We start from the raw sequence: 112,213 nt of genomic DNA on the forward strand, positions 1-112,213 counted from the left end.
TTGTACTGTGTGCTCCACTACATTTATTTGACAGCTTTTGTTACTTTACAACATTTTAAAATACAACACCTTGTGCAGTGGTTTCCAACCTTTTTGGCTTTTGACGTCTTACAGTAAGCAGTGTGTAGTCAGGGTCACATTTCAGTTGTCTATGAGAAGTTAACAGCTCCACCACATGGTGATGTTTTTTCTCTCTAAACTTCTCACATGGTTTAATTTCAATAAACATTCACATGATCCAATATTTCTCCAAAGATCAATGATAGGAGAAAAAGTCAAAAAACTGAAAACAGATTTGTATATCAGAAATTTGTTTTTCTTCTTTCCTCTCCCATTAATCATCTCATGACCCCTCAGATTTATCTGGTGACCCTTTGTAGGGGCCCGACCCCTAGTTTGGGAACCACTGGACTAAACTAGAAACCTGTGAAGTACTGTAAAACGTATTATCATTATCCTTATGATAATAATGATATGATGATAATATGATACACTTACATAATATATAACATGTTCTTACATGTATTTTTTAGTGATTAAAACTAAAATACTAAAAAACTAAAATTATAGCATAATAAAACATTAAAATAGAATAATAATATATATTTTCTAAAAGAATGCAGTCTTTTACTTGTACAACTCTAAAATACCCACATAAGGCTCCATGTTCCGCTCAGTTTGTGGGTGAGGTTCATTCACAAGAAGTTTTCAAACAGTAAAAACACCAACACAGTTTCAGAAATCAGACTACAAATACATAAGAAATTTTGGAGTGACAGTAGGAGATCCAAAACTATTAGAAAATATGAATCCAGGTGACATGTCATCAGAGCAGCTCTGCACTGTGACAGAAATAAAGAGGAAATGCTTTGACATCAATATATATATATTTTTGTAATGCAAAGCGGTCCGGGATGGCAGGCGGTCATGTGACAGTCACAGATATATAAGAGGAGAATATTATAGTCTTTAGGTCAGCTGCAACACAACATGATACTGAACAGAGAGCTTCAGAGACGCACAGAGGCAGCTGTCAGACTGAGATAAGTTTCCTGCTCCAAGAAGCTGCTGCCCCTTTTTCACGCCTTTATTATTAATTATGGAAATCATGATGATGAATGGTAAATAGTAACTCATAGATTTGTACTTCTAATACTATGACTAATTGGTACTTCGAACAATAATTTTTGAATAATTAATTCCAATAAGCAGTACTTCATAGAGTGAAGTCCAGCAATGAATGATTCTGCTGGACTTACTACTTTTAAGACAACTTGCACAAATACTATCAACTGCTTTTACTGTCTTCCATTCGTGAAACTTATGATGGTGGATTTAGTACTTCTTGAATTACATGCACAGATATTTGTAACTATTTTTACTTTATACTTTTTGAGTAATCCAGTGTCAAAGTCCCATAATATTTTACCTGTAATTAGTGCAAAAAATCACACCTGTTTTTAGATTTTAACTGGGCCTAAGCATGTTTTAAGAAAAGTAGGTGTTTACATGCAGAAAACACAACTGTTTAGTGACAGGATTTACTTCAGAGTTGTTTACTTCAAGTCTCAGAAAAGAGCTCAGACATTTGATCTGATTTTAGCTCTCCATTCAGAAGTTGATATTTCATTATTGTTGGCGTACACCCATGAAGCATTAATAAAATGCTAAAAGTTATGTTTTATTGTATCAAATATTTGAAGCAAACTTGTTATATTTCTTGTGCAGGAAGTGTGACGCCTCATGTCATATTGGGTGTAATCTGCATATTTGTAGAGATTTGTTAGTTTTACTTGAATTTGTTGTTGATGTGACAAACTTCCACTGTTGAAAGTCTTTTGGCGCCATCTCGTGACAAAATACATGATTGCACTTGAGAAAATTAAGATTTTAAGTGTTAAATGTATTCAGAGAAAAGCTGTATATTTCTGTAATTTACAATAGAAATGACTAATGTGTCTGTGGTTGTATTCCACATTGTTTCTGACATGATAATCAAGGTTTGATGCTGTAGATTTTCCTCCTCACACCTGTGATGACTTAACTTTGATCTTAAGTCTTCATGACTCCTCTCCTCTGTCTCCTCTCACAGGGAGAAGATGATCTGCAGGATCCTTCCACTAATCAGTCTGACCCAGACTGATTAGTCTAAAGATCTAGGATCAGACCTTTAGGGGGGCTCAGCACCGAGTGAGATGTTAAGATACAATGCCCTGCAAGTGTTCAGACCCCTCTGCTAAATTATTAATTTCACTGGATAACATAAATTACAACAAAAAATATTAATATGTAGTTGAGCGATTTGTAGTGTATAATAATAATCGTTCATAATAAACAACATATTTCTACAGAGAGGACACTTAGATAGGTAATGAACTCTGAGGGAAACACAATAATAATGACAGAACTATCCAAAGTACATTAAAGCTGTTAAAATAAAACCATTTGAACCTGTAGCATAATTGTTTGTCTCATCTCTAACAAACAGGCTCGCAAAATAATTAAAGTTGTGTAAAATAATTTTTAGATTCTCATCCTGAGAATTTTATTTATTTAATTTTATTTCATTGCTTTTATTTTTCTATTGTGTACTTTATCTTTTTATTGTGCTTCTATTGTGTTATTTATTTATTGTGTTTTATCTTTTTGTACAGCACTTTGGAAAACCTTGTGTTTGTTAAAATCGTGCTATATAAATAAAGTGGATTTGATTGGATTGGACTGAGATCAAATTTAGGGGTGCTTGAGCAAAAAATGATTAATCAAACATTTATTAATGACTGATGGGGGATTTATGAATGTGAATTGGTGTAGGCTAGAGAATTATGAGTCAGAATATGAACAGTATGTGAGGGTTAATAGCCAAACAATTTCTTAACAGTGTTTTAAGACAAGCTTGAAAACTGGAATTGTGAATTATCCTTTAAAGATGAATCTCTAATATCAGTTAATATATCATTGTTTACTTTTATGGTTAATTGGTGGCACTGGGTGGCGCTGTAAGCTCTTATTTGTTTGTGTACAATGGAGGGAAAAAACACCTCCACAGATCCACCCCGGGGTCGGCATAGATATGAGTAACCGAGTGTAGTTGTCATGACGTGGACTGTCTGCCTCCGTCGTGCCGGTCGTCTCCTAGTGACCGAGACACAGGAAGGCTGGAGCCAACAAGTTAGCTTCCTTGCGACTTAAACTCGATTCACTCGGTGTGGTTAGCAGCTCTCTATTTTGGGTGGTATGTATCGTTACTATGCTTTATTATGAACACACTTAACGCTGGTAGTAAATGTATGATCTACAGCTTGTTAGCGTCATCGTTAACCAGCTAGCATGTTAGCATTTTTTATGAGGCTAACTATGTGCTAACCATTAGATAGCGGTGGCTGCGTCATCTAGATAATCAGATATCACACAAGATATCTGATTTACGGTTTTTGTCAGCAGATTACACAACTTGTGGGGCATTAGTTGTAACTTTGATTGTCTAATATGATCCAGTTTAGTCGACAGGTTATGGTAGTTACGTTAGTTTAAGCTCTTTGAAGGAGCTAACTAGCTTGTTGTAACCCTACCAGATATGCAAATTAATGATAAAATGTGTTTCGGGTTTTTTTGGTATGTCGTGTTTCAAGAAAAGCAACGCCCTTCCTTTACCGTTAGCAGTCTAGTGTAGGTGTTATCAGTTAAATATTTTGTCCAGCCCTTCCTCTTTTTCCCCCTCATGCCTACCTTAATGTTACTATTTCAATATTTATGTCTTTGTTCCTTGTGGCAATTTTAAAACCATGCTAGCTGACAGTGTTTCCATGTTGTCCCCTTCTATTTCAGTGTAGTATTCTTAATCCACAGGTAGATTACTACATCAAGATTCTAGATAATTAGGCATATTTGTAATGTAAGTGTGTGCAATATGAGGTAAACGTAAAGATAGAAGATCTGATCATTTTCTTTTCTCCTTTTGTCATGTTTATATGTTTGTTTATTTTTTGTCTTGAGATGAAATGTCACAGGCTCTGTCAGTAGCTATCCAAGTGAATATGACAGGTGCAGCCACAACCTTTATCCACAGGTGGAAACAGCTCTGTATCTGCTGTGGCTGAGATGACATGAATTTGTGTGTGTGTGTGTGTGTGTGTGTGTGTGTGTGTGTGTGTGTGTGTGTGTGTGTGTGTGTGTGTGTGTGTGTGTGTGTGTGTGTGTGTGTTACCAAGTTGGAGCCCTTCTGATTTTGTTAGATATGTGTGAGAGATGTGATATGTTACAGCCAACTGAGGCATCCCGCTTCCTCTGCTTGGATCTGATAGGAACTTTGCTGGAAAGCTCCAAGGAGGTAGCCTTTCTGCCTAGTGTGCTATCTCGCTTAGATCCTGATATGAAGCTGTGGTTTTTGCAGCTGTGCCCACACACTACATTATGGTTGACTGTGACACATTGCCTCAAGGCACTGTTATTGTGAGATTATTATACGACTTTCCCCGCTAAAGATGTGTGAGGATGTTTGTAAAGCAGGGCAAGTCTAAACCTGTGCCAGTCAGGTGTGAAGTAAGAGGCCTGTAGTGTTTATGAGTGAATTCTTCTCCCAGAGGTCCTACGTGTGAGACTGCACTCCGGGCTTCACAAAAGGGTTGTGAAGTTAATGAATAACACAACAGGATTTGCATTATTTGTGGGGAACTGTCTGTTCCCAATTGGTGTGATGAAAGACAGTAATTCACAAGGAGGTGTAATAGGGACACAATCATGATGGGTGCTTTTCATGTTGCCCATAGCATTTACAGTAAGTGCAGATGATTTGCTTTATACTCTTGAGTATAAAATCATCCCAATACCCTCAGAGTGCAATGTTGAATATGACACCACAGGACAATAAAGCACAGTGAAAGCACTTGGACCGAAAAGACGATCATATGACTTTCCTATTGTCGTTTCCCTGTGAAGAAGAGCAGCTTTTTATGGAAACAGTGAGGTCGAGTGACAGAGGAGTGGTCATAAAAATAACTAAGGAAAATTACAGTTTTATGTTACACACACACACTCTGCTGGGCGTGGGCCAGAGGAGAAAAGAACAGTTTCCCGCAGTCTAACTAACTGTAATAAGTACTTTCTGTATGAAAACATCTGCCTTTTGGTCTCCTCAAACTGTGTGGAGACTCTGAGATTCACCGGTAACTTCCAGTAATGCTCCAAATATAAAGCTTGTTTTTACGACATATCCTTTGTGTTTCAAGACTATGAATACATTTTTTATGTCTGCTGAACATAATGCAACTTTAATAATGTTTCTGTCAAATCTCAATGCATTTATACTCTTACTTTATGATCTTGCAGGCTATGATGAGGTGGTGACCTTTGGTCGGCCAGGCCGTGAGATGATTACAGCTTGGCACGGAGAAAAGACGGAGCAGAGTGATTGAGAAAGAAGAATGGGCAAGAGTGTCTGGGGCTTCTGGCAAGGCATCATCTCTACTGCAGTGCTCTACGGCTCGTTGGCCCTGTTCACCTCCATTCTCCACAATGTTTTCCTGCTTTACTATGTGGAGACATTTGTGTCCATCTACAAGATCGATAAAGTCTCCTTTTGGGTGGGAGAGGTGAGCAAGAAGAGATGTGAATTTGAATGAACAGTATCAGTTAGCCACTTAAATCTTGACTCTCAAGGGCATCCTAAACCAATACTAGTATTTTGACACTGTGATTATTTTGTATATTCAAATTTGACGGCGAAGTTGTGAAACAAAAAAATACTGTATTGCACAGCTTTATATTAGACAGCCTGGTGATTATTGGATTATTCTACACTTCCACTGTAGTCAGGCCCTATTTATTGATCACAGTTTTTCAGATTTTCAGTCAATCTACATGAGTTATCTTGATTGTCACAAGCTTGATATCATGTTTTTGCTTATCAGTATATCCCAAAGGAGGATGTTTGGTTGCTTTCTTTTCTAGCTTATCATCAACAGCCTTTATATTTTGAGTTAATACAACCTTGTTGTCCCTCCCCTTTGCTCCACAGACAGTGTTTCTTCTATGGAACAGTCTGAATGACCCTCTCTTTGGGTGGCTGAGTGACAGCGCCTTCCTCAGCTCTCCTCAGTAAGTGTCTCCATCTTCCTGCTTTTCTTGTTTTTTCCTTGAAATGTTTCAAAATATAAGTCAGAGAGATACTGATAATTAAAATTGATAAAATTCAATTTCCTGCCCATTTAGAATGTTTCCACACAGTATATCATAATCACAAAAGAGTATTTAACTACTTCTCTTTTTGTTGGAATGATGCCAAAATTTAGGAAACCATCTTCATCTTCCTCATCATACCTGTGCTCACTAACCTGATTTTCCAGTCGAGGTTCAGATATCTACCACTATGGTTGCCACACACAATGTCCCCTGCTTATCTGATATGAAAATATTTACAAAGGCATGCACATACAAATGTTTCAGCATCAGACACAGCTGTTAGTGAAGCTAAGCAAACAGAGTCAGAGCTGTCACACATAAGGCTGCCGTCTGTGTTGGCATGGTACCATGAATAAGCAAACATTATCATAAGGTGGTGACATAACAAAAGTCCATCACTTTATTCGGTTGAGAAGTTTTCACATCTACACAGTTTATTTTCTGGGTGTTGTACAGCAGGAATCTGCACTATTTTCCCTTTTTTTTATTTGTCATTTTTTTATGATGGTTTGAGGATATTTTATTACGGTTTACATTGTTTTCTTTTTCTGTATTTGAATTGGTGGAAATATAACATCAGATATGCTAAATGCACCTTCATTATATCCTCTACCAATTAAAAAGGGACTCGATTAGATTGTGAGTATTTTAACAGGCCTGGTGGCCTTGTCTGTTGTTGACTCTGCAAACATTTGTCTGTATGCACCAGTGAAGTTGGTTGATTATCACAGAACTTGCCTCTTTATGTAATAACAGCTGATTTTTATTTATATTTTCTCTTGTTTTTCCACCCAGGACTGGCCCCCAGATCACAACTCCAGAGGTGGTGCTGAAGCGCCTGAAGGCCCTCTCCATGAATGGCCCTCTCTTTGCTTTGTCCTTCCTGGGCTTCTGGGTGGCGTGGGCCAGGCCAGGCCTGCAGTTCATGCTGTGCCTGTGTTTGTATGATGGGTTCCTCACCATGGTCGACCTCCACCACAGCGCCTTGCTGGCTGACCTCGCTGTATCTGCCAGCGATCGCACACGCCTCAACTTCCACTGCTCAGTGTTCAGTGCTCTGGGCTCAGTCTCTGTATTTCTGTCCTACTCTTTCTGGGACAAGGAAGATTTCTACTCCTTCCGTCTCTTCTGTGTGAGTCTGGCAGCTTTTTCAGTCTTGGGCTTTTTCTCAGTGTCTCGGTTGCTACAGTTTCGTTTTCAAAAGGAAGTCCGTACAAGACAGGATGAGGCACTCACACTCAAAGAGTAAGGTTTTTTTTTTAAAGAACTGGCACTTTTCATGTAGCTGAGATGTTTTTAGACTCTGTTGCTGTTTTTCCTCTCCGTCTCACTCCTCTCTTACCTTCTTTTCTTTTATCCCAGGCTGAATGTTGGAAATGCTCCATTTACCCAACCAGAAAAACCTGTGACCATTAGACAGTACCTCAAGCAGCTCTCCAAACAAAAGAACTTCATGTGGTTTGTGTCAATGAACCTTATTCAGGTAATATAATCATCACATTGGATGAGGTACAAGTGCTATTAAAGTAAAGTTCTAAAAAATTCACTCTAACAACTAAATGGGTTTCATGTATTCAGTTTCATTCTTTCATTATTGTTTCGGCTCTCTGCAGGTGTTTCACTGCCATTTCAACAGCAACTTCTTCCCTCTTTTCCTGGAGCATCTCCTGTCCGACAATATTTCTGCTTCTACAGGTTCTATATTACTCGGTAAGATTATTTGAAGAGACAGGAAATAACCTCACCTGGGCAACACAGACAAAAATTAATGATGCTATAATTATCACAGCATTCTCTCAGCTAAATACTGAAGGAAATCACAAACAGTACAGTTACTGTAATATTTGATAGTTGTGTGCTGAACAGAAGGAGCATACAAGCTGGTGACAGAACATTTATTTTATATATATATATATATATATATACGACAAGCAGGCGTTTTAGTTTCTCATTGGCAGATGAAGACTTGCAGAAAAACTGTGAAGTTGTACTGTAAATATATCTCCTGAATTGTTATGAGCATATCGAATTGTGGCTGAAAAAGAGTAGATTTCTATTTTCATATTAATTTGCTGTCTGTTTTTTTCAATGATTATTATTTCTGCTGATTTTTATTTTTGCCTTTTCTTTAAATGCTGCTCTGCTTTTGCTCCCATGCAGGGATCTCTTATATTGCCCCCCACCTGAACAACTTGTATTTCCTGACACTGTGCCAGCGTTATGGGGTTTACCAGGTTATCCGCTGGCTATTTATGCTCAAACTGGGACTTAGTGTGGCTATGCTGCTGGCAGGGGCTGACCACATTTATCTGCTGTGCATCTTCATTGCTAGGTATGGCCACGCACACACATGAGCACACGCATCTGTGATCTGATGTGTGACAGCTTGTTGTTTTTGGTTTTGTTGGCTTGTTTGTTCTTTAAGGTTTGGCATCAAAGTTAAATATACACTGCACCACTGAGCAAGAGTGAGCAGATTTGCCCTCTTCACAGCATTCAAAAGGACACGTTAAGAGCTCTTTCTGACACAGCTTGTTTCAAATGTCGACTCACAAATTGAGCATGTTGTATCCAAACTTAAAAATGTGAACTTTGCTCTACTTTTGGCCTAAACGTTGAACCCTTACGGAGTTTGGGTGGGTTGTCACATTAGTTAGGTCTGTATTAGTCGTCAACAGGGTGTGAATGCTTTTGGTTTCTTTATCTCAAGAGAAAGTAACCCGAGCTGAATATAAAATGTGTTACTTCATTTCCCACAGTTATAATGTGGTTTTGCATATAGAGACACACCTAAGCAAAGACTGTAACCATTCAGCTCCTTAGAGACTGTTCTCAACAAAAATGCATTGTGAATGATAACAGAAGCACTTAAGCAGTCTGTCCCTGATAAACAACTGGCAACAGAACCTTTACATAAAACAGTTTTTTTCTTTTTTCTTTTTACATTACAAAACATCTTTAAAATAAAACTTTATGCAGTAATTATTCAGAAAGCACAGTAAAGCTGACAATCTACTGGAGGCTATAATCTGACTTCTCTTCGTCTTAGTAACCGGGTGTTCACAGAGGGGACGTGCAAGCTGTTGAAACTGGTGATATCCGATCTGGTGGACGAAGACTTTGTGGTCAATCGACGTCAGCAGGCCGCCTCTGCGCTGCTCTTCGGGATGGTCGCCTTGTTGACAAAACCTGGCCAGACGTTTGCCCCGCTCATTGGCACATGGCTGCTCTGTGTTTACACAGGTACAGACACAAACACCCAGACAGGATCTTCATGTGGAGGCGTTATATCCTATTCCAAATGCTGCTAACAAGTTGCTTGAATTCAAGTGTTATCCATGATCAGTGTGTGCGTGGATGAATATGATGTTGATATGGTTTGACGCTACTGAAACCTTTAGAAAGGTGAACAACTGTGAAGATGAAATGAGAGCACAACAAAAATAGAATGTGCTTAAAAATCTGAACAGACTTAAGAACTTATGTGGAGGGCACGTTTTCCCCTGGCTAGTGTTTAGCTGCTGTGACTCATCTCGTCTTGTTATCAATTAAGCTAACCATAGCCACACTCTCACATTAAATGTATTTATTTATTTATACAGTTTAAAGTTACATGGACAGTGCATATTAATAAACATTTCTGTAAATGTGGCAGTTTAGCCATCTTGGCTAATTTTCAACTGCAGTCCCTGTGCAGCTGTATAGACAGCTACAAAAGAAACATAAAATGCTTTAAAAGAACAATACTGTACATATAGAAGAGCACGCTTCATAAGAAAACATAAAATACATTAAAACAAGGGCAATACATAAACATAAAACATAAAAACAAAGCATACTTCAGGTTATTTAAATAGGTTACGGAGTATAGTCACACACTTATGTGAAATAGCACCTCTGGTAATTTAACCTTAGTGTGATTTTTTTATTTCAGGCAATGCAGTGCAGCTCTATATTTAAACACTGGTTAGTCCTGTAAGAAAAAGTCTTGTTTCAGCCAAAAATGAAGTTATTCTTACGCTGCTCTCATCGTTTGTTCCAATCATGTTCAGTTATAATAATATATTTTTATTACTCAACCACCTTAGCTATCCCTCCAAAGCACAAATTGCATATTATATTTATTTTATTATTTCATAAGTCGTCAGATCTATCCATATTCTTTCACATTTTTGCAGGGTTTCCTCATTAGAAAATACTAAATCAATGCATATTGTATTATGTTGCTATTCATACTCAGAAAGGCGTTCAAAGTGAATTGATTCATGTGTACTTTGCACTAAATGAATGCATTCTCATACTGGGTTTCTTTTCCGCAGGTTATGATATTTTTGAGAGGGAACCTGTGAAGGACTCTCTGGTTTCTGTGCCTGATGTTGCCTCTGGCTCGGGGACTCCGCCTCTACGCCTGGGCTGCTTCTACATGTTAGTGTTTGTGCCTATCACCTGTGCCCTGCTTCAGCTGGCCGCCTGGTCTCGCTTCACACTGCACGGTCGCAAGCTGCAAGGGATCAAGACCCTGAGGCAAGGGGCCCAGCAAGGCAACCTAATCGATGTCAAGGCCATATGAAGTGAATAAAGCTGGGTGAAGCTGCACAAAGACACTTTTTTTTAATTGTTAGTTTAGGAATTTCTTTGATAAAGGCTTAAAATACCAGAGACCAGAAAGCTTCTCAGATGTCTTCACTCTGCAGCCCACCCTTGTGTGCAAGAATATGAACCATTGCACAACATGTGGCTTTGCACAGTAGGCTGGCAAATCCCACTGGGAAGAACATGAAACTGAAATCTGCCTTATTTTTTTATACTAAAGTATTTACCTATATTTATATTTGAGCAGATAATGACCAAAAGATAAAGTAAAACCAATCTATCCTTTGGATGCAGAAGGACCAAGACCACATTTTTCATTGTGCAGGCCAAAGATGGGGCCCCCTTTTTTAAAACTGATAGGAAAGCATAATTCTAATTTGAAAGTACAGTTCGATTTCATTGCTGCTAAATGATTCATCAATAACAAGAGCTCAGTTTAGAGACCAGGAGGAGAGGAGGTTTACCACACTTGTATTCTGATTTCTAATGTGATAAACAAGATTAAATAAAGTTGCATAATGTCTACATAGTGCTATTGATACTGCATGAAACCTGCACTTCAGAGCCAATTCATGTTTCTTTTCATTTACAGAGAATGTTCGGCCAGTTTTATGTTGAGAACTGTATTTTCTGATATGTCCAGTATTGATGATGATGATGTTTTTGCACAAAACTGCCATTTGTCTGTTGTACTTCTAACATTCTGATAGTGACATACTGTATGTACTGTGATGTGGATTACTGGAATTAGGAAATGATGCAGACAACCATGTTATCGGTTCACTTTTGTAATTTTTCAGATTAAACAAAGAATGTCTGGCATTACCACAAATAAACCTAATCTATCTTGATGTCAACCAAACTCTGCTTTGTATCGACACCTTTTTTTTATAAGACAAATCACCTATCTGACCACATAAAAGGCTGTTTGAACTCCACAAGAGATATAGATACCCAGTGGCTTCATTTGAAACTGAGAATTTTTCCATTTAGGTTACTCAGACATAACCCTGAAACGTGACATTGTTGGACCATATTACCACGGGAAAATTTAAGGTAAGGAAGTGAAAACAAAAGTCTTTGAAAATGTAGATCCTGAAACTTGAAGGTGTTTTCAATTACAACTGTATGAGACATTCACCATTTACAGTTTCTTCTTTCCCCATGTTGCAACTCGCAACTGAGAAAAACTAGACCAAAATGTACAAGTAAAGACATTCACAGACCTGCCATGTGAAGAATTTACTGCATGGGAATGTCATCATCTTGAAAATGACTGGGAGGTTTAAGTTTAGAAACACGCCCAAAGGCATTCCTGTTTTAGAAGATGCAGAGAAACTGGTTCAGTTTGATTTAATTGCAGTCATATTTTGCATTTGTAAGACACCAACCACTGTTCAGAAATGCTGTATATAGATTGTGATGAATTATATTGTGTATCCTTCAATGATGCAGGTAGTGACGTTGGGGATACACATAAAACCATGATTGTTTAACCAGGAGGAGGCCCTGGAATAGAAATTAGCCACACGGCTGCTTATAACTCTCTGTTCCTTCTGTCTGTGCAACATGTTTTTTTTTTTTTACATACTATAATACTGGGTCTTGGATTTGCTTTGTGGTAATTTGACTATTAAACACAAAGATATAAAGCTTGTAAGCACAAGCCAGAAATAATGAGTCTTAAACTATATTTTGACATCATCTCAAAACAGTACCTCAATATTAGGTACAACCATTATGTGTTCTGTGTGTATTCTTGGGTTTATTTGTATTTGTTATCATGGTCTGCAGTCAAATTAGTCACTGAGGACATTAATGCTTTATTCCCTTTCATTTTCCTTACAACTTGGACTTGTTAGGAAGATTACAATCAAAGTAATTCACAAATCTGTACCACAATTGTAACCTCTATAATTAATCTACTTATTATTGAACACCCACAAATCAAACTGACGGTCAAAATAGGATTTTTGTTTAGAAACTGATCATGTTTCTGTTCTGCTAGTTGAAAGACCATCTCACGATCTGCATTTCTGTCTGCACTCAATTTTGGTGATATTGTTTATATGCATGCTTCTCCCTCCATCTTAAAGTCTCTTGGCTGTGTGCTGCTTCATCACAGGTGATAAATTCCTCACTTACCAGCGGATCTTTAAGGAAGAGGAGGGATGGTCCTCTTTAACAAAGAAAAGAGAGCAGCATTATACTGTATGATGTTTATTTATATAAGGCTCTACTGCAAAACCTACCTAATTATACTTCTGATTTCTAGTTACATTAAACATAGTTCTTAAAAAGTGTGGCCACAAACCATTTTATCATTGGCTGTTAAAGCACTCTAGGGGGAAAAGTGGATTCAAATACTATGCTGCCTAAAAATGGAATGAGCTGCAACAAATAATAGTTGCTCTCTAGTTTTACTTGAACATTTTAAAAGGCTGTGTTTATGTATTTGCAGTCCCACTGCTCTTCTTAATGTTAAAATAATATATTGTCTGTGAATTGTCTGTTCGCCTATCTATGCTTAAACTGCATATGTTTATTCTAGTACAGGCAACAGATCCCTCGTTGAGAATACCTGTTTAAATAAAGGGCTAAAGAAATATTATTTCAGAGCTTCATCTCGCCAGTGCTTTATTGGAGTAATCTTCACTTTTCTGCGCCCCTGGGATTAGTTTAAACGTCTAGAGAAATCAGCAGAATCTCTGGTCTCGGGATGCTCAAGTTTAGGCTCGTAGCACATGCGCACGAACAGATGTATTATTTGCCCCCTGTTTGTCCACTTTAATCGCCTTGTTTTTAATTACACGATTAACCTTGTTAGGTTTGTGTGTAAGAATAATCTAATTTGGTCGGTTTACTTCGAGCTACACAAAGCCCCCCCTTTCTGGGTCTCTAAACGCTACCCATCATGCACCGCGAGCCAAATTTCAAACAATTTTAAGTAAAACACTGTCATCATATAGTTGACATTTCTGTTCAAATGTCACATGGGTGGCTTATACTTGACATACACTCCTGAAGTGAGTTGGAAATGAAAGACACACTAGTTCATGATTGATGTGCCACCGTCACGGTAGGGTGTATGTAAGTGAATCAGTACCCCCATAGTGACAAGACACAGTCAGTACACTCATGTTTCTCTTCAGATCGTATAAATCTTTCGCCTTTTACTAAAGATTTCCGTGGAGAGGAACATTATGAGTTCTTATTAATTTTTTGATGCCCTGCCTAGTGCGGGGCTTCCTAAATTGTCAAATGAAACTATAACTTCAATAAGACTTCCTACGACAACTTTGAAGCGATGCATTGTCCTCACTGATACAGTGTTGCACTTTTCGAACATGTAGCCCAGATACCATCGAACTTACGTTACGTCATAGTTATCCGTGAGTTCGCAGCGGTAATGTCGTCTTAAATGTCTTTATTCGGAATAAGTTAGTCATTAATATTTAATTGGGGGAGTGTTAGCTGTTGCCTCTGGGAAAAAATGCCATCATCGGTAAGATAAAGGAGGTGTCATTGAAACTTATACACAAATGCCACTGTGTAAAACGTGAATGATTTTAAAGTGTCGGTGTTATTTGGGACATTTGCACATCCTGAAACTGTGCCTCGTTTATTTTGGCATTGTTAACATGGCAAACAACACTTCGTTTGGCGAGGTTTCCAAGCTTAATAATGATGCATTTATGGTGGATGTGGCTTTATTGTGTGCAGAAGAAAAAAGGGACACAAGAAACCATTTACAATCTTATGATTATCTTGGCAAAGTTTCATATTTATAAATGTTAGTTTGCAAATAAATAAAAACAACAACTCACTCTTCTCATTTTTTCATACAGATTGTGAGCAAAACAAATCTGTTATAAATCAGTATTTATGATAAATATAACACTCTAAATTAAGTCACTTTGCATAATCACTTCAGTACATTTTGGTTCCAATAATTATGCTCTTGAATTTTAGGCGTGTAAATGCTTTCACTTGTAATGAAATATTTTCAGTTGTGATTTTGTTACGTGTACTCAAAGGCCGCACTCTCATTGACTTGCCACCTGCATACTGAACTTAACATGAGTATTATACATTGTCGCATGCTTCCTGCTTTAACATCATCTAATTTTGGTGCCAAATATGAAGAAATTAACCCATCAATAACAACCGTTGTACAAAAAAATGCCTTAAAAGGTGACATCTTCCTGATTATTTCTTTAGTCTGATTTATTTTAAAATATTTAACCACAGACTATTCTTGTGTGTGTGTGATAAATTAAGAATGTCCAGACCTGATGAAAACACTCCCACACGGAGATATAAATACTGTGTATCCGGTGGAGGAAAAAAAGGAAAGGCTACTCATCCTTATTAATAGCACAACATTGTGGTTTAACATGTGTTATGTGAGTTCACACCTTTAAAAAGGAACACCCCTAAACATCTCCCCGGGGTAAGAGTGGGATTTTGTGTAATATTTGGGTTAAATAAAGACTCACTTGACATTTATATTCACAATTTCTGTCTTCAGAACACGTGGAACGTTGTATTGCGGTATGCGCATGCGCAGACTGGTGGAGTTGTGCTTGTTTAACGCTTGTAAATAAATGAATGTACATTCTTATCGGAATTAGACTTTTAATAAAGACTTAATTGTGTGTTATTGCCATGCATGTTTTATATAAAACTCTACTGAGTTGTGAATGTTTTCTTGAGATGTTTAAAAGTTAAAAAGGGACGATCCGCAGCACCGTCACTGAAGGCTATATATCAGTGAGACACTCCCCTTACAGTTAGTGCAAAAAAGCAATACGCTCAAGTTTCTCTTCAGATCGTATAAATCTTTCGCCTTTTACTAAAGATTTCCGTGGAGAGGAACTATATGAGTTCTTATTAATTTTTTGATGCTCTGCTTTATGCGGGGCTTTCTAATTATGTCAAGTATAAAATACATAGTTACCTGCGTCTGCTAATGGGTCGTACCAGTCAAAATGCTCAAATTGGCACCATGAGTCACTCTATACGATGTAGAAACTGACAGATGCTGAATATGATCAAGTGCATGTAGATAGATATATAGATAGATAGATAGATTTATTTTAATTTTATTGTCATTCCATATATAAACACAACGGAATTTCTTTTGCAGCACCAAAAATCTGCATAAAAGGGCATAAATAAAGGTTAAAGTAATAAATAATGCACAGATAAGTAACACAATAATAAATAATGCTCAGGTAAATTGCACTTGTCCATCCAACTGTGCAATTTACTCAAATACTGTACTTACAAGTTTGAAGTACTTGTACTTTACTTTAGTATTTCTATGTATTTTATTTTACAAACTTGAGTCTTTTACTAAAGATTATAGTAAAGAGGAACAACATGATTACACTAATTGTTTGATGTCTTGCCTCAAGTGGGTCTGCCAGTATTGCCAAATGCTGTGAAACAAATTTAATATTTAAGTATAATCAATAGTTACATTTGTGTAGATATTAACTCACATTGGATTGAATCATTAGTAGTGGTTAAAGTTGATCATGTTGAAATATGCACGTGTTTTTTAACATAACAAAGTCAGGGTTCACATACAGTGTATGCATTTGTTCATTTGAATTTAATGAAACAGTAGCTATGCATATTCATCATATATACAAACAAAACTGACGCGACTGACATCATGAATATAATGAGAGAGCATTAAAAACTTAAAGGAACTTAAAAATAGAGGACAAAGCAACTAATCCTTATTAATAGCACAACATTGTAGTTTAACGTGTTATGTGAGTTCACATCATTAAAAAGGAACACCCCTAAACATCTCTCCGGGGTAAGCGGTAGTTTTTGTGTGATATTTGGGTTAAATAAAGACTCACTTGACATTTATACTCACAGTTTCTGTCTTCAGAAACACGTGGAACGTTGTATTGCGGTTTGCGCATGCGCAGACTGGAGTTGTGCTTGTTTAACGCTTGTACATAAATGAATGTACATTCTTATCGGAATTAGACTTTTAATAAAGACTTAATTGTGTGTTATTGCCATGCATGTTTTATATAAAACTCTACTGAGTTGTGAATGTTTTCTTGAGATGGTTAAAAGTTAAAAAGGGACGATCGGCAGCACCGTCACTGAAGGCTATATATCAGTGAGACACTCCCCTTACAGTTAGTGTTAATAAGTAATACGCTCATGTTTCTCTTCAGATCGTATAAATCTTTCGCCTTTTACTAAAGATTTCCGTGGAGAGGAACAACATGAGTTCTTATCAATTTTTTGATGCCCTGCTTTATGGGGGGCTTTCTAATTATGTGAAATATAATATATATAGATAATCCATTTTGTGTGTTGTGTTAATGAGTCATATGTGTTATGATGATTAAAGTGTTATGAGCCAAACTATACATTTAGAAACTGACAGATGTAGAATGTGCTTAAGTGCATGTACTCAAATACTGTACTTACAAGTTTGAAGTACTTGTACTTTACTTTAGTATTTCTATTTATTCTATTTTACAAACTTGAGTCTTTTATTAAATAGTAAATAGTAAAGAGGAACAACATGATTACACTAATTGTTTGATGTCTTCCCTCAAGTGGGTCTGCCAGTATTGCCAAATGCTGAGAAAAAAAATTAATATTTAAGTATAATCAATAGTTACATTTGTATAGATACTAACTCACATTGGATTGAATCATTAGTAGTGGTTAAAGTTGATCATGTTGAAATATGCACGTGGTTTAGCATTAAAAACTTAAAGAAACTCAAGGAAAAAGGAAAGACAACGATAAGTAAAATAAAACATTATATACAAAAACGATATATTCATATGTGTATACTTACATAGTATATACACTTATTTAAAAAATATGTTGTCCACGGTATATTGTTGATAAAGTGAAATATTTTAACATGTATCATTTTGGTGTCATATTCAAACAGTTAGTCAGTAGGGGGTCCAAAATTGGGTTTAGAGTGCCCATAACACCAATAACATGTGAATCTTTAATGTCAACATGCAATATTTTCTCGTATTACTTTACTTACTGAGCCTGGTGAGTATTTAGTATTACTGTATTTTGGTAGGTGATGTCAAACTGAATCACCACCGATCCACTTTTTCCAACCCACCCTCAGAGCCATAAAAAGAATGCACAAATATGACGAATATATTGGGAGGTATTGTCAAAGTCACACTTCCCAGTTCTTGTGGCTTCAGCACTGTTATGTGTCAGCGGCAAGCAGTCTAGCAGACAAACACACTCGCACAGAGCAGAACAGGAAATGAGTGAGGCAGCCGAGCAGATGAGAACAGAAGTCTGAACTCTGCGACTGCAAATCTTTATTTACAAAAACTCCTTCAAGGTGGTTTGAGAGACATCTAATCTTTGGATAGACAAATCAGGCAAGTACACAAATTATTATCCCACTCTGAAGTTTTAGGGTATATACCTCTAGGATGTGTTTTCTCTTAATGTTGAATCTGTTTTTCATATGACAGTATTTTCTGTCTCCTTTGATTAATGTTGGTTACACTTCCTTTTTAAATTTTTTTTAAAAATGACTCTAAATTGCAGAATTCAACATGACATTGCCAGTTTAATTTGACAGAACACTGAGTAAAGTAATTTTATCCACACTTGTTTTCCCATAACTTATGTTCTTTAGCATTTTTCTTTTAATTTTACAAGGCACATATGATTACAACACAAATAACACCTGCTGAAAATAAAGTGAAAGTGTTCAGATTTGACAATATGCCTAAACAACAACACACAAATGTACCTTTTGCATCTGAAATAGCTTCTAACTGGTGTTTTTTTTTGTGCCTCTGGTATGTGTCCTTTAGGAGATAACCAAGAACTAGAAAAACCCAGAAGGTGGTTCGTGGATGAAAAAATTCTTATCTTGATAAGACAAACCTGAGATTGGTAGGTGACGTCGGACTGACGCTCCACTGAAGTTTCTGCAGGCTTCCTGTGTCTTCAGTCTGCTGCTCTAGCGGTCTGTCAGTAAGTTTAGGTTACATTTGTTTTGCAGCAAATGGAAACAGCTTCCTGTCTATTCCTACAGTATGTACACGCAGAAATGCCTTTACCTCTGCCATAGTTTTTGTTCATATCTCATATCATATCTCAACTGAAACTGCAACAACCTTTTGTGGTTAGTCAGCATTCTTATAATAAGCCAAATAACCTTTATTTATATAGCACATTTAAGAACAACAGTAGTTGACCATAAGTGCTTTTATGGAATCAGCAGATCAGTAATGTATTGTAGAGTTAATCCATTTAGGGCTTTAATAACCGACCGTACAATTTGAAAATCAACTCTTTATTTCACTGGTAGCCAATGCAAGTGAGTCAGAACAGGGATATTGTGTTGACTTTTCTCTGTTCCAGTTAAAAGTTTATCAGCTGTATTTTGAACCATTTAGGGTTGAAAAGGGTGGAATGGGTCAATCCCATATACAGAGAATTACAGTTGTGCTGCCAAGAGTAGATAAAAGTATGGATAAGTGTCTCCATGTCCTTATGAGATAAAAAAAAGGCTTTAATTTGTCTATGATGTTCGACAGATAAAAGCTGGTCTTCACAACACAACTGACATGTTTGTTAAAATTCAATGATGGGTCCAAGAAGACACCAAGATCTTTAACTATATTGTTTTGTTGTTATTTAGTTGAAGGAAGTTCTTCACTATCCAGCATTTGATATCATTTACACAGTTAAAGAGGTTCATCCGGGAGCAGGGGCTGTTTGGTGTAACTGTTAAGTATAACTGTATTTCATCTGCATAACAGCGATAAAGAATATTGTATTTCTTAAAGATAGAGCAAAGGGGAATTGTATGCATGAGTAATGAGAAAAAAAGATGAAGTCAGTCAAACACTAACGTGACATAAGATTTAAAAATATATAATTTTAGGTGGAAGTGTGTGACTGTTTTTGAAAGCGCCGCCAACTTCACATTTCCTCTATTTCCAGCTCCAAGATGTTAACACTGTATCCATGACGACGCATTAACACACACACAAGTGCAGTGGAGCATGGAGCATGTGTCAGTGCAGTATGAGTATGAGTACGCAACAAGGGATGGTCGCCTCGTGTGCATCAAACCTAATGAAATTTACATCCTTGTCTCCAAGACTAATGAGCACTGGTGGCATGTGCGCAAAGACCAAAACACCAGGCCCTTCTACGTCCCTGCACAGTATATGAAGGAGGTCCAATCATGCACTGGAGACTCTCCTGGTCCTGATGAACTGGATTCAACTGAGAGTGAGGCGGACAGTTCATGCCAGGACTCCACTTTTGGGATCTTTGAGGATGTACCAGATGTGAAGCCTTGTGAGACTCTGAAGGAAGTAAAGACAACCAAAAGCTCTGCACACACTTTGGATAATATAGAGAAGCATAATTCAATAGGACACTTTTCAGTTGGCTTAGAACTGTATGCAAAACCTCATCCTGTTGCAAAGGTCAGAAATGGACCATCAAAGTCGAAAAGATTACCGCAGTATGAAGAAATAGAACAACCACAGACTATTCTTGATGATGAGGATATAAACTTCCCTTTACCCCCCAGTTCATTGATATATGACACCATACCAGAGATGAACCACACAGAATTTGACTTTTCGGAGTTGCCAGAACTCGTAGATTCAACTCAGGAGCTGAATTTGAATCAAACGGCAGAGCAAACTTTTTCTACAGATTCACCTCCCAGCAAGCAGGTAAGATTGAATGAAATGTTTTTATTATTATGTTATTTCTAGGGTCACAGCCACCAGGGGGCGCCGTTTTACCATGTAAAATCTAAGCTACGCCTACATTAAATAAAAATGTATTTATTGTGGCTTTTTAAAAAATTTATCAACAGAAAAAGACCCTTTCATGTCAAGGATGAAAAATAGTTCTACTAATAACAGGACTCACCTAAATCACCACTTGGTTTTAGATGTCACGTAATTAATTAAATAGAAATCAACTTTGTGTAGTCAAAGGATCTCAATTCACTGCAGTATAAATACACCTGTAGCTGGAAAAGTTCTGATGTAGGTGTGTTAAATCACAGTTATATTGAAATGTGAAGCAGTCACAAATGTCACATTAAATCCCAGTTTAATCATTGTTTTGAATATAAAAAACCTGAACACTTCTAAGGGGAGTGAATGCATTTTAATAGGCACTGTGTGTCAGTGGTTTCCAGTGTAGGTGTCCGGACCCTTACAGGGGCCACAAGTTGTGTCAGGAAATTATTTCTGACATTTCTACTTGACTGGATAGTTTTGGCGCAGTGTGACTAAAATGATTCAAATGAAACAATCTGAGAAGAAGAAATCACATATTTCTGAGGGGTTGCAAATGGACATTGATTAATTTTAAGGGTTCACAAGACAAAACGATCAGGCAGTTGCATCATGTTGATGTGCACAGTGATGCGAGAGCTTCAATTTCAGCCCAACTAAACTCACTTACACATAAATGATTTCACTTCCTTCTTCTCAGGAGAAGTGGAGAGAGATCTGGTTGTTATCCAAATCTTATTTTTAACATTTGCATCTTTCGGTCGGGTGAGGATTAGCTGTAAATACATCAAGAAGATTCATTCTGTTTACTCTCTGTGCTACTGTGGGTGGACAATTTGACTATTCCCTGAAGAATACATGACAAGAGCAAAACTTGGCTTTTAAAACTTGCAGTTTCAATCTTAGCATGCATTTACTGTATGCTGTGAAAGCACAAGGATTAACACTGAAGTACTCTGTCACAAGTAAAAGTCCTGTACTCCAAACTTAACTCACAACACAGAAGCATTATGAGCATAAATGATCCAAAGTGAAAGAACTCAGTTAACAGGAGAATGGCCCATATTCAGATTAGCAATACAAATAACAAGTAAGACGCATTTTAATGTTGTAGTTTGAAAAAGTTGATTCTGCCTACTTTATATAGTTAAAGTTAATTGATATGTCGTAGCTAATCTATATGTTTGGTAGTATAATCATTAACTAAGTATAATTTTATCATCCTTTCAGTGTAAATCTGGAAAGTAACTTTGGCTGTCAGATGGATAAAAACTACAATATGGAGCAAAAGTATGAGTAGCATGAATTAGAATAACTGAAGTACATGTACCTCAAATATTTGTTCAATACTTGAGTAAATGTATTAAGTTATAGTTTGCTACTGGATTAACTGGAAGGATGATGAAATCCTGACTTTAAAAGGGCTGTTCCTTAAATATGAAACCTATGAGCAGGGCAGACCCATTGTTTTAAAATGCCCACAGGAGACAAGCAGCAATAGGATCTCATGCTGGCTTGATAAGAAAGGGATTGTTGTGTTGGTTTGCATATTAACCCCAAATCATAAACTTCCCCACTGTGGGACTAATAAAGGAATATCTTATCTTAATCACTACAAAAAATAATCCACAAGAAGAACACTTCCTTTAATCACATTTACGCTCAAAGCTCCCTATTTCTAGAAACCAATAAAGAAATCTTTACAGCGAATCACATTTATTATCCAGGTAGCGAGTACAAGAAATTCAACGTGGTCCAAATGTCAACAGGAGGTGTAATAAACATGGACAGTAAATTCATTTGTTATCTATTTTCTTCAATGAATCATCTGCATCTTTTCCACATTATGCCTTTTTTTTAAAAATTAGGACAAGTGGAGGAAGATGTTTTCGGATATTTTACTTAAGTAAACATAGCAGTACTTCATCTAAAAGTCAAACATATTGCAAACGTAAGTAAGTATAATTTGCAAAAATAAAAAAAATCACAAGTAAATAGTGTGAGTGTGTGAGTAGCATTTCAATGTTGTAAGTGTAATTGTAGTTATTGGAGAACTTTATTGCCAAGTTTATTAAAACATCAATACACACACACACACACACACACACACACACACACACACACACACACACACACACACACACACACACACACACACACACACACACACACACACACACACACACACACACACATATTATAAATACCAACACTGACTGTATGAATACTCCAAATAATCAACACAATACACAACATTTACGATTAAGAAACCAAATCTATGACTGATGGGTATAATGCGTGATACGATATTTTGTAGATAAAATCTTGACCTGTACAATAGTTTTTGAATAAATGTACTTTAAATGTAGTAAAAAAGTTCAGTATTTCCATCTGAAATGTAGTATAGTGTAAAGTACTATGTCAGATAAGTACAGTACTTGAGTTAATCTGTTTAACTAGATTCCTCCTCTGATTAGGACGTATTTGATTTGATTTTAGAGATCTTTACACTAAGACTGAACCACTTGTTGATTTTGACACTTTTTTTTTTTTGCAGTGGAGGTCCTGACTCGGAATACCCATTAGTGGTCGAGTTCAGGGTATTTGTGCCAGCTCATCAGCATATGAATGACCGCTCGTCCCTTCATGCGGGTTCAATGGGCGAATAGAAGTGTTTCTTGAATACCTCAGTAAAGAAAAAAAAAAGAAAAAGTAGAATTTCTGTGTGATTCAAGATCTCAGTTTTGGTGGTCGAAAGTCTCTGCGGGGTGTGGAATAACGTTTTTCACCGGGTGTGTATACTTTGATTGACAGTTTATGCTCCTGGTCACTTGCTTTGGGAATAGTTGTATTCTTGCAGCGTGAGAATCAGCTGCACATTGGAACAAGAGGGGGTTATTATCCGGGTTTTTTTTCTGTGTGTGTGTGTGGCCAATGCTGTCACAACAGAACAGGTTGCAAACAGGTTGCGTCGGATCGGTGGCTTCTTGTGGGGAAAGGAAAGAGTTAATTTGAGAACTGCCAGCCACTCCCAAACCTACAGCTGCTAGTCTACCTGGTTTCCCCAGCACCGATGTCGATACTGGGAATTATTTCACCGCAGGGAAACCATGAAACATATGCGAATATATAGCTCGTCTTACCTACTTTTCTACTGGATGTGGTTTGTCGATTAGAGGCGACTAAAAACTTTGTTTTCAGGTAAGTTTCACATCTTAGTTTTGCACCTGTTGCGAGCTTTAACAGGAGAAGTGACGTCAGTCGCTTCAGGTGGGGTGTGATAAGTTTTATGATCTCCACATTTTATGAGTCATGTAATGGCTGCAGCCTCTCCCAGTAAACCCAGTGGTTGTGCGTGCATCATAACCCTGTAATTTACCAGCACAGCTTGCTGCTTCAGTGGGAGACTTGTTTTATTTTAACAAAATTAGGGGTCACTCCTGCATTTTAATCATAATTTGTATGTTTCTGGGAAGCATGAATGAACTCTACACTTTTAACAGTGCTGCAGACGTGCCAGGACCCCTCAAGTGCATTAATTCTCACCCCACAATGGAGGGCCATCTCCATGGTGATTTGAGGGGGTCTGGCCTGACTCCCAACTAGCAGAGCTTTGGAGCTTTTAGTGCCAGCCCTGTCATGCAGTTGGCATGTGTGCGCGCATATGTAAAGTGCAGAACTTGCAATTAGCACAAATGTAGGTCACTTAATATCGAGGGTATGTGGGCTGTTCTTTGGTCCCAGCTGGGATATTAAGTTTGGTAAGTGGATGACAAATCCTGCAGGGATTGTGAATCCAAAGTTTGGTTAGTAGAAAAGCACGCATGAATGCATTTTCAGGCCTGTTTTGTTTCATGGTGATATCATTGTTATTGTCATGCTTATGTTAAGCTTTCACATTGTGTTACAGTCTTTGTTCTGGCTATTTACGGCACTGGCATGTCCCAGGAAATATGTGATCTTTGGAAGAACGGCCCTGATCAATCTTTATCAATTGAAGTTAAGACAAAAGGTCCAATGTCCCATTTAACTTAAAATGGACCCTTTTAACTTTGCTCCACTAGTGATCCTCTTCTTCCATTTAATCATTTTGGAAAGAAGCTGTGGGAATTATAGCTTCATTGAGAGCACCTCACCTACAAGAGAGCAGTAATTCCTTGTGCTCTGTGAAACAGACAAAATCAGATGCCAAGAAACTGCTCAAACAGGTAGTGTCAGAGTGTGCATACCTGCTCGACCGAACACATGTGTCCAAGAGATAGAAACAGGTGCATGCAGGCTTAAATGTCCTGATTGTTGGTTGCCAGAGAGAGGTCTTCATCTTCACTATTCTTGAGTCATATTGTAGTGCTAGTGTTTAACAGTAGTGTGATTTGCCATTTGACCAGAAAGGCTACAAGAAGGAAATAGTACATTAGGTCTAACTTTAAAGGATAGTTCCACATTTTTTTCAAGACATTTTAAAGATGTTACAGCTTCAATGATTAGTCGATTAATTGATTAGCTGTAAACTATTAAATTAATCATAAACTATTTTGATAATCATTTTGGGTGATTTTTAAGTAGAAGATTTCCAAATTATCTGATTCCAGCTGCTCAAATGTGAATTTTCCCTGGTTTCTTTAGTCCTCTGTGACAGTAAACTGAACATCTTTGAGTTTTGGACTGTTGGTCAGGACTTAACAAAACATTTGAGGACCTCACCTTGGGCTATGGAAAACAATAATAGACATTTTTCATCATTTTCTGAAATTTTATGGACCAAACAACTAATCATAATGAAAATAATTGTTAGTTAAAGCCCTATACTTGTGTCAATATGTACATTGAAAGACGTATTAGTCGCTGTAGCTTTCCTGTCCACATTGGCCACAAAGAGATCCTTTCTTCAAGCAATTTCAGTATAATTGATGGGCTACGTCACAATTTCATGCTTCAATGAATTCTTAAATTTAGCTGAAGCTAATGTGAGGCTTCATCAGTCTGAGTTAGATAAGTGGGTATCTCCTAAATGAGTCTTTTTTTGTAGCACAAAATTCCCTCTGTGTTACTATCCCTCCATTGTGGCTCGCAAGAAATCAATGTAGAAACACAAAGGTTCAATTTAATACTAAACACTGAAAGTTTGAAATATACACACATGATTTTTTTTTTATAACTCAGACTGCTGTAGTCTCCTATTAGCTTAAGATGTACTTATGAGTGCATTTTTTGCACAGATAATATAACCCTTTCAATGTACACACGGTCATGTAAGTATTAAAATTAACTTGAAATTAAATATGAACTTATTCCTCTAGGGGTTTTTTTTAAACAGCCTGTTTGTCAAGCAGGAACAGTACTGAATGTTCTTTATGAGCTTCATGTACGATGTGACAGTACAGACAGGTTAGGGTTAGGCAGGTCTAGCTGCAGTTTGTTCCTTTCATGTATTACTGTTACATTCACAGACCTAAGCATTCAATTTACCCAAACAATAAATAACTGGCAATCGTTGATAAACCCTGAAGGTTTTTTTTTAGTAGTATTGGAGTAGAAGTATTGGGGCTATTCTGAAGGTGTTTCCAAAATCTCATAACAATATGCTATCGTCATATACAGTACCAATATAACTTTTATTTAACATTTGGTTCAAATTGTACAAACTGAGTAAGATGATATGTCATTTCTGTGTACGGTGTTTGTTTGGATTAGAAACAAGATGCTCAACAGGTTAAATGTCTTTTGGTGTAACTGAATATTTTTTTGATTCAGACTTTTAGAGGAGGCTTTTAGGATTCTGGAAATACCTTCAGAAAAGCAGTAAGTGTTGTTAAACCTTGTTGGTTTTGCAAAAATCACTGTTTTTTTTTTCTTTTTTCAGAAAAGTGGATGCTTAGCGCTGTGATTTTATTGTAACTGTAATACACAGTTACATTAATAACTTAATAATTTTTTGTAATAAAAAAGCACAGCCCTACTCAGACAAGAGAAAGCAGGTTTGCATTTTTCTTGACGTTTACTTTCATCTGCTACAGACAGTCTCATGAACACTTTGAAATAGCAATCTAGAAAATAACATATCGATAACCTGCAGGGAGCCTCAGCTGGTATTTGTTAAGAAATGCATGAATCACAGGAATCTTTTCCTTTGTGTCTTTACAATGTGTAAAATGTTTTTGTAAAGTTGTAATGACCTGCTTGATTACAGTGATCTTGTTGTTCAGTCCATCATACCTTGAATGCAGGGGTGTTTTGCTGCCGTCATTAGTTAAGAAGGGAATCTTTCCAACCCCCGCCCCATTATTTTAGACACACTGTCTCAGTCAGTTTGTTTGCATGCTGTGTTTTGATGCTCTTTTGCATCTGCAAACTAAATGTCAAGGTGACATCTTTGCGGAAAAATGGGGTTTCCATTTCAATTAGTTCAGAACAGCAATTTGTACTAAAATATTCCCCCCCACTCCTACACAGATAACACTTCACCTACGTCTTCACCTACAAAGTAAGAGTAAAACAAATCTGTCATGAAAAAGCAATTTTTTTCTTTTTTTAATTTACCTCAGCATGAAGACCTGGTCTGAAGTGCAAAGATAAGAATTTGATGAGCTGCACATTGGCCATTTCTGGAGTCATCCTGCATTCTGGGCCACGAGGAGTGTGATGTAAGAGGGGGGGTGGAGCCACATCGATTCAATAGCTCGACTGTGTGCTTTGTGGCGTGATTTGGGCCCCAATTTGGTTCTCCATTGTTTGATTGGATGAGTGCTAATGTGGTTAAGTAATCAAGCAGATTGCTGCTTCATGCATAGCTGAGGGCAGAGAGTTGATCTGTTCTGTGCTTAAGGATTTTCACCCCAGATCACGCTGAAAAACACTGTACACTGTCTACATGCAGTTGTTGAAAGATATTAATTTGCATATTTCAAGTAAAACAGGCCAAATGCAAACTGTTTTTCCACATGTGAATGAGAACTTTCAGCAGAATAAAAAAAAATAGACATAACAGTGTAATCATTTCAAGGCTTTTCTTTAGCTCATTTGAATGGCAAACTATTTTCTGTCCAGGCAGCATGGAAAAATGTTTTGGATGTTCCAGGAAGCATTGATTCATCACAGTCATGATACACACTGGAGCTTTGGGAGCAATTGACAAACTGTAGTATGCAGCAATATAAACACACCCGTCACCCCACTTGCCTCAAATCTAATTTTAGATCAACGCTCACCCTGAAACCTCTATTACTTACTGGCTAATGTTTTCCCTTGTTGAAGCAGGTGATGACTGAACAATTGGCCCCTGAACCAGACTTCCTGATTTAAGCATTCGGCCTCATGCACTGTGCTGTCTGAACAACTTGTCTCATCAAGTGTAGCTTGTGAAAAAGCAACTCTGCCATATCATTGCGGGAAATTATTGCTTCCCTTCCCACCCCATTATTGGCTGAGTGACCTACTAGCACAGGACTGAACGCTGCACCGTTTAGGGAAGCGGCTTCACATGTAAATGAAAACATGTGAAACACGTTTTTAGTAAGTGTCTTGTTCCGTAACATGTTTTATTTCTTCTTATGAGTATATATCTAAATAAAAATGCATGTGCTCTTTAAAAGAAATGTGGTTTCCATGCCAACGTTTCCTTTTTTATCAAAAGAGCACACAGACAGGAAGTAGGTTGAACTGACCTGCAATGTTTTCCCTCTATCTAACCCTCTTCTCTGTCTTGTTTTCATTGTCTCTTTCTGTTTTTGGCTCTTACCACTCACAGACAGTTACCCTCTACCCCCCTATCCTGTGCACAGGAATTCATGCATACGCACACACAAATGCAGCCACCCACACACACACAAACACACACACGCGCACACACACTCACACATCTCACCCTCACACAGTCCCTTCCTGCTGCTATTGTAACAGAGCTTACAGTTCTCCTTTCTGCCTGAGCTGCAACTGTCACAGCTGCTGCGAGAGGAGGATGTGTGCGTGAGGGTGTGTTCACTAATGTGCGTTTGCCTCGCTCTCTCTCCCATCACAAGTTAATTGAATGTGGTCGCACGCCTCAGTCGCATAGTTCGCTGTCCATTTGTTCCTTTGGATATATGGCTCTGCTAAATAAAACCGTATAAACATGGTGGATATGTACTCCAGGACTTGGACAAGTCACCGGCCCAAGCGGGGCATGACTCTGCTGGTGGACCGTCAGGTAGGTGACCACAGTGACATCAGAGCAGATTTTATTGCTACAAATTTAAATGTTATAGGCGCTCAAATCTCTGTGGCCAGCATGTGTTGCCATGTTTTGATAACGTTCACGCTTCCTGCTTTGCGCAAAACAAATGTCACCTCTTCACTTGTTTTCTTTCCTGTACCGGTGGTGACAGAGCAGAGCTCATAGTTGTTGCTCAAAAGCCAAGCCTTTTTTGGATGTCTGTTTTGATGTGTACCTTTTTTAATTTGGATGTTGGAGAACCATTTTAGTGTGTTTTTTACATTTTAAAATGGCTTTGGTGTAATCTGGGACTTGGGTTCGTGGTTTTAGATTTGAATTTGACAGTTTCATTGGTTGACATTCACATCTGCCGTATGAGTGTTTCAGTCAGTAATTGTGACGCAAACGCTTGCTAGTGTTATTATGTGAAACAACACACTGATACACACCCTTGAACCGCCTCAAAATACCAACTGAATATTTTCATATGGTTCTTTTAATTAGGAGTAAACAAAATGTTCCTCCTCTCTCTCAGTTTTGTCATGTTTTCTGTCATTTGGACTTTGTGGAAGAAAGTTAACAGTTTTCACTCATTCACTGAAGAGACTAGGGCATAGTGTCAGTGTCAGAAGAAGTAATCAGATCCTCAACGTAAGTAAAAGTACCAACACATAAGCATACTGTAAATATACTCCATTGCAGGCAAACATCTGGCATTCTGAATCCAATGTAAATAGAAGTAGAGAAGTATTATCAGAGCTTTATCAGCTGTGTGTATATTTACACATGACATTATTCAATTGTTAATACTGATGCATCAATGTAGAAACAACATTTTACTGTTATGTATACAGAGTTAGGTGTTAGGGTAAGGGTCATATTATAGCTCATGGCATAGGAAAAAGTAAAAAGCAAAGGAATACTGGGAAAGGTTTCTTCTATGAGCTTTGCTTTCTCTATGTCTCTATGTCTCTATTGTGGAGCCTTTATTGGAACAGTTGTTTAAAGGAAACCATGATAGAAGTTTAAAGAGGAAATGTCTCTTTGGTGGAACTGTGGAGCAACTCATAGACATCTTTTTGTAAGACGCCATGAGCCAAAAAAGGGTGGGAAAGTAGATTCATCTTAAAGAAAGTATTGTTTTTTATAAGATTATTGTAAAATCTTTTTATTAAGAGAGTAACCAGCTGCCAAATAAATGTCTAGCTGCAATATAAAGTAACATAACATGGGGGGAGGGGAAAGTAGTTCAAGTACCTGCAATTCTTAAGTGCAGTACTTGAGTAAGTGTACTTTCCACCACTGCATTGGAGTGAGATATTTGCATGCTAGCACTTGGTGGTATTCCCTTCACAGTGATGACTATCTATCACACTGTTACAGCATACAGTGTGTTGATATGTATCTATTTGTACGTTTGTAACCCCCAAGCCGTTTACAAAACATGCACTTTTCCTTTTGTTGCATGTGGTTGAGTTTCAGTGGCTTTGGTCCAAAGGATGGGGGCATTCCAGCGTAGTTATTTTACAGATCAATGATGAAGCTTTTTCATTTCCTCTGTCTGTCTCTGCAGTGTAGTTTAGTCGTGGTGTGTTGTTTGGAATCAATCTGTTTCAGGGTCAGCAGTCCGCATTGATTGGCTCTTATTTATATTGTGATCAATAATGAAACAAAGTCAGCAAAGTGATAACATTGCATGGACAAAAAAACACAAAAACAAACAGTAAGTCCATCATTTGAAATCATCTCATTATAACAGCTGATTACATTATATGTTGTTCGTTCACCTTAATCACGTGGGTCCTACGCATTTAGCAGTGTGATAAACAGATGCAGCGCAGACACATACACGGGCCTGAGGTCCTGGTAAATATAGACCATGAGGCTATCTTAGAGACGAGAGGTAGTTTGAGCGTAGTGTGAAAAAGACAGCAAGCCTCTCTTTGTATTTGTGCCATCATGACCGAGCATGAAAGGCCCAGCAAGGCGATAAATCCCGGGAGTCTCACGGTGAGGAATAATCATCTCAGTAAAACGCAGGTGAGAGGAGACTAAATTTAGGATAGATGACATTGTTTTTCTGGGGTTGGGGGTCATTTGAAGAGTAATTGTGACACTTAAGCATGGCATCGCAGTTGCATGAGTATGGAAGACAGAGGAAGCTTTTCATCACACTCGGTCTCACTCTCATTGGTGTTCTTTAAACAAATTAGTTGTGAAGCTCTGAGACTATTTGCATGTCATGTCCCTACCATGCAGCAATGACGTAGACCTCTTTTCATGAAAGCAACATGACATGGAGGTTTCAAAAGCTTCCTGACAGACAAAAACTGAAATGCAATTTGTAGTTTTTGGGGCAACAAAAGAAAAAGACAATGCATTAAGGCTCTAGGTAAAGTTTAACCTAGTTTTGCATCCTCTGCAGCCAACCTGTGGTTATACTTTAAAAAAAAAAAGATCTGACAATCATCATAGCTATCTTTATTTAACACAGATCACCATATGATAGTCTGCTTTGGCATACATCTAAGCACTTTTGTGCTTAATAAAATGAGACTACACCTATATTGTGATTATTATTGTGAGAGGAACACTAATGTGGTGTCTGTTTTTTTAGCTGTGAGCTGCTTCCTGTGCTCTGTAAGATGCGGAAGACTGACTTAAGAGCTATAGCAAGATCAGTGGGCTGTACCCTACTGCTTGACAGTGAAATGCTGTGTAAAAATACTTCAAAGTAACAAGACTGTAACATGTCTTGTCTTTACCGGTGATGGAAGAAGTACTAAAGTCAGTAAAAGTAGCAATAATACAATGATATATACTTAGTTACAAGTAAAGGTCCTGCATTCAAAATCTTCCTCAAGTAAAATGACAGTTTTGGCAGAAGAATTAACTTTAACTTTCAAAAGTATTCATTATACAAAATGCTCCCATTTAGAATATTATATTTATTTCATGTTTATTATTGGAATATTCTGCATGAATCATATGTGTCATATGAATCATATTGATTCATTGACACAATTAACATTGTGACTTTTCTCATTTGTATACTGTTATGATGTCTGACATCAATGTTAAACATGATAACAATCCAAAATATGAGGTGAACGTGTGCAAGTCAAAAGCTCTGAATGCTTGTTTGCAAAGTTGCCTCAACTTCCCCATCAATCAGAGGGCTGATTGTGTTGTCCACTTGCATATTTCAAAACGTTATCTGGATCAAACACGTGCAGATGTGTTTGAGAAGTTGACATTTTAAGTAAAGAACGAGAAAAAGAAGTGAAATCCTACTACTGCTGTTTGTTAAGGTAGTGTGCAGAGTCACTCAGGACAGAGTGGGCTCATCAGGAGGGGGGCCTTAAAGAGACAGAAGCTAAAACAGCCTGTTTCATACAGAGGCTGCACTGAGGGGCTGCATAAAGATCCAGTATAAGATAAATAAAGATTTTTTTACTGAAACTGAAACTGAAAACCATTGCAAAGGTCTTCCTGTAGGGCCCCAGAATACAAATATTGAAAACTGAAATGTTCATGATGTGTCTCCTTTAATGTCGTCAAGGTAGAGCTAATTTTAACAAGTTATATTGTTTGGTAGTCTAATTATAGCAATGTATATTTTATAAAATTATCATTTTATGTTTAAAATGTTGATCTGAAAAGTAGAAAGTGTAGCTGTAAAATAAATGTAGTGAACTAAAAATTACAATTTATATCTCTGAAATGTAGCAGAGTGGAAGTATGTGAATGTATTGTGAATACTCAAAGAAAGTCAAGTGTCTCAAAATTGTACTTAAGCACAGTACTTACCTTCCATCATTGGTTTTTGCAAAACACACACACACACACACACACACACACACACACACACACACACACACACACACACACACACACACACACACACACACACACACACACACACACACACACACACACACACACACACACACACAGAGTTTCTACATTAGCTTTAGTTCTTATACTGTAAAAACACCTGTGGATGTACCTGAGTTCCTATATCTGCCTTTTTTAAAAATCTTTCCACAGGTGAATAATGAAACTCTGCCGTCACCCGTCTATGCCAATGTAGCACAGCTTCGCCAAAGCATCTCCGAGTCTCCTCCCTCGGCTCCCTCGTCCTTCCCTGATTCCTACCTTGACACAGAGGGATGGGAGGTGCACATTGACGAGGAAAGCGGACAGGAATACTACTATCACCCCCCAACAGGACGCACCACCTGGGAGAAACCCTTTCTAGACTTCCCCACAGAACCTGAGCTGTTTGCAGAGGAGCCTTGTTCCCCCTCACCCCCTCTCTCTCCTGCCCTATCACAACCCCCCGCCTCTCCCCCTGCGTTGACCTCAGATTGGGAGCAGTTGGTGGATGAGACCAGTGGTCGTCCCTACTTCTACAATACGATGTCTGGGGAGACGTCTTGGGAGCCTCCGGAGCAGCTGAGCCCATATCCCCCTCTGATGGAGCCTATGAGTGTGCACAGGTTTCATGAGCACGGGCCGGTAAGGACAGTCTGGCTGTTCTACTTAGACTCACTCTGTCTCCTGTTTTAGCTTCGCCCAGGGGAAAGCTGTAAATACAGTCTTGCTTTTATTGGAATTAAATCTCCTGCACCTACATAACTGACGGACTCATTTTCATTAGGAAAGCCCACAGCAACAGTGCAGAATGTCCTCAGTGGTGTCCCTAACTTTCAAAGACGAGACATTTGTCCTCATTTTTTGATTAATTTTAGTATTCCAGACAACCACAGTCTCTGGATTCAAGAAATATTTGCGAACGTCCATAACGCTTCGCTTTATGGAAATATTTGAGTGTAAATTATTCCATACCTTTATTGCACTAGATGGCTTTCAGCTGATTTTCATAATATAAGGAACACATGACCTCTTTTTTGCCTCTGAATGAGTTTTTTGAGCTGGGAAAACAACATTAATGGGTCAAGAATGAATAATTCTTTGAGGCCATGCAAATGCTGTGGCTTATTTATCAAAGTCGTGGAAAAGTCATTGAGCTCTGAATCAGGGTCACAGTGGGAAAAGATTCAGCTGATGTGAGATGTAGCAAGAGTTAAACACAAAAAAATACATTGAGGCTAAGACCAGTGTTGGTATCTACGATTGCTGGACTGGTTCTCAACCAGGAGGTAGTGAAAGTAAAGTTTGACATTTTGGGATGTGTGCATAGTCAGAAGAGAAGATTGATACCATGCAAATGGTAAGAGTGGTTTCAATATTCTCACCTAACTCTCTGCAATAAAGCAAATAAGAGCATTTCTACAATGTCAAACTATTCCTTTTAACAAGATAAGACAAAAAAAATATTTATACTATGCAAAATTGTGATAAGTTTTTGAGACTTTTGTCAAATCCTGGCTTTTTCTTGTGAGATACAAGAGTTTTTCCTCTTTAGCTCTTGAAAAACTATTCAAATCAAACAATCTGAGAAGAAACCATAACTTTTTGGTTGGACTGGTCTCAGCTCACAGACATAGTGCAGTCTGTGACAACCAGTTGTGAATAGGCTTTACTTGACTACAAAGGCCTAAAAAGCTTGTGAGTCAATTAATTGTATTTGTGTTTTAATGTCCACACTGTTTTTTAAAATCATCCCCAGCCTCCTCTTCCTGAGGAGGACTACCCCCCAGAGGATTACCCTGCTGCTGATCCACCAGATGTCTTTGAGGAGCCTTATGCCACGGGCCCTCCAACCCTCCCAAAGGAATACACCCTCAGCCATGTGAGCCGGACCGTCATCCCCAGGGCCAACCTGGACCGCAGTACCCCGGCCGGTTGGACCCTCATTGTGGAACCTAATGGGACCTGGGTGTTCACCAACGAACACTCTCCAGATGAGGTAAATGGGAGGCTTGACTGATAACAGAAGATATGGAGGGAGATGAAATTTAAGTCCACAAAAGTTGTTATATATAGTTGTTATAGCTTTCATTTGATCTAAAATAATTTGGTTGGTTTAATGTGCTTCAGACTTACTATAGAGACTGACATGAAGAGATATTCCCAGCACGGCTAGCACAATGTTTGATCACAGAAACTTTTAGTCTGTATGATTAAAAAAAAGCTGTAGTATGCTTGAAACAGGCAGGGTGGAGGAGCGAAACATGATGAATCGTCTCAAATAGATACTTTATCACCTTGACTCACCTGGCTTATTGCTGCCTGAAGTGGGTATCATTGTCAGATTGTTGGTTTCGGAAAGTTAGACAAAGTGTTGGACACAGTCCCTTTATTACAGTGTTGGAAAGACTTGACAGTGAGAAAATCACTTTGTTTAAAGCGTACTGACACCTTGACAATGTCAAACATTGTTTCACATTCATACAGGGAGAAAAACAAGTGTAATAATTTCTTGCCTGAGTAAGCCAGACCTCAAACAACCATGATGCTATGTGGCTTTTGAGGAAAATTGTCAAGAGGGAATCAAATTCCTGGAAATGGCAACATTTCTCAGAGTAATTTTTTTCGTTGCGTCCAGACCCTCCACCGTTTCGGCCACTTTGGAGAATCTTCTTCCTTTCAGTCACTGTTTTAGTTGTAACAAGCTGTAGTCATATGCTACCTAGCAGCAAATCCTAACTACATACAATCCTATGCTATCATATACAGACTATAATGATACTGTGCAGAACAATTTGTGTAAGCTTTTTATGCTATTCATGGTTTATAAGCTACAGTGCATTGTAGTCATTTCCTCTTAAGGAAACCAAAGCAGTAAAAATACTTTCAGTTTCTTTTTTTGTGAAACATCTGTGCTGTTGTAACATCTTTACATTTCCATTATGTAACAGTGGATCAAGTCAGTGGATGATCGGGGGCAGACCTACTACTACTTAAGAGACGGCTCCAGGTCCCAGTGGACCCTGCCTGAGGTGAATGTCTTTCACTGCATTAGATGTTTATCACACTTGGGATTTTCCTGCCTCTCTTTTGCTGAATGTGTGGTCTTTGTTTGTAGTAAAAACGTGTTTGTATTTTACTTCTTACTGCTACTCAACATTGAAACTGTTAGTATTTAAATTAACCTAACCTAAACTGTGTTTTGGTCCCTGTAGGCCCCTGTAGGTCCTAGCTACTCCAGGTTGGAGAATGGTGTTGAAGCAGACAATGTGTCAGTCATCAAGAACTGGAGACACACCATGGGACCTGCACAGTTCAGCTCAGCCCAGGATGAAGGGGTACACACGCACACACACACACCCAGACCTGTACGTACGACGTGCTGTATCACACAGAGGATACATGCAGGGTGTGTCAGCAGGCTTAAACAGAAAGTCTTAGTCAGGATAAAGCAGTAAGTTTGTGTCCATGTTTAACAACTGACACTCCTAGGTTTTTAACCCGTATTTAGCATGGCAAATTGACTGTAGTGCATTCTTATTTACAGTAACATCTCTGGGACAGAGCTACAGAGGGAGGGAGGGAGGGAGAGGGAGGGCTACATTCTTACACAAACACTTAAGGGTTGCTGGATACAAATAAGGAGAGGTTAACGTATGGTTTGACAGGTGTGAGAACCCTAATATCTGGTGTAGTGGGGCTGTGGGGAAAAAATGACTCATCTCAAAATGACTGTGATGTACTGTGAGCTCCAGGGTACTTGTTTCCTTTGTGGACAGGCTATAGGATCAGTTGACCTGCTTACAAGCACCTACAGTATTTCCTGCTGTGGTTGTGGGCTGTGCTGCATTTGAATTAACCAGATAATTTCAATGACTTATCATGTACATGTCCACTGGCATAAAAACAATGCTAAAATTAATGACATTACTTATGCAAGCTTGAAATTGCATAATTATCACATTAACATTAATAATGTACGTACTAATTGGGAAATACTCATCCCAATTTAAGGGCACTTCATACTCCTTATACTAGCAGCTAGACCAGTGTGGCAGAGCTAAAATCACCCCCCTGCCCACATGGACAGCAGGAGCAGACAGACCAAGGGAGGAAGGGATTAATGACGAAAAATGACTTTGCTTGATATTGTTATGCATGAAACTGCCCATCATATTTATTTATTGAAGTTGCCAGCACATTGTAGATTGCTCCAGCTCACTTCAGCCAATAAGTATATAAATAATAAACCTTTAAGGCCAATTCAGGCTTTCCATGTTCCACATCTGCAGACAGCTGTGGTGTTGCAAACATGCATGCAGTTCCATACATACTTTTTTGGAGGTCCATGGACACAGACATGTTCCACACGTATCCTAGAACTGTAAAAAGGGTTGCAGAGTGATAACTTGTTGTTAAATCCATTCTGCGAGTATAGATTGTATTTCGTTGTCTCACTGGCACTATAAAAAAGAAGCCCACCTCAACACACCTTTTAATGTTTTACAAAGGAGGCTGAATGCAGCAGAGAAGTTTCTGTATGTTGCTGAACAAAAAGAAAAGTGATAGCATAATGAGAATAGAAATGCAGTACATACATATAGTACACAGGCATTCCTGGTTGCTTTTCTGGCTCATGCGCAGTTGACGTGCTAGCTATGTGCACAGTTCTCATGGTCACACATTTTGGGCTGCACGCAGACGTCAGCAGGGGGGCTGCACACACCCTTGTGAAAATGGACTCATTTAATCATTTCATGTGGACCAACACAGAGCCTCACGGCCATGCAGACCCTCAGGGAGAGTATGAATTGGCCTTGAGAGCTTTTACTTTTCCCAGTAGCAACTTGGCTGTAGCAGTTGGGGATCTAACACTTTGTTCAAGGGCACAGCAGTGGTAGAATTTAAGCATTTGTTTGTTTCTTTCTCCCAGATTTAACAATTGTATCTCTTGTGTCTTTAATCCCTATTTGTGGTTTAAGTTTGGCTGCTTTAAAATGCAAATACACCCCATGGCTTACAGTATGTAGATGCATAAACATCGCCATTCAAATGTGACTGTCATACCAAAATCATGGGGATTAACCCGCTGCTATAACAGCCTCCTGTATCCAGGAAGACTTTCCACTAGATTTTGGGAACCTAGCTGCAGGGATTTACTCTAATTCGGACACAAAAGCATTAGTGAGGTCAGACACTGATGTTGGTCGATAAGGCCTGGCTCACAGTTGATGTTCCAGTTCATCCCAAAGTAATAGACAGAGTTGCAGGTCAATCAGAAAGGAAAGCCATTTCTTCATGGACTTTGCTTTGTGCATGAGGGCATTGTCATGTCGAAACAGGAAAAGGTCTTTCCCAAACTGTTGCTGCAACACTGAAAGCACACTATTGTCTAAATGTCATTGTATACTGTAGCATTAAAGTTTCCCTCGATTTGAACTCAGGGGCCTAACCCAAACCATGAAAACTCTACCAGACCAGTTACACAAAATGTATGTCGAGAACCCTACACCCTTTTGTATGGCACACAAACACAATCAATTAAATCTTAGACTAACTTTTAACACAGTACCATCATTTCTATGTTGTTCTGCTCTCATGTTTTATGATTTATGAATCCTAATATCTCCATCATCTGTTCTCCCCGTCGTTCAGAGGTTCGTCCCGACTCACCGGAGGAACACATCAGACTACAGCAGCGACAGCTCCAGTACAGGAAACTCTCCAGAGACGCAGCATAATGTGAGTGGAACTTTTCCAGTCCAGTGAAGTCTGGTCTGCTGATACTTGTTACTCTGTATTAGCTCGAGACTGAAAAAAATGAGTTAGTTATCCATTAAGTAATGTGACCAGCTCACATATCTGAATGGTGTTCTGTGTCTCTCTTCCAAGGCTTTTGGGTTTAGAGCCTGGAGAAACCCCTATTATCTGACCTCGAGGTGGCTGCGCTATAATGTGGGTTGTTAGCTTGACCCAGCTCACCTGAGCTTGATCCATAGATAGCAGCGTCTATCTATGATGGGCAAAAGGTGTGATTTTTCGGTCACTTAAGGAACATCTGTTGCACGTGAACAGACATGTGTCATTCCCTGCATTAAAATATGTTCATTTAAATCATCCCATATTGGATTTATGTGTGATGGATTTCCACTGCTGGGATACATCTTACAACCAAACTATCAGCCCGATAAACCCTCTGTATATATTCACATTGTCAGCTATGGCATCTAAAGCATTTGGGGTTTGCAGTCATGCTCAGGTGTTAATATGTCATGCACTTCACTACAGATTTCTGATACATTTACATCAAATGACCAAAAACAGCAGCAAAGATCATAGGAAAACTATTATTATTACACCATTAATATTGTTTAAAACCACAAAAAAATCTCTAATTTACTGCTTTGCAACAGTCATGAACACTCTCATTATTAAACATCTGTTTTTATATTCTCCAATCTGCATTTCTATTCGGTTACAGCCCAAAAATATGCATCTCCAAAGCTTCTCAACTGTGAGGATTTGCTGCGTTTCTTTGTCTTACGTGATAGTAACCTGTCCATCTTTTGAAGAAATTTGAAGACGTCGCCTTGGGCTGTGGGAAATTCTGATGGTCATTTTTGACATTTTATTCATCAAATTATGAATCGATGTATCTGGTAAAATAATCTTTCATTTGAGCCATACACAGAACAGGCTGAAGTGATGAAGTATTCCTCCAATGAACGACATCACCTCCTGTCACAATTCAACACATAATCAAAAATAATTTCACTTCCTTCCTTCGGGGTTTTAGACAATGACATGTATCACAGCATCCCCGGTTAGAGCACAACCTTTGTTTCATGTCAGCCCCCCCATACCTGCATTTCCTGTCTCTCACATTAAGTACAGTTGATTTTAAAGCATGAGATTCATTTAAGGAAATGATAATTGTGTACAACATATTCTAGAGAAGTTTGGCTGTTAATGCTGTTGAACATGAGCATGAATTTTTTGTTTTCTGTGTTGTAACCAGGACATTTGCCACTCATATCATCATGAACAGAAACTTGCCTTTTCTTGCATGTCTAACAATTACAAATAATTTACAAATTAAGTAAAAATGTTGTTATCTTTTCCAATTTCAGGTCCATAACTTAGAGAAAGCTGGAATTCTCAACAAAACTAAAGTGTGTGAGAATGGCAAAAAAGTAAGGTAAGCCAAAACCACCGCTAAAGTTTTTACCTACCTTTTACTTTGGTATGACACACTCATGTTTAAATTGTTTGGGTGTGTTTGGATGTGTCATCAAGCCCGAAAGCTCTCTGTTGCTTTGTTTTGTGTAAGTGATGTTTATTTCCTCTGTTACAGGAAAAACTGGACCCAGACATGGACGGTTCTTCATGGAGGAGTGCTGACGTTCCACAAAGACCCAAAGTCTGCAGTAACAGGGGCCTCGGTACGATGAACACTTCAGTCAATATTAAGAACACATTTGCATCATTGTGTGTGTGAGAGGAAAGTGCTCATCCTGTGTTAATAAGAAGCTCTGACACTCGAATGCGGCGCTCCTGCTCAGGTTGCTTTTTTGAGCATTTCCGAGAACGTTTTTAAATGGGTAGGATGTTATAAATAGAGTTAACTGACTTTTATTTTGCTGTTTTTGTCTCCAAGTTTCATTAAATTTGCCAAAAAACTTTCTTTATATAGTTTACACTTCAGTTTCATATTTCGTACCTGTGAAGGGAAGTGAAACATTAACCTGTAGCATGATGCTGGCTGGTGTGTCACATCTATGATGAGTGACAGCGCACAGAAAAGCCCTCGGGTCACGAGCCGACAGGGACAGTCAGAGCTTTTGTTTCTGGGAATGCGGCGCCGTCAGTTTTCTTAAACAGCTGTGTTTTCCTCCGTCGCAGAACAAGACCAATCAGATTGTTCCGGAGGTCACGGTGGAACTGCGAGGAGCGTCGATTGGCTGGGCCTCGAAGGACAAATCCAGCAAAAAGAATGTTATAGAGGTGTGTTTGTTTGTTGACATTGAACTTTAAAACAATGTGTTTTTATCCTGAGCAGAAAACATGTGTGCTTATATTTTTAGCACTGTTGGCTCCATTTAAGAAACTTCTCCACTGAATCGTGATCTCATGCATTTACATCCAAAATTCAAATAAAGTTAAGGTTAACATTTTCAGTGAATGATCTAAACGTGATTTGTGAGTGGTGTAATTATTGTTTCCCAAAACATTTCCATAAATTGTGTCCTCTTCAATATGTCATTTTCTCTGTTTCAGTTAAAAGGCAGAAACGGTGTTGAGTTTCTGATTCAGTATGATACAGAAAGCATCATCACTGACTGGCACAAAGTCTTAATGGACACCATACGACAGCTGGTAAGTCCTTCCATCGTCCATAATTGATAATAATTAAAATTATCCGCATTACACAGGAAAGCTGTCTGTAAAGACCTGGTTTGCTTGAATAAATCATTTTTTGGGAAATACTATTACTTGATTGCTAAAAGTGAGATGAGATGATTGATCAATATTTCCATCTAACTTGCTGTAAGAAGTGTGTTTCCCATAATGTTAAACTACTCATTTAAAAGAATCTGCCAGTAAAGTAAACATATTTCTACCTGTCCCTAATAGAAATCAACTTATTTCAAGAGTTCTCTTAACTCTATCACCTGTGTCTTGAAACAAGAAGAAAAAATAAGCAAGTTGTTGCACTTGAATCAAAAGTTATGAGTAGATTGATTGATGATTAGATTTTAGAAAATAAGTTGAAAATATTCCTAATGCACTGGTAGATTTCACTGCCATCATAAGAGAAATAAGGACCGAGACAGTACATGCAAAAATCGATGACAAATGATTACTTGCAGTGCAACTCAAGTTACTGAATTCAATCTTAACTTTCTATGCGCAAACTACCAAAAAAAGAAGGCAGTTAAATTAAGGTTTAAAATTCATTATTGTCATTTTCTGTGTCTGTGTTTGTCAGGAGTACCAGGACCATCATTCAGGGGAGGAGGAAAACGATTTATATGAGAAGATCGTACACACAGAGCGAGAGGAGAAGGCAGCGGGAGGCAGCTTTGACAAGAGAAGAGGTAAAGTAATAGAACAAACTACATTTTTCTACTGCTATTAAAGCAAGCTGTGTCTAAATTAACTGTGACATATATTACATCATTATTTTTGACCCAGTTAGATGTATCCAGGCCTATTTGAGAGCTATAATTACAATAGTTTTGAAATGTCTGACTTTGTTTTCTTTTTAGCCTCCAAGCCTGTCACACACTCATCCAGCTCTGCGGGAGACTCGGACCAGAAGAGGGTCCGAACCAAGCTGATGAAGTTCCTCATGAAACGCCCGACGCTTCAGTCCGTCAAGGAGAAGGGTTACATCCGAGGTAGTTTCTGACAGTAACAAACAGTAATGTAGTTATTTCAGAGCTGTGGCTGATTTGAATGGCAGTTAATGGAAAAGTTCCAGAGGGAGAATCAACCTTTAACTTTCCCCCTACCAAACAATGAATTAACATTTGTGGTTAAATACTCATTTGCATCTACAACCAAACTGTTCAGGATTTTCCACTGCACACTTCAGGTGAATTATTTCAGATCTTTATTGTCCCACAAATTAAGTTGCGGGAAGGCAGCCTTAAAAAAAAAGATAAACCATAAATGCAATAAAAACATAAGACGGATGATAATACCGTACAAAGGTTGATAGTTAAAGAAAATAAAACTGCAATAATAAGAGCAGGACTTTGTGAGAGGGAATAAAACAAACACTCTACTCTAAATACCTGAACACAAGAAGACTGATAGCAATGGAATAAGAATATGCCGAACTAATGTTTACACAGGTATCTCAAAACCTGTTTTAAGCTATTTTGTTTACATAACACAATATTACATAACTCCTACATTAAGATTAAGTACATATTTGATGGGAATCAAGAGCCAAGATGCAGTTATTGTGTATTACAATTTTTTAAAAAACCCATGAGATAAATGAACAATTGAACTTGTTGCACTTTATTTTTGATGTTAAAGGAGGATGGTCCAGATTCGCTAAGGTGAATTTAGCTTTACGTGTGATTTGTCAGCTAAAAGTCTGTCTGACAGAGAAGGATCAAATCACTCTTATTAAGTCTTATTGAATTATAATATGAAATTACTGTAGTCATTTTTTCCCAGGACACCAGGGAGAGTATTTCTTTCCTGAGTTTTTCCTGTCTGTAGCAAATGGAGTTTATGTTCTATATGTTCACACCTTCTCATTCCCTTGAATAAGCAAGCATGTCCAAACTTTTCCTGTATTGTTTTCCTGTATTCCTGTAACACAGCATCACCGAGGGCTTTATTATTCAATCCTATACAACAGCTCTGCCATAAATTCTACTTTTACAAAGCTCATACATTTTCAGTTTTTGTTGACATTGTCGGAAAGGTGATAATTCTACTTTATGTTTATTATTGAGATTGTTGTGGGTATGGTGGTGGTGGACAGTAAATCATATTGAAAGGTGTTCCTCTTATTTTGCACTCTGCATTTAAGTTAATGGGGTGGACAAAATAATAATATATAATATTGACAATGTCAGCAAAAACTGAAAATGTGTAAACGGGAAAGTAGAATTTATAGCAGAGCTGTATTGGATTGCATTACATTGCACAGGTGTTCCTAATACAGTGCTTAGTGTGTGTATGTAATCTTGAAATGTCTTAGTGTGACAAATACTATTAATATGTTCAGAATTAAAATCTTTGATGGGATGAAAGCACTGCTACGTAAGCTACTACCATTACTACTAACTACTACAACTATTAATAATAATAATAATAATAATATTGTATTCCCCTGCAGACAATGTGTTTGGTTGCCATCTGGCCACACTGTGTACGCAGGAGAGGACCACAGTTCCTGGTTTTGTTGAGAAATGTATCAAAGCGGTGGAAAAGAGAGGTAATCCACTTCATTTATAATAATGTCTGAATCGTAGACACACAAGTCTTTTTGTTGTGTGCAGTGTAGCAGCTGACTGACTGACTGACCGGTGCTGTTGTGTTGTTGATTTACAGGTTTAGACATTGATGGACTCTACAGAGTTAGCGGGAACCTCGCTGTCATTCAGAAGTTACGCTTCAAGGCAGATCACGGTAAACTCCATCAGTCTACATTTGTTACACTGAATCACACAAACACCCATTGACAGTGCAGGTTTTATAGCACACGCAAGGACTCTCTGCAGCATCTCTCTGCAGACAGCAGCGCCCTCTTCTGTGCGTTAATGAGCTGTGCAACTTTTTTTTAATACAGAGGAACTGGACCTCGAGGACGGCCAGTGGGAAGACGTTCATGTCATCACTGGGGCGCTGAAGTTGTTTTTCCGAGAGCTTCCTGAGCCTCTTTTCCCATACAGCCACTTTAATAAATTCGTCTCAGCCATCAGTAAGAAGATTTTTCAGTTGTTCAGATTCATCACAAGTTTTAAAGACACATTTTTGTGCAGTTGATGTTGATTATATTTATATCTTTTTTCCTGTTTTTTTAGGAAATCCTGATTACAATATGAAAGTGTCTTGTGTTAAAGAACTGGTCAGAACACTTCCTCCTTCAAATCATGATACCATGGAACTCCTTTTTGGGCATTTAAGACGGTATACTTCAATGTTTTTAACGTCTAACATCTGCATGCTCCACACACATACTCTCCTTTAGAGCTGCACCGATTAGTCAATTTGTGAATCACCAACTATTTTAGTAATCGAACAATTGGTCGTTGAGTCATTTTTTTAAGAAATGAAATTCCAAGTTTTCTGGTTCCAGCTTCTGAAATGTGAATACTTTGTGGTTTATTTTAGTCCTCTTTGATAGTAATCTGAATATATCTGTGTTGATTGTTGGTCAGTAGAAAAGAAAACATTTGGGGACAGCACCTTGGGCTTTGGGAAACAGTGATTGACTTTTTCTTTTTACATTTTAAAGACCAAACGACTGATTGACAGTTTATTTTAGTTTACAAACAGTCATATGTCTCCAAGTACTACGGCTCCCACACATAGAGCAGTCCACCACAAAGTTCATATAATCAATACTATTTATGCCTCAGTTTTATATTTGTTAATTAATCTGATTTTTAAATATTTTGTTAAATATATGTAGTGTTACACATTCTCAATTCTTTTTCAAGCATGCTCCACAAATTGACTCCCTCAACTGATACACATCTTTGCTTCGCTAATCAAGAAAATGCAAATATTTTTCCACTTTAAGTTTTAACTGCGTCCACATCAGATATGTGAAATAATGATAATAATGATAATAATACATTTATGTTATAGAGCGCTTTTAACAAAACTCAAAGATGCTTTACAGAATCAAAGACAAATTAAAAACAATATAACCACTGTATTTTGACTCCTCTCATCATTTTTCTTTTTTTTATTTGTTTGACAGGCTCATTGAATGTGGAGAGGACAATCGCATGACCGTGCAGAATGTGGCAATCGTATTTGGCCCGACGCTCCTCCGGCCGGAGACGGATTCAGCCAACATCACGATGCACATGGTCTTTCAGAACCAGATAGTGGAGCTCATCCTGAATGAATATGAGTACATTTTCCACTCCTAAAGCTGAGTCACAAGCCTCCGGTGCAGAGCTGGGCAAAAGTCTCCGTGTGCTCTAGTTATTCGAGGTGCTAGATCCACCTTTGCATGCACATAAACAGCTTCAGAGCAACGTCTAAAACACAACTCTCTCTTGTAAAATAAGTTTAAAGGGCTCTTCAAGTTTTCTCAAATTAGAATATTTGAAGTTTAACCACAACATTTTTTGATAAAGGGATCTTCAAATAGTCTTTGCTGAGAATATTTGAAGCATGTTTAATCACTGTTATGTCCAGATTTACTCCATAGGAGGCTCACACTGTTAGGACTATCTTTGGCAGTATTGTAGGATTGGAAACGGAGCCACGCAGGTGTTGAAAGCTGTGGTTTGGTTTCCTGTCTCATTGCTTGGGTGGAAGAATGACTGTATCAGACTGCTCTCGCTCCCTCAGATTCTAGTTGTCTTAATCTCACAAGTCACTTTCTGGAGATTTTATCTGTTTGTTTGTTTTTTGTTTTTTTTTAATTTGGTGTCTTTTGTCGAAATGATAAAATGTAATAGAACCAGAAGTCAAACCTGAACAGATGCATTAATGCTCTTTTTAAGAATCGATCAATGATTGCTTCCATCTTTATTGTAGAAAATTTAACGACATTTAAATGTTTTTGATTTGAAATGACAATGTATCACATATGGCAATAACAGAGTTTATATTCTAATATTGTGTTTTCTTTTCCCGTTTCATTTTTCCCCATCAATTTATTGTAATATAGAAAAATGTAAAAAGAAATATTAATACCAACAACTTGCTGTGAAGTAGGCGGTGACATAGAAGTTTTATGCAACCTATAGGTTATTTTCCACTGAATTGTAAAAGAAGTTGTACTTGAAGAAGCTGTATAATAACAACATAGAGAAACTAGCAATGCATTTTTTTGCGCAGTAAAAATCAGTCTGACCACGAAACAGAAAAGTGGATGCTAGAAGACATTTATGTCCTGTACATAGAAATAGAAGGCATATTTATGCTGGAAGTCGTTGACAATGCAAAAGTTATTCAATAATAAAATAACTTTGTAAAGAAAAAAGGTGTACGTGTTTATTTTCTCCTCCTCAAAAAGGTCACAAATGAGCTTGTAAACATCATAAACACAGGAGTAAGCATCAGAATATAATTGTAAATTGACAGACATGGATGGGTAAGTCAGACACCTTTACGGAGATAAAAGCTGTCATAAAATATACAGGTTATCTCCAGTTATGGAAGTGTTCCCATCCTTTACTAGTAGAAATACCTCAACGTAATAGAAAGTACAAGTTGTGCATTCAGAATTTTACTCACATAAAAGTACATGAGTATCCTCATCAAAGTATAATAAAATCAGAAGCTTTGCAGAAGGGCACATTTCAAAGTACACTGGTGCCCTAATGTGAGCAGCCTCTAAATGTTTAAATGTAATACTTAATACTAATATTTTAATTACTACTCTGTACATAAGATACATGTTTATATGGAATAGATTAAGCATGTGAGTAGGTCAGGTTTGCACTCAGGCTTTTATGCATCCATGTTGTTGTTTTACAAACAACATTTAATTTCAAATGTATTTATTGAGGTTAGAATCACAGATAAACTTAAACTTAAACTTGAACTGCAAACTTAATATTAACTATAAAGGTACCTCAAAAAGTACAGTACTTAACTACTAATGGTAATTAATATAATTAATTTAATTAACTATTTGTATAAATATTAAAAACTTTACAATGCATACATTTAAGGTTATGATTATTGTTTTATTTCTTTTATTTTAACTTATCTATACTTTTAATAACATTATGTAAAGTTTTTTTAGATTGTATTTAATTTACCAATACTTTCCTAATCTATAGTAGTTGTATTTGCATTTATTTCATAGTTTATTGGTATATTTGTAATATTTTAAAATGTATATTTATTTGTATTTATATTTATTTAATAGTTTATGTAGTATGTAAAACATTTTAAAATGTTTAGTTGTATTGATATTGATTTAATAGTCTACATAGTATTTTAAATATTTTAAGATGTATTTATATTTATTTAATACTGTTTAAAGTATTTCTTAATATTTTAAAATATATATATTCATTTGTATTTATATTTCTTTTATAGTTCTTATCGTTTTTGACATATTTTAAAATATATATTTATTTGTATTTATATTTATTTAATAGTTCATATAGTGTTTTTAAATAATTTAAAATGTATATTTGTATTTATATTTATTTAATAGTTCATATAGGGTTTTTTAAATATTTTAAAATATATATTTATTTGTATTTATATTTATTTTATAGTTTATATAGTATTTTTTATATTTTAAAAATGTATTTATTTGTATTTATAATCATTTTATAGTTCATATATTTTTACCTGGTAAATCTGTCTATGGGTAAATCTGTGTGGTTAGTCGGACTCATTTGAGGTGTTGGACTCGCTTCCGGAAGCTGTCAGCTGTGAACGCCGCATCAGCTGCGATGAGTTTTGAGTGGCCCTGGCAATATAACTTCCCTCCGTTTTTTACGTGAGTATATTTACTCAACACATATTTATAAAAACGATGAATTCCTGTTACTATCTCCTGTTGTTTGTATGTTATTAAATCGAAGCGTTTAGATGTTTACGAGCTAGCATCGTGTTAGCTGGGTGGCTAAACCAGACAGGTTGCTAAGGAAGTAAATTCACTGAGTTTTTGGCTTTTTTAAAGTTTATGTAAAAGCTGTATTCGGTTTCATTCAGTCACTTATTAGAGCTCGACATCATACAAATATATAAAACTCATAAAACCCATCAACATTTACATAATATACTGTAATTTGAGCAATAAGCCGATACCTTAGCTAGCCACAAGCTTGTTTACTAACCATTAAAACCATCTACTATTAAAATCATCTATTTTAACCTGTATTACACTCAATTATGTTCCCTAATATGTTCTGTGAGCTGATTTGAAGCTGTAACTGTACTGTCACTATATATGTTTAAATAAAAATCACGATCACACGCTTTTTTTGTTTGGTGTTACTAAGATTTGTCACGAAATGTGATATTAAAGACAATAAAATGGTGATTAGTAGTTGTGTGCAGGCCTGTCAGTATTTGTCCAAAACATCAGTATTTTTTCCCTTATGACTGATCTTCTAACATTACATCATTTGACAGGTGAAAGATTGCACATGACTGCTTAAATTCCTGTAAAACAAATGTCAATCAATCAATCAATCAGACTTTTGCTTTTCATACATCATAATGTAACACAAAGTGCTTTACATAGTAAGAAACTCCCCCAAAAACAAACAAACAAACAAACACTTAAAACAGGAACTGAAGAAACTTTCATGAATCAGCAGTAAGGAAACACCAGAGGTAGAATAAAAATGTAAAAATTAAAAATACCCAAATAAAATAAAAGGTAATAAAAAATATAATAAGGCAATAATAAAATAAAATCACTATGGAATAAAGTGTATAAAACCAGAAGAGTTAGGAGGGGTAGTAAAAAGGGGGAAAAAAAGATAAGATGAAAATAAAATAATAAAACAACTAAGAGTAAAAGTGATGAAGTAAAGTTGGGTTAGAATAAAAAGAATAGTCCGAGTAGAAAAAGGATGAGTTCACAGTTTTTCAAACCTGCCTTAAAACAGATCAGCTGTGATCAGAGGAATGATATTTTACTGTGAAATGGCCGATTTTGACCGATATATCTGTCAGGCTCTAGTAACAACATCTGGTTTTCAGCTCTGACGGATCTCGGTGCAGAATAAGGTGTGAGGAGTTCAGAAATGTAAAGTGGAGCGAGATCATGTTCGGATTTGAAAGTTATTAGTTAAAATGTTAAATTGAATCCTGTAACGGACGGGGAGCCAGCGTAACTCAGCCAAGACGGAGTGATGTGATTACAGCGAGGAAAACCTCATCCAGTGGTCATATGAGCTCCTGACTGTTGTTTTAAGACAGGCTGAAAAAAAACAGTGAACTTATCCTTAAAACATTGACACCAAACAAACACAGGGAACATAATCACTTCCTGTGCTCTGATACTGCGTCTAAACTGTGTTTTGCTGAAATTTGATTAACGTTCCCCTTAAATTACCACGACTCTGCAACTCAGACTGTTGATAAGTGAAATTCTTATAAGTGTTCGAGTGTCAGTAGATACACCAGTGATACCCTGTGTGGTGATTTTTATCTGCGGCCGTGTCTTTTGCTCAGAAATGCTGATTACACCGTGTAAATCATCATGAGATTAAAATGAAAGGATCAAACAGAACGTGATGTAGCGGCCAGTTTATTGTGGTCAGACATTCAGAAACATAAACACAGTGCAGCTGGACTGTTTTTCATGATCTGGGCTTTTACTGCATTTCTGCATATCTAATCTACACTGGCTGATATAGATAAGCTACATATAAAATAAAATAAACACAATTCAGTTTTAATACAGTTAACCTCCTCTGCACGCATTCATTTAGTTTTATTACTGTATGTGTTTTACGACGGTGTTTTAATTGTGCAAATGTGTAAAAATCACATCCTCCAAAATATCTTCCATAATGTTGAACTTCCTTGCAAAATACATAGAAAGTACAAGCATTATAGAAAGTATAAAACATTATAACCTTTCTGAAGGCAGGATTTATTGCAGCTGTAGTATTAGACTGTTTTAGTGTTAGCTTTGGCATCTGAGTGTATATTTCTCAACTTGCATTAGAGTAAGTTAAGGTTTTATACTAGTAGTATGTACATATTATGAGCAAAATGTACTTAATTAACAGGTAATCACCATGCAGAGAGACTACTTTCAGATTGTTCACACTGTATATGTAAAAAAACAACAACAACCAAATAACAAATGTGTAAAAGAAAGAAAAATGTCCACACACTGCAGCTCCCAATGCAGGTAGATTTAATAGGATACCACCAGTATTACTAGATTTTACTTGCTTTTGCTCATGCTGTATATGTTAAATTATGTTTCTTTTTAAATTACTAGTGCATCAATGTATGAACAACCTTTAAATGCTCTTGCTGGTTGAGATAAAGCACGTTCTTTTATCCTTAGGGCTGCAACTAATGATTATTTTCATTATCTATTAATCTGATGGTTATTTTCTCAATTAATCAGTCAGTTGTTTGGTCTATAAAATGTTTTTGTCTTTTTCTTAAAGCCAGACATGTTGTCCACAAATGTCTTTATATTCAGATATAAAATATTCAGTTCATCATCATATAAAACAGAAAATATTCACATTTGAGAAGCTGAAATCAGAGAAGTTTTTTCTTCAAGAATGACTCCAAACAGTTAATAATTGGCAACTAATCGACTAATCGTTGCAGCTCTAATTATATCACATACTGGTGGTTAGTTTTTATATTTAACATCATATTTTTTCTACTGATGCTTTATGGTGTAAAATATGAGTCTCTCATGTTACTTATATACATGTCAGCTAAATCTAGTAATTACCTCTCAGAGTTAACAAGGTGCAACCAATTAACTGGCATCTGTAGTTCACAAGCACTGTAAAAAATACCCTGGATGTTTGCTTAAATCTTTTCTGTGAGGACCAAAATTAAAGATGGACTGAAATGTTGGGGTTTTTTCTCACTTTCTGTTTGCGTCAGAGCAATGTGTTTTTCATATTTAGTTTCTTCTTTACGTTACAGACTACAGCCCAATGCTGACACGAGACAGAAGCAGCTGGCAGCATGGTGTTCCCTGGCTCTGTCTTACTGCCGCCATCACAAGCTCTACACCCTGGACGTCATGGAGGCTCAGGAAAGCCCCGTGTTCAACAACAAGAAGATAGCACGTATCCTAACTGTGCACCTGTGATTCAGACAAGGCCGACGAGTTACAGTAGACTACACAACTCATCTAAAACAGCTTGTTGATTCACGTTCGACTAGATTTAATTTGTATTGATTGTCAGTGTTTTACTGGCTGCTTTCTTTGTTGGGATGTAACATTAAACTAAACTCACAGGATATTAATGTTGACTAGGGCTGGGTAATAAATCAATATTATATGGGCATCTTGATATTTGATAGATATTGTCTTAGATTTTTAATATGGTCACATTGTGATATGGAATAAGTGTTTTTAAAGGCTGCATTACACTAAAAATTATTTTTAACTGAGCTTAACAGACTGTTCTATTACCTGCCTTTTTCCACATTATATCCACATTACTGATGATTATTAATCAAAAATCTCATTGCGTAAATATTTTGTGAAAACACCAATAGTCCAAATATCGATATCGAGGTATTCGGTTGAAAATATTGTGATATTTAATTCAGCCTATATCGCCCAGCCCTAATGTTGACACACATTACATTTAAATGCTTTTCTCAGTACAATGCTTTATCACCAGCTGCCCTCCACATCACCTCAGTAAGCCTGGTTTGATTTTTATCTTATTTTTAGGTTGATTTGAGTAAATTCAGTTTTCTCCGAAAGAGGTCAGAGTTACAGTACAAGAATTGTTAACATGATTACCTGAAAGCAGTCGGGTCATGTCAGAGAACACAAGATGAGAATTACATTTCTGTAATTCAAACTAGGATTTATTGTAGATACTGATTGAACTTTTTTTGTAAATGTGTTCAACTTTTTTTAAATTTGCGAGTCCTTAACTGAATTTCAAGGAAAACTGTCAATGGAAGCGATTCAAGTTGTGTTTGAGGAACTGAGGAAAAAAGGTACATGTTGACATGAATCTCTCTGTAAAGTAATGTTATCAGTTATACACTTTTAATTCATGTCATGTTGTGTGACCTCAGGGAACCTTGAGTGGTTGGACAAAAACAAGTCCAGGTGTTTAGTCATGTGGAGACGACCGGAGGAATGGGGCAAGTTAATGTACCAATGGGTGAGTCATCAAATTTAGACACATACTGTCTGTGAAGTTGTACAGTTTTGTTCCCGTGTGGGGTTGATAATGGATAAAGAGAATGTTCCTACTAAGCAATAAATAATAAAACGGTTGAGTTTGCTGCCGTCAGATCTTGTTGGTCAGTATTAATATTATTTTGTTATAATCAGAAGACTAGCTGAGTCTGATACAACCCTTTTTTAATAAGATGTATACACGTGGAACATAAAATGATGACTATAAAAGTAAATTAAAGGTTTCTGCAGATTAAGTGCACTTAATTAACTGGTTTACAGTTGGCTTTCTGCTGTAACCGGATTTCTAAAAACGTCTTGAAATGAGAGACCTGGTTTCCCCCGCCTAGATTTCTCCCAGAGAGAGCAGATATCTTGTTTTTAATCTGCTCTTTAAATACAGTGTGACAGTTTTTCAGCGTGATAGAAAGGACGGATCATTAGTAACGATGCATCCTCGTACTCAAAATAGTTCCATTCATAAACATCCTCCAGAAGTCTAAACAAATAACAAATCGGTTTCCACTGTTTAGTTTTTGATTATTTGTAAAAGCTTGAACACGTCACACTGTAAAGATAAATATTGTTTATTCCGTTTTCTATAATGAATGGTGTTAAATGTCAACTCATGTAAAAATCTATCCAAATGAACACATTTAGATCATGATAGTGGCGTTTATGTGAGGTTAGTTGAGCTCATCTTGGACGTAGTCCTGTAGATATTTAAACATGATAAACGCCCCACGAAGCAAGAACAAGTGCCGTTCCTCTCGACTTTATGGAGCTTTATAAGGAGTTTCAGCTCATTACTTAGCCACGCGGCTCCAACATTACCGTTTTGGTTCACTCTAAGCACCCTCATGCTGTCGTTTTAGGCCACAGTAAGCAGATGTTTTTCAGAGTGAAAAAGCTCTAAAAAACCCACTGTACCCTACGTGCTCGGCAACACATGGCAAACAGACACAGTTAGTGACCAGCTGGTGAACATAGTGGAGCATTTTACAAACTAAAGAGCCAGATATTTCCCTCAGGAGTTGGTTGAGAGCAACAACAGAGCTAAAAGAGAGTGAATATTGGATTTATATTCACCAGGCAGGCAGAAACACGACTCCAAATGAATGATAATGTTTCTCCATAACTACTGAATGGGGGAAACAAGTAAAAAATAGCCAAAAGGTTGTGCCCACTTTATTAAAGGCTAAAGTCCCAGCTGGATGATTTAATATTCTGGCTAATTCCAGCGGGCTTCATCTCTAATGACGGCATGCTGTTTGTCGACACATTAGTTACTGCACCTTATTAAACGCTCTATTTATACCCGTGTGCTCCAGATCTCGTCCCTACAGAATAGAAAATTAACTTGTAATAACCTTTCACAGGAAATGATGTTGTATAAGGAGAACAAGTGTTGTGTCTGTCCATAATTGCGACAGGAAAAGACTTGATAATTAAGACATGATTCAGATGTCTCTGCTGCTTTTACTCAGACAGTCACCGTTACTCTGTTTTCCTGTTTTCCAACATTTCAGGTCTCCAAAAACGGGATGGTCAACTCTGTGTTTACACTTTATGAATTGTCGAATGGTGATGACACAGAAGGCGAAGGTGAGGTGCCATTCAGATTCTTTTTCCAGCTGTTTAAAAAAAACCCCATTTATAATAAGCACACATGTAAATAAAAGACAGACCCTGCTGGAGTCAACATTCATCATGAAAAATGTGTAATAATGGCTCACACAATAACTGCTTCACATAATCAGTGATATCTGTTTTTGTCATTGTCTTTAAAAAAAAAGATTTCATGATGAAAGTTGTGTTTTTTCATCCCTAATATGTGTTTTACTTGCTTTCATGATGTTCTTTCTGGTTTTTATCTATTTTTAATGTAGTGTTTTTGTCTACATTTCTTTCTTTTTCTCACTTATAATTGCCTGTTGTTTTAATTTCTCAATAATTTTCCCATTTAAAGCACCTAGCAAAAAACCTTATCATCCTTAATATTAGTATTGTCATCATTAAGAGTTTATTCTTATTATACCATCTGACATAAACTATAATCTATTTTTGCAGAGTTCCACGGTTTAGAAGAGTGGATGCTGCTGCGCTCGTTGCAGGCTTTACAGACAGAAGGCAAAGCGGAGATCATCACCATGGACGACGGGAAGGGCGTCAAATTCTTTTGAAACTGGTGCTGGATTCACTCACTCTGTCTGGGAGCCCTCATACTGTACTTTATAGGCAAAAAATGTTTAAATTGTAGCCATTCGAGGGTACACAAGGTGCACATCAAAGCCCAGCCCAGTGGATGCTGGTCCTGTTAAATTGTTGTTGCCTTTTTGGTTCACCCAAGTTCAAAGCCTTTTCTTACTGGAAGAGAACCAATATCATTCATAAGTGTTTGGGGGAAAAGCGCATTTGAGGTGACATCATGTTTAAAGTTGCTATATGGAGCATTTGTTGCCATTTAGACATACAATAAGTCTATCAGGAGACTTAATATTATCATGTCCTAACACTTTTGGGGAAGTTGTTTCCACCAGCTGTAACTTTACCCTTTCTTTATTGTAAATACGACTAGTTTTATTCCCATTTTCCCCAAATTTACTCGGTATAAGTAGCTCCGGATCTTTTCCTCTGCTGTTGTTCCTCTGTACCAACCGGACGACCCAAAGAAACCCCTGAACAGAACACCAGAGGGACTTTTTTTATTTTGAGAGTAAATGCTTCCAGAAGTGGAACACCGCAGAGACTCGGACCACCGACCCTGACTCACCTCAGCTGAGTGTAATAATAGCGGACTTCATGTGCAGATTGCTGTCATCCTTTTATCGTGCAGTAGCTACTGTGACACTTCTGTTATCCTCTCATCTGTCTATATTCAAACTCTTTTTTTTTCATATCCTGTAGGAAAATAAATGAGAAATTTGCTAAACGTGTTTCTTTTATGTCTCACCAGAATGCCTGAACATGTGTAAAACTCTCATTTTTAGCCAGGATTTTGTGCATAAACATGAAATATAATGTTAACAGTGCCCTGCAGTGTGCAGTTTTGAATCACACTGATAAAGATATTATGATCTACTCTCTGCTTACAGCTGTATTGAATGACTGCATACTCGATGGTCCGCTCACATCATGTGCTGCATCCCTGCCTGTTGGGGATGATACAGCTGTAGGAAATCCTATACATATATATATATATATATATATATATATATATGTGTGTGTGTATGTGCAGATAACACCCAGTGTGTACACTTCGGGGACAGGTGGGCCCCAGTGTGTGGCCTGGGTGATGGAGGTGTCTTATTTCAGCAGCAGCGCTCCATGGTGTGGCTCCCCCTGCAGGTTGCACCAGTTCAAACTCCTGGACTGCATGTCAAATGACAACAGACCCAGAGACGCCTGTAGTGAAATGACTCATCAATTGTATCTTAAATCCAGAGGAGGGGGTTTTCAAGATCAATGAGGGGCCAATTAAAGAACGTTACATACTGTTCCTCTGCTGTTTTTTACACACTGAGCTTTGTGGTGTCCAGTAAATCAATACAAGGAAATGTCAAAAAGATAAGTTAATGGGTCTTCTCTGAACACTCCTTATTAATCTTGTGCAATTCACAATGTACCCTCGCTGCAGTTTAGATTGTCAGCATATTCTTCAGACATTAATTGGGCATACATCCAAAAGAATGTGGAAAACATTAAACATAATGATATGTTTAGCTTTATAAATAATATTAGTGGGCAAACACAACCCAAATGATCATTTAATGACTCCCTGTGGAGCCTTATTAGCACGTCAAAGCTGCGAGGTGGGCGGAGTTGGGAGCGTGCAGTCGGAGCGCTCAGGACGCACAGCCCTCCGGAGCTCTGTTGATATAGGCAGCCCCGTCCTTTCATCGGAGGTTATGGCTGAGGACTTTGCAAAGAGAAGAGAAGAGGACAAACCTGATTATTTGATAGGAACTATGCGTTAAACTGCGTTTGTATGCGCAAAGCTTTAATGCGAAATGGTTTTTACGCAGCAGGTGTGATGAGTAAGTAGATTTATTACTACTTTTATGTCTTTTTTTGCATACTTAAAACATGTTTGTCAGGCTCACTTTAGCTACAGGTACTGGCACCTTAGATTTTTTTATATTGGTACATGTAGTGTGTTTAATCTAGTTTTGTTGGTCATGTAACAGACCTGTTGCCTTGTGGTCAGCCTTTGTTTAAAGCTACTGATCTCACTGACATCATGGAAAAGTAACACTTAACTTTAAGTAACTGTACTCTATTGTCCTAATACATTTAGGCTCCAAATCAAGAAGGCGTTGAACCTGCTACAATGTCACATGCACAGGTTGAAATACCAGGACGCGGTTTCCCAGGCCTCCCTGTGGATATGACCGACGACTGCTTATCCCGGGTCCCATCCGTGCTGAGGGCGCACGGATTGGGCGCACGGAGAAACTCTTATGGGCTGCAAAAAATCACTATGGACATTGACTCGCCTCTTTACGGTGGTGCCCTTTCCAAAGCTTTGTCCTGGTCAGCTGAGAATATCCTAACATTGCCAGAGTCGAGAGCAGAGGATGAAAAAACCGATGACTCTCCGCCGTCTCCGTCCCCTGTCTCCAGCCCGGGCACAAGCTCCAACACGACTCCCTCCAGCCAGGAGCCAGACGCCGAGTCCCTAAGTGGGAACTGGGATCCAGTGCCGAGATCCACTGTCCAGGACGCCAGCTCGGACTCTGAAAATGAACTCGTTCAGAGCAAACAGCACAAGCTCCTGTCTCGCATCACGTTTGATACTCAGTGGGAGCAAGAGGAGAAAGAGGATGTGGAGACCAAAGCGGTGGCAACCTCACCTGATGGAAGATATCTCAAATTCAACATAGAGATTGGAAGAGGATCTTTCAAGACAGTTTATAAAGGACTGGACACTGAGACCACCGTGGAGGTGGCATGGTGTGAGCTACAGGTAGGATGGCTTGTTTTTATGTTACCAGACCTTTAAAAGAACAAGTCAGCACACTGGAGTTGAGCATCACACTCGACCAGAAGGAATATTGCATTGCATATTAAAATTGAGGACTGCAGATAAAAGCAGTCATAAATTAAGTTTTCATTTGTGTACTCATGCTCAAATCAATTCCCTTTAAGTAAACCACCACATCCAAACTGTAGTTTTCAGATTAAGTTGACACTAGATATGGTTTATCTCCCTTTCTCTCCCCCATGCAGCAACAACCATAGGTCTGATACAGGCTGACACTTTCCCTTCTTTCCTGCTCCCACTTAGCTCTAATTCCATCCTAGGGGCACCAGGGTTGATGTGAAGCAGCTAATCTACTGTATATTATTTCTTGTTGACCTTGAGTTGGGCTGTGTCAGGACTGTGCATGTTAACTCAGGTCATCCTGTCAGCAGTCAGCTCCAACTGAACCACTCTGTCTGCCATGATCCCCTCTAATCTCTGTTTTCATTAACAACCAATGACACCAAGCCCAGGTCTCAAAATTCCTCACGTGCAAAACAAAGAACAACAGAGAGAAAATAGATCGATTTATATTCGGCTTCGATGATCCACAGTCATTATTTGGGCTTGTTGTAGCTCTGACTGCTTTAAAAATGTTTCCATCCTGCGAAATGAGACAAAAAGAGATTTGTGAGCTCACATCCGGCTTTGTGATTATCCTCATGTGTAACATGTAAACATGAAAACTAAGACTGACCGACTAGAGTTTCTCATACACACTCTTTCTGCCTAATGAAAACACAGAGAGGTGTCAGTGGTTTTTCTATGCTGTGCAGTGTTTGGCATGCAGGCACCAAACAGCCTGAGTAACAGCTGCCACTTCTTTTGCTTACATGGTTTGATAGCACAGTGGAGGATTTAAAGATTTAAGCTTTAAGTCCACCCTCAACATTTGCCATTGTGTGTGACGTGCGTTGGTATCAGTATCTGGTCGCCATGTGAGCCTTCTTAGGTGAGAAGTTGTGCCCTGATGCCCTCTAAACCTCTAATTAAGCCTTGTGCCACTGACTTTGTGCTACAAACCTACTGGCAACAATCTTTTTTTTAAATCTGTTTTATCTTCACAATATAGGAAGTTGTTTTAAGATATTGCCTCACATGAAAGCACGTTCTTACTTAAGATGCACAGAGGTAGCCTTTGTGTTGCATTTAAGCTTCACTGGAGGCTCCAGTGGAGCACAGACAGTCAGGGATTACACAGGGTGAAGTGAATCTGCCCTCGGGGCTCAAGCTCCAACTGCAGCAGGTGGGGACTTCTGCCACAGGGGCCCACCTGTCACTTCACACAACAGGTGTCTGTGTGAAGGAGGTAGAAACAGTCACTCCCTGACTGTGACAGATACAGATGTCCCTTTACCTGCACTGTTACGCAATACAGGCGAGAATGTCTCACGCCCTCAGGTCAAACACAAGCGGGGGTTCTTCAGTATTTGTGGTCTGCCTTTTCTTTTTAAAGCACAGCCCTCCTTTTAACTTTTGTGGCATGAAAATGTGCAGTTTCTTGCCGGCTCTGTGGCTGGGGGCCATGTTAGAAACAAGCATGCTTTTTCATCTCTTTACTTCAGACATGAGCCCTTTTAAGCTGCTTAATCGCTCCTAATAAGCTTAAACGTGGCCATTGTTGATATGGTTACTGTTGTGATAAGTTGACCTCAAAGAGACAGACTCAGCTGCAGTCACATTTTTTTAACTAAAATCACCACCCCTGTCCTCCCCATGTGCCCCCGATTGCCTAAATGAACACAAAAGCTGGCTGTTGGTGGCTAAACATAATGACTCCTGTAATGTTGACGGAGCAGCAGTCGATGGTGCGTCATTACAAGTCAGGTAGAAAGGCCTTAAGCTCTTTTAACTATGTATTATGGAGCATGAGCTGTAATCTGCAGGCAGTTAAGATCAGCTGTTGTCAATCTGATGGCAATTCAAACATCTGTTTTACCTATTTTCCCACTTACACATACAATTATGTTAATTAGTGACACATTTTTCAGAGACACACCAATGTATTTTCCTGTGTCCGATATGTTGTCAGTGTTGTTTTACAGAACACGCTCTGTCTTGGCGCTTTTGACAGGAACCTTTTGTGCTAGCACACAAAAGGTAAACAATACATTAAGATTCTTCTATGTCATGTAACACCAGAGCTCAGCCAGGAAAATATAAAATACCAGACAGGGGCTCCTATCATCGTTCATAAACTCTAACAAGTGGATTAATGAAACTGTAATACAGCAGAAAAGTAACAGATTTCATTTAAGCTCATATTAGCAACGTTTTGATCCAGATCAGATCAGGCAAACACTCACATGAATGAAATTACATATATGCAGTATCTATAACAAGTCTCATATCTGAGGAGAACCTTTGTTTGGTCTAAGCATTAGAAAGCTCTGATTTCAATGTGCACTCTTTATATCTTATTACATTTGATTTTTCTTGGTATAAGATTTTGTGGATGTTGCAAAAGACTATCCTGTCCTATTATATCGACACTAACAAATGCACACATGATCATACTGCTGTAAAATGATTAGAGACAATTCGATTAATGTGCATGGACAATGTTATCAGCTAATTTTAGTTTATGATAGATATATCAAATATAAGCACATGATGTTGGCTGGCTAAAAAACAAGGAATGTTCGTACAGAAATGCAAAAGATACAGCATATTTGAAATGTGAACATATATCATATCCCATTCACTACATATTAGTAATCTTGGTATTAATTGCTTCATATCCCAAGTTAAAGGTGCAGTGTGTAAGATTTAGTGGCATCTAGTGGAACGGACCTGGCAGAAATGGGAAATGGGATTTTTGTGTTTTTGTTATTTATATCTACATAGGGAGCGGGTCCTCTTCCACAGAAGCTACCATGTTTCACCACTATGTTTCCACAATAGCCCAGAACGTACAAACCAAACACTGGCTCTAGAGAGAGCCTTTGTGTTTTTTGTGAGTTTCATGGCCACAGTAGTTTCTCTTGCATGCTTGGGAGGGGAGGGGGAAGGGTATTCATTTGCTAGCAATTTGCAACCTCACCACTGTTACTTTAAAGAATCCTCTCCAAAAATATTTGCTTATTTTATTTGTTTATGTTCAGGAACTCTTCATCAGATTTGTTTAGACTGTTTAATATCCCAACCAATACCTGATCAGCCTCAAAAATAAATGATTCCCATGCTCTTTTGCTTAAAAAATCTAGACATCTTTGTTGGAAATCATGAACAAACTATTAGATTCCTGATCTCTAAATATCTCTCGGTTCCTCCTTATCTAACAGACTGTACACTCACCTAATCAATAGAGCTCATTTCTGTTGCCTTTGCAAGTTATTTTGCATATTTTAAACATAAACCCTTTAATATAAACCCCTCACATTTCACAGTGTGCCACAACCTTCACTTCATTTGTATAGATCATCTTGTATTTGTAGCATCAGTCCATTCATTTAGTTAATCTTTGCAACCTCTATGTTGTCCTGATGAAGCTAGTTTTTGTTGGTTGTCATTATTTCATGTGTTATCTCAAATAAAATATAGATTGAAATTATGATTAATGTTAAGAAGTGATACTTTTATCAGACAATTTACAATGATTAAGACATTGAGGATTATGTCTGATACAGTTTTAAAGTGAAATCTGTTCAGCTGATCAAGTTGACAGCTATAGAGAGAGACGTTGCTGTAAGTTTAGAATTGCCTGATCCTGTTGTTAAAGAGGCGAGGACAAAATAAAAACCTTCCCAGGTGGCAGCTACCTAGCAACCCTTCCCCCACAGGCTCACAGGTGACTTGGGTGCTATATAGGCAACGCAAACTAGGCTTTGAAATATAGAGGTGATAAAAAATGGATGAGCCATTTATATGGCTTCAATTGGCCAACAATGTTTACAGTGTTGCTTAGAGGCAAAATGAGTTTACAACTTCCTGTATCTCTAGTGTTTTGTATCATTGTTATATCTACTTGCATAAAGCTTAATTGAATCATGAGCATGAAGCTTCTATCCAGCTCACTATGCAATGCAACAGCTCAGTGAGCTACTCAGTAACTGGTAGGAATGAGTGCACTGAAGCACATATCCTTTTTTTTAGCTCCTTTAAAGGACACTGGTTGTACAATATTTAATATTATTCAAGGACAGTATCCTGCAGCCTGCACCAGACACTCATGCTGCACCTTTCATACTTCTATTTAACACACATTCTTAAGTCATACTCTCCATAAACATCTTCACCACGCTCCACTTCACTGCCTGCATTTTCAGCAAGATCTGTGTTTATGAGGGCCATGAGTGTCATGCAAGATTGGCTTGAGTGCATTTGAAAATACTGCAGCACCCACAACCAATTAGCCAATCCCTTGGATGGACAGGTTTCTGCTGATCATGACATAACACAGCAGGTTGTAAAAGTTGGTGCACTTGGGTGGTCATGGTTTTTGCAGATGGTCAAAAACGTTTTTTGATGATGTTCTTTTGGTAATGTGATGTTTTTTCTTTTTTTGTGGTAACTCTTTCCTGTAACTCTTTCAAGGAGATACTGCACATAGTGTGGGCTTTTGTCAGTTCATCAGTTTTTCATCTAGCAGAACAGACATAGCAGAAATATATATATATATATATTTATATATAATTAGTGTATAATGACCTGAAAATAAGAATTGCTGTGTTTTCGTTATGTTAGAATGAGCCCTTTATATCTACAGAGGGAGCAGGTCCTCTTCCACGGAGACAGCCATGTTGCATCGCCATGTTTCTACGGCAGCCCAGAATGGACAAACCAAACACTGGCTTTAAAGAGAACCTTTCATGTTTTTTTGCGAGTTTTGCAGCCATCTTAGCTTCTACACACTTAGAAGGGGAAGGGACGGGTATTCATTTGTTTGCAATCTGCAACCTCACCACTAGATATCATCAAATTGTACACACAGTTGCTTTAATTCTTTAGATGCCCATCACAGAATGCTAGAGTACAAAGTCTCATTTTGTGTCACTGACAGTCCAAATCCCCAAATACTCATTCTACTGAAAATATAAGATCAAGAAAAGCAGCAAATTATTACATCTGAGAGCCCAGTTTGGAAAACCCAGTCAATAAACCCTTTAATTCAGTTCCATTTTAAATCTTATATATATATATTCATATATATTTTAGGCCATGCAACAGACAAAATTGCCAATGTTCATTGTTTCCAGCTTTTCTCAGTTTTTTTTTGTCATTGTAGCTTTTGGTTTAGGACTGTTCATCAAACAAAAACACTTTTTAGCAGTTTTGAAGATTTTGTGATTTACATTTTTCTCTATTTTCAGATGTTTTATAAACAAAAAATAGGCAATGAATTGATTAATGATAATAAAAGTAATTTTAAAAAGTTTCAGGCCTTCTCTGTTTATAAGTCAAACAGAGTTACCTAAGGACAAAAGGAAGAAGGAGGGTTGTGGTGGTGTGAGATTTACATCACTCCTGAGAGTTGGAACCATTACCGCCGCAGTGAAGCTCATGGGGTAGAAAGAGCTGGAAACTGCTCAGTTTACGTTTTAGCTCGGAGTTTTAAAGCTCATATAATAGCACCAGATCCAATTAAAGCTGTAAACCCTTATTAATGTCTTGCTACTGGGTCTGCACAGTTTGTATTCTGAGTTATGAGGTTAAACAACAAAAGCATAAATCTCGTTTGCCACAAACTCCAGATTTTGGTTGCCTCTGTCTCTCATGCTAGCCTCATGAAAGCCTGGCTGTGTAACCTTTATTTGAATGTGGCTAGTTTTCAGTGACATAACACAAGCTGTGGGCTTCCTATCAGCTCTCCTGTAGCCAACATCAACACTGTCTTTCCTCGCAGGGCCCGCGGTGCAGCGAGGTCCAGCTTATCGGGGCTGGCCAATGTTCTCCTAGGTCCTAGGAGAAAGTGAAGGAGGCCCACAACGATAGCCTACATTTACACATGCCAGCACGTCACTTTGACGTGAGGGCTGTTTGTTTGTTTGCATAGGCCCTGCACAGTCCTCAAAGGAAGGCCACACTGTGTCACCTATGAAACTTGTACTGTACTAAATGTGCACTCATTTGGTGATTGCTGGTCTGTATCGTATGGTATGCACTCATTCCAGGAACTAGATAACAGTATCCCATTGGCTGCTGTTGATAGTAAGTTACTGTGTCATGTTATTTAGGTTGGATAGGCAGCATGTTGGCTCTGCCTTTAGGGGCTGGGGGCCGTTTAACGTGTTTTTTATGTTCGTATTAGAAACGAAGTTACTCATAGTTGTGACGGTAAACGTGAATGTGTATTTTCTGTTCATCTTAGCTCTGTGGTACCATGTCCAGGGTGTAGCCTTACTCTCAGGCAATGCATGCTGGGATAAGCTACAGTGCTGTTCAGTAACCCTGAATAATAGGAGAACGCTCAGTTGCTGGCTTTTCATACTTATATTTTTGTGTAGTAGCATATTTAATCAACTAAGTGGTAGCTTCTTGGTGGTATATTTACTTAATTAAATCTAGAGATGGAATGATGAGTATATGAAGCAGTTAGTTGCAAAGTAATACATTAATTGCCAGTTTTGACTAATTTTTCAATATAAAAATGTCCAAATTCTCTGATTCTAGCTTCTCAAATGTGATTATTTTTTGGTTTCTTTAGTTTTCTATGACAGTAAATTGAAGATCTTTGGATTGTAGACAAAATAAGATATTTGAAGACGTCACGCCAGGCTCTGGGAAACAGCGATCGACATTTTTCACCATTTTCTGACATTTAATGGACCAAACACACTACGTGGTTAATCGAGAAAATAATCAGAAGTTGAATTGATAATGAAAATAATCGTTAGTCGCCACCCTATTTTTAATCTCAAATATGTTTAACCCATCAGTAAAATAGTAAAAAAATTAAGCGCACTAACTAAATAGTAATGTCAAGTACATCTGTTGTATATGCAAATTATTTTAGATAAAGGCAACATAAACGAAAGAAAGAAACCATATTGTTCTGTTTAAGAGTTGAAACATGTTCATAAGATCATGTGTTTACATAAGCCTGATTAAACTCATATAAGCTTTGATTGATACAAAGCTAAATATAATAATCTAGATAAGCCAGTAATTCAATCTTCCGGGACATACAAACATATTAATCTGACTTTCTGTTTGTTTTTCTGATCTATGTAAAGAGCATAGCAAATATCCAGAATATTTTGTGAAATTATAAGAGAGAATATATATATTTATAAAACTTCTTCTGCATCTTGTCATAGTAATAAACAAATTAACGTTTTCGTGACTTTCATCTATCAGCAGTACAAAGCCTCTCAACTGGAACAACACATAAGTCTGTCAGCCACAGACTGGCAACAGTGAGTGGAAAGAACAGATTAGAGACTGGTTCTCCGTCAGCCAGATGTAATGACTGAGAGATTGTACTTTAACATACACAAGAGTGCCACTGGCAAAGGCTCTGTCTCTACTGAGTCATTTCTTTTATTGGGATCCCTCTGTAGATTGATTCATCATATGAGAGTTTTCGACAAGTAGTCCAGGTTTGCTTAAAGTTTTCCAGCTACCAGTAATAGTTTTCTGGTGACCCATATTTTATACGCTTACTAACTATGAGTTGAGCGGAAAGCTTGTTTTCCCGTCATCGTTTTTATCCTCAGAAAGTTGGAGATCCTTTCAAATTGACTTCAACATGCATTTCTCTAAAAGAAGAAGCTTTTGTATTTACAGTCATCACATTGACCCAGTCTTTTAAAGGAGCGCAGGATTTGGACTTATCGAACAAATGTAACTACCCCTTTGAATGTGTGTCCATGTCCTGGAATAACATCCTAACCCCCTCTCTACCCATGGATATCAAAACTATTCCTCATAAAAATGATTCATAACACACAATGTGCAGTAACAGCAATTTTATGCAAGATTAGTGTAGAAAATTCTTGGTAACAGTCAGTGTCAGCCAGAACAACGTCAGTTTCAAGTCATGTCAGGTTGTGTTATGAATGGCGGTGCTTTGACACTTCATAAACTTGCAACACTTATCTGCATCACTCCCATGTTTTTAAAAGGAAACAACAGCCTAATAAGGAACTAACAAAACTACAGAAAAAACAAGCTTCGTCCATGGTGCTGATTCTGTTTTCTTGTTTTACTGTATGTAAAAATGGTGTGCGCGCAGCTTTTCCAGTGTAATATTTCGTGCTATATGTCATATTCTAATTGACTGGTTGGTTGGCTGTTTTTGGCAGTACTTTGGAAGGCATTTTAGCCTTTATTTTACAGCAGATAGTAGAGAGGTGACAGGAAATGAGGGGCGAAAAAGGTCTCCAGCTGGACTTACACCAGCCACATTGTGATTACATGGTGAGTTTCTGATTAGTTGGCTTGCAGACGTGGGTTGTAGCAGCAGTCATTTGGCCCTAAATGTTGGAAACTGGCAAAGCTCTTTGGTTGCCAGATCTCTAAATCTGAAATCTGTGGATGGTACAGTTCATGCTGTGCGATCTACGACCCCTGTTTTTGGACTGATGACCAAAATAATTCACCATGTTTCTCTCACGATTGGCGATTTTTTTTCTCTGGGAAAAAAACATCTCATAGTGTGTAAGTGGGCCTGTAGAAGAAAACAGTCAACAGTGCACTTTGGAAAAATGTCTTCTCTACAACGTGTTTTCAGTATTGACAGTGTGAGACTGTACAGCAATACCTTTGGGGGAAAACATGTGGTCACGCTGCAGTGTGGGGCCATGAGAAGGCCTGAGTCCTGCTTCCTAAACAAACCAAAGACCTCTAGGTTTAATAGCTGTTGGGGCTCTGAGGCCATAGTTGGTAAGGGAAAAGACTGCTCCACGGGGTAACCTCTGGTCATTTCTGAACCGACCGTGTGTGTCGGACCGTGCAGGACGGAGGTGTCAAGAGTGTAAATGTGCTCTAAGATGCCATGTGAGTCCTGGCATGAATCAAGCATTGGTGTACAGTAATGGCCCTACCTGTTTGGGGTCCGGCACCTTGCAATATCCATCAACAAACACTGTAATGTGTTTTCTCGGTCAACAGAAAACATTCATTTGCGTGCCCCCTTCCTCCCAGATGTGAACTGTGCTGTCTTAGTTCACATTTATCTCAAAGCTCAGCGGGTTTCTAAAGTTGGTTGTTCTCAAAATATCCTTTATATTGACTTTATTGGACACAGTTGAGGATTCATAAGTCATTCATGTTGTTGCCTTCCTGTGATAAGGGCACCACTTGCGTGCCATCACTTTGTAAACTATATCCGATCCCAGTTGCCGGCAGCACTAGATAGCATGTCCACGTCTGTCAGTGTAACACTCTGCTGCTGCCCCCCTTCCACCCTCCCCGCAGCCAGGAACTTAAGTAGAAGACAAATAAACTAGCACGTGCCTCGTGTTTCATTTCAGTTGAATGTTTCATTCTGTTTAGATTGGCAGACTTTCATGAAAAGACACGAAAAACACCATTTTTTATTTAATTATGAGGTGAATAAAAGAACATTGCAATTCTTTGCAGATACTTGGAGTTTAAAGTGATTTTCAAGGATTTTTTTTACATTTTTTTATCAGCTTTAACTTCATATAAAGTAATATTAAAAAATACAAAAGTGCCTCGAGATAAAAGCACTTTCTCTGTTTGCCGGCTGTTGCAGAGCCTGGGGCCATAACAACTTCGAAAGGCTTTGTGCACGTGCTTTCTTGGTCAGACCTCAGTCAAATAGTACAGTTACTTCCCGACAAAGCTTAGCACATCATCCTGCTTGCAGCACCAGATGTGTGGAGCGTTTTACATCAGGACGGTTCAGATAGTGACAGCAATGTTGTTACGTGTTGAAAACTTTATTTGATCATGATGATGATGTGATAATGATTTTATATTTATTTAAATACTGCCTGTGAGTGTCTAGATCAGTGGCTCCCAGATGGAGGTCATAAGAAAAACATTTTGGACCTCCAGCATCCTTTGCTTCTCTGACTGTTTGGCAACTTACTTTCTGTAAAAGAGCTGCAGAGCATCTGATCCAAAATCCATTTGTTAACAACCAACGTTTATACCTGTAGACTTGATAATTTGCTGTAGAAACTATTTTTAGAAAGCCATTAACATTTATTCAAACTGCATCATTTCCAAATAGAAATACAAACAACCAGGCAGTTTTTTTTCACAACCTAGAAACCTGAAGGTTGTTTGTATTAATGCCTTATAATTGACCAATAAAGCATTAATAAATTATTCATTAATCCATAATAAAACCACGAGCTTTAACTTATAAACCGATTCTTCTAAACAATGTTTTTCTTGTGAAATAATGGTGGATTGTACCTCTTCAGGCCTGTAGACAATGATTGAAATCAATTATTAGCTCAGTATTAGCTCAGCAAGTTAAAAAGGTTGGCAACTGCTGGTCTAGCTCTCTCGTATTTTCCCTGTCCTACTTTGCAAAACCAGCTTATGTGACACTCAAGTAAATTAAGATCAACCATAAAAACAAGTATGTGCAAATAGCCTAGATCTTTTAAACAGTTACCATGAAGAAAAAAACCAAACTGGCACCAGTAGATCGAAGGAATCAGCCCAGGAGGGACTTACCTTTAAAACCTATGATATATAAATTGTCACTCCCTTGTTGAGGCCTGTAGTTTTTAAACGGTAGCTTGGTTGATGACTATCATAAATATTTGAGTCTAAGATAATTCTTATTGCGAGATTGGGAGGGTTACGAGAACGCCCGAAAAAATTGTAGTTGTAAAAGTAATTGTGAAGAGGTGGAGCGGTTGGCACATTACAGCATTTTAAGTTTAGTGTTTGGATTGTGAATACCTTTTTAGCACACAGTATAATAAGTAGTTGATGTGAATTTATGTAAAAGAAAATAAAAAATTTAACAGTAACTGATCGGGAAGGCTCTCTGTTGTAAAGATGTACGGGCACGGATTATTGTTTTGGCTGCTGTAGCTGCCTGGCCAGTCCACTCAGTTTAATCAGGTTTAAGAGCCCACAGGTTTGCCTTGGCCCTTTATAGTGGTAGAAGACGTAACTGTGACGGAAGATGACAGACTGTTATGTCCTGTGTGCCAGTGTACCTAACGCTACATTATCAATAATGGTCCTTGTTGTGCAGGAACCGCTAAACATATATTGTCTATTTATGAAAATGCAAAAATCTCATGTGACACTTTTCTTGTTTATTGAATTCTCTCGCAGCTGCTCCATTAACGGGTTTTTTGTTTTATTTTTACGATCAGTGGGGTATATATTAGAGTAGGTTACTAACAACCAGGCTGGTAAATTGTGTTTTAGCCCATATGTCTTGCTTCAGCTTTGTAAAAACATGCATATTGTCAAATTTTGCTACCTCAAAGTCCCGCTAGTTTGTCACCTTGTTAAAAAAATACTGTTCAAAAGTCTGTCATCGTAATTGTGTCTGATTGCATAACCAAGTTAGAACGATTGACCCATAACTAAGCCTTATTCACCCTTTTGCTTCTCCAACTCATCCTGTTGACCCGACTGCACTGTTGTGTTTTTGAAGACAAAACTCTCACAGACCGTATCCTCCTGGCATCTTGTGATCTTTCTGCAGTTCGCTGGGTTTACTGGAGGGGACAAAGTGTTTGTTCCATTCACACTCTTCTCCTCAAACGCCATCAGACTGGGAGAGCCGCCGATGTGCTCTCCCTCTAACGTTTCAAAGCTTCCTTGCCTTGCAGGTTTATTGGACCAGATTGCTTCCTCTCGTCTGAGATGGGTCAGAAGTCAAACTGATTGGCACACTGTCACGCACACACCTCAGCCAAGCAACATAGATATAAAAGCGGCCTTCTTCATGAGTTACTGATACGTTATTGTTAGTTTACAGCCTTTAATGGACACATAAAAGAAACTGCCTTTGTCATTCCCATAATCACAAGCTGCAATATACAAAGCACGACACAAGACAAAGCTGCAGTGCTTATAGAAGTGAGAGAATTAGGTGGACCAGGCAGGTAGTGTGCAAGGAAGAGTTATCACTTATTATAATTGCGCAATGCAATGCTCAGCTTGAAAGGCAGAAAAAGGTTATTTAAGAAGAAAGGTTTTAAACCACCATTCAAAATGCTCTGCTGTTTATAGAGGAAGCAAACACCACTCAGGTTAAGAGATTTTAATAATAACAAAGTAAATAGACTAAAGCTTCTGGGCTTTCCAGCTCTCAAACAAATCAATCTTAGTCTCTCAAACAAGGTGATGCAATACTTTCTGAGACAACTCATACTGTACACTTCAGAGGACAACCATGTACTTGTGCAAATATATGAATACCTGGAAAACGTATGTAAACATGGCGGACAATGACCTTCTTTACCGCCCACTTCTTACTATTGAAACGCACAACAGATAGTGTAATCCTACATCTAGGTCTCTTACTCGGACAGGTAATTAGCCGGGCGCCACAAACCAGGTCAGGTTCTCGGTGTGAGAGCAGCAGTCAGAGGCTGGTTTGAGTCCTCAATCCTTATGAGATTAATGGCTAACCTCCCTCTGCCCGCTCCATTTACACAACATGTCAGGTTTTCCTTGGAAGGAGCACACTGGCACCTCAGTTCTCACCTGCAAACATCTAAATGCAACACTGTACCAGTGTGAGTGCCTACGTGCGTGTTTATACATAGTATATATTAGACAGGCAGGTATGTCATGTGAGGTCACATAATTTTTTTTCTCTCTTTTGCCTTTGACCTCAATCCCAGAGCTTGGCTAGCCAGTCGTCGTCACCACTGATGGACAGCGGTTCGGTAATGCTGAAGCCGTGCATGTTCTCTCCAGCCTACTCTGTCATCAGAAAGACTGAACTCTGGTCTTTGTCTGGAGGGCTCGTCACAGTCAACATCTGTAGCACATGAGTTATGGCCTTTTAACAGCACGCTCAATGATAACTTAATGACAAGAAGAAGAGGGAAGGCTTATTCTTTTAGTCCCTAAAATGGTTCATAAAGAGGTCAAGTTAGATGGAAACGTATCTAAGATTAATTTAATCATTTCCGAAGTTACACAAAAAGTTACGATTTTTTCTTTCACGTGTCATGAACATATTGAATGATTTGGCTTTGATTGTAGTCATACCGCCAACTATTAACAGTTTCTTTACTACATCAAGTATTTTTTTTTAATTGACTGGTTCATTCCTTAGTGTATAAAATGTCAGAAATGAGAGAAAAATGCTCTTTATAACTTTTTAGAGACTGTGATGTTCTTAAAACAACATGTTTTGTTACACCGGCAGTCCAAAACCCCCAAATGAAACTGAAAAAAAGCAGCAAAACCTCACAATTCAGAAACTGGAAACACATTTGGCATTTTTCCCCACATTAAAGGACAAAGCTGGCAATATTCTATATTTGTGTTACTATCAATAAATCCCTTGAAATCACTAATGACCAGATCTAACATGTATTGTCTGTGCAGCTGTAGACTAAGTTACGTTGTTGTCCAAACACTATTGAAAACACATCATTGAGCCTTACTGTTGCACTGGGTGACATGTTCCTTCATTTCCATTTATTGGGCACTCTAGTTTATTTTGAGCGAATCCAACATACACCATCCTGCGGCTGTACATACTTTTAGAGCAGCTGAAAATAGTCGCCCAAAAAATGCACCATAACTCCTGCTAATAACAACAGTGCCCAGCTGTTTTAGGAATTACTCAGCGCTTTAAAAAAAAAAGTTTTTAAAGATTTACATCTTCAGGATGTAGGAAAGTTGGAAAGTATTGAGAGACTCATGAGATTTATTAATCCATCAACTGTCTAATCATTTCAGGAATATATTTCATCTCATTTTGATTGCAGATCCAAGTATTTAAGACACTGATATAGGAAAATGCATTGAAACCCATCCCTCTTACCCGTAACACATATCACTGCTGGCTATAATATGACTGAATCCACTTTTTCATTTGCCCTACTTCTCTCTCTGCATTTAGCCAAGATTCCAACAGATACCACAGTCTGCCCACACTGACTGGATGCTGCTCAAATCCTGTCCAGACTTACTGTATCTCTTTGAGTACAACATCAGGACATTGCAACTTTTCATTCCCGTATTAAGCCACAGCGTACACCACCTGGTTTGGGGCAAATGTTGGCTGACATGTAGTGTTCATGTCCCGGTTGTCATAATAGGGGCGCTGACAGGGGTGTCTTAATACCAGTGGCTCCTCTACCATCAACACTACTTATGTAACTCTGCTTATGTGGCACCAAGCCCAAGTATTTCCAACCCCAGCTTTTGCAGACCCCATACTCAACACACACACCTCCCAGTGGCTAAGAATAAGTCATCCAGCTGGAAGAGACAACAGTAGAAGAAAACTGTTTTAGTAGAGGCTCATCTCATACATTTCTGAATCTAGACTGCTCTATTTGTTGGACGTGCCCGTTTGTCTTTGCAAAACAGATACAGTTTGTTTTTGTGGCTCTCTCCCCCCCCTGCATTGCTTTCTCCAGCATTATGCAATGTTTTTGGCCTCATTTTTTTAAAGGAGGGGAGGAGGAAGAGAGAGGCTGGTGGTGCATAGATACAGTCAAATATCCCATGGAAAAGTTAGATAGGAGCCCTGCACAGCTGTCAACAGAGGATTCCTTCTTTAGGAAATGCCCACCTTAACTTTATTGCCTCTGATATCATTAAGTCTAACTGAAACACACATTTGTTATCTACTATAATAAAAGACATAATCATGTTTGGAAGACTTTTATCCAAAGAATTGGTGGCTGTAATGATGTGAGAATGGTTTCAGTCAAACTGAAGCATTGTGGTTGTTTTAATTTCTGCCATTAGTCACAGTTTAAGTGTTTAACTGAGAATAGGCGTCGTTTTGTTACCCTGAAATTAGCCAGCATCAACAACAATGCAGCCAGATGACAGCATCACGAATGTTAACACAGATCATACTTTGCTTTCATTGTTTTCCATCTGTACCTAATTTTTCCCCCTGCATTTTAACCTTGTTTTTACATTTTTAAATTCCCCACTTCAGCGTTTTGAATTGAGAACACATTTTTTGTGCTTCACATGTGTTCATCCATTATCAGTTCCATTTCATTCAACGGATCACATTTTATTAACAGCACTTCTCAGAATTGCCACAGCTGGATTTTGCCTCTTCCAAGAACGTCTGCATTTTGCATTTTCAGTATTTTGTAATCGCTGCGTCAAATATGCCAAGCTCTTGTAAACCTCGTGGTTTTTAAAATGTCAGGGTCTCCAAGTGGCTCGGCTGGATGCCGCAGCTAATGAAAGTTACACCATCTCTGAGCTGCAAAAAGCCGCCATTTCTCTGCACGGCACTGCACAGGCGACTATCCACGGGACACAAAGCTCTCTACATGGGGGTCTGATGTTATCTCACTTAGATACATAAATATCCAGAGCATATCAACCCATAAACCCACTGACTCACTCCACCTTGCTCACGCACAGACTGAACATGCACACCATAATTTGTGTGACATGTATTTTTTTAGTGACCTAGTATGGGGGCAATAAACCTTAATGCTCACTTCTGCAATGTGCCATTTTTAAAGCCATAAAGCAAAATGGACTGCATGAGGCACAAATCAGATTAAAGCTGAACTGACTTATTCAGAAGATGCATGGAGTGTTATGCTCTAATAGCCTTATTGAGCCCTGATGATGCTTGCCTAAACATGTTTTATTCATTAGTCTTAAGCCAAGTTTTTTTCCTTTTCTGCAAAACACTTAGTATTTCTGACAGAGGTCTGACAAATGAGGTGTAAGCTCTCGCCTGTGTTCACATCATAAACTGATCACTACGTACGTAAACGCAAATCCATTTGGCCAGAAGTCGCCTCTGTGTCTTGCTTGTGAGCCCAGGGCCTCATGTTTGCTGGTGTAGTATGACCGTTTGACAGTTTGACAGGTGACTGACGCAGGTAAAAGGGTTCTTTCGCTGTGTGACTTCAGACAGCGCAGGTCTTCAGACAGCCTGCCTCCTGTGTTGATGCGGCAGTAGCAACTCCTCACTGGGAGAGAGCAGGCCCAAGGAAGGAGCGAGTAGTGGTCAAGTTGATTGTAAGCATAAACATATGCAGAGCATTTTTCCCAGAAATCTGCCTCAATGCAGGATTCATGGTGCTGAAGTCTCCAGAGAGTTTTCCACTAACCACCCACCACAGGCAGAGTTACTCCAACAGGAGCTAAATTGGGCCATTCATCCTAGAGGAAGCACAAAAATGTCTTTGTTCATCCAGCATGATTACTGTGTTTGGTTCAGTTTTACATGGATTTTTGAAACCTCCCCCTTAAATTTGTTAAGTCAGAGCTCTCCTTATTGGAAAAATAAATGTGATTATGTAACTGGAGGAGGGTCCCCCAAATTGATGGACCTGTGGTTTCCAGTCCCGCAGCGAGCTCATTAGCTAAAGTAAGCGTGATTTATCAAATCGTTTCTGTGTATTTGCATGCCGTGTTTACTGCTTCCTGCTTACGTAATCATAGACGCTTTGACGATACCAGAGCACGTGTGTGTTAATACTTCATTGTTCTACAGCCCAACATGAACTTTACTAATTGTTTTGTTTTTCATGTGACTGAACTTAAGATGCATTTACATGTGTACTAGTATCCTGGTTATGATCACGTGTTTGTATGAATATTCTCCAGTAGAAACAGGGATACTGTGGCATTTAAACAGGTTTATGTTCATTCTCTTTAAACATTGTGTAGAAGTTCATCAATAAAACGGAGAATATGATGATAAACCATATAATGATGATCTACACCGGTATTGTCATGTCATAAATCACTGGTCATAAAACCACATCCAGCTTAGCAATAAATGCAGCAGTAATGTGAATTTTACCCTGGTTTCAGACCTCTTTTCAGATTCTTGGGCTTAGTGATTGCTGTTTCTCCCAGTTGGAGTACCAACTGATCCATGAAGAATAGTGGCAAATAAAATAGCCAAAAACAGAAACTGGCTAACATAACATGAACATAGTGGCTTGATGAATGAAGTGAAATATTCAACCTCATTATAAAGCATGTGAAATTGTCCTGTGGGGGATCAATACGGCTTTATAACATCTTATCCAGATAGACACAAACCAGACTGGCTTCAACTTCAAGCACTGAGGTAACTGAGTCAGCACAGAAATGATAAGATCGGTTAAGATGTCTGGAAATCAGACACACCTGTGCAGCAACAATCCGAAACCTGGATACTATTAAAATCATGTATGAATGGAAACAATGTAAGGCCAAAATCCGGGATACACAAGAGAATGATAAGATACTCATTGTTTGTGAAACTATGTCACCACAAAGTCCATTAAGTAGTTGTTCTGGAGCTTTAGGTCATATTACAGGCTCCTCATCAGCAGATGGAGTTTTGCCCAGATGATTCGACATTGCAGATTTTCACACCGTGTTTTTTCCCTCTGCAGACTCGTAAACTGACCAAAGCGGAGCGACAGCGTTTCAGCGAGGAGGTGGAGATGCTGAAGGGGCTGCAGCACCCGAACATCGTCCGCTTCCACGACTCCTGGAAGTCCACGGTGAAGGGCCACAAGTGCATCCTCCTGGCGACTGAACTCATGACCTCAGGCACGCTCAAAACGTACGAGTCGCTTCATCCAATTCACCTACAAACTGCAGTGTTGCTCTTTTTCTTTTTTTTCTTTTTTTCTTAAAGATCAAATTCTTTCATGAGTGCTTTTCTTTCAAGAATTTGTAGGAATAGGTGTCACATTTCTCAAGTAGCGGATATCCGTTTTTCAAATAAAACTGCTGTCCCTTCCATAACAATGAGGACATTTGTGTCATGTTTGACAGCTCGTCTTTTGCTTTTAAACTTATAATGAAAGGTGCAGAATAAGGACTAGAGAAAAGCATCACTTTGGATACAATGTCCTAGGAAAGAATTCAGGAAACTGGCTCACTTTTAAACTTCCTCTCGGCTGTCAAAATAACAGATGAATTCTTTTGTGGCACTTAAAAGCTTCCTCTTCTTGCTGTATTGTGATATGTTTAGACTTGGGTGTTTAGTCTTATCTTCCTTTGTTTTAGGTACTTGAAGAGGTTCAAGGAGATGAAGTTGAAACTGCTGCAGCGCTGGAGTCGTCAGATTCTCAAAGGGCTTCATTTCCTGCACACACGCACGCCTCCCATCATCCACCGGGACCTGAAATGTGACAACATCTTCATCACCGGCCCCACCGGCTCCGTTAAGATAGGAGATCTGGGGCTGGCCACACTCAAAAGTGCCTCCTTTGCTAAAAGTGTCATTGGTAAGTGTAAATGTGTTCTGTGCATGTTTACATACCGGAAATAATTTTACACAAATATCTCCTACTTATATCAGAAAGAAATAACATGTAGGACATAATTTGGCATAAATCTAGCAGTTATAACTAGCTCAAAACAAAATGAGACACATCTTGGATTGTTGAGGGATTCCAATAAAATGAAGTCACTCCCAAATTGTTTAAATTCGTAAAGCCTTCTTCTTTCCCTCAAATTGGTTTCTCATGTCTTCGTCATTGTTCGAACAGCTTTTAATTTCACTGGAAACTGCCCTTTCCATTCAAGTGCAAGCAGGGAGTGTCATCCACCAGAGGCAGTATGAGGACTTGTTGATACTTGATTTTTGCTGAGTTCAATTCAACAGGTGGCAATCAAGCACTGTATATTTAAGAGTTTTTTTTGTACCCAATTATATATTTTTCAAGCTGCTATAATTAATATCTTTACAGTAATAGTGGAGCCACTGACAATCTATATGTGACAAAACCACTCTTCAGTTCCACTGTCTTAGTGTCTTTTAGGTTTTGGTCAGTCTCACTATTCTCATTGGCATTGTTGTCATTTGCAGTAGTTGTTGAGGCAAAGGAGCTGTAAAAACTCACTATAATGTACCTGTCCAGCACCAAAAAGCAGAAAGCCAAAATGTATGACTAGCCAGTGAACATAGTGAAGCATTTTAGCCAGATGTCTTCTCAAGGACTGAGACCAATAAATTTAATCCATAGGGAGACAGGTTTTATATGCCGTGCATTGTACCTGGATTATTTTTACAACAGTATGTCTCATCTATCAATATATATTATACAGTATGTTCATATTCATATACATTTTCTATAGCAGTGCATGAAAATACTACGTAGTGTTAGCATCTCATTGGTGGAGCACTAATATTGTATGCACAGGATGACTGGCTGCAAACCCAAATTTCGCCTGAGTGACAAAAAAAACGAATTTATACTGTAGTGACCCTTTTTTATTCCTTCTATTGTAATGGAGTAAAGTGTTTTAACTGTTCCAACTGAACTCTGACAGGAACACCAGAGTTCATGGCCCCAGAGATGTACGAGGAGAAGTATGACGAAGCGGTGGACGTCTACGCCTTTGGAATGTGCATCCTGGAGATGGCCACCTCTGAGTACCCGTACTCCGAGTGCCAAAACGCCGCCCAGATCTACCGCAAAGTTACCAGTGTGAGTATGAGGAGGAGGACACCACCTCGTTTAAAAAACACTTGTATTAGACATAATTGTCCACACGTGTTCTCTTTTTTTCATGTGCGCACTGGAATTAGGAAGCAGGATATATCATGTATACATCTGGATATCCTGAATCGTTGGAAAGAAGTGGGGCCTTCATGGAATAAAAACCCAGTTTTGTCTTTTAAAGGATCACTTACGAGCTCAAGGTGCAGAACTGTACCATTACCTGACCGCTTGTCTGTTTTCAGCCTGCAATCATGACGCACGCTTGCACATGTTTGATTTACTAATTGCTGGTGCGTTCACCAGTTCAAAGAGCTTGTCTAACTGGTTCTTACTATCGTGTTCGCTGGAATATTCCCTTCTCCATGAGATAGTGTTTGGACAACTGAAGTGACCTATCAACACTGACATTTGCAGAATTTCTGTCTGCAAGCTGCCTTGAAATTTGAAGAAAGTACAAATGTCTTAAAAATAAAATAGTTTTTCTGTCTTTGGAAGATATTGGTCAATGGCTAAAGAGGGCTTGAATCCTAGTCCAGTGCTCACTTATAATAAATAATAAAAAAAATGTGGGACATCTCAGGCAAAAAACCCCAAAAAAAGCAGTAGTGAGTTTAAAGGGCTTAACATTACAGCAGTGGCTTCGGGCTTCTGTATTTCAAGCTGTTCCCGAGTGCCAAGCACAGCAATGACGCCATGGTGGGCAATAGCAGGCGACGGTAGAGTTATATGTTTTGGAAATTATGTCTCACTCTTTACAAAGAGGGCTGTTTCTTTCTTGCGTGTCACATATGCAAAGCAAACCGTGGCTGACGAAGTCTGGAAAGTGAGCAAGTGACAATGCCAACTAGTCAGAGTGTGTCTGGCTCCTCCACAAACAAGACAATATAATAACGTTCCATGTGCAGTCGCAGACACTTACCCATGCAACAGGTTCAATAAAGATTTTATTAGCTGTGCCTTTCATAATTTGTTTATGTTTTAGGTTTACGGTATGTGCGGCACAGACAAAATCTGTCAGTATATTCATGTGGCAAATGCATTTTTCACAACATTAAACACCAACCAGAAACTCTACATAATGTTTCACTCATATGACTGACTTCTACTTTAAGTTAATTGCTGTAAAGGAGGCCAAGAGTGAGACACACTTGACGTACAGTATGAAAGGCAGAGCATATACAAATTGTGCAAGAATCTTGGAAATGTGAATGTGATAGTCACACCATGTTTTAATTTTACAACCAATTAATAAATAACTCCCTATTAACTGTGGAAAAATGTCTATTCACAGACCCTACATGGCCATTATGGGGTTGAGGTCATAGCTCTGTGCAGGCCAGTTGTGTTGTTCCACACCAAACTGGGAAAACCGGTTCTCTATGGACCTAACTTTGTGCACAGAAGCAATAAGACAGCAAAGGGGCAAACACAAACTGTTGGAAGTACACTATTGTCAAGTTGAATGCTTATAGCTCTGAACGTTTCCAGAATTGAAACCTTAAAAAATGGCCCCAGACCAAATGTATATGTGCAGGGGTCTCCACATACTTTTGTCCCTGCACTGTATTTCCTTCAGAGGGCTGAAATCTACACCAAAGAATAGCTGAAAAGACCACATTTAAGATAAGATATAATAATGTATTATTCTTGTATTTGTGCAAAAGAAATGTTTTGGCTTTGTAGTAAATTCATGGATCAGATCCCTACAGTGTGCACAATAAACACAACATGTGACTCAGCAAAGTCAATAAGTAACCAGGATATATCTCAAGATCTTATTAGTACCTCTGTCACCACAGGAAAGGAAAGGAGTCTCAAATTTAATTTGGATTTGAGGTAAAACGGATTAATTCTGAAGGTGCCTGTGACGACACAGAAAGAAACCTCTGCGGTCTTCTTCAGATCCTCAATGATCACAATTCAGTCTTATATAAGATGACAGCATATCTATTATTGCACTGAGGCTTTTTTTTTTGGATTCCCCATTATTCAGTCAGGGTGAAATTATTACGTAAGTCACATACGAGTTTAAGTATACATGCTCTAAAGACAGATAAGTCAGACACACTTGTTGCTCTTTTCATGAACAACTTGTGTCCTTTTCCTTTTCTTTCCCTGAGCTCTCTCATTGGTTTCACTTAAACAGAAAATAGAAATATCTTGAGGAAATTAATGTGTACCACTCAGCCTTTTACTGGTGATTATTTGATGTTTTGACCTAACCTCAGCTGGTTGCTTGGGTATCTGTAGGCCAAACATCCCTTTTGACCTTGGCTCTTTACTTTCTTATCAATGTTTTTACAGGGATGGAAGCTTTGGTGTAATCTCAGTTTATTTTCATGATAACATTTTTAGAAACCTCCCCTTTACTTCATATTAGTGAGTAGTCCTGCCTGAATATTTGCTTCTTGAGATAAACTCTTCTCCGGCTATCAGGAGTTAAAAATTCCCCCGAAGGATTTGTAGAGTTAAACGAAGATGGAGAGGGAGAACTGTTTTTTTCCCCTTTTTTTGAGCTTTTGGTTTTGTCCTCCTCTGGTGTTGACATGATTGCAGAGCCGAATGTCATGCTGGCTTGTGGGAGATGTCACAAAGCAGAGGATTATGTTCACACGCAGTGCAGGTGGGAGTGGCTGTTATGGCTTTGATCGGTTCCTCTGAAACGGGAGCTGTTTAAATGGAAGAAGTGATGAGCACCTGTTCTGCTTCAAGTACCAGTCTCCATGCAAATGGAAATATCCTTCAGAATAGCATCACTGGTACTTTTTGATTAGTATGACACCCTACAAATAAAACACCATCTTCTGTTGTGATTGTTTTCACAGGGCATGAAACCTGACAGTTTCTACAAAGTCAAAGTCCCAGAACTCAAGGAGATCATTGAGGGCTGCATCCGTATGAACAAAGATGAGAGGTACCAGTGATTCTCTTGTAATTCTCCAGTAGCCAACTAGACATTAACATAAACTGTGATGAACAGTTAGAAGATAACAAAGTCAATTAATAGTCTATTTTTTTTTTTTTTTAAATCAAGTGCATGTTTACAATGCCAGTATAAATTTCTCTAGCACCTGCAGAGTGAGCGAAGGAGTAGCATATTACTTTCAGCATAATATGGCTTGCACTGTGCAGTGTTACAGTTATAAGATAGGTAGTAAGAGGATATATTAACTGTTCTAATGCTGTTTCCTATCATTGTACATAACACAACCTCACTGACATGTTTTGAGAAACTTAGTGCTCTGCTGCAGCCTCTGTCTGAGCATCAATACGATAATAGGTTAGGGTTAGACTGCTGAAGAAGGGGTACAAACTTCATGTATGCACTTCATTTTGCACATATTCCAGTCTAAGGTTTGCTTTTAAGAGTTAAAGTCAATAAAACCTGATAGAAAGCATGTTTTTTGCAAATGTTAATTAATACAGCATGCTCCATGTTTTTGGAAAGCAAATTTACTACTTATTTCCTTTCTTAACTTCAGGTACACCATTCAGGACCTCCTGGAGCACCCCTTCTTCCAGGAGAATAATGGCGTGCACGTGGAGCTGGCAGAGGAGGACGACGCGGTTAAGTCGGGCCTGAAGCTGTGGCTGCGCATGGACGACACCAAGAAGCTCCACGGCAAGTACAAGGACAACAACGCCATCGAGTTCCTGTTTGAGCTCTACAAGGATGTGCCTGAGGAGGTGGCTCAGGAGATGGTAAGCCGACAATCAATCATCACTCTTTACTGCTTCGCTGAACCAGCTTGTTCCAGCCATTGGTGAGGAAATTGAGTAATTGATCCCAGATCCAACAGATAGAGGCAACATCAGCCAACACCCACGTCTTCTTTGCATCCTGATCTTGATTTATGGTGACAGATTTTTATAGGTTTTCTGGGCTGAAGCTCACAATATAATCAATATATTCAATACAAAACTGACACCAGTGTTTTCAGTTCTATTAAACATCAAGTCCTCCATCACAAAGGAGTTTTTCTTCATCTGGATGCTTTGAAGAAGACGCAGATTGGTTGCATAACACATGTTAATATTTGGATTCAAATCTTGTACTTACGGTCATGGCTAATTTATTCCCTCCTTCAACAATAATATTTTGAGATGAATTACATATTTAAAAAGAGGTGTACAGTTCTAAAATGCTAAGTGCTTTGTGCCGTTTATTTCCATTGATATTCTTTTGAATGTTTGAAGTGTTTATTTCACATGTGTATACAGATATTAGATTTGGAGTCTCTATTACAGGCATCATTATCACCAACTGTGACAATATTAGTGAAAGACAAATTTCTCATTGGAGTTACCTGTCTCCAACACTTGACCTCAAGCACTGAAAGCAGCCGCACTAATGCACCCCGGCATCATTATGCCTTTTTTATGGCTCTGTTATGACAGCAGAAACATTGATATTCGCTCCAACCCATAAAGAGTACGCCTTGCAGAGTGTGTCAAGGGCACCGCTCAACATTTAATCATCAGTGGTTGGAAATGTGAGAACGTGTGTCAGGAAGCAGCTGAGGTCATGTCTTTAATAATATAATGACTGTCTTGCTTGTTACAAAACAGGCCCTTATGTCCTTCAGAAGCCCCTCCGTAGAGGTCATTTTTAATGAAAATGCAAGCCACAGTTCCTTACTTGTTTACCTCTTTGTGGTAGTTTTCATCAAGATCAAATTATTATCAGCGAGGGACATCTAGTCTGGCTGATTTAACGGTAATCTGACTCTGTGTTGAGAGGCAGATTCGGACAGAGTGTTCCACCACTGTGCTGGACTGGGTGTCACAAGAGGCTGTGCAAGATCCTGACAAATTCAAAAGAATGCAGTCAATGTGTGCTGATTTTACAAAACAAATGCTGTTAGTACATCAAAGAAGCATTGATGTCACAACTTACACGATCGGGTCATTACATGCAACAGACCTGCGTAAATGGTCTGCATATCGCGGTAGCACATCGTGGACCATGACTTACACAAATGTGCTCATGTTGTGCCCTGACCATTTCTCTGTGATGTTATGCAGGTCGTGCTTGGCTTCGTGTGCGAGGTCGACTTCAAGCTCGTGGCCAAGGCCATAAGGGATAGGGTTGCGACCATCAAGCGCCAGAGAGAGAAGCTGAGGCGGCAGGCCGAGGAGCAGAGGAAGAAGCAGGAGCAAGAAGCCATAGAGGAAGAACACGAGCCTCATCCACCATCCCCTAAAGTCAACGACGTGGTTGCAGCAGAGTCCCCCACCCCGGTCCTGAAACTCACAACCCCGATGCTGTCCCCCGTCACTAGCTCTGTGGATTCTGGGGTCAGCTCCAGCTACCCTGCAGAGCCAGAGGAGCCAGAGGCAGACCAGCACTTCCACATCCGCCACAACAGCCTCTCCTCTGCTAATTGTGAGCAGCCTAAAGTTACATTTCTAGTCTCCAAGTTTGGTCATTTTCGTGTTTCTCGTTTAAGTTCAAGGATTGCAACCTTTTAGGCCCATAACTCCCTTTAAAAACTTTTTTTTTTTTAAAAATACATATGAAATGATAGAGCCATCAAGCTTAAAATGGTAAAAATATTATGAGCTACTAAATGTTTGTAAAATAAAAAAATAACAATTGAATTTGCACAATAATTATAGTTTATGGTATTCTAGAGTACACGACCGTATAATGCATTTTAACTCGAATCATCTTTCAGTCACATGTGCATCAGATTTGTCTGTCAGAGTTCAACTTTTAACCTTCCCTGTTAGTTTTTCTTTGTATTATAGTCACAATAGTTCATAAAGCTTTGACAATAAGGGTTTTGTACTATTGTCCTGAACAACAAGTTTCTGATCTGAGAGCACATGGGAGGCATACAGTGAAATGTAACACTGTGGATAACTAAATTATTCAGTTCCTGTTAGTCTTATCTCATGGTGGGTGTGTGTGTGTGTGTGTGTGTGTGTGTGTGTGTGTGTGTGTGTGTGTGTGTGTGTGTGTGTGTGTGTGTGTGTGTGTGTGTGTGTGTGTGTGTGTGTGTGTGTGTGTGTGTGCATGCTGTGCTGTGCTGTAGAAATTTAATTTTTCTCCGTTTTTACCCAATGTAAAGGCCCAAATATTCTTTTTTGGGGGATTATAGTAAATTATAAGTCTTTTTAACAATAAATTCAACATCCTTTGTGTGTCCACAGCAGTGCTTATTCACAGCTTAACTCTATACTGTAAGTCTTCTGCATTGATGTCATTGTCATTGTCATTGTTTATCTGTTGGTGTATATTTAAAGTCTCAGTTTGGGGTCATTAGATATGTGTGTTTCCACGCAGGTCATGTGTGCCTGCCCATGTGTGTGCGTGTGTGTATTGTACAGTCTGTGTCAGTCAATCAAGACACAATTGGTCACATGCTAATGGTTTATATCCTTTGTTGAAACAGCTGACTGCGAGATGGATGGCTATCTGAGCTCCTCTGGGCTTCAGGATCCCCTGGAGCCCGGCGGCTTTAACACGACCCCTCCCACCACGCACACCGACAACCCGACTGCAAACGGTCTCCCCATTCCAGCCCTCCGCTTCCCCTCGGTGAGTGGCCTGAATAAAGAGCTTGTTATCAAAATGCAGCGAGCAGGGTGGTGCTGGCAAAAAGGATGACTTTTAAGACTTTATGAGACTTCCCTCATCAACATCACGCTGTCCAATGCAGCACTGACACACAGTTATGTAAGCAATATAGAGTTTGAAAGCAACACTGTACAATACGGGACATAACATCACTGAGGACCAAGTGAGGAAAACATTTTTAATTAACTGTTTTTCACTTATAGTTCCTCAATAGTGGTGGACAGAACAACACTGCTATCTTTAAAGCCACACTGCTCACGTGGCTTGACATTATGACCATGAGGGGTTTTTATTTTTTATCATAACACATTTTTAAGAATACAAAAATAAAAAAATTAATTAAATATTTTGTGCAGTGATATATGTTTTTTTAAACTAAATCTATATACTGCTGCATTTAAAGTTCAATATGTGGAAAATGTTTCCTGGCTCCTGTCTTTTACTAAAGCTTCTAAAGAAAAATAAATCAATGGAAATCTCTCGCAGTGTGTTTCCCTTCTCACCCACCTCTTTTCTATTCATAGAGTATTGCAGTATCCAACAACATAGAACATGGCAACTCAGGCCCCCCAAGTGGCTTCAACTCCCCTGTGGACAGGTAAGGTCTTCCCATTCCTCTTTGGATTTAATTTTTTTTTTTTTTTTTACCTCCATAGTAAAATAGAGTTAAACAGTCCCTTCTTAATTTAAGTTGGAGACCTGAAAAATCAACATGAATCTAGCAGAAACGCCTGGTCTTCCTTCTAAGACTCCTCCTCCTATTCCACATCTGTGGGGCTGCGACAACAAGCTTGAGGCAATCGACGGGCTCCTCCGTGTTTTCATTGCAGTGAGGCAGAATGGACCCTTGCAGGTTTCTGTGAGACTGGCTCTCAGATGTTGTAGAGGCCCTGTTTTCCATGTTGGTGGGATGTTGGGGAGAGAGCAGCTTTATTCTCGGCATGAGGGCCGAGGGTGGATGGACAGCTTGTAAGCGTGTGTGTGTGCATGTGTGTATGTGTGTGTGTGTGTGTGTTGGGGGCTTGTAATTGGAGTTCAAAATATGTTTTCTGTCAATGGAGTAGTTTGGCAGGAAGAATCATAGATGGAGGACAGTGTCAGCTAAGTTCATGCCTTTGACTGACAGTGTTACTGCATTATCTGACTAGTCCTTGGTGGATTCAAACAAATTTCAATACTGATTAAGTATCATGCTTCATAACAGCATCGTCATGCCCTGTTTAGGATCCAAAACAGACTCCCAGTTTCTTAATTCTTCCTCTGAGTAAAATTCTTGATTAATGAGGGCTGCATTTCAAAGATCACAAGACAGACCGATCATTTTCAATATCGACACAAATTGTTGATTTGATTTTGTCTAATCTCTGTGTACTCCGTGTTTAAAGGAAAGAACGGCCTTTGCTGTGAACTTGAGTTACCCATGAGTTGGAGGTTTTTAAATAGAGACGGGTGCACGTTGCCAACCGGTAGGCCTGTAAATGTTTGCTGCCTATGTTGGGGAGGTGGACTGAGGGGAGTCTGTGACCACAGCAATCCAAAAAGGCCCAGGAGACGCAATTAGCAGAACCAAAGCTTTTTATAAAATCAACTGAATGTCCTCCAGTTCTCTGAAACTCAAAACTCGTTCATTGTATAAATACAACACATCACACGGACATGTTGCTTCCTCTGGATCAACACCAGCTTCCTATAGGCTATGAGCAGGCTCAGTTGAACTGTACTGTTTACACTGAAGAGACACACCACTGTTACACATCAAGACTTTATTTGACATTGCAGAGTGCTGTTTATTATTACGTGCAGTGCCAAGATAATCAGTCATGATGGATATTTAATTCCTTTTGCGCTTCTGTTATAGATGATAAATCAAATGTGAAATTACTGTTTCTGTGGCTCTGTGGTACATATTTTCTAACCACCAACACATAATAATATATTTCTTTGCAGCTACGCCTCCGATGTGACTTCAGGTTTGAGCGACGGCTATGAGGGCCTATCAGAGAAGAACGAGAAAACGGCTGCCAGGAAAACTGCAGGGAAGCTGTTCAGGAGGAGAGCGCGATCAAGGCTGCGCATCACAGGGGTACAATAAATCAAAAGTTTTTCTTTACTACAACTCCCTGAATGCATTTATTGGCATCATAAACAAATAAATAAATCATGTGGTTTGAGTTATTTAATGTGCGGGGGGCATTTTTGATATATGAGTGAGCGGTGTAGCTCCACCCTGAGTGGGTAACGTCATCAGTAGCAATACTGTTCTTCCCCCGGCAACCGCAGTACATTTCTCTTCTAATAAGGACAGTCTGTGGTCTTTTAATGGGCATCTTTGCACTGGAGGCAGAGACAAACAGATCATGCATAACCACATGTGAATACAGTGGAGCTCTGGGTGCGAAACATACGCAAACACACAACGTGTTACAGTACTTTCACACATGTTCACATGAGCCTATGTTTGCTCAGATCCACACAAATATAAAATACATTGTTCTTACCTTGTTTAACTTGGCTCCGTGTTTTAGAGGGTAAACAGACACCTGTCGTTAACATTGATCCCGTGCTTCTCTGCAGCTCTCTGATAAAGTGGACCGGGTGGTGGAGTGCCAGCTGCAGACACACAATGACAAGATGGTGACTTTCAAATTTGACCTGGATGGAGATAACCCTGAAGACATCGCTGCTGTCATGGTGAGTCTTAACTGGTGTTCAATCACTGGCCAAACAATGACGAACAAGTAGGCTATTATACACAGAGTCTCAATAATTAAACACTTTAAACAAGTTTCTTTAATTTTCATGAAATTTGCTGACATGTAACAATTGACAATCAACTGAAAATTGAGCTACAAATGTAAAGGAAATGAAATAAATCTTGATTCTATAGCCTGACAAATACGGTTTATTTCAAATGAATATAATATAATGTAAATTAATGATCATTTTCGGTACAATAGCGAAATGTAGAAGGACTGAAATGTTTGAAGTTTGTATTCTTAAAGTACCTCCAAGATTTAAATTACAAATTCATGCTATGCAGCCAAACATTGCTCAAAATCACAAAACATGACTCTCAATTCTAGTGGAGGTCCCAAAGTTTGCCAAAGAAAGCAGACATATCAGGGTGCAGCTATGATTTTGAATATTTAACTAAGTGTAAACTTCAATGTAGCTTCTACATTAAGAAAAAAATATTTATTTTTCTAAATCCTTAAAGGTACTTGAGGAGACATGAAGAGATAAAACTGGGTGTTAAATGGAAGTAGATAATCTTTTTTGGAAACTGAAGCTCCTAGAACAATCTTGGATTTATACATAAATATCTGAGCTCAGCTGATAAGCCTGGCAGATTTCTCTATCTCAGCTGAACGTACACATGATTCATCTGCTTCTAGTTAACAGACTTTTGTTTGTCGATGCTAACTCTGGCTGATATTATATCTTACTTGCTAAGAAGTGAGTGACGCATGTAAGCAGCCCCATCCCCCCCCTGTTATTGCCTTTAAACTTCATTAGATGCTCGGTGATGTACTGTGCTCCTGTGTGAGGAAGACGTGATGAGGCAACATGTGCAGCAGGACTTTGTGTTCACTGAATGTACTGTTTTCCTCATTCTAAAAGACAGTGGGCTTTTGTTTACCGAGTTTTGGCGCAGCAGGGGCTCTTGGCATCACAACCGTTCCTGTGGTTCCCAGTTCGGCGCTCAAATGAGCTGAATCATGCCATGCTGACAGGAAACGGTCACCACGCCCCGACTGCTTGAATATGCAAAATTCAGAAATCTAACAAACATCTTTTTTTCTGTTTTGTGGGTTTACATGAGATGATTTGTGTATTTTCCCCCAAGAATAAGCATTAGCTGAGGGTTGGTGGGTGTGAAATTGGGCCAATGGACATACAAATAGACAACAAGTGTGTCTATTGTACTTAGAAGCATCTTCTTTGTCAGTGTGGGGAAGTAGCAGAGTACATTTACTTAAGTACTGCAATTATGTACAGTTCTAAGATACTTATGCTTTATTCAAGTATGTCTATTTTCTGCTGCTTTATATTTTTACTATAAAAACTTAATCAAAGTAGCTCCACTAAAATCAGCTAAAACAGTAACAGTAACTACTTACAATTAATGTATCATAATATAACTCTCACAGAGGCTATTTTTCTGCATAACAAGTACTTCAACTTTTGATACTTTAATAACACTTTGCTGATAGTACTTGTGTACCGTTACTAATGCAGGTCTTCTGCTTTCAATAGAGTATTTTGCGACTTTCACTGAAGTACCTAAATACTTTTTCCACCACTGTCCTTTTTGCCTTCAAGGTGCACAATGAATTCATCCTGCCATCAGAGAAGGAGGGTTTCATCCACCGCATGGGTGATATCATCAAACGGGCCGAGGCTCTCATGGCAAAAGAGCAGCTCGTCCATTCCAGCGGGCACAGACTCCCCCAGCCCGCTTTCCACACAGGGGTTAACTCATTGTCTTCCTCTCAGGTCAGCAGCAGCACTTTCTCCTTTCCAGTAGTCCACATCACAGCATTGTTATCCTGCAGCAGAGAAAGTAGCAGTAACTGAGAGTGTGTTTTACTGCGCTGTCTGATCATTATAAATTACATCAGCTATTGTGTGTCGAGGTGTGCTTATCTAAGGCAGACCCATAAATCTTGCGCAAATGGAAAGCTGTTGTGTATTGCTTCCTTATACTAAATAAATAAAAATTCCTGGCTAGAGTGCTTTCCTCACTGTCCACTATCCCTCCTGAGACTTGCCCTCAAAGAAAGGTTAAGTGGTCTTGAAGCCACCTGACGTAGCACTTTCATTTAGAACATGATGTTACTAAAAGCACTAATGTCATAAAACGCTGTGATTTGTGGAAACATAACCAATGCCTCCCTTTTTTTCACATTCATTTGTTCCCGAAAACCACAAATCATTTCCAGTGGTTAGACCATAATGAACTTTCCAGCACATCTGCCACACTGAATGGGTAAAATACTTAATGTTTGGTTTATTAAGCCTCTCTGAGTCAACATTTTGTGAAACTGTAAAATTTTGAAGGAGAAAAGATTTTATTTTGGTGCAAAGCTATCCTGTACAAGATGTGACATAATGCCTAATCAGATACATTCAGATTTTTTCCGCATGAAGGAAAAGAAGTGTCTGTTCTGCCAGGATGTGCTCCTCCCTGCAAAACACAAAGAACACAATCTTCTTGTACCCTCTCATAAAAAATGCTCAAGAGATGTTCATAAATGAGGCAGAAAAAGAATAATCTGTATTTTCATGAAGGATAGAAGACAAGTGAGAGTTGTAAACCCCCACTGCCAATGATCTACCTTGTTCACCATGTTTCCGACCCCCTGGATGCACAATTATCCCGAACCACCGGGAACAAATCTCCTCTGGCTCAACTCCAGCACCTGATTAAAAACAGTGCATGGACCACTTCCCACAGTGAACCGCTACAGCTGCACTGATCAACACTGTCCAGCCGAAAAACCAGATCTAGCTAGTTAAGTTAAGAAGAATCCCACAACCCTGAGTTTCTAGCTATCTCGACTCTGGTTGCATTTTGACTCTGAGGTAGGGTGCTATTCTGAGAAGTTTGGGAAGATATATGATTTATAAATAGAACTTGAATCCCTGGAAATTCATTCTTGTCTAAGAGTTTCTGGTTTCCTCTTCCTACCACTACAGAAAACAAATCCCTTTTGACTTTTAGCTGTTACAGATGGGCCATATTAGAACAGTTATTCATATTACGGAGGTTAAATGGCTTTCCATAAGTGATTATATTAAACTGATTAAAAACATTACATTTCCTATCCACCTTATTGCAAGAATGTATTTTTGTTTCCTTCAAATGATAACATTTGTACTAGCATTCTTGCAATATGTAAATATTTTACAGACCATTTAAAACATACATACACAAGAAGAAAAAAGAAAAGAAAAATACTTGATTAATTATTCAGGCCAAACATTATGTTTAGCATGGATTTGGTTAAAGTTGTTCCTCTCATGTGGCATCTGCCTCCTCTTTGAATAAATCCTTTAATCCTTTTTTTCGACCGTCTCAAAAGTTGTAGTTCGTGATTTCTGAAATATCTCTTCACTAATTAAAAGTATGTTATTTCTATCTGTCCTAGTATTAAAAGAAAAAAACAAAACAATGATCTATTTAATCCTTGCTCCACCAACAGTGAGTGCATGCATTTATGTCTGAGGTCGTATCTCAGATTCATCCACAGTGTGGCATCTAAAGACTGAAGATCCAGTATCAGGTTACCAGTCATGATTGTACAACTCAGCATGTGAAAGGAGTTACATAATGCCTTGCTGTTTTGGAGCTTTGTCAAGTTGGAGACAATTACTTTAGTGACATCAGCCGAATATCTTTGGTTGGACTTTGAAATTACATAATGATTGCAGAAAGGCAGTGCTACAAACAGGATGTGTTGAGTTTGAAAGATGTAGTTGTTTACTAGGCGGAGACGGTCTAATCAAAGATGCTAATGAGTTGCATTATGACAATTGTACTATCTACTGTTTTAGTGTGCTAGTGATATCAGTCTCTGCTGCATTGCTGAAATTTGGGGATTTTTTTTAGTATATCTGTATCTCACTAATCCCCCAACTATAAAAATCCTCTACCCACGTGTTTGTCCTGGTGAGCAAACCAGTAAGGTTTTTGCTGCTCCATCATAAATTCACTGTTCAACTCAAATATAAGACACCAATGCACATTTGAACATTCAATATGAACATTTTTCTAAGTCATGAGTAGAAGTGAATACTGAGTTTTATTAAATGTGCTCTCTTACAGCCTAATCTGCACAGTCACACCCTGCCTCGAACACTCTCCTCCTCTTCTCTGCCTGGTAAGTCTCGCGTCTGATCTGATGATGAACTTAATTCATCCATGAGGGGAAACTGGATAATTTGATGGTGAAGGAGATTAAATATAATATGAATTTGAAAATGAATAAGGTCCTCAGGGCATTATGCTTTGCACTTTTTTAATAATTTCATGAAATTTTGCAAATTCACCAAGTAACATGAAGTGTGTGTGAACCGCATAAAGAATTTCTTACTAACCGCATGTCAGATTAACTTTCATATTAGTTTTGCATCTTTTTTTTCTGTGCATGATCATTGTGTGTCTGTGTGTGTGTGTGTGTGTGTGTGTGTGTGTGTGTGTGTGTGTGTGTGTGTATGTGTGTGTGTGCGGACATCTGTGTGCTGCCATCATCTCATGCATGTGTGTGTCTTGTCTTAGACTTCAGTCTGGCTAACCCAAGTGTAGGGGTACGTGGCTCTCCTCCGTGCCCCAATGGAGACGTCTTCAGTACAGACATTACTTCACCTGCACGACCTCTTATGCGCTCGCAGTCTTTCCACAACGCCCCAGGTAAATAGCCTTCTGCCCCTCCCTCTGGTCCACACGTGAAGAAGCCAAGCATTGTTTACTGTTTCACCACACTGAAAAATTGTTACAGTCCTTTGGCAGAGAATAAGTCAAAGCAAAGCTCAGCTACCTCATAAATCCCCCCTCCCCTCCTCAGGGCCCGTTCTTGGTATTGTTCAGACATTCACATGGCGCCATCCGCCATCCCCACACCTCAAAGCTTTCGTCTGTGTCTGCCTTGCAGCAGGGCCTCTTGGGTAATTACCTCACCTGAAGGGCGCTTTCTAGCTTTTAGGTAGCTGTGAATGCTGTCGCTGTAAAGCACGAGCCTTTCTACAGTGCTGTGATACTCTACAACATCTGTTTGCCAGCACAAACTCCTACAGAATTTCCAAGAAAACCTCCTCCCCCTTTAAAGTCTCCTTCACCACAGGAGGGCCATTTGAAGTCAATTAAAGCACACATATCCCCCATATGCCCCCAGTTTCCGCCTTTGTGGCCATCTGAACATCCCCATCCCCTCCTGTCCTGCGTCCCCTCTCTGCTGGACATTCGCTGCATGATCGCTTTCGCAATGCCTCTTGGCTAACCGCCACTGTTATAGAGTATTGCCTAACCTACGTATGCCTCTGTCAGCGTGGAAAGAGCAGAGGCTTGTTTGCATCATCAGCAACGGGAGGTGTGGTTTATAACTGTGGAGCCATTGTTTAAGTAAATGTCAAATCAATGGATGGGGCTAAAATATTGGCATCCTCGACTATTCCTCACAGAGTGATGTAGCAATCCTGGCTACTTTAATCTCACAATCAGTCCCAAAAAGTTGTGTACACACGTGTAAACTCCCCTAATATGTCAAAGCCACACCACTGATGCTGAACCCCTCACAGCCATCTAAGTCTGGTGTGCAACTGCTCCGGCTTATGAATGCAATTATAGTCGGATACTGCCCTAAACAAAACAACTTAGTTCACCATGGAAACTGATTATTTGAAAGTACAGTAAAGATTTCTGCTCCACGTGCCGAATGTGTTGGCAGGGCTGAAGAACAACCTGCACTGATCAATCCCTGAGGAGACAGGAGAGGAGAACATTTGATACAACTTGTCTCTCTAGGTCAACTATTTCCAAATATATTGCACTGCAACTGTGTCAAGATAATTTCCTATTTAAAATTACCTTTCTTAGGTGTAATGATGCACAAATTAAATTGGACATTAAAATAAATTTAAGTTTGCACCCAAGAAGAATCAACACAAACAAATTAACACTGTAAATCTTTTTGTCTTCCAGGGTCTCCCCTCCATTATCAGCAACATCACCACCCTGCTTCTCTTCTGCCCCACCACCAGCACTACCACTTGCCCTACATGGGCAACACTCACTTCCCATTCCCATACCCAGGCTCTTCAGGCTCACCAAAACCAGCAGGAATCCATGCTCCCCTCACACGTGTGGCCAGTAACCCCAGCTTCCCCTCCATTTCCTCCCCAGCCCCAGGTTCCCCAAGTCCTCTGAGTGAGACCGTAAACCCCGGCAGCAATGAGAGCATCACCATGTCCCCACCTGCCAATCAGCATCCCAACATGTGGTCCCCAGACACGCAGCCCCTATTTTCTTTGGCTAATGTCATCTCTATGGCCATGAGCATGGCCCAGTCTTTCATCCCTCCTGTGAACCTGTCCACCCAGGGGATGCCCTCCTTTCCAGGCTACCACCCCCACCTACCCGCTCACATGGCCCAACAGTCAGGGTACCACTCAGTCTACCCACAACAATACCAGACCACACCAGCTGAAGTCCCTTACCCGACACCTGGAATACAAGCTCTGAACAACATCTACCATAGCCCTGAGAATACACTACAAATGGATGGATCAGGTTTTCATCAGAGTAAACCCCCAAGCTGGTCGCAAGCTGTCTCTCCCCTTTCCCTACCTTCCACTCCTCCAAGGGCTCATCAGGAGCCTCTGCAGCAGGTCGGATCCTCCAGTCTCACCAACTTCACTCAGGAGGAGAGTCTCCACAGTTATGTGACCTCATTTTCTGCCCAAGTTCCAGCCCAGCCTACGTACACATCAGAAATCTCCAGTTCAAACTCCTCATCAGATCTTTCCTCATCACCCCCCGAGACCCCAGAAAACACTGTGAGTAGCCGTCAGGACTTATATCAGTTGAGATTTTATACATCAATGTTGTGTGTAAACAAATAAAAACTGAAATGATTAGTCAATTAATCAGTTAGTTAACTGACAGTAAGTTAATCAACAGTTTTAACAATCTATTAATCAATAGAAAATGCCAAATATTTATTGGTTCCAGCTTCTTAATTCCTAAATGTAAATGTGAAGAATATTTTAAATGATTGTAAATTGAATATATTTGGATTTGGATTATTGGTTTGACAGAACAAGCTATTTGAAGACTCCAACTTTGGTTCTGGGAAATAATAATGGTCTTTTCGTACAATTTTCTGAAATTTTAAAGCCTTAACGATTTATTGATTAATACAAAAATTAGGAATTAACCGATTAAACCACTCGGTGGATCTGCCGAAACCAATGACTGATTGGATACTTGAGCTGTCTTTTTCCAAGATCAGTGGACTGCACTGTCTGGCACTCATTGGGATCATTTTATGTAAGCTAAGATTAAGGCCAGGGATTTCTGTGGCACTAAAAACTGAGTTGGTGTCCCGCCATCACTGAATGAATGAACTGATAGCTTAAAACACGGAAGTCTAGAGCAATATTGACAAAGAAACTGTTTTTATTTTCTGAATTGGTCACATCTGGCCAATTGGCTGTAGCACTGATGCTAATAATGTTTATTCCTCTTGTGTAGTTATCATCCCTCAGCCCACAACTGCACCTTCCTGTCCCTGACATGAATGCCAATAGCTTCAAACCAAAAGCCTCTTCCACTGCCTCCGGTAAGACATTCTGTGCATGTTCTTGTGCACCTAAAACAAGCTCTCTTCCATCAAAAATACCTAATGTGATGTATGTTACTAGCCCAGGGCTTAAAGAGCTGGCAAATGACATTCTGTATGATGTTTTTGTTTGCAACCCAAATAAACCCACACATGCTCATGTATACACACAACGGCACCCACAGCTATATTACAAGTGGGTATATTTTTCTCTGCTGCATTTTATGATGTATTTTGGTCTAAATATGGCCTTATGTTTCTGTTACGGCCAATTTGCCTCTTGAGTTCTTTTCAGTTCCCTTTCTCTTCCCTCCACTGTATCCTTGGTGACATTATCACCTCTTAGCAGTGCCTCAGCAGCCATTGCGTAACCATGGGTCTGGATGTAATGTTCCATTCAGTATAAACACAAACGTAGGTGATTGTGGCCCTACCCACTGGCAAGAGCCAATAAGCGTGCAGCCGAGCTCGTTACTGGCCTCTCCTTCCATATCCACACCTGTCTGTATTTATACCCGCCTCAGAAGCCCACATCGAACAGAGTCCTTCTGTTTCAGCGGGCACATACCCAGACACCTCCTGTGTTTACTGTAAGAAGGACACTTAGTGGACAAATTGAGGCATTGCAGGATTTTAAACTCTAAAATGGGCTGCAGCTGTGAGTGCAGAGTCCTTGTGTCACTCCATTGTATGTGACAGAAGATTAACATACTGTTACACTTTTCAGTTATTATCTCTGCCATAAATGAGGATAAATAGATGATATCTTCAATACACTGAGAAATCACTGTTTTAGTAAATGAGACACAATGACAAAAGAGTGATAACTCTATCAAAGTTGTTGGCAATGAAAGACCTCATTAGATTTGAATCAAACCCTGGAAGTCATGAATGAGTGGGGCTTTGTTCTCCTGATCAATCAGTTCTGATCAGATTAGAGAACAATCACTACTGTTTAGCTAATGATTGGCTGTCACTCATATAAAACTCCTGCCCAGATGTTACAACCTCTTTGCAATGGATTCTAAAAGTAAGTGGAGGGATATACTGAAAGTTACGTGAATTGATATTAACCAATGTAAAATGTTATTTATTGAAAAATTCATATGTCAGACATAAGCTTAGACACTTGATGAGGTAATTTATATACATTTTATCTTAAAATTGGACCAGTCCTGTTAAAAATGTTCAAAAAATGTTGTGTAGTGGACTGCTTACTACCATTTACACTGATTAACACATTTTTTTCCTCTATATTACAGAAGTACAGTCTGCACCAGTGACCGTTGGGCGATTCCAGGTGACACCTAGCATGGACATCCCTGCGACTGCTGTGCCAGTAAGTGCCGTACTGGCTTCACCACAGCCGGCAGACAGCGGCAGCACCCCGTCAGAGAGCAGCACAGAGGAACAGGGAGAGTCCGAGACGAGCCTGGGCACCTCCCTCACCATGTCCCCTCCTCACCCACATCCCCACAGAGGGTCGACAGGGGTCCTCCAGGAGGTTGACGGGCAGGCGGGATGGACTGGGAGCCAGGAGCCGCAGCAGCAGCAGCTGCAGCTGGAGGGCAGAGAGGAACACGAAGAGGAGGAAGATGAGGAGGAAGTGGTTGTAGGGGAACGCCAGAGGACAAGGAAGAGGAGTCGGAGGAGGGCGTACAGCCTCAGCCTGATGGGGACATCTGCAGACAGCGGACTCTCAGTGACGGCTGCGGAGGTGGAGGGGAGACTGTGGGACGGAGGGGCAGGCAGCCCGCAGTACAGCAATGCCCTTCACCATTTATGGATGATGACGTATAACCGCAATACTCCCTACCTAAGCAGCGATGACTCAGACAGTGATGACGAAGAAATGCTGGAAGAGCTTCAGGAACTGAGAGAGAAGTAAGTGAAACCTCACAAGATGCCCAAAATAACAGTACAACTCAGTAGAGGTTACTATAAACAGTATATCAACAGAAAACACTATTTATGAAATTCAAGAGGGGAAAAATGGTTTCATCAGGAAAATCTGATGTCATCAACTAAATGAGATTGAATATGAATATTTATGAAGGGAATAAAAGATTAAGATCTTTTGTAAGGGCTTCCACTTTCACTGTTGCATTAAATATAAACACTTTTACACACAATTTCAAATGTTCTGTCGTGATCAACTTTGGTGAAACCTTGAGGCCAAAAGCTTTAAGTAGAAGTGAAAATGAAAATGTAACAAGACCTAATGTTCTCTTTAATAGTGAATAATTCTATCTTAATAATGAATATTTAAGGTTAAATAATCAGTTTTAAAAGTGAACAACTCTCCTGTGTGAACACCCATCTCCATTATAAGGTTTTTATAGAGCTGAGGTCTACTGGTGAATTTTGTAGGGCTCAAACAAGCTATTTTTCTCATGATGGATTCATCTGTTGAACAATGTGAATTTCTCAAAGCAGAACGTGATGTCCTCAAACGGCTTATTTTGCTTCAACAAACAGCCCAAATCCCAATAATCCCAACCTGTATATACACAAAACAGAAAAAGCTGTAAATCTTCTCATTTGAGAAGCTGGATCCAGCAAATGCCTGATAAGTTACTGAAAATGATCAAAGTACTTGTAGAATATTTTGACTGAATTATGTCCATCATCAGAAACCTTTTTTAACCTTAATTTTGTCCTAGGCTTCCTGTTTGACTCTCCCAAGCACCAAAAGATGAGACCTTTAACGGCTCACATTTGTTACTTTTTGTTCTCCATCAGACATCTGACGGAGGTACAGGCCCTGCAGGCTGCCCAAAAGCGAGAGATTGAGGAGCTGTATGAGAAGATGGGAAAGGTTCCACCTCCAGGCATCGTCTCTCCTGCTGCTATGCTGTCCAGTCGACAGCGCCGCCTGTCAAAGGGGAGTGGTTTCCCCTCATCCCGCAGAAATAGCCTACAGCGCTTGGACATTGTGCCACTCCAAGGTAAGGAAGAGTATCCATGTTTCTTTCTGATTAGGGGATTGTCAAAGTTGTTAGTAGGTAAATATGTTACAATTTAATGTCTAAATGTGTATTATATTTCATTTACTGCTTGTTTTTCCAGGTATCATTAGGAGAAACTCTCTTGGAGGTAGCAGCAGTGGCTCCCAGGATAAACCAAGTAAAGGGGTCACCTTTGCCACTGACATTAGTAGAATGGTGAGTGTACATTGCACAGAGGTAGAAGGAACATTATATTACATATATTTTAAGTAAAAGTACCAGTACAGCAATGTAAAAATATTAAGTCTGTAATGAATTTACATAAAAGTAGTGGTTTGGTCCCTCTGACTGATATATTATTATATATGACATCATTAGATTATTAATACTGAAGCATCAGTGTGTAAGAAGCATGTTACTATTGTAGCTGCTGGAGAAGGAGCTAGTTTCAACTTATTTATATACAGTTCGCTAGTTTAGTCCAGTGGTTTCCAGCCTAGGGGTCAGGCCCCTCCATAGGGTCACCAGATAAATCTGAGGGGTCATAAGATGATTAATGGGAAAGAAAACACAAAAGACAAGGGAAATGTGACCCTGATTACACACTGTAAGATGTCAAAAGGCAAAAAAGGTTGGAAACCACTGGTTTCATCTTTAACAATGTGTTGTATTTTAAAAGCTTGTTATATTATTCATTGTGTCAAATATTATTATATATATAGGATTCAGGCTGTCAAATAAATGTAGTGGAGTGGAAATATAAATTAGCATCAAATGGAAATACTCAAGCCAGTACCTCAAAATTGTACTTAAGTACAGTTTTTGAGTAAATGTGCTTGGTTACATTCCACCAACGACATTGCATTAAAACTTCATATTAATATTCTCCTTTTTAAATGCAACAAAATACTTTGTTCTGAGTTTTATGTATTTTTCCATCTCTTTTATAGTAAGAAACTGTCAGCCAAGCACGCTGTATATCTGGACTACCTCATCTGAAGTGTGACTACAGTGGTCAAACCCGTCCCGTCGGAGGATCGTTTTAACCCTTTCACTGACACACTGATCAGAAAACTGCTTCCCTCTGCCAGCAATCACAAGGTTCTGCCAGTGGTCATTTACCTCAACGCGTAGAAACTCATCAGTAAAGCTGGATTCACACAGGAACTGTTACATCCAGTGTTCAGCCCGTCGTACTCAGATCTGGTGAATTTATTGCAGCTAAAGCACAGAATACCTGCCAATCCGGTTCATGTTAAAAATGATGAGTTCATTTTTGCTCTCTTGTAAATAAACTGTCAGACCCAACGGTTCAGAATTAAACAACATCCGTCCTGGTTGCCATAGCAACCACTACAAACGTCACACACAGGTTTGATTTAAATGTTTTCTTTGAGCAAGCTTTTTGTGTTAACGCAGTCAAATCTTATGACTTTGACCCAGACTGATGATAGTTGCTATTTTCCTGCTTGTCTGACTCACCGCCGTTAATCTGAACGCAGTAATGTGAACCACAGCGACACTCTTGACACTTTTACTGACAGTTGTCATACACAGATGACAATATTTGGGATGATCTCACAATTTATTTGCTGTAGCTTTGTTTATAATGTCTCAGCACCTGCTAACTGCACAGTTCATACACTCTCATTAGAGTAGTGAATTACTGCCTTCCAGGGGCTGATGAGAGCAATCTAGATGCATTGTACAGTTTAATTCATTCAAATGTGTATTATGAAAACATGTTCTACTGTAGTATATATTTACTTCCTTTAATGATTTTGACACCAGATCAGAAGACTAGACTCTGCCTGGAGAGGTATGACTGCAGTTCTGACATTATCAGTGAAAATGAGGAGATACAATTTCTCTCAACACATACATATGAAATGTTAGAGTTTGAGAAAGAAAAGTTATAAATGTCAGCAAGTAGCTTGCTTCAGCAAAAACAAAAAATCTATTTTATAACCATTAAATGGGAAATTGGTTTAATAGTGCAGAAAACTTTACTGTCATCACATATCAATTTTCAAATGCTATAGCTGGATTTCTTTGTATTGATTAGTTGTGAAAAACCCACCTAGGTTATAGACTACTGGCTTTCCTGTTGATTGTAAATGTGTATATAAGTACAGTGCATTTATAGATTATGTTTACAGGTTATGTGTAAACAAAATATTTCAGCAACCTTAATTCTTGCTCAAGCAAAAAAACAAACAAAACAAAAATCACTTTTTGTCACTTGTTTCAATAGATCAAGCACCTTGTGCACTTTAGTAAATTCTATTTTAGTTCTCAATAATTTACCACATTTGTGGATAAAACTGTGTTCACTCGAGGAAGAGCTGATATGTTTCCTGTTATTTTCCATGAGGGAGTTGAGAGAACATTTTCCACAAGATGTTTGATCACAATATTTCGTATTGGATCACAGTAATGATGATCTGCCCTTCCCACAGTTGAAATAAGTATATTGTGGGATAGAGAAATCAGTCCAAGCTGTGAATCTGTAGCTGTTGCCTTATAAAATATTCACAACACTGAATGTTATGGCAGTTAAACTCCAGTAAGATTTTCCAAAGTTCATAATATATTCAAAGAAAAAGTTTCATTTCAAAATTTTGAATGTAAATAATAATTGTATTGCTTTCTGAAGCTGCTGTCCTGCCATGCTGAATCTGTGCCTTTCCCTTACAATGTCTTATTTTATATTTTTACTCTCCAGATTTGGTGGCTAGATCAGACTCTGTATATCAAATTTTTGAGAAAAATAAATGTAATTGTAAATACCACTGCTCTTCTGTCATCTTTACTGCTTCACCCAATGTCTTTTACTTGCAGAAATACTTACATAGAGTCATGATTGTATTAAAAAAAATCAAATACATAAGATTTTATTTTACAAATTATCACTTTATCAACATAAATAGCAGTTTCAACAGGTTGATCCGTGTGTCATTTCAGCAGTGTCACTGGCATTGTGTTTCTGTTGAAGGCCACTGTAAATTTAACATGATTTGCTGAATGAAGTTTAGCATATTCTCCCCTTTATACTGAATCCATAAGAGATGATCAGACTGCACTGGCTGGAATTGTATTAGGTAAAAATGGTTATTACTCTACAGTCTGGGCCTTTTGGGCAGCATGTAACGTCATGTTGAGGTCAGCAGATCAGTCCCTTCCCCTGACAGGCAAGCAAATAAAGACACATCTAGATTTAAGTCAGCTGTAGAAACACACAATCACCCTTCACAATCAAGACAAAACAATGACCAGCGCTGCCTATACAACCCTAACAGCAGCTGGCCATGGAATATGAATCAGTGATAGCAGTGTCTACATAAGTCCTTTCTTGGTTAATTGCAGAGACAAAGTCCAACAACAGGCAACACACGCATCTCAGTTGGCACCGGTCTTGGGTCCCTGCATTCTTGTACGCTTGGCTTCTTCATCGAGTTCTTCCATGATCCGTTCCTGGGAGAAGGAGTAAAATGTGTAGCCATCTGATAGGGAGGCAAGCTGTCAAGGCAAATATGTGGAAATAAAAAGTGCACAAGAACAAACATGATAAAAAGGGTGTGATGCCAGCCAGGTGTTTTGGACCAACCTGTTAGAAGGGTAGGTTCACAATTTTTCAAGTGCCAATATGAACATATACTGGCCCTTCAAATGCACTTTAATATAAATGATGGGAGCAAAATCCACAGCAATTAAAATTCATCTGAAGCTTATATGAGGCTTCAGTAGTCTGAGCTAGTCATGTCAAGTGGATATCTGCCTCATTTACAGTCTTTTTTTTAGCATCAAATCCCCTCTTTGTGTTTCCCTGGTGAGCTGTGGTTGAAGTATAGTAACAAAAAGAGGGAATTTGGCACTAAAAAGACTATAATGTTTAAGGATAACTAGTGCGTTTTGCATTCAACACAAACAACCATTTAATTCTATTTTGGGGTCTTACACTTTCAGCTGCCAGTTTATTATTAGGTGCACCTGGCTAAAATGATTGCAGTCTAATACAACGGTGCAGCAGTACAAATTTTACCTTTTAATTTTCAGTTTTGTTGAAACTCTTGTAGAGACGTTGTGGTCATTTTGAAAGCTGTAGTGCAGTATAACTTTGAGATAGTGTTTCTTAAAGGTGTACCCTCACTGATATAAATGGTGAAAGTATGGAAGATAATTTCTAACGAAAAGATCAGGGGGTGTACCGATACTGTTTTTCCAGTCCCAATAACGATAACCGGGGTTTAAGTATCAGCCGATAGCGAGTACCGATCGGATACCAGCATTGAGTTAATAAACTGTATGCCTCACTGTGTGGAAGAGACTCCTTGTGTGTAAGGCAACTTCAGGCCTGACTTTAAACATTGCTTTCTTAAATTTGTACAACAAAATGCAACAAATAAATACATAACAATCAAGTGAATACGAAAGTGACCTCAGACTTTTGGACCCTACTGTGGATTTACATTTACTGAAATGTCTTTTTTTTAATAATGGTATCCAGTTCAGCCCACTGTCATGACACCTGATCAAGTATTGGTGCATCTCAAGAAAAAGATGTGCATGATAAAACTTTAAAATGCTGTTAGTCAAAAATAATAATAACATTGAGCATTTTATATATGTATCTTGTGTCTAACTTTTAACATCTATTATCTTTTAGTGGCAATATTGGGCTTCCTTCTGTAAAAGACTCCATGAAACAGATGTCCACCTCTGGCTTGTATGATGGAGAAAAAAATATTACACTTTAACAGGGACAGCTAAATAATAGCCAAAACCAGTGGCGATTCTAGGATCAGACCTTTAGGGGGGCTCAGCTCCTAATGAGAAGTTGACATACAATGCCCTGAAAGTGTTCAAACCCCCTGCTAAACTACTCATTTCACTGGATAACGTAAATTACAACAAGAGAAATGAATACCTAATAGAGTGGTGTACTATAATGTATGATAATAATGGTCCAGAATAAACAATCACATATTTCTACAGAGAGGACACTCAGATAGTTAATTAACCCTGAGGGAAACACAATATTAATGGCAACTATCCAAAGTACATTAAACCTGTTAAAATAAAACTATTTTAACCTGTAGCATAAGTGTTTGTCCCATCTCTAACAGACAGGCTCGCAAAATAATTCAAGTTGTATAACACAATTTTTAGACATAATAATAATGTATTCATTTTAGGGGTGCTGTAAAACTGTAAAAGACTCCATGAAACAGATGTTCACCTCTGGCTTGTATGATGGAGAAACAAAATATCACACTTTAACAGGGACAGCTCAATGACAGCCAAAACATTTCGACATCTGCATGCAGCTCACCTGCTGGCTAACAACAGCACATTCACACTGCATTATACATGTGCTGATGCATGAGGAAGCAACAATATAAAAACACACAGCATCAATGTTATACGTTGCCAATGCCCTAAAAAACCTCAATGTATACAGTACTTTTCCTTCATTTTAACCCATATTTGTAGTAAGCTACTCTAATAGCTATTAGCATTCATTGAATGGAGGGCAAGTTAGCTTCACCGACAAGTTCACTGTCATTTAAATACATTTACAGTCTGCAAAGTATTAGCTTTTATGTTTCTTGCTGTGCCATGACAAACATATACACACACTGTTACCTGGCTCAGAAAGCAGCGAGGTCAGAGTAACTTTAGCACGCTAGGCTAACATCATGTTACATAGTTCACCTTGTGTCGGTAGTGAAAGGATACAGATACCAAGCACAGCAGCTCCGATGAACAGTCCTGTCAACGCGTTTCGTGTTGTCAGCTTCTGTGTCCTCTTCTTCCACTGCTGCATCTCTGCCTGTTTGATATAGTGCAGCTGCTGGTGGGATAGACCCTCTTTAGTCGGGTCTATCCTCTTTGCAAAGGGAGCATCAGACTCCTTCGGTGTCTTGTCGGCCATGTCTGCAGCAGGCTGTCAGGGTTTTTTTTTTTTTTTTTTTTTTTTGTACTGAACTTTATTCAACATGACACAATACACATGTTACATCAGGCAGCGACAAGGTAGGCTACATAACATCCTGAAATCAGCCCCAACTCTGAACATTTTTTAAATGCAGGTTAAAAACAAATGTGCTTATGATTGAACTCTTTAAAGCACTTTAAATGTTAATCTTTCATTTGCACCATATGTCCTTTTTTAAGGATTTTAAAGCAAATCATTATTTTATGCTGCAAACTTATATTTAATGCTCTATTCTAGTTCTTATTTTATTTTTCTCTCTTTCTATTTTTCTGTACTTTGTTTTTATTTTTTATTATTAGTGGGAGGGTTTTGTTTTTAATTGTATGTTTTAATGTTTCCACATTTGTACTATTATTGGGTTTTATTTTTCAAATTGTATGTTTTTATGTTTTTTGTTTCCAATTCTTACTGTTAAATGTTTGTTTTATGTAAAGCACATTTAGTTGCCCCTGGGTATGAAATGCACTATATAAATAAAGCTGCCTTGCCTTGCCTCTTGAGACCCAGCCCATTGACTTGTGTTGTGTTTACATGCATCTCCTTTTATTTATTTTTATTTTATTAGTTTATTTGTCAGGGACAGTGCATATTAATAAACATATCTGTAAATATGCCAGAATTAGCCCAAAGGCTAGTTTTTCATCTGTTGTCCCTGGCCAGGTGTGAGTTGGCAGCTTAAAATCAAGAAACAGATTTAAAACATTGTAAGACAAGTTATTTACTATAAGTATAAAACAGAGTGACATAAGCAGCACACAGTAAAAGAAAAGCAAACTACGTCTGAACAAAGCGACAAACAGAGACAGAGCAGCTTGACAGGAGCAGACAAAGGCAAGAATAAATGTGAGCCAAAATGGACGTATTTTTTCCCAATGATATCAGATTCACAAGGTGGGACATTGATTACTGTGGGACAACTAAGCTCCAGTACATTTATCTCTTTCTATATGCAATTATTTAACTAGTATATGCCAGTATACTGTGTAAATTGTATTGTTTAATATTACACGTGGACATACAGCCTGCTAGTTTTTTAACCTAAAAACTGTAGGCCTATGAAATTAAATGACCAAATAGGGTATGCACTTCAGAAAGTTTTGGCTGATAAGGCTGCTTTGTGTAAATGAAAGTATGTCTAAGCCTAAAAACTAATGTCCCAGATTACAAAATATACAAATTCTGAAACAATTTTGCATGAGGAACATTAATATAACTGCCATGTTCCTTTTGAGTACAATATCTAAAAAAATGTCATAATGATATTAAGTGTTGATATAATATATTGGATTCATATGTAAATAAAGTAAACAAGTCAGAATTGCAAAAAGTGTCCCAATTTTTTAGAGGTGCTTGAGCATGAAAAGCTCGGCAATAGCGCCATCTTCAGGAGAATATAAGTCACAGGAGTTTTTTTTATAGTTTTTTTTTTAGATATATTTCTGTATCAACTGTTGAGAACAGTGAACAACTCCCCCAACTATACAGTCGGCTGTTAAAGTACGTTAAATCGGCATTTTGTAGCAAACCTTTAACATTAGTCGGTGTAAAAATGGCGAAAAGATTTATTTATTCTCCGTGTCAAAGTGTACATTTAAAGTTTGGGGAAGCATCTTATGACCTTCTCACGGATTTCCTTTTTAATCTCAACAAAAGAAACAAAGAAAATCTCGACAGTTTATCACAATGTAGCGGAGACTTCAAAGAGAAGAGACTAATGGGTGAGTAAAGGTTAATTAATGTTGTCTACTTTAGCTAACGAAGCTATTAGCAGATTGTTACTGTTAATGAAACTCAAGACTTAAGAAACAATGCAAGTCAAATAATGATGAAGACGCTCATGTTATTATATACTAATTATGTCTGTCTTAAATTGGTTACACTTTTATTTGACTAAATACATTTTATTCGTTTTAAATTAGTTATAATGTCAAATATCAGACTTTCAACCGGGTCCATTTTCGACCGTTGCTGAGGAAACGACGGGTTTTCTCTCAGGTAGGTTAAAACTTTCTGCCTTTTTTCCTTTTATTTCCTTCTTAATTCATTCATTCACTCCTGCAAATCCTTTTTAAGGGAAGGTTTACAATCTTTCAAGTATATATTTAAATTGTCAAAGGTTTTCCTCCTGCGCATATACTAACATACTAATATACTTTCAATGTAGCTAAGTGATGGGGGCTAAAATCCACAGTATGTCCAAAAAATCATTTAAAAAGTTTATCTGAAGCTCATATGAGGCTTCAGCAGTCTGAGTTAGTCATATCAAGCGGATATCTGCCACATCCTTTCAAGTTAAAACATAATTTTAAACATCTTTTATGGTTGCTACTATACTTATAGGCTTGTAGTACTGTATGTGTTTCTAAGTCATCATTCTTTCAGCTAGGGGCAGAGCTGTCTCACTCTTAACATCTTGAATAATTTTGTCAGCAGGAGTGCTGTGCTATAGGACTATGCCCCAGTAAGCCTCACTGAAGCTTGTCATCACTGGGAAATCTTCATTACTGGGGCCAATTCTCAATACAAACTCCTCAAGGTACCCAAGTCTCCCTGCTGCCAATACCTCAGCAGACAAACCCTTCCAGAAAGGAGGAGCAGATGGAGAGCAGGCTTAATGACTTACAATTTACATCTGAATGAGTATTTGTAGTTTACATAACAGCTCAAATAAAATGTGGACAACTCTGTGAGAAGTTCTGTCTTTTTTCATTTACACCTTTCTCCAGGTGTGAGCGCTGATGCTTTCATAACTGTCAAAGACAGGCTTAGTGAAGTAATGTAATTTGCCATTTTCACAGTTTCCCCACAGGGTGTGATTTTGTAATAGGAGGAACTTCCAGATGAACACTTGAGTTTCTATTAAACTGACTGGTCGATAGAAAACTGGCCCGTCACGATACGATTTTTTCAGTGTTTGGCTGGTGGGCGGTGTTGAAAACCCAGCGTGTTTGTGATTCAGCGTTAAATGTTTTACTTGCACCGCCCTCAGCTGTTATTTCACGTAAAAATCAGGATTTTCTCTACCTGTTATTGAACCATCTGGGCCTGTGTTTGTTATTTTATCTCATCTTCTAGAGGACAATTTTTTACCTTGATAAATGCTGCTATATATTTACAGATTTCATTTCCAATATGGTCAATTAGCAGAGGTAATAAAGAGCTCATGAATGACAGTGAATTACCAATAATACCTGGAGAGTAATGGCTCACATTTCATTCCATTGATTCTTAGACACATTCACTGCCTCCATTTTACTGCATGCATGATATTGCCTCACAGATTCCATTTTGCAGATGTATTTTGTATGCTTTGAGTGTAATCGGTCAGCTCTGTCCCAACATGCTGTGCTGCATGCTTACACTCAGAAAATGGTTTTCCTTTTTGTGTCTGCTTTTGTTGACACCCTGCATCCCTCTCTGACATTACTTAGAGTTCATTTTCCTGATAACTAAAGAACTGGGCCTCGATCCACTGGTTGGGTACCATGCTATTGAATTGCTTCGAAGGTGAGAAGGAACAGCACATTATGAATTTACTTAATTTGTTGTCCTGTAATCTTTTAGTCAGGTCTTCATGTGACCATTTCCCCCCCCAGGTTCATGGTTAAGCACCTTGAAGATCTGTTCACCACACCGACCCCTCAAGGTGCAGCTGCTGATGAACCACAAAGTTATGAGGATGTTGTTTTTGACAAGCTCAAGGCGAAATTCCCCCTAATCGTCTTTTCCTGCATCCAACTTGCAAGCAAACTGTCTCTGCACAGTCATGTTAGTTCTTTGATGTGCTGCATGTGATTAGCACATTTCTGCGCCCTGTAAATTAAAAATAAGAGTCTCCTGTGATTTTTTAAACAATTTATAGATGATCAACAACAATACTGCTGTGCGCTTTCTGCAATCGATGGGCCACAGTGTTTCCAAGCAGACTGTCCTGGAAGCAGAGCTGATGGTCTTGAAAGGGCTTGGTTTCAGACTAAATGCTACTAATCCTCTGATGTATGTGGAAATACTTCTGGAAGTGCTTGGTAAGATATCATGAGTAAACACAGACCAACTTGTGTAAGATTTAGGGTGTAAAGGTAATTTATAAAAATCAATTTAAAAGGGTTACGTGACAATAATCATATCTGTGAACAGCTGTACTGACTTTGACGTTGGTGACTGCATTTTTGTAGGACATAATGAACCATTTATCCCTGTGGAACGCCTGTATCACCTTTGCCACCATGTACTCCAGTTCGTCAGCCTGCAGAGGACTACCATTTATCAATCCTTGTTGATGACTACAACTCAGTGTCTCAGCCCTCCCAGGGAACAGAGGTATTACATTTTTCTTTAAGACAAATTGTAATGATGATTTGGGGTAGGTAGTTACAGTCATGGTAGAGTAGACAAATTGCTTGATTGGCAGTTGAGTGGACAACAAACCGCTGAGAGCTATCTAACACATGGGCTCAATTGGACATTACACTCATTTGTACTAGGGAGCTGGCAGGGTAAAGACATTTGTGTTCACACATACTGCTCCTCTGGGTATTGTCCAGAAAATGTCAGTGTTGCAGTGCATGTGTGAAAGGGACTTATGTTGTTTTGATTTAAAATTTCTTGCGGTGTCATATTTCTCAAAGCTTGGCCCTTGCAACACATAAACCTGAAGAGCCATTACATTATGCGTGAAGACAGCCTAATACTCTCGGTGGGTAAGGTCATTAAGAATGCATTAACCTTCTCTAAAATAACAGAGAGAAGTTTGAGACAGTAACTGAAGACTGCATGCTTCTTGCTGTTGGTGTCATCGCCGTGGCTACCTTCATCCTCTGTGTCAGAAAATGGGAACAGGTGAAATATTTGTGTTTTTAAAGTATGAAAACTGCATTTTAATACATTCACAGTAGCATTTGTTTTTGACATCAGTGTGTATTTAATCACAGATGCACTCAATGCCGCACAGACCATATAAACTGGTTTTGTTCTCTTTTCATACTATGCAGGTGGTGAGAGAACTGAGCCACATCACAGGGATCTCAACAAAGAGCATCAGTGATTTTGCTTATGTGACATTGATGCACATTGCTGGAGCCAGTTCAACTTGAATCATCCACTGGATACTGCTTTATGCTGTTACTGTTAAGTTTGTTACCTTATTTTACATGTTGATGCTCAACGTAGACTGTGCAATTAGTTTAGATGTGTATTGAATATATGATGAAATAGTGCCAATAGAATAAATCAGCACGATTCCCAATGTAGTAAAATTCTATTATGTCATTGTTCGTTTCAGAAATTTTTCTAAAGTTCTCACAGCCTTATTATAGCAACTGACACTTTGCAAAAATATTAATATTTTCATCACAATAATGAACTTATTATAATTCTGTACAGCACATCACAATTCACAGTAAATTAGCTACACGAAAGCTCCCTGAAACATTGTCCATCGGTATTGATACCGATGGACAATGTATTGATATGATGGACAGCCAACACATAACTTAGATAAAGTCTAAACATAAAGATTCCATAACTAACTAGAGGTTACACAGTTACAATTAAACTAATATTTCCAAATATGATGAACATCAGTTAAAAGAATCGACAACTAGATGTCTGCTAAGTGATTTTGCCCTTGCCTTGTCTCACAACTCAAGTTACAGATATTTAAAAAAAACCCAAACAAAACACCACCGCTCTGAAAACTCAATCAAACTATTCCTATATTTAATAAAACAGTGCAACACAGATAACACAATTTAAATTCTACCCCATAAGATTTTACAGCCCAAACCATTAATTAATATTTGAAACTTTTCATTAAATCAATCAATTAATTTGCATACTATTTGATTCTTCTACAAATTAAGATTATTATCAACATAAAACGATCATAAAATAACTGAAATTATACCTATTCAGTACATTATTATATATTATTATTTTATCTGTTCATAATATGATCACCTTTGTTTTGGTGTGTATACAATCTCTTCTACTGACTGAGCGGCCCCTGATTCTTGCTTGAATTCTCTCGCTCTTCATCATGTCTCATCATCGCCTCTTTTAGATTATCTAGCTGTCCAGATGTCCTCGGACTCGAGGCCTCATTGGACCTGGTTCCTCTCTGAATACCTTCTGCCTTCTCCTCCTCACAGTTGACCAGAGTAGATTGCCTGGGCGGAGGAGCACGGCTTGTCTGGGATGTTTGCCAGCTGCTTTGAAGCTTAGGGAGCTGTCGGTGTGTCCACTGAGTGCCAGCCATAGAGCCCCTATTGACTCTGTCAGAGATAGGTGGTCACGGGTGCCATTTTAGATTGCTTTGTTTGCTTCAGTAGTTGAATGAGACTATCCATTTCTACTAGCAGGTGCTTTACCTGAAGTTCCTGATGTATTTAACTGGGACTTGAAAGACTTAAGGTATGTGGGCTGTGAGAGTGGCTGGAGGAAGCCGAGTTTGACCGAGATGCTGTCGTCTCAACAGTGATATAATCACTCGCTCCATATGTGTCCTGCCAGGAAGCTAATAAGTCATCTTCCAGCTCCTCCTCTTCAGATTTACCGGACACTGTATCAAGTCTGGAAAGCTGTGGGACAGCAGCGATATCACCCAGGAAGTTGTCCAAAGTTTCAGCACTGGAGGAATGTTCAGAGTCTATGATCTCCTCAGTGTTTGCTTTGTTGAAATGATGTCTTGTCTTGTTCTTGCTCCTCAGGATATCTTGGCTTTGTGTTTGTTTGCTTGCTTCTCCATGGGTGGATCCATTTAATACTCTACTTTCCACATGCTCAAACATGTGCGTGTTGTAAGACTGCGCAGGGTGTACTTTATTGCCCTCGTGAAGGAGATGCAGAGAAGCTGTGTTCCAAATGAAATCAAACCCAATCGCAGGTATCAAATAACAGTTAATATTATGGAGTATGGTAGTAGCTTAAAAATAAATGTATTAAAAAGAATAACCAGGTAGTGGTAAAAAAATAACGGCTCTTTGCATCTTGCTATAACCTGAAGCGCAAAATGTATCCTAGAAAACTTAAATCTGGGTGCCGTGGGGGCCTTTTCCTCTATGGGGAATCTTTGAAGTCACTGCCAGCTCTGCAATCATGCTCTGAGTTTCACTGGAGATAGCTTGAAGGCAGGACACCAGGCCTTTGTTCCATGGGCTCCTCGGCTCAGATGAAGCACTTTTCCCACAGCTGCGGGGGGGACGACTGCAGGTGGCAAGCAAAGAGGTTTTTAGAGTGGTGGAAAGCTGTATTACTTAACCCTTACATACTGTTCATAATCTAACTCATAATTAGTCTCTACACACCAATTCACATTATAAATTCCCCATCAGTCATTGATAAATATTTGATTAATCCTTCTGTGAAAAAAGACATTCACAATCACTATTTTATGGTCTAGTATAACATTTGATAGAATATGATGAATACAACATGTTTGAATGTAGATTTTTGATTTGAACACAGGTCAAACCTGCACATTTGCATATATGAAAAGGACATGCGTTTTATTTCCATGTTTGCATACTGTGGGTCACATTAGGAAAAGTCTGGCTGAAATAAATATCTATGGGGTGTTTTTACTGCTCTCAAATGAACGGTATGTAAGGGTTAAAAGGATAAGGGGATATTGGATGGTGATTTAATGAAACTTTATGGTAAACTGCTGTGTGTATATTCCAAAGATGGTGTAATTTCTAACTCCATATACAGTATGGTGTCAGTTCTCAGTGCCGTGTTATGTAAGTGTTGAAGTTGTTTTAGACCTTCTTTGCAGCTGGCATGGATAGTTCTGAAAGTCTGCATGCCAGATATCTCTCATTTCACCTCTGCATCTGGCCTCTCTCCATCCCAACTTTGACTCTGATTCTGACAGAACTGAGATGAAAAAGAGGGAACGATACAGTGGATTGCAAGAGGAATATTTTCTATCAAACAAATGTGCAACTTTCAGAACCTGATGGTCCAAATTTGGTAATTTCCCTCTCAAGCTAACCAATGTTACTGAGGTTTTAGCATCCTTTCTGGGACATAATTACAGCACAACAGATGGCAGCTTTCTAGTGTGGTGGAGGATGGGTAGTGGCTAGATCTGTATCATCGGGTGGGAAATAATCCTAGAGAAGGCAAGACAACAAAGGTGATACACCTTAATGTACTGACAGGTGTAGAAGCTGTGTGTGGTGGGCTGCTACTCTTCAGCCACAAAGCCAAGGAACTGTTACATCCTCAGACTTGGACAGTTATCCACAAGTAGTTTTCTGACTTAAAATATACTTCTATTTATCCCAACATAAGTGTTTAACTCAATAACTGACATAACAAAAGAAAGAAGACAAGAACAGTAGCTAAAGACAAAAAAGCATAATGACAGAATACAGTTTAAATGGTTTCAAGCGTGCTATTTAACATTTAATTAGGAGTATTCTTTTAGCTTTAATGTCATTTTAAAGAGTTCATTAAAAGCAAAGTCTGGAAAGAAAATAGTAGCTTAATATTTTAGAAGATAGACATTTGTGAATGCAAGATGTACCCATTAAAATCATAACATTTACAATAAAATGAATCTTTTGGTTCCACCGTTAAAGTAAAGATTATTGTTACGTAAAATATATTGCTGTTAATGTTAGATATATTAAATTATTTACAATAATATCATAATAACCATTTTTGGTTTAAAAAATATAATTATAAAAGTCCTGATCCTGATCAGGCACATTTTTTTTTTCACAAAATATACAAATGTAACAGTGCCAGATGCATTTAATACATATGATGGTTCATTTTGATAATTAATGATGTTCATATAAAACACTATGTAACACTAATGTTGAGTCCCAGACTCTCTGTGTGAAAGATGAAGGCATATACCCCGCAGTTACAGGCTACTGTTGTTTGGAAGTTAAGTTCACATACACTGTGTTGTTTTCTTAAAAGTGACACGTTTCCATGGGGATCCGCTTTGCACTGACACCCCGCTGGGTTGCATTGATCAACTTTACGTTAAACATCCCAAATGAACCTGTTTTAAAATGAGCTAACCTCAGTTTACAGCTGACACGTTTCCTTTGCTGGCATTGTTTGAGTATTGTCACTCTGGAAATATAAAGTCCTGAGGGAATTTTCCTTTTATATGGCTGATTTACCAAATGAGCACATCAGCTCTTTAGGGATCTGCCCTGTCTCTCCCTAGCAACTGTTGCTATGCTTACTGTTGCTACTGTATTTGCGAAGAGCTTATGTTACTATAGTTGCAATTATGTTAACATGCTCGAATATAGCACATCTTTTTTAAAATATGTTTTTTTAACCAGACACTAATTAGACACACACACACACACACACATTTTATTTATGTTATATTTAAAACTATTGAACTACTCAAACTTCTGTCTGGATGATATGCAACCCCGTATCATCGATTGATAAAACACTGTGATCTTTTCAGTGTCACATCTGAGAGTATTATAAAAGATTCCTACTGCCATCACATACAGTGCAGTTAAACACACAGGGCTTTGCCAGAGGAGTTGAAGCCAGTAGATTAGCAGAAAATCCAGGGCCAGGCTTCATTGAGTCACTCTTAATTCTCAGGCTCCCCAC

General features: G+C 38.6%; 6 protein-coding genes, 1 long non-coding RNA gene and 3 other non-coding genes across 10 annotated transcripts; 8 read left to right on the forward strand and 2 right to left on the reverse strand.

The window, feature by feature from the left end:
• The first annotated feature begins 5,398 nt into the window (after positions 1–5,398).
• On the forward strand, positions 5,399–11,629 carry mfsd13a (major facilitator superfamily domain containing 13A). The gene is made up of 8 exons (XM_062443132.1): positions 5,399–5,591; positions 6,017–6,096; positions 6,976–7,425; positions 7,543–7,663; positions 7,794–7,890; positions 8,341–8,512; positions 9,230–9,423; positions 10,500–11,629. Exons 1-8 carry the CDS (start codon positions 5,424–5,426, stop codon positions 10,748–10,750), a joined length of 1,533 nt encoding a protein of 510 aa, XP_062299116.1. The 5' UTR covers positions 5,399–5,423; the 3' UTR covers positions 10,751–11,629.
• A 2,276-nt stretch (positions 11,630–13,905) lies between these two features.
• LOC134004084 (U5 spliceosomal RNA) lies at positions 13,906–14,020 on the forward strand. The gene has a single exon (XR_009927813.1). It is a non-coding gene; the product is annotated as a U5 spliceosomal RNA (small nuclear RNA).
• A 1,564-nt stretch (positions 14,021–15,584) lies between these two features.
• LOC134003953 (U5 spliceosomal RNA) lies at positions 15,585–15,699 on the forward strand. The gene has a single exon (XR_009927689.1). It is a non-coding gene; the product is annotated as a U5 spliceosomal RNA (small nuclear RNA).
• A 1,263-nt stretch (positions 15,700–16,962) lies between these two features.
• Positions 16,963–17,077, forward strand: LOC134003963 (U5 spliceosomal RNA). The gene has a single exon (XR_009927698.1). It is a non-coding gene; the product is annotated as a U5 spliceosomal RNA (small nuclear RNA).
• An 11,469-nt stretch (positions 17,078–28,546) lies between these two features.
• On the forward strand, positions 28,547–46,306 carry arhgap27 (Rho GTPase activating protein 27). Its single transcript, XM_062442550.1, has 17 exons — positions 28,547–28,773; positions 32,830–33,300; positions 34,415–34,654; positions 35,607–35,687; positions 35,871–35,993; positions 38,311–38,397; positions 39,786–39,853; positions 40,010–40,097; positions 40,558–40,659; positions 40,933–41,031; positions 41,645–41,753; positions 41,925–42,056; positions 43,520–43,618; positions 43,735–43,812; positions 43,973–44,104; positions 44,208–44,313; positions 45,113–46,306. Exons 1-17 carry the CDS (start codon positions 28,699–28,701, stop codon positions 45,285–45,287), a joined length of 2,265 nt encoding a protein of 754 aa, XP_062298534.1. The 5' UTR covers positions 28,547–28,698; the 3' UTR covers positions 45,288–46,306.
• Positions 46,307–47,735: 1,429 nt separating this feature from the next.
• vps25 (vacuolar protein sorting 25 homolog) lies at positions 47,736–55,145 on the forward strand. The gene is made up of 6 exons (XM_062442643.1): positions 47,736–47,830; positions 50,974–51,119; positions 51,958–52,011; positions 52,093–52,181; positions 53,728–53,803; positions 54,269–55,145. The coding sequence occupies exons 1-6, from the start codon at positions 47,784–47,786 to the stop codon at positions 54,379–54,381; spliced, it is 525 nt and encodes a 174-aa protein (XP_062298627.1). The 5' UTR covers positions 47,736–47,783; the 3' UTR covers positions 54,382–55,145.
• Positions 55,146–56,525: 1,380 nt separating this feature from the next.
• Positions 56,526–97,693, forward strand: wnk4a (WNK lysine deficient protein kinase 4a). Its single transcript, XM_062442734.1, has 21 exons — positions 56,526–57,164; positions 74,681–74,853; positions 75,303–75,523; positions 76,572–76,729; positions 79,570–79,658; positions 80,227–80,446; positions 81,770–82,130; positions 83,143–83,288; positions 83,852–83,925; positions 85,275–85,410; positions 85,902–86,018; positions 87,651–87,824; positions 90,157–90,211; positions 90,610–90,741; positions 92,029–92,882; positions 93,580–93,667; positions 94,930–95,159; positions 95,205–95,551; positions 96,410–96,615; positions 96,737–96,831; positions 97,566–97,693. Exons 1-21 carry the CDS (start codon positions 56,529–56,531, stop codon positions 97,566–97,568), a joined length of 4,515 nt encoding a protein of 1,504 aa, XP_062298718.1. The 5' UTR covers positions 56,526–56,528; the 3' UTR covers positions 97,569–97,693.
• LOC134003510 (uncharacterized) lies at positions 85,324–87,659 on the reverse strand. Its single transcript, XR_009927644.1, has 3 exons — positions 87,612–87,659; positions 85,826–85,937; positions 85,324–85,661 (listed from the first exon to the last, which is right to left on the reverse strand). It is a non-coding gene; the product is annotated as an uncharacterized LOC134003510 (long non-coding RNA).
• A 958-nt stretch (positions 97,694–98,651) lies between the features above and the next one.
• On the reverse strand, positions 98,652–102,555 carry LOC134003476 (cytochrome c oxidase assembly factor 3 homolog, mitochondrial). The gene is made up of 2 exons (XM_062442696.1): positions 102,355–102,555; positions 98,652–100,118 (listed from the first exon to the last, which is right to left on the reverse strand). The coding sequence occupies exons 1-2, from the start codon at positions 102,548–102,550 to the stop codon at positions 100,015–100,017; spliced, it is 300 nt and encodes a 99-aa protein (XP_062298680.1). The 5' UTR covers positions 102,551–102,555; the 3' UTR covers positions 98,652–100,014.
• A 1,607-nt stretch (positions 102,556–104,162) lies between these two features.
• On the forward strand, positions 104,163–107,706 carry cntd1 (cyclin N-terminal domain containing 1). Its single transcript, XM_062442255.1, has 7 exons — positions 104,163–104,331; positions 106,045–106,120; positions 106,210–106,381; positions 106,476–106,638; positions 106,789–106,933; positions 107,356–107,452; positions 107,605–107,706. The coding sequence occupies exons 1-7, from the start codon at positions 104,163–104,165 to the stop codon at positions 107,704–107,706; spliced, it is 924 nt and encodes a 307-aa protein (XP_062298239.1).
• Positions 107,707–112,213: the final 4,507 nt, after the last annotated feature.

This window comes from Scomber scombrus, chromosome 21, assembly GCF_963691925.1.
Source record: "Scomber scombrus chromosome 21, fScoSco1.1, whole genome shotgun sequence".
Classification (NCBI taxonomy): Eukaryota; Metazoa; Chordata; class Actinopteri; order Scombriformes; family Scombridae; genus Scomber; species Scomber scombrus.

What these genes read in the sequence shown, in the direction of transcription:
- mfsd13a (XM_062443132.1), top strand. Translation starts at nt 5,424, where the DNA reads ATGGGCAAGAGTGTCTGGGGCTTCTGGCAAGGCATCATCTCTACTGCA. An exon ending in GAGGCACTCACACTCAAAGA is followed by an intron (nt 7,426 to 7,542) that starts GTAAGGTTTTTT and finishes CTTTTATCCCAG; the next exon opens with GCTGAATGTTGGAAATGCTC. An exon ending in CTGTGCATCTTCATTGCTAG is followed by an intron (nt 8,513 to 9,229) that starts GTATGGCCACGC and finishes TCTTCGTCTTAG; the next exon opens with TAACCGGGTGTTCACAGAGG.
- arhgap27 (XM_062442550.1), top strand. Translation starts at nt 28,699, where the DNA reads ATGGTGGATATGTACTCCAGGACTTGGACAAGTCACCGGCCCAAGCGG. An exon ending in GGTTTCATGAGCACGGGCCG is followed by an intron (nt 33,301 to 34,414) that starts GTAAGGACAGTC and finishes AATCATCCCCAG; the next exon opens with CCTCCTCTTCCTGAGGAGGA. An exon ending in ACGAACACTCTCCAGATGAG is followed by an intron (nt 34,655 to 35,606) that starts GTAAATGGGAGG and finishes ATTATGTAACAG; the next exon opens with TGGATCAAGTCAGTGGATGA.
- vps25 (XM_062442643.1), top strand. Translation starts at nt 47,784, where the DNA reads ATGAGTTTTGAGTGGCCCTGGCAATATAACTTCCCTCCGTTTTTTAC. An exon ending in CAACAACAAGAAGATAGCAC is followed by an intron (nt 51,120 to 51,957) that starts GTATCCTAACTG and finishes CTGAATTTCAAG; the next exon opens with GAAAACTGTCAATGGAAGCG. An exon ending in GCAAGTTAATGTACCAATGG is followed by an intron (nt 52,182 to 53,727) that starts GTGAGTCATCAA and finishes CCAACATTTCAG; the next exon opens with GTCTCCAAAAACGGGATGGT.
- wnk4a (XM_062442734.1), top strand. Translation starts at nt 56,529, where the DNA reads ATGTCACATGCACAGGTTGAAATACCAGGACGCGGTTTCCCAGGCCTC. An exon ending in AAGACATCGCTGCTGTCATG is followed by an intron (nt 86,019 to 87,650) that starts GTGAGTCTTAAC and finishes TTTGCCTTCAAG; the next exon opens with GTGCACAATGAATTCATCCT. An exon ending in CTTCAGGAACTGAGAGAGAA is followed by an intron (nt 95,552 to 96,409) that starts GTAAGTGAAACC and finishes GTTCTCCATCAG; the next exon opens with ACATCTGACGGAGGTACAGG.
- LOC134003476 (XM_062442696.1), bottom strand. Translation starts at nt 102,550, where the DNA reads ATGGCCGACAAGACACCGAAGGAGTCTGATGCTCCCTTTGCAAAGAGG. An exon ending in AGCTGCTGTGCTTGGTATCT is followed by an intron (nt 100,119 to 102,354) that starts GTATCCTTTCAC and finishes CCTCCCTATCAG; the next exon opens with ATGGCTACACATTTTACTCC.
- cntd1 (XM_062442255.1), top strand. Translation starts at nt 104,163, where the DNA reads ATGGCGAAAAGATTTATTTATTCTCCGTGTCAAAGTGTACATTTAAAG. An exon ending in CAAAGAGAAGAGACTAATGG is followed by an intron (nt 104,332 to 106,044) that starts GTGAGTAAAGGT and finishes GACATTACTTAG; the next exon opens with AGTTCATTTTCCTGATAACT. An exon ending in GTGTCAGAAAATGGGAACAG is followed by an intron (nt 107,453 to 107,604) that starts GTGAAATATTTG and finishes CATACTATGCAG; the next exon opens with GTGGTGAGAGAACTGAGCCA.